The 135,411-nt window shown below is 39.7% G+C and overlaps 2 protein-coding genes across 2 annotated transcripts; both read left to right on the forward strand.

Annotated features, from left to right (window-relative positions):
• The first annotated feature begins 14,528 nt into the window (after positions 1-14,528).
• TSPAN9 (tetraspanin 9) lies at positions 14,529-100,713 on the forward strand. The gene is given in 8 exon segments (XM_030450620.1): positions 14,529-14,633; positions 14,635-15,075; positions 92,343-92,534; positions 94,180-94,254; positions 95,681-95,782; positions 96,417-96,548; positions 96,669-96,752; positions 97,546-100,713. Coding segments are annotated over 8 exon segments (1,140 nt in total). The 5' UTR covers positions 14,529-14,591; the 3' UTR covers positions 97,618-100,713.
• A 6,305-nt stretch (positions 100,714-107,018) lies between these two features.
• Positions 107,019-121,099, forward strand: PARP11 (poly(ADP-ribose) polymerase family member 11). The gene is made up of 8 exons (XM_008503229.2): positions 107,019-107,162; positions 111,113-111,241; positions 111,340-111,460; positions 114,338-114,413; positions 115,950-116,022; positions 116,110-116,240; positions 119,658-119,809; positions 120,252-121,099. The coding sequence occupies exons 1-8, from the start codon at positions 107,127-107,129 to the stop codon at positions 120,563-120,565; spliced, it is 1,032 nt and encodes a 343-aa protein (XP_008501451.1). The 5' UTR covers positions 107,019-107,126; the 3' UTR covers positions 120,566-121,099.
• Positions 121,100-135,411: the final 14,312 nt, after the last annotated feature.

Raw genomic sequence — 135,411 nt, forward strand, 5'->3', positions numbered from 1 at the left:
ACGTGGCAGGAAGGGATGGCATCCAGAGGGACCTTGACAGGCTTGAGAGGTGGCTTGTGCAAACTGCAGGAAGTGCAGGTGCAAGGTTCTGCAATCCCAAACACAAATACAGTCTGGTTGGAGACTGGTTTGAAAAGAGCTCTGAGAAGGACTTGGGGGTGATAGTTGGTGAGAAGCTTAACATGAACTGGCAATGTGAGCTTGCAGCCCAGAAAGCCAATCTATGTCCTGGGCTGCTTCAAAAGAAGTGTGGCCAGCAAGTCAGCAGCCTCCCAGTACCTGGAAGCTGGAGAGTATTTATAGGGCATAGGGCAATAGCTTTAATCTAAAAGAGGGAAGATTTAGGTTAGATGTTAGGAAAAAATTCTTAAGTGTGGTGAGACATTGAAACAGGTTGCCCTGGGAGCTTGTGGGTGCCCTATCATTGGAAGTGTTCACAGCCAGGTTGGGCTTTGAGCAACCCAATCCAGTGGGAGTTGTCCTTGCCCATGCAGAGGTGTTGGAACTAGTCCATTTTTAAGGTATCTTCCAACCCACCCAAATGATTCTACGATAAGACTGTTCATAACTGTTAAAGGCTTTAGCAATAAAGCAGTTGTTTGGGAATGTGGCCAGATGCAGTACCATTTTGCTTGCTAAATTGCCTTGTCTCTTTGAAAAAATAGTCCTTTACTCAGTATTTTGATGAAAAGCTTTAGTAACCAGGCCAGTATACATTACTCATATAGTAAATCTGGTGTCTCTTGTGGCACTTAAAGGAACAACAGCTGTTAAAGTCAGACTTCTGTACAAAAAGTTTATTCACTCATGCATCTGAAGATACTCTGAACTAATATGTTTCAGTGAGAAAAAGGATTTTTCTCCCTTTATCTTCTCCCACCGCTTTCCTTTTCTCTCTCTCCTCCACTGATAATTTTTGTGCAGTTTCATGGACTCTTTCACTGGGGCTATAGAAGATAAAAGCTGTATCTAAAAGAACTTTTTAGCCTATTTATGAAAAATTACATTACCCTATGTTATAATGCCCAGTTAAGGAGATGTGTGCATCTGACCTGGTAGCAGTTTGTCAGATCAAAGTCTTGGAATAGCTTTTTACTGACACGACATAGTGACAACATCAAAAGAAATTTCGACATTGCTGCACTCAAGGATCAAGGTTACTTCTCCCATATAAACAACTTTAATTTGGGATCTTGCAGAAATTTATTCTTGAGGAGATTAAAACAGCCCTTCATCTGTGCAGCTGGTACATCTCTAGGGGCAGATGGATTGCCATTAAATAATTACTAATCCCTGTTTTTGCAAATGAATTACAGTCCTTTCCATGTGGAAAGTCCTGCATTCTGACAAATAAACCCCTTGATGGGCTTCACACTCCAGTAGGGAAAAAAAAAACAGAACATGGTGATGGAAAAGACTGAAATTTGTTGTGTCATTTCTTCTGTAAACATGTTTTTCAAGAAGACAGTAGTTAACAGATTAGAATGGATAACTACCAAATTAATTCACACAGATCAGACAGGCTTTATGAACTGCAGATACTCAGCTGATAGGATGAGGGTGTTCTTAATTTGTCAAATATAACTACTGATAAGGAACAGACTGTTTTTTGTTCTGCTCCTCAGAGTGATAGCAGTTTCAGATTGCCAGTTTTTCAGTGCCTGCAATTGTTCTTACATTGTAAGCAGGTCTCTACTACTCTGTCCTTGGAGAGCTCTGCACTATAGAGTCTCATGTCAGTCTTTCACACTCCAGGGAGACAATATCCTGTGCCAGGGAATCACATAGCCCAGCTTTGGGATCAGTGGCTGACTCAAGTTTGGGATATTAAGACAAAATCTTAATCACATCAACCTTTAGATTGGAAACAGGACCTCAGTTTAGGTTACCCAAGCACTTTTTAAACTGAGTCTTGAGTATTTCCAGTGAGGGAGATTCCACCATCTTTCTAAGCAATCTATCTCAATGTTCTATGCTCTCCCACCCAAGGATTTTTTTCCCCTTGTACCCAGACCAGTTTTTTCCCTGAGCAACTTATTTTTTTTTCTGCCAAGATGCATCCTTGTGAAGGAAGTAGCACTGTCTTCTGTAACTGTCTTTTAGCTACTGAAAGACAATGAATAAATAGCCTTCTGGAAAGTGAGAGTCTTTTATGTGTTGGGCAGAACATCTTTTCTGACCTTAGTGTCTGCTGAAAGCCCTAATATTAACATTGTATAAGCTTACAGTTTTATTTCAAACTAGTGTGTAACCATCTCTTGAGAGCATATGAATTTGGAATCTTGTCCCTAAGCATGCATCTTTTATCTTCTGTCATAGAAGTCAATGCTTTAAGATTTTCCAGTGTTAAGAAAATGCGCGTCGATAATGTATGTCTGGTTTTTAATTTTGAAGGATCCTTGGGTTGCTTTAAAACGGGGTTTTACAGATTGTGCCTAAGAGCTACTGTGATCAGCCTGTGAAATCTGAGAGTGAATGTGGATGACAGCACTTTGCAGCAGTAATGTAGCAGTGTACCATGCAGGCCTTAAGTGGTCTGTTTTTTTTACCGCTTGAGAATGCAGGACACTGTGTAGAAATCTGTTTCAGATTCTTTGGCTTTGAAGTCTTTTTTTCTTTATATTAAAATAAAAAAATTATATCTTAATTATGAAGAATGTTTACAATGTATCAAGGTAGTCCTGTGATAGACATTTTGAAGGTTTTGGTGCCTGGGAACATTCATTAGGGAACAGTTCCCCCTAGCCCCTCCCTGTACTGCTTGGTATTGATGTAGTCTTTTAGACTGTAGTTAGAGGTTATTGATATTTGAGAGAGTCTATATAATGTAGAAGTAGGGACAAAACTGAGGCACTTACATAAATGGAGCTAAAAGTGCTACAGAATAGCAGTTGGCACTCTTTGGGAGGCACTGATTGTAATAAGGTTTCTATGAAATTATCAAGACACTCTCATCCTTTATTGCAGCATAATATATAAACCTGGTCTCAAATTACAGGACAGGTGCAAACCATTGTTATGTTTGGAATAATACTTTGTAGAAAGAGAAACTGCACCTTTCAGTTCGTCAGCTCTGTTCTCTTTGTATGTTCAGAAATCTGTAACTCCTGATTCTATTGATTAAGCTTTCATTATTTTTTATTTGCTTTAAACCTACAGAGTTCTAGAATTTTGTTTTCTCTTTATTTTCAGTCTCAGACCAAGTTATTTGCCAAAGTTACAATTTCTGAACCTTTGTTTTCAGCGTCTAAGGCAGAAAGCATTAAAGTTGACTTAAAAGGAAAAGAAAGCAAAGAAAATCCTTGGAATACAAGAAACATAGGATTTCGGAGTGCAGTTTATGCCGTCTTGTTTTAATTGGAATCAGGTTTAAAAGTGTGGATTTAAGTAGGTTTTCTTGAAAAAGAGACAAACATACAGAATCTTTTAATTACTGAGTCTGTGAAATTATCTCACCTTAGCTTACAGTAGAAGGGAATAACCCCAGTATTGCTAAATATTTCATATAACAGTTCCCTTGCCACTGTAATAGAAACACTAAATACTAACACAAGAGTGCCCTGTAATAAAACCAACAGCACTATTGGAGACAGGGGAGTAGAAAAGTGTGAGATGTGGTCAATTCAGAAAAGCTGGGTTTCAAATACAGGATAGGATCATGAGTTCATAAAACTCTTCTGAAAAGTGTCTGGGTTGCCTGAGAGAATGTTTTGTTTGTCAGGAAAGGGACTAGAGCAACACAAGAAAGGAGCATAGGAGAAAAATAACACAGAGGGAGAGCCGTAGGCTGGATAAAATCCAGGGAGCAAAACGTCTTTCATGTCAGTATCTTTCATGTTTGATATCCAAACCTGAATAGATCTGTTTTATAGGCACTGATATTATATGGTTAAAACAACAACAAAACCAAACAAAACATTACCACATGGATTATATTATTGCAGACTTTCTATTAGCTTTTTCTTTAAAAGCAAAGAAATTGAGAAACCCTTTCAGCAGATCAGGTTAGCTTTGAAGTTAATCTAGAGATGTACATTTAGGAGAGAAGAAGGAAAGATCATGTATGTATCATTGTTATGGGCATCAAATTTAACTCCTATGTAGTATGTTTGGACCAATACTAACACTGTCTGCCTTTATGTGATATTACATGTTGGAAGCCTTTAGTTTATGTTTTGTTAAAACACATAATGTACTAAGCATTTATGGCTATGTATTTGATACATTTGTCTGAAGCACTCTGCAGAGCATAGCATGAAGCTTCATACTGGTTGGTTCTGAAACAAAATAGCAGCATCCCAATTAATTTGTAAATGGAAAATATCTTCCTGTGAAGAATTAATGAAGTGCTGCTTCTAAAGGACGATTGACTGTAACTGCCACATACTTGTTCCATACTTAAATAGATCAAAGCAGACCGAATTACACAAGTAGTTTTCCTCTCAAAAAACTCTACTTCTTTGTCTTTCACATGCCACTATGAGGAATTTTTGCAAGATTCTAGTTCTGTCTGCTGATCAAGGTATCTTTTTTTCTCATTTCTGAGAGACTCTGATGGTACCAGTAAACATTTTCAAAACTCAAGTGAATGTGGGCTTGGCTTTTGGGAAAGAGTCAAACATGCTTACATCCATTCTTTACACCCCATATTAGGCTCTGAATGCCTGGTATTGCAGCTAGCACACCATGTTCTGAGCAAGTGTAAATGAGTCTTTCTTAACATCTAATGGTTGGACTTGATCTTGAAGGTCTTTTCCAACCAAGGTAGTTCTGTGATTTTGTAATTTATGTGGGTAAGGTCATAAAACTTTGTTTTGCTGTTACACTTCTGCCTTTACAAAAGGTCGTTAATATACTGTAGATTTAAGCATCTCGTACTGTAAATCAGGTGATTGAACTTCTGCATCATTTTTGTGCCTTGGCAGACAGGGTCACTTCAATCTGTACTCCAATTTTTTCTCCTTTCTTTTCCTCCGTTGTCATTTTTAATCTCTCACAATCTTGTAACAGGAGCTGACACCGATCACAAAGCTCATGAATAGCAGCACCTTACATAAACCTGCTGGATTATAGTAAGAGGTTTACCTTGGGTTCATTTTACACCCATTCTTGGATCTTGTGCAGAATAGATGAGAACCATTTAGCCTCATTCTTGCAAGATGAGTAAGGTGACTGAAGTCTCTGCCTCCACTTGGGATTGAAATCTGACTTTGTTGTTGGCAAAGCAGAAAGCATTAATTGCATGATTGTAACATTACATGTGCATCCTATTTTTAATGCTGAAGTTGACCATATCACACAGGGTTACTGCACAACATGCAAGAAGCTTTATTGTGAGAGTAGATAAACTTTATTGCAAGGACAGATGCAGGTGCTCAGGTAGGATTGTTTTTATAGATCTTCAAGACAGGAAGGAGTCAGTGGACTTTATTCTGGATATATGTAGATTACTGAAAGCTGTAGAAGACTCCAGCCCAAAGCAGTAGATGAAATGTGGCTGTTAATGCAGTGGTTTGTTCAGAACTTTTGCAGTGCTGTTAATTGTACTTCTGGCGTGTTTGAGTTACAGTGAATTAAGCAAAAAATATTTTGCATGCATTTAGGAATTTCTCTCTTGAAAGACAAAAGGAGCTATGTGAGGGGAATGGTTAGGAAAAGTAGCTTGTCACCACAGTTTGTAGACCTCAGGAAGGGCTGTAGAGGTTAGGTCTGACCCATGTTTCCAGATATTTCTGCCCTGGGTCATGTTGTGGGCCCAGCAGAGGGGAATCTTGTGGCTTGAACCCAGCCTACTCTGCTGACAACTTTCAGCTGTGAGGTTACTGGCTCTGGCAGGTATTCCTTAGACAGTTTGACTCCTTTATGAAAGCTGTGTCTCTTTGACCTTAAGGTGGAGCCTGGGATCAGGTTTTGCTTGGAAATGCTGCTGGTAAACAGCTTTCTGATAACTTAGAGACCTCTGAGGGGATTGCTCTCCAGTAAGGTAATTGGTCTGCCACTTTCAGTGATGTCTGAAATTGGAGGCTGGGGCTGCTGATGAGTTAATGGGAAAGAGAGCCTAAAATAATGCTGTAAGTTTGTTGCCCATTGTAGACATCTGGGTCTCTGCCAGCCCTGACACAGTGGTTTTAAGTGTCCCCATTCATAGAATCACACCTGTTTATACTTAAGTGCCAAAAAGTTAATATTTTAGCAATTAAGGCATCCACTCAATTGTGGGAGGAATGTGCCTAGAAATGTTCCTTCATGGCATAATTGAGGAAGCTTCAGAGATGTGTGCTGCCTTTTAAAAATGAATGCTTACATCATTCTTGTTCTTTGTTCAGGTGGAGCCATATGTATGAGGGCTGGGTTTTTTAATATGTTTGTATTAAATTTTCACAGTTCTCCTAATACACAGACAGCAGCTGTCAATTAATTCAGAACAGCAGGCTGCTAATGAAAGACAGCCTCTTTGGAACAGAAGTAAAAGCATAGCCACCTGATTTTGTTCAGGGATTTGTACACATTAGACAGGGTTAGAAGAGTTCTTGTGTTAATGATGTTCTCCTACTCTGTCCAAGAAGAAGAGATGCCATCTCTTATGATAGGCCAAAGCCTTCTGCTACTTGCTAGCTTCCTTTAATCCGTAGTCAACGGACTATCACTTGAACTGGGCTGGAAAAGAAGCACTTGGATCCTGTACCTTACCTCTGGGGAAAAAAAAAACAACAAACCAACAAAAAAACCCCTTGGTAAATAAGAACCTGTCTCACTTTCTTGTCCCTGCTTTCTTTTTTTGGTCTTTAATTTTTAAAGCATGGTTTTGAAGATCTGATTTCTGATGTGTCACCCCATAGGCATATCAGGAATATGATGTTGCTGCCTTCCTGCTCCTGGTTGACAGCTTTCTACTCTCCTGATCTCATTTTCCCTGTGCAGTAAAAAGCACTTCTCTGTGTACATTTTTGTGTACTGGGAGGGGACAGCAGTTAGCACTGCACATTTTTTTACATCATTGATGACCAAGGCTTGGTTTGTCTTATATTAGTTCCATTACAAGGGGTCCCTGACTTGAAGATGGGCTTCTTGATGGTTTTTCAGGTAACTGGTATTAAACTGGTGCAGCTGTGGTGAGAAAAGCCGCTTTCCTTCTACAGGCATGAGAAAGAATTTAAGCTTTAAAGCTTTAAAAGGGAGTTCGGCTCTGAAGTGCCGAGCTTTTCAGAGACCAAATTTTGAATCTGAAATAGGAAAGCAGAGTAGGAATGATAAAGGAAGGTCTACTGATTCTGAATGACTTCACTGTCATAAAGGTAAGGTCTTGACAAGAAACAGTGTTTATTAAATTAACTTTGAATTTGACTGGTAACTCTTGTCCTTTAAACAGATATTTTCATCAGTAAATTGGAAAGGATTACTGTATAAACATAACTCAGTTAGAAAGAAGCTCCAAGACGATTAACAGAAATTATTATGGAATCAGAGAGCTTTCAATAAAAGAAGACACTGAAAAGATAAATGCTTAGATTAATGAAGGACAGATGACATGGAATATAATAGAGGATTACAAAATAATGAATTATGGGATGATGCCTAAATAGAGGATGGAGCTGAAAGGTTTAATACTGACTGGTTAAAAGGAAGTTGTTGTGTATTTTAACATATGGAACCTATGGAACTCATTGCTGTAAGATTATGAGGCTAAGTTCTCAGCAGAATTTAAAGATTAGCTGTTCATGGAGATGAAGCAACATATTCAGTGCTCTAGAAAATGAGATGAATGCCCTGTAATTAAAGGGATACAGTTTCTTATGCTAAAAGACATAAACAGCCTGATTCAAAGCCTGATTCAAAGCATAGGCCTGTCTACCTGGGCATGTGCCCCTCATAATTTTATTTTTCCTCACCGACTATCAGGAGAATTCATCAGGTAGCTTTGAAACATTAAAAAAAAAAAGTCAATTACAGTTACTATATACAGAACTAGCTATTAAAGTCTTGTTTTCTGCCTAGGTTGTAGTCTGTTAAATGTGTTGACTTGATCTCCATTGCCAAGCCCAAGAAGACTCAATTTCCAGGGCTTATCAGAAACAAAAAATAAACAGACTTTTTTGATTTTAGTTCATAAACGTGCAAGTATCAATGGTGAATTGCATTCTAACATCAGTTTTCCTAGGGCTTTTTCCAGATTTAGCGTAGTCCATTTTGTTGTTTGTGAAAGTGAAAACAAAGCCCCAAAAGATCCATGTACTAGCACAGATGTTTTGATTTAGAAGCTTAAGTGTAGCAGGATTTCTCTTTTTTATAAAGTTATGATTTTCTGGTTTTTCTGGAAACTCAAGTATTGTTGCTCAGTCTGAGGGCCTCTGAGGGACACCTGGCATGATAGTGTGACATAGCCACACTTTCTTAGGTTTGGGACTCCGCATTGCATTTTGACCCTCATATTCCATGTCTTCTGTGTATTAAGATGTTAAATCATCATCTGCATCTGGTCACAGTGGGTTAAGGTCCCTGACATGGTTTATAACTTTCATTTGTATGATTTTGAGACAGAATGAGATTTTGGTGTGAAATCCTAAAAGAGACATCTCAGCCACATGTGCACTTTTGACAGTAAATTATTTTTAATGGAAATGTTGGGGACCAAGTAACAAAGAATGTTTAGTGCAGTGGAAAACCTTATAACGGGATCTTATTTGCTTGATCAGTCCTCTAGTGAGGGCATCATGTCAGATGGACAAACTGTTCTTATTGGTATATGTAAGTATAAACTACATTAGTTTAGGCCATTCAGAGAGATTTTACCTTTTTGCACCCTGGCTGTAAAGAGCATTTCTCAGTTGCTGATGAAGCAACTGTGAGCTGTTATGCTACTGCCCTTATGTCAGAGGAAACAGGTATATTAATTTCCTCTCCAGTAACAATTTCAGGAAAAGGTAATTTCTCTGGATGAAGTCAGAACTGATGAAGGTGGGTGTTGGATTGATGCGGCTAGGCTCTCAATTCCTGTTTCTATAAAGAGAGATCCTTTCCCCATAAATCTCAAACTCAGTGTCTTCTCAGGGGCTCTGCCTCACACAGTTCCTTCATGCTGGAGTGCTGTCCCATTCCTGTCTTTCTGCCAGCTCTCCTTTTCTTCAGCCATGCCAATGCCAGATGAAGCTCCAGCCTCTGAGAACCCATCTGAGTCTCTGTATTTTCCTTCCGACTTACAGTCTACCTACATTTACCTGTCCCAGGTCCTTTTAGCTGGCCTCTGTAAGTGGCTTTTTTTTCTACAAGTGGAACTGAGGGTCAGATGATGCCTGTTGGATACTCTTGGTCCTGCAGCAGGGTGAAGACAGGACATGAGCTTGTCTCTGTCCTCTCTCACAAAATATTAGAAGAGAGTAATTTACTGGTCAGAATGCAGGAACCAGCTGTGAGCAAGTCTGTTTCTTGATGAATCCAGTCTCGCCCTCTGTCATCTGTGTGTCCATCAAATACCCAAGGAAACAGTGGTTTTCTGAAGGTATTAGAAGTGGCTGCTTTTCATCCTAGTAGAGAAACTAACTATGCATTTCTCTCTTCTCTTGGCATTCTTCTCATCTCTTCTCACCTGGCAGTGATTCTTAGCATTTATAACACACTGTTCATATATGCTCTAAATAATGTGGGAAGTTAGGACCAGCGATTGGAATCTCCAAAACTGTTTCTAATGGAAACTTCTCATGTTGGAAAATGCAGTTTTGTGAAAGATAAATGCACCCTTGACAGCCCTGGGAACTCCAGGTATTTTGGTTTGGTTGAACCTCTAAGCAATTTGTTGTTGAAGCAGGAGCATGAAGTCCTGTTGTTTTGGTTTTTTCTTCCTCTCACGTGATACTAATTTCACTTAGGAGAAAAATTTTCTTTTTTTTGAGTTTCTTTTCCCTTTGAGCTTACTCCAAAATAAATTTGATGAGGTGGTTTTTTTGTTTGTTTGTTTTAAATCTGAGCTTTCATGCCTTTACAACTGTATGCAACTGTTGTAAATTATTCCTTCCGACACTTGTTACGTATCTCCTTCTCCTGGCTTTCCAGGATTTGGAATGATGTAGTCACCAAGTTTACCCTCAGCAGCATTGATTCTTTCTCTGCCTTGTTACCCTGAGGAAAGCTTGTATAACTGAGTTCTTGGTCAATATAATTCAAAAGAAAAGAATGATTTTAAGAACCCTATCCTTCAAACACTTGTTAGTGTATGCATTTGTGTGTTTCTCTGGAGGGCTTGGTATTGTTCTGAAGTCATGTGTCAGAGTCACTAAAACTCATGATTTCTAAAAATAATTGAGAATGTTTAGTGTAGTAGTGGAGGCCATGTGTGGTGCACATTCAGTTTGCTTTTCTGCCAGCAATTTCCTATTCATCCGCAGCAAATGTCTCGGTCCTCAAGTTTCCCATATTTAAAATGGTGACAGTAGCACTATCCTACATAATAGAAACTTCAAGGTAAAATATATAATAAGTTCTAAAATGTCTCATAAATCGTGGTGACTGGAGTTATATTTTCGGTTTTTAAAAACTCCTGGAGTTTAATATTTTCAAGTCAAGAGTCATGGGGAACTATAACAAAAGCTTAGGATATTTTTACGTAGCCTTTAGTGTTTGTTCCTGTTCTTGCTTAATATAACACCTCTCCGTCTCATTGGATCAGCAAGATCATTTAAGGGAAATGTCTTGTAAAATGGGTTTGCAAATTTTAGTAGTGGAAAAATAGGCATAATTTTTATATATTGCTGAAAAACATTTTATGTCTGTATAAAGACATGGTTGTAAATAAGTTCATAAACGTGGTCAACTTTTGCTGTTTTGCAGCATGGTTCCACAAGCCAGTTGTGCACAACCAGCTGATAGGGCAGAAGCAAGCATGGGTTCAGCAGTGCTCTAGCTGGGCATAATTGTCACTGAAATTCTGGTTTGACAAAACTAAGGGCTGAGACAAAATGTTAAATAATTTGTGACTTCTCATAAAACCTAAAGTCGTTCAGATCTATATTTTGAGGACAATTGTGGACTGTTCCCTGTAGGGAACCTAGTAAATCAGTTTCAGTAGGACAACCAGCCTGTGTTGTTTGGGCATTATTACTAATCCACTTCCTTTGCATTTTTCTGCTACTCCCATGACATCCATTTTCATATGTGGTTTCTGGAAGTGGCCTAAATTCTTACCCTTAATACTTGGCTGAGCTATTTGGATGTGATAGGCTGATGTTTCTTGCCTTGTCCAAGACGTTTGTGTGTGGAACTGAAATTATTTTTGTTGATGTGGAGTCATCTCACAGCAACAAAATTCTGTGATTTAGTAATCAAAGATTAATGAAGAACTGAGTGAGTTTCTGAGTGTTTTTCGTGCCCTACCTACTTAACATAGGTGAGAACCATAGTGAAACAAAGCGTTTGTTCCTGTGCTGAGGTTACACTGTCAAGTGGTATCACTGTGAGGTGCTGATGAATGGCCCTGTAGCAATGCCTACCACTGAAGTCTCAATCAGAGGCAGAGTTAAGTGCAGTGGCCAGTCAAAACACAGCTGTATGAACTGGTTACAGCTTTTTCACTGCTGCTTTTTCTTTTTTCTTTTTCCTTTTTTTTTTTCCTTTTTTTTCCTTTTTTTTTTTTTTCCTTTTTTTCCCTTTTTTTTCCCATTTTTTTCCTTTTTTTTTTTTTTCCCCCAACAAACGAGCAGTTCTGTGTGATTTATTAACTGAGCTACATAAATATTGAGTTAGAGTTCCAGCAGGAGGAAGTGACATCTAATCTATAAAGCTGCTTCATCCTGCAAATTCAAGTGGTGGAAGGTTACTGAAGCTTGTGAAGTCTCCCTGGTGGCAACAGAATAACTGTAAGAGCATCATATATTTTCTCTGCACACAGCAAGGCTGATCTGAACCTTGTTTGGCCTGGTGCTTGTTTCTCAAGCTTGGATTTTGAAGCTGATTATTGGCTCTACATGTCTTGAGTTGTTCATGCTGGAGTATAAAATGGGATGTAGATCAGTCACAGGAACTCTTTATGGGAGATGCATTGGAGGTAATGGAAAACTAATCTTGTGTGGTATTTGAAGACAAAAATAGAAAGCTTAAAAACTTTTACAAGGTCTGATAATGAAAACCCAGGGAAAGGCAAAAAATGCTTGGAGGCCGAGTTGCTTTTTTTTTAAAATTTGTTTCTGATGTTTAAATACTGGATTTGTAGAGATTTAATATTTTTTCATTTTTTTTAAACCTTGAGGAGGGCAGCATTATTAATTTTATTTTTTTTTAAGCTAGTCTAAGTCTGTGTAAATTTTATAGCAAACTAGTTCATGCAACAGGGAAAAACGCATTAAAATACTTGTTCTTTCTCATAGGTTTAGGCTGAAAGTTCAATATTGTGTGACAAGTAAAAACCACTGAAAATATCCATCTGCAGCCCAGGATTGCAGTGACACAGTAAGTCAATGTGCAAACAGGAGAGTTTTTTCAGGCTTTCAAATGCATACTCTGACATTTGCCTTGGGTTTGAATGAAACTTCTTCTGCATGCTCTTTTGTCTGAGGCAGGTACCTGGCCGTGGCCTCTCATCCATGTATTTTTCTGAGAAATTTGGTTTCTGATGAAGTCTCACATTGAAATACGTATGTGCACCATAGATGTGTATAGAAGTGGCCCGTTCTACTTTGGTCACTACTAATGTATCTTTTTAAACTCGGGTGTTTTGTGTATAGGCTTTTCTGTTGCCATACACACTGCTGAGTAGTCAATCTTGCATTCCTCCTTCTTTTGGACACCTTTGATGCAGGTAGTTCTGAAATGACTTCTGAAAAGCAAAGTGAATAAACGCTGTTGATACAGTCGTGGGCCTACCTGGTTTTAAAATGTTGCTCTGGAGCAGAAGAGGTGAGAGAAAGATATTACATGTACAAACACTGGGTATTTCATGATATGAAGTAGTTTGTGGTGGAGATATCTTTACTCAGGAAAAAGACTGTCAGGAAAGGTACGGCACTGCTCTAGGGTGTTGATATTGGTGTTGTTACATAAAGGGCGCTTTTGGGCATAGCTATCCAGGAGTGAATAAATGATATATTATATTTTCTGAAAGGTGCCTGCTGAATTAATTAGCATTGCATTACAATGTGCATATGAAAGGGTCAGTGAAAAATAGCTTATAATTTTTTGCTTTTCCTGGTAGCTGTATTTCTTTCATAGTGGCCTCCTAATATGATTTCTTTCTCTACAAAAGGAAAAGAATAACCTGAATTTCAAATCTGCTGAATTACTTTGCACCAGTGGTGTGCTGCTTTTATGCTTATGACAAAATGACAAATCTGGAAGCACCAGGCATGACCAGAAGTATTTCTCCTCTTCCCCTCCCAGCACTTGCATGCATGCTCACAGACACACGTGCATAGTTGTGTCCTCTGTTTTAGGGTCCTAGCAGGCACGTTTTGCTACTAGCTGGAAAAGAAATGTGACATTTGGGTCAGTGTTTCTAGTTCACAGACTACCTGCAGTGTAAGATGGCTTATTGCCATATACAAGAGCAATCTCTGACATAGTAGTTCAATAGACTGGAAATAGCTGCAGCAGCTTCGGATATCCTTACGTTTTAAGAGTTTTAAGAATTGACTGATGGCCCCATAAGACAGCAACTCTGCTTTTCTGGTTATGGTTAATTATATCACAGGTGATGCCATCACATAAGTTGCACATATAACTTAGAAGTGTGCCTATTCAGTGTGCTGGGTCCTAGATTTATTCCAGTTCCTTGTCCCAAGGCATTTATTTAAGGAAGGAAGAAAATGTAAATCACTGCTAATTTAGCGAGCAGGGAGAGGTTAGCACCTGCCTGTCTAATCCATACTTCCCCAGTATTTTATAGTATTAAAGGAGTATCACTGTCTCACAGTTCTAGCTTACAAACAGCTAAACAGTACTTGACATTTAAAGAGATTTTCTGTTGTGCACTTGTATAGTCAAGAGTAATTCTAATCCTATTAAAGATATTATGTCATGGAGGCGTGCCCTGGGGAGAAGGCTTCTGCTAACTGGCCTGATGGAAAGCAGAGGGGAGGAGCGAGCAGGAGGGTGGATTTATTACTCGATCGTTAGGTCAGGGATTTCTGTGGGAAATACTCAGTGGTTGCAGTTGCTGATGATTTCACGGCAGCGGCAGTGAAACGCAGAGTGCGCTCTGGTTGCAGGTTACTGAATGAGATACTGCAAATGGGTGGAAAGAAAAAAGACAGCATGTGAGAGGGAGTCAGAGAGACACAGAGAGGGAAACTGAGAGAAAGGAAAGTGCTCCAGCTCAATCAGAGTCTCCTAGGTGTACTGCAGAAGCTTTTTGGAAATGGATGCAAGGACCATCTGCTACCTATAGATTAGAGGGCTGTAGACTAAAAGCAGAGAAAAAGAGCTTACAGCTCTTCTGAATGAAAAACGAAGTTCTGCATAACTGATTCATCAAGATAAATCATGAGTACGCTCTGGCATGGGATATTAATGTATAAATCCATGCCACAGATAGAGTACAGCCTACATTCCTATAAAAAATAAAACCAGCAACAATGCAGTGAATAAATTCTGCAGTGATTATCTGATTTATGTACGAAGAAAAAGAGAAGCCAAACACAGACAGCTCTTATCGCACTGTGGCATTTACAAGGCACTGCATTTAATGCAGAGAGATGTTATACATTGATTCTGACAACTGTAAAAGGAGAGATCATGGAAAAGTCAAGTAGTGAGGATTCTTCAATTCACCGGAGTCCATCTTTGGACAGCAAAGACTCAGATTTTGCTAAACCATCTACCTCAGGGAGGCAATTTGTTCGAGGTTTTACTGCTGGAGCTTTCTATGGTACAACTGGATCACGCACACAGAGCCACACTGGCGTCGGAACCGGCGTTGGGACTGGGACTGGCGTAAAAAGTGACAAATACAGTGCACCCAAAGGCAGCAAATACGTGGTCTTTTACCTGGATCTATCCTTTGTTTTCCTTTTAGAATTTAAGAAGTGCAACATGGCAAGAGGCTGCCTGTGTTGTTTGAAATACATGATGTTCCTTTTCAATTTAATATTTTGGGTGAGTACTGCCTTTTCAGTTGCCTTCATTTGCTAGTGTATCCTGTACTGCTGCATTATGTGTATAGTGCATCTTTGAAGCAGTACAGTAAGTTCTCCCCTCCCCTCTCCTCCCTCTCTCTCATACCTGCTTGGAATATTTTCAATGTTAAACTTGTGCCTGATTAAAAATGTACAAGGTTTCTTTATCTTTGTTATCTCCTGGTTACTGTAGTTTGGCTGTTAATTCCTCAAACTTGCTGTTCTGTGTTTTGAACTGGGTTATCTAAGAAAGGGCAGAATTTTTGCTTTAAGGAAGAGCAGAATTACTGTAGCATTAAAATCCTGCAGTGGCAGGATTTTTGCATTCTGTTGTAATACCTCGTGTTGCATTAAGCTGCAGGTTAATTTAAATTTGAAGTACATTCTCAATATCATCATAAATCTCATTTACCTTCTGTGAACTTCGTTGGACAAACTGCTTTTTCCTTTGAAGGAAGTCCATTTTTCCAGTTAAAAACAATAAATCTCATGTATTCTGACCTCTGGAGGTATCAGCATAACTGTGAAATGTCTGGAATGGTGAATTAACTTGGATTCAGTTTCAGCTGCAGTTAGCCACACTGAAGTTGGAGACTTGCATTTGCTTCTGAGGGATCAAAATTGATTTTCCTCCACTAGCCAAGAGGCATGTAACAATGCCACAGCAAGTTAAAAGTGTAATGGCTACTTTGAGCAAAGTATTGTCACATACAAGGGAGGTAGGAAAAGTTAAGTCATGTAGCAGCTAGGCATCCTTGAGTGAACTGTGTTACTGAGAAAGTCACAGGCTAATAGAAATACTGAGTTGATGTATAAATGTAGCCCAATGCAAAATCTTTTGCTTAGTTTGAAATTGAAGGTCACTGCTTTCCTGATTTTTGCAAAGCTTGGGCACATGAACAAAATAATTCATGGCTGTGATCCAGAAATACAAAGTATGCCTCATAAATAAATGCAATTGCTATCCCTAGATTTACATTGGAAAAAGGGAGATGAACAGTCTAGTTCCAATAGCTACCTCTGGTGTAGAAATGTCCTTGTTCACATTAGGAGTCCTACTAGCAGCTTTTCTCTTTATCGTGACCTACTTACTGAAATAACATTTAAGAGCAAGAGTCAATGGGAGATTTGGTATGGTCTTGAATCACTCCTGTAACTCAGCTTTTATCAGTAGTAAACCAAAATACTACAATCACTGAACTTGTGGGAGTCTTGCTTAAATAGAAGGATAGAACTGGTCCCTGAAAGACATCAAATTTCACTTGTGAATTTTTACTTTTTTTTTTTCCCTTTTATTTTCTTTACACAAACTACCAGAAAGTTGCCTTAACTATTTCTGGAATTAATCACTGTGAACACACCAGGTTTTTAATCAAACTGTCTGTTTGACCCAATGCTGCATTACTTTGACACCTTGGAAATATTTTTTTCATATGCTGTATATTGTGGTTAGTTTTGGAACAGCTTTTTCTCTAATCATTACTCATGTCCTCTGTGATCAGTCATTAGGTCTCTCTTGCCCCTCACCTTCTTAGATGCAGTATCATTCTTTGCTTTTCTCACCTTCCCAAGCGCAATTTTCTTGACCTTCAGAGTCCTTTTTCCCATTCCTTGCACATGCAAATTATTTCAGAACTCATCTGCATGCTACTCTTTGCTCAGCTCCCACTGGACTTCTATACAAAACCAGTATTTTATTATGTTAAAACTAGCCTACCATCTGGAACAGTTCTCCAGTATCCTGTGCTTCATCAGCTCTTACCTCTTAATCCCTTTTACACCCTCCCTACCATGTCTTTTAATGTGAGACTTATATTGCTGCTCTTTCTGTTATTAAGGTTTGTCACCATATCTCTGTCTAATATTCTAAAAATGCTTTATGTATGAACCAGGCTCTACAGAGTGAAAATGATACTCCAGAGTGGTGAATCCTAGAGATTATGGAAAAATACTAAATGCAAGATGTGAGATGCTTTTGAAAGTAGTTTACAATGGAAATTTGATCCACTAGCCTGCTTTACATTGATCAGAAGTCTCCCTTTCTTCACTTTAGCTGGCTTATATTCAATTTTGCAAGCCAATCTTGATGTTCCCATGCATGCTTCCAGAGGACTGCAGTCTTGCTAGATTCTTACATTTTTTAACCAGGCTATTTTATTGAGCCATTCAAATGAATACCATTGCAATCTCTTTATACTTATGGAAACACAAGCTAGATTAAAGCATACTACAGGCAGGTGTTCTGTGGTTTGCTGCCTCTGCCTTTGTATGTGGAATCTATATTAGTTCTACTATGACTATTTCGCAGGTTTTGAATGTTTGGCTCTGTACGTGCTCCTTGCTGACACAGTGCACTGGCAGTATCTCTCTCACTCCTGATGTGAACTCTCCTGCTAGCCCAGCCCTGGACTCCTCACACAGCTCTGCCAGTGCCCTCCACTTCTACCCTGTCCTGAAGCACTCCTGCTGTTTCAGTCCTGTCTTTCTTAACCCTTTTTTTCCCATTCCCACTTGTTCTCATTGCTTCCTTCTGAATTTTTGTTAGGAAACTTACGTTCAAAAACATGAAGTTGTGGCCTGCTCTTGAGCAGTGACTGTTGTTTTCAGTAATGCAAGGTGACTCATTTTTTAAAAAAGAGAGGACTCATTATTCAGATGGAAACTTTCTAAACCTGGGAATTGAAGCAGGATGTCCTGGTCTGGGCCAGGATAAAGGTGATTTTCTGTCTTGTACTTATACTTTTTCTCCTTTCTTTATCAAGGAGGAGAGACATTAATAGAGAGCATCTGTTATTCGGTTTAATTGCCAGGCCAGTGTTAAACTGTGACACATGATGAAATTCCTGGTCTTCAGAGACGAGGCCACTGCCACGCTTACCTTGTGACAAAGACAAGAAGCATCTTGCATCTTGTTTTATTTCTTTTTCACATAGGAGCTGATTCAGGCAACTGGAAACAGAGGTCGGAAAACTGCATTTTAGGGAGTCTTTAAACAGGTGCCAGCTTAGCAGCTGTACAGCTGCAATAAGCAATCTGTCTGACCAGCTTGCTTGTCACAAGGCTACATTGTTCTGAGCCTGTGGTGGCAGAAATCCCATCTCATGGGAGGTGTTGTTCGCTCACAGTGAAACAATGTTTCTGAAATGCTCACTTTGAAAATGAAGACTGGTGGCATCCTTTGGCATCCAGAATGCTGGACATTTTTGTCTTGAATGATTCTCAGTGTTGGCCCAAAGAAGGATGTCGTTCTATAGAGGAAGAGGACTCCTTTTCCATTATTTGCTTTTGACATAGAGAAACAGTATGGAACCTAAGCTGTCCCTCACGTGGCAGTGAGCTGTTACACTCCTTCAGCCTGGCAGCCACCTCATACATATATATATATATATATATATGTATTTTAAGACCAACTATATGTGCATATTATATATTACACACATGATTTTTATATAGGGTGTATTTTAACATATACAGATATATGTGTGTACACCAATGTGTTTGAAGATGATGGAGAAGTGGGGTGGTGAGTGGATTTTCTCTGTCATTATGTAGCAAATGTACTGTCACTGTGATAGGGACCATAAAGAGGGGCTGCATTGTTTCTGCTCAGCAAGAATTCAGTGTTTGTGAGTACATGACAACAAAAGCTTTGAAAATTAGTAGTGTGCATATTAGTTAGCATGGAAGCATCACACATGAGTTCTGGGAAGCAAATTGATCTAAGTGGGCTCAGCAGTAACTTGAAACAGAAGGCATTTCTCCACCATTTCACTAAGAGCTTCAGGTATTTCTTTGTGGCCTTCTGATTCTTAGCAGTTGTTCTTGGCCATCTGGCATTGCTTTCTTTTAGAGATCAGGAAAGTCTGAGCTGAGGGTTAAGGAAGCTTATAGTAATTATCCGTGTGGCTAGGATGACAGTTTACACTGAATTCATCTTAAATGCATAATATGTTTTATAAAGGGACTTGGGGATTACAAATGTTGCCTGATTTAGTTTGCCTTCAGGAATATTTGTGTACAAACACATGGAGATTACAGAGTAGCCAGTGTAGCTCAGCAGAAGAAATAAAATAATGGGCTTTTATTCTAGAGATAGCAGCTTAATTGTCAAGAAAGTTAATCCTCAAATATAAACATTAGGGCATGTGTCTTTTTAGGACTGATTTCACTTCATTGTTTTGTTTAGAGAAAAGGATTACAATAATTATTTTCACAAAATGTATCAGAAAATCTCACAGTCTGTACAATGAAAGTTCTGTGAAACATAAATTTTAAAAATAAATTTCACTTGTGAGATGATAATTTCACAGGGTCCTAAAAGGGAAATTTTGAAGCGAGCAGTGTAAGTTATCAAAACTTCACTAGAGAACTTTGCAGGTAGATGGTATTCGTGGTTAAATTTTGGGTTCTATGTACTTATCTAAGGTTAATGAGTCCACATACAACAAAGCATTGTTAGATTTTAGCATTGCTAAATTTTAATATGAAATGCATGTTATTAAGGGGAACATATGGCAAGATTATTAAATCTCTGATCTCTATTTCAGGAAGAGCTAAGGAAAATTTAAGCATACTCATGAAGATCCTGAGTGTGGTTTATTTGTTCACTTTTTATATTTAAAATACTGCAAAAATTCTGGGAGTAATACTGATTTATTAATGGCATAATTATAAGCAGAAGTTATAATTTACCTAAGTTAAATGGAACTTAATTTTAAAGTTCATATATTTAATATTCAGTTTCAGAGTGAATTTTATAATAGTCAGTGAGCATTGTCCTGTCACTAAAACATAAAATTAGAAGTGAAAGAGATGGAATGGAAATTTGCTGGTCCAGAAGTAGCAGCAAAAAGTCAAATGCAGAAATTTTTTTGTTGGTGCCCTATTATTAAAATAATGGATAAAGACTATTGGACCTGAAGAGTATGTTTCTGCATTAATTACTTCTCCAATATAATCTTACAGTGGGAAAAATGAACATTTTTTTTCCTATAGTTTCAAAGCAATGTTTCACATTTATCAGTGAGCGTATAGACCCTGGCTCAGCAGCCATGTGTGGTCACCCTCACTGTAGTCTCAGATCAGACTAAAAGAAAGAAGAACGTGTCCATTCTCTGTGTGTACCTAATGTCAGAGCTGTTGGCACTGAAAGCAGCTGAAAATTTTAGAGCTGTTTATATAAGGTAGTCCATATTTATTTATACCAAACTGGAACATACACTGTAGTGCAGTGTTTCACTACAAAGGTGTAATGCTGCACTGAACCTGTTGGACAGACACCTAAGTCTTGTGAAGAGACTTTGTCTCCCTGCATAACTGAAAGTTAATCTCTGAGGTTTAAGAAAATATCTGAAATGAGAAGAAAATTGCTAACTATAGATAGCTTAGAACAAAAATTACACTCATATTGTTCTCCCCCTGGCTGCATTATCTGATATTCGCCATTTTCTAACAGGGAATAATGACAAAGAGTGAGTAACCGTAGGATGCTTATCTCTTGACATAAGTGATATTTCTGTTGTATTTTGACTCTAATGACTTAAGCCATCAGTACAATACCATGAAGGTAAGACTATCCAAAACCAAACAAATGCAACAAAGCACCAAACAAAACCCAAACACACACACACACACACACACACACACATCCCAAACCAAAAAACCCCAAACAAACCCCAATCCAAACAAAAAAAAACCACACAATGAAATCTGAAAATACCCTAATGGTTTCAGTCACGTTAGAAGGAAGAATTTGATTTTTAGTTGGGATTCACTAAGCTGTGAAAAAATTTCAACTTTTAGTTGTGGTTTCCCCCCTCGTGTGCCTATGCAAACGTACACCTCAGTGGGGGAGACAATGAGATCAACCTTTTAGCATGTCAGTGGTTTGGCTGGGAGAAAGCTAATATTTACTTCAAACAGGATGGTGTAAATATGATGAAAAGCAAATCCATTTAAAAACCTGTATGATGACGTTACAGAATAAAATTCAAACATGAGACAAGCTTTAATTTAAAATGCTGAGGTTGCCTCAGAACTGAGTTAATTGGGTTAATCCAGGTGCTGAGGAACCCATAACTGTTTTTAGGGCCCAAGTTGTTGCAGCTTGATAGGGAAGACATCTGATATGGCATTTTTAACAGTGTTTTTCTTGCTAACTATTCTTTGTAAACTCCAAATTCTATTCAGGTTGGGGTTTTGGTTGTTGATTTGGTTTGTGGGGCTTTTTTTTGTTTTTTGGCTTTTTAAATTATTTTCATTTTCCTTCAGTGTGTAAGTTTTTTTGCTTTAGCTGTAGCCTGGTGTGAGAGCCATTTGTGTCTTATTTTGGATAAATAATGAATTGTTTCATGATTCAGAAAGCAGATCTGTTGTATACATCTGTTATAATGCAGTCTGCTGGACATAGTTCAATCATTTATATGTGAGGAGGTTTATAGTAATTGAAAAAGAGAAGCAGAATAAGAACTTCAGATTGGAAACCATATTAGTCCTCTCCAGTCTATCTGTGTCCCCCTCCCCAACACCTGTACTCCCAGAGTTAAATATATTTTTAAATATAGGACTGAAGTTCTACATAACCTCTGAGTGTTTGACCTTTAGCCTGTCTCTGTTCTCCTAACTTTTAAAAACAGTGATGATAGAAGCAATTGTTATGATCTTGTGGTACTACATTCCAGGTAAGTAAGTCTGCAAGAAGCTGTTCCAGAGGGGTATAATTTTCCTTATGTGAGCAGGGGATGAGCTTGCAACTTCATTATCTGACTGTCAGAGGAGGCATCTGACTTTGCTTATTTAAATACTGCTGACTTGGATCAAGACCTGGGTAGAAAAGATGGGAGGATGCTGTCCAATTTGTGGAAAATACTAAAGTTCAGTTAATTGGTGTTTCATTGTACATAAATTTAGGCTGTTCCTGCTGGGCAGCCAAGTTGTCACAAATAACATGGTACGCTGTTCTTAGTAGCTCCTCTGTCTTTTTCCCTTATAATTAGTTACCCAACCTTTCAGCAGCTCATAGGAACTGAATCAAAGGCAGAATTCTGCTGCTTATCTTGGGCTTTGCTTTAAATATCTTGCAGGAATAAATAAACCACATATTTCAAACAAAGGAACCTAATATGGCTGCAGATGTGTTATTAAACAGTGAATGTTTGCTGAACTTGCTGGGGTGATCACGTATAACTTGGTGATTTTTATATTACTTTACAGAAATTACTACAGGTACTGAACTCAGAACAATTTCACAACTTTCTGAAGCAAATTAGCTTTAAATCAATTCAGATTTTCATTCAGCTCAGTCCCTTGCTGCTTTGGAGCAATATAAATTGCTGAATTTATTCGGCAGAGGTAATTGAACTCTGAAGTGTTTGGAAATTTGACTGGGATAATCATCCTTTCTTTTTTTTTTGATCTGGACCAATTCACATGGCTGTCCAAAACATTTTTATTCAACTACTCTATCCAGCATAGCAGGATTTGTCAATATTCTTGGATCCTGGTACCTGTTTGAATATTAAAAGTCATCTGCAGCTTATCTTCAATAGAGTCTCAATGCTTGAAAGCCAATAGCTTTATCACTGCTCTGGGAATGCAGGTAGGGCTCATTTTTCCACAGGGTTGCTCAGCATCCAGACAGTACTTGTGGCCATCCTTAAACAAGGCACAGCCAAATCCAACTAATCTTGGTAACCATTTTGAACCCATCTTTAAGTATTTAGTTTACACGCTGTCTGTCTTGTCTTTGCTCTCATTCAGAGGCTTCTCGGAACACAGAGCTATTGGTTACCCCTTGCATCCCTTGGAAAATGATGCAAGCTGAAGCACAGACTGACTAGCTTGCCATTAATCTTATTTCTTTCTTTGCCTTCTTCTGTTTCCTGCTTTTGTTGTTACATGCAGTAAATAAGAATTAACTTTTCAGAGTAAAAAGATTTAATAATGTTTGCAAATTTTACTTATGTTTAAGTGGATTCTTATTGAAGCTACTTGGTCTTCCTTGCAATCTGCATTTGGTGCTGGTGTCTTTTTGCCTGTCTTCTACTTCTCCTGAATGAAAACCCCTTGTGTTTCTAAACAATGCACTAGGGATACATAGGTTTGAAAATACTTTGAAGTAGCATATTGTGTGTCTTTCGTCCCATATAACAATGGCTAGTCATGAGGCATCAGGGATTGAATTTATTTCTTTTTATTTCTTTTGTGGCTTTCCCTGTATTTCTGTTTTATGTGTATTCTGGTACAATTTCTCCTGCTGCAGGTACAAATCATTGGCAGTAAGAAATTATCACTCTACTGTTGATTTTTAAAAATGTATGACACATCTGAGAGTTGCTGTGAGGGATTAAAAGCAGCAGAAATTGGTATACTAATAGTGTGTTACTTAAAGAATTATTAATTTGTAACACTGTAAGGAGTTGTGACTAGTAAGTTGCATTTTCTGGTAAAATAAGTGGATTTTAATGGTTCTTAAGTTTTTTATGGTGAAGAAGGCTGAAGCAAGGCAATCATGAGCTAGGATGAAGGTAAGATTATAAACAGATGACTATAAGCTGTAGGGGTTCATCAGCTTAACGAATTACAAGTCATTAGCAGAGATGCATTAGTTGCTTGTGTGCACGTTTCTGCCATGCTGCACATGTGATGCAAAGCATGTTAACTTAAACCAAGCAGTTTACTCTGCAAATACTCCATGTAATTTGTTAACAGTGGAAGCATTTAACTTGGAGTAATTCTGTCATATATAATAATCTCTATCTACCGCAACATACAACCACTGAGTCTGAAATGATGCAGAAATGAAATAAAAGGAAAAAAATTGGCACTGAATTGAATCACATTTTCTTGCCTTTTTTAGAGAACAGAAAGAGAGGCTAATTCTGAATCAGAGGTTCGTTCTTTTAGGCTTGATTCATGTATTAAGCACCCATATCTTTAAATGGTACTGCTGAATACTCAGGTTTTGTTAGTATCTGTGTCACTGCTGAGTAGTGTGTGTTCTCACAAGACTGGCTTTTCTCTATATTGTCTTGGTGAGTTTCCAACCAGTTATGATCTTAAGCAGGTAATAAAGCTGTCTGTCAATGGATTGTGAATCAGAAATGTAAAAATCTCATTTTCGTCTAATTTCATAGTAGTTTTAAACTAGTTTGGTGGTTAAGAATCTTACTGTCCTGTACTTCAGTGCTGCTTTATCAGGCTAATGCTCTTTTAAACAGTATGTTTTCTTCTGCAGTGTCCTGTGGATGAAAAGTTAAATTAGAAAAAAGCAACATTATGTTCTGAATTTCTCTGTCCTTAGAATTTTTCTTGCCCTGTCATCTCCATTTTCACTGCTTTAAGGAACTGACATTACATCTGTTACCATAATCCCAGAGTGCCTTAGGACCACTTAATGTATTTGTCACCTTGGCACCTTACTGTAAGTATGGGCTGTGCTTTTATCCTCCTGATTCAGATGGGAGCACAGGCCACCAAAATAGGATGATATCTGCAGTGGAGAACAGGGCAGGGGGCTGAGAGCTGTTGAAGACCAGAACTATCAAGACCACATGTAACACAGTTCAGCATGGGTAGGGCACTGTTGAGCTCTCAATGCCCATGAGCTCAGAAATCCTGCTGATCACTGATCTCGAGCTTGGATGCTTATGCAGCAGTCTTAGCTGCACTTCATATCTTCATTAGTTTGGGTAGAAAGAACTTAAATCTGTCTATATCCATGGTGAAGGTGTGCCCTACTAAGAGACTTGTACAAAGTTAAACTGAAGTTGAATCTGTCTCCAAAGTTCTTGGTAAGTGTCTTAAGCAACAGACCACCTATTACGTGTTATGCCTCATGAGAGATTTGATGCAGGCAAGGCACTTTTCTACTCCACATGTGTGTGTAGCATATGGTACAGGTACAAAACTCCCTTTAGATTTAGGATCCCTAGACCACCCTTCTATTTGGCTCTGTACACCAGTGGTCTAGCATATTTCTGACTCCAGAAGTACATAGAAGAGTGCAACTTTTCTTATGGCACATAACATAAATTCTAAACCCCACCACATGCAAAGCATCCTTGGGATTATCATCCAATAGATGACAGTCAAAGCAAAGAATAGTGTCCATTGTATTATTTTGTTATGACTCCAAACCAAAAAATAAAATAATTCCATCAATTATAGATAAATAAATTAACATTGTATTTAACACTTACAGAAGGCAGAGATATGAAAATGAAAAAAAATTTCCTGTTGCCTGTCTGGCAGTAACAGATTTTCCTACTTTCCATAGCCCCTGGAGCCATGTGTTTGTTTATCTTCTACTGGCAGAGAGCTACATTTGCTCTATTGGCTTTCTCAGCATGTGGAATGTGAAAAGTATGGGATCTTTTTTCCACTGACAGCATCTGGGAGGATCATTGGGTTAGTTTCTCATGGGATGTACATTAAAATACAGATAGCTAGTGTTGCCTTTGATCCTATTTGGTTATTTTTGTGTTTGTTTAGGCTTTTTTTTAGGTGTTACCTACTCTGCTCATAGAAGTGGCCTGTGGAGGTGGCTATGATGTATGACCTTGATGTGATAGAGCTATCTGTTACATTGGCAGGTTGGAATCCCATTTTCTTGGGAATTTAAATTTCTGCCCCTAGATAGAAATGCAAGTTGGCACTATTGTTGGATTTCCTCCTTTTTAAAGGTTTTTTAGCCTGTTTTTAGCCTGATTTATTAGATATTACTGGTAAGGTAAGCATTAAATAAACCATAGTGGAATTACAAGTTAAGAAATTAAGACTTCTATGTTTGGGTTCCCATGGCTTGTCTTCCATTCCATTCATGAGAATCAAATGTGCAACTGGACATATGGGATCACAGCAAAAGTTTGCATATCCTGTATTTGAAATCAGATGGTAAAGAATACTTAATAGACTCTAAAGGAATTGAGCAAACCAATCGACCCTCCTTTGAGGCATTTATCCTATGGCCTTCCTAACTTCTCTGACAGTAAATTCATTTGTTTAGTTATGGGTACTGTGAAAGAACACTTCCATTTAAGCCTACTACTTCATAATTTCAATAGATGCTGACAGATATTCTGAAAAACAGTTAATTGTCATCCTGCTTGACACCAGTTTTTTTTTGTTTATTTCATTTCTGGGACGGGAATTAAAATCAGAGAAATTCTAATTTAAAATGAGGTTACTGCAAAAGTAGTATTTAGCTCTGCTGAGCACAGCATATGTTTAGATCACAGAATCATTAAAAAAAAATCTAGGTTGGTAGAAACCTCTAGAGAACCATCTGGTCCAACATTCTGTTGAAAGCAAAGCCATAGATTATGTTACCCAAGGCCCTATCAAGCTCATTGAGTACTTACAGCAAGAGAGACTCCACCATTTCTCTTGGTCATCTATTTCAGTGTTCTCAATTAATTCAGTTTGCTTTCAGATTTTTCTTATAGTCACACCAAAATTTTCCCCGAAACAACTTCTGCCCATCCTTTGTCTTGGTGGCACTCTGCTGGATGATCTCAAATTTCTCAAATTTCAAATTTGATGACCAAACCTGGACACAATATTCCAAGGGTGTTCCAACAGAGCTATGTTGGGTGCAATAATCACATCTCTTGATCTGCCGGATACACTCTTGCCAGTGCAGCACGGGGGGGGCTTAAATTCTTTCTAGTTGTACATACCCTGTCCTGGTGTGTAGTGAAATGAGGCAACCAGGTGCCACTAATTACCAGGTAGTGGGCATGAGCTTGTGTTAAGCCCACCTGTGCCTGATTAGGGTGGGCCCCCACTGCGCATGAGCAGGATTAGGGGGGCAATAAAAGGTGAGGCTCAAACTCACAGGCTCAGCTCATTCCTGAGCAAGCCAGCAGAGAGGTTAGTTGAATCTGGAGCAGCAGCACCGAGCCAAGCTAACCAATCCTGAGGCAACAGACTCAGGGTACTTTTTGTGCACTTCTGCTGGAACACCTCTTGGACCTTGGAGCGCCACGTCCTAAGAGAGGTTCGTCTTGCAACACTGGTGCACCCTGGTCTAGCTTCTAATGTCAGCTTCGGAGTAGCAGCATGCACAGCTCCATACAGAGTTCAGCAACATTAAGACACTTTATTGTGAAATCATAAATGTTTTCTTCCTCAGTCTTGAACATTTAGACTTGTAAGACATAGTTGTAATTAAACCCTTCAGTCCTCTTCTTGGTTTTCCCTCCAAGAGTGAATCTGCCTGCCTTGCCTTGTAGCCTCTCCTGAAGTACACTTCATATAAAACACTTCTGCTTCTTTAGGCCATTCAGCAGTTTTTGTAGCCCATCCTGCAGCTTTGTCACTGTAATTCATACTTAGTTTTGAACTCCATCCAGTTTGAAAGCAGAGTTGGTGCAAGTGCATTAGAGGGATTAGATTAGATTAGAGGGAGGAGCCAGAACAATGGGAAGGAGAAGGAATTCCTTGTTTGGATCTGGATGACTTCTACTTCCTTATTATTCAAGAACTCTTACAACCCTAGTTAAGAGAACTTGATTCTGGATCTAGAGACAGTATCCACATATTCAAGAAGGATGTCCATTAATATGAAAGGAAGAAGGCAACACTTATTTTAGTTCTATATGATCTCTTATCTGTGGGAACATATACGTAAAAGGCTTTTTGTCTTTAAATCTTTGCTGTGTGCATTATAAAGAAATAGGAAAGAAAATGAGGAGGATAAAAGCATCCTTTATTTCTTTCCCTCTCCCCTCTAGTTTCTTCCTCTTCCTTTCTTTTGTCAGAATCCACAGCATACAATTTGTTGGTGCTGCAGGTTTAGCTGTACACCTGCCCATCTGTCTTCAACACCCAGCCTTGCTGGGACTGATGTCATACCTGCCCTTTTGTGATTCAAAATTTGAGTAACTGAGTGGAGAAAGCAAGGATCTTGATGAGGTTATGATCAGGTTTCTGGGGAATAACAGCAACTCATTTACTTACTTTCCTTCCCAGGAAATGCTGAGAGGGTTCATTTGCAGTTGTGTGAGGCACTGCTTTTATAAATTTGGTAACACTGTGCCTGCATGCACAGAGTTCTTTGAGGTGATTTAAGAATTTTTGATTTGATAATAAGTATATTTTTTTTCTGATTTCTGTTGAAAGAAGCTCAGTACCTTCTAAAGAGCTTTCTTTCTCTCTCCAACTTCCTGGTAAAAGATTCTGGAAGGTGTAATTACAGTACTGCTTTAATAACAATCCATGGCATAACTTTTTGCTCCACTGCAGCGTGGGGGGGAAAAGGAGATGCTTCTTTCCTCATTGTTTCTGCCCTGTAGAGTCTCCTGCTTCATTCTGTCAGTTATTTTAAGACTGCAACCTGATGTGACATTCATTTCAGCAGTGGCTCTTTTTGCTGCAGTATTGGTACAGATTTATGCCTGGTCATTGATGCAGTGTATTTTCTGAGTAGTCAGCTCAAGGTTACCTGTGTTACAGGATGTGTTGTGGGCATTTTTAGCAAAAAACCACTCAAACTCAATAGCATAAAGAGGAAAAACAGGCCTACTGAATTATTGCTGATTATTGTAATATGGATTTCAGATCTGTTTCAGGCTGGAATGAGCACAGCAGTACTGAGACAAAAGACAGTGTACAGTATCAGGAACATAAGCTTGAAAGTAAAAACCTTGAGAGCACAGAGACATGACAGTGTCATCACTACACTGGATGGACCCTGAATTATTTTTCCTATTTTTCCTATTTGTGGTGCTTTTTTCGCTTAAGCTACGTGTCCCATTATTTTAATCTAAAAATGGTTAAGACACACAAATAAAGAGCATGATCAAGTTTCAGATTTTTCTAATGCTAAGACACAGCATGGGTCTCTGAATCTAAGCAGAGGTGACCTTTTGCCTAGGACTCCAGAAAGAAGGACCAAGAAGAGGATGCAAATATTTTTCGTTCTCCAGAGTGAAACGATGGGCATTGGAGAAAGAGTACTCTTGGTCATGAATTTACCTAACTTCAATTGGTTTTGAGAACTTGACAATAACAGCCTGTTAAAATGTGCCTTAATAGACTATTGTTTCCTGTAAAGTTTTCAGTAATTTCAAAATTGTTTTCAATTAAGTTGTTATAACACTTGTGCAAGTACTTTGAAAATCAGGTCATCTACTCAAGTCCTAATTGGAATCAGTTTTTAAAAATGATATCTGAACCATCAATTGGAAAAAAAACCTCAAGTGAAACAAGAACAAGAAAACCCAGACAAACCCAAACCAACAACTTCAAGGGAAGTCCAGAACTCAAACATCCATAATCAAATGCAGGAGTTTTCACCACTGACTGGGGCTTTGCTGCCACTAAAGTCAGCCCCATGAAAGATGAACAGGTTGATGGCCAGGTTTCAGGCTCCTGAATGCCTGGTATCTTATTCAGTGACTGGTCAGATGCTAATGCCTGAGGATTTATAAAACCTGGCATCAACAGCTTGTGACAGAGTTCTTTGTCTCTTGAAAACTTGCCTGCCCATCTCAATGGACAAGAATCATCTTGCATTAATTATCTGTGCTACAAGATGTCTGCTATGGAGATCTATGCTATTGATGGTATATCTGAGAGATTTCCCCAAAAGCTCCCCTGGTAGTTGACAGAGAGGCTATGGTTTAACTTGTTAGCTCGAATATTCAGTTTAGCATCTCTGTGTGTGAGTGATTAATGACAGGGATGTCGCATTTGCAGACTTCCGGGGCACATGGAATTTTTCTGTCTTTTTCAAGACGGTTTCTTGTTTGCTAGGGTTTTTTATTGCTATTACTCTTTTTTCTTTTCTAGGAATAGAGTTGTTCATCATTTGGTGGGGGAAAGTTTTAAATGTCTTTGGCACAAAGGAAAAATCTTCACCTTGATTAAGTTGCTCTTGAGACACATGACTCCAGTTTATCTCTGTTTAAGGTATTAATTAGGAACAGACTAAAAAGTTTTCTAAAGCCTAGTCATTCAAATATAGTAATAGGAATAGAAAATACATTTCAACTGGCAAATGACATGAGCTTTTATTTAGCAGCTCTTATTTAAAAGTACTGAATTGGGAAGACATACTTTAATGAATCCATTCTTCTGTCTTCAGAATAGTGTGGTATTGTAAAAGAGGTTCATGCTCATTCTGGACTGATAAACCCATGTGATCCCATGGCAAAAGCATAAAGGACTCCATTTGTTCATGACTTCATGGGGACTTTCCAGAGTGAATGCAAGCCAGCAGCAGAGGAACACTGCCATAGCTACCACTGAGTTCTAGCCTTGAAGCACTTTCTTTACAGAGGTTTCCTTTAATAGTTATGTTCATAAAAGGGTGCCTGGTGACAATGCCTCCCCAATAGGTTTCAGATCCACTGGCAGAGGAATGTGTGAGAGTGTCTTTTTTTGTGGTTGTCTATGCTGTAGATGAAGGACCTTGTAGTTTTTTCATTTCCTAAGCAAAAACTGGGTGTCAAGTGTGAGAAGAGCCTAAGGACCTGGAAAGTGCTGGGCTTGCTTCTCAAAGCAAAGTGATATATGTAGTTGTGTCTATTGGAGAGCATTTCACTTCTCATCCTTTTAGCATTTATCCAGGTCATGATGTTTCACAGAAATAGTGGGTTTATTGTCAATGAGACCTTGCAGGTTAGAATTGCAGCAATTTCCTTAAGAACAGAACTTGCCTGCATTGCTATTAGTGCAAGTGTGACAGAAGAAAATAGCTCAGCTTGTGTCTAAAGCCTAAGGCTGGTATTTTAGGGTTCAATATAAGTTGGAAAAAACAAAAAACAACCCACAAACCAAAACAACAATAGCAAAGAAACAACCACAAAACTGTAACTGTATCTGATAACTGCAAACTAAACATGATGCAAAAAATTGAGATGTAATGTAACACTGGACCTCCCTACTGCCTTTTGACATTACCTTTTGGAAGAGAGCCATACTCAGCCCAGAACACTGGGGAATATGAGTGGTTTAAATATTTGATGCTCATGACAGAAAATCTATTTGACTGAAACGGAAAACAGAGCTACCAGTGAGAGTGAGGCATCACTGCCACATAAAATAATCTTGTCTTGATAATTATGATTTTCAATCTAGGAGTGAGACCTGACAGTAGATATAATTGCTTTTACAGACTTGCTTATAGGTCACAAATACTCAGTTTCAGAATTATCTGAAGCAGGCTGTTGCAGTTAGGTTTTTGATAGGCTAATGGGAAGTTTGAAGTAAGTGAAAAATTGATAGGTAAGCTGCAAAGAGAAATTTAAAACTAACTTAAGTCCTGATACATACCATGTACCTGGCCACCAAGAAGTTTTGCCTAGGAGTAAGGTTTTAATTTTCATTAATTGTCTATGTGGGTCTATTGAGAGCCTGAAGGTAACCCAGAGTGGAGCACCATAGGGCTCTGCCTATGGTGCCATCTCAGGATACCACTCAGCAACTGAGGTTCTGTTTGATGAGTTTCTGAATGAGATGGCAGAAGGTGCTCTCAGTAACTGAGAGTTTGTGATCTGGGAAACGGGAAATACTTCTCCATGTATATTTAGGGATGATGGGCTGGAATATATTTAGAGAGTAATCTATGAAAGAGCTGAGAATTAAAACCATGCGCCCAAAGATTTTATTAAAGGTTTTGACTGTAATACTGTTCTTCTTCCCCTTCCTCCTCCTCTAGATGGTAATGGTCTTCCTAGGGTTTTGGAGACTGTTGAAGTCAGTAGTTCTGCAGACACTTCTGGCAGTCTACAGTGTCTCCATTCAAAGTGACTCTGAATCCAGAATGGTCTGTAGACTCTGCAGAAGGTAAATGACTCTTGAAAAAGGTGATTCATCTCTGTGTTGTGCCTTTGGCTTTTCCAGCTGTAAATCTCTGCCTTCCTAAATCCAGAGTCCTGCTAATGTCTGTCTAGTTTATGATTGTTGTGTTCCAAGAGCAATTGTAGGGCAGCTGACTGTAAATGTGGTGAGAGCTTGTGAATGAGAAAAGTAATTGAAAGGTGAAGGGAATGTGAGTCACACTCTGTATATCTTTCCAGAAGACAGATGAACTTACATGCTGATTACTTGGGTCTGTCTTGACCCCAAGTGAGGGTTCCAAACCTTTGCAAATGGTACCTCTGACTGCACCCTTAGGGATCTGCAATCCAGCCCCTCTACACAAGCTGGGTGCAGAAGTCAACCTTTTTTTTTTTTTTTCCTGGCTGTTGTTTACCATGAAATGAAACACATACTTATCAGAAAAAGTGAGACAGAGCTGTCATATTCTTGGAGGATGGCTAATAAGAATTGAGTCTTTAACTATAGTGGGTCTTTACCACATGTAAACTGTTCATGTTTTAGAAGAAAGTACTTGCAAAGGAGAAAGTGCACAATAGGTACCTTTTGGTAAGGATGCTGGTCACTGATTTAACAGTGCCAGGTGTTACAGCCAGGAGGATTTTGGCTGTTTCAGCTCTTTATAGCTGAGTTGTCCTCCTGAAAGGAATTTTGCATTTTTTTTGCTTTCCAGTAATGGGACTTGTCCAAGCTGACTACAGTCTTCACAGTGAAGCCTGGCATTTTGTTTAGCACATGCAGTCTTGACACTTCAAAAAACATTTTGATTGAGGTTCTTATACCAGGGTGGAGGACTTTGCTGCTTCTACACTCCATGGGGGTGTATGCTGTTCATGTAACCGGAAAGCAGTCTTGTGAAGTTATAAATAGTATTTGTTCAAAATTGTTCACTGAGGTTTGTGCAATGAAATTCACAAGGCTGTCACGCACACATGGGGCCTTCTAAAGGGATGGAGATTGCAAAACTGAACAGTGAATGCTAAGGAAACATTCTGTCTAGAAAACAATCAAAAAAGGCAGCCTTAATTTTAATAAAGTATTTGTTAGCATTATACTTGGTGGGTTTTGTGAAATAATCTAACTATTTAATGATGGCTGCAGATAGCTACATGGTTTTGTTTGTGTGAAGATTCTGTGTATGGTGGTGTAATGGTTATTAGATGCTGCTTTAAGAGCTTAGCCCTTTCTTAGTTGCATTCCTACTAATGCAGGAATGTTGGTAGGTAAAGCTTACCTTCATCTGTTGCACTTCCTTACTGAAGTAATGGCATTCCTCTGAGAATGCTGGGACTTTATGCCCAGTGTCATGATGCACTCTTCTCCAATTCACTAACTGTGATTAATGAGCATATACACTTAGCCTGTTCCCTGAAAAGTGTATGACCATTCCCTGTCTTACCCTCATCCACCCTTTCAAGCAATGCATATGTTAAGTTGTGCTAAGGTAATCTTTTCCCTCATTGATTTGTCGTTTTTATTTTTGCTTTTCAATGCAGTGTGCTGTTAAAATTGCTTCCTAGTGGCTAAGCTTATTTTTTTATTTGTTTCTATAGACCCTTTTGGATAAAATTAATAATATGCGAGTAATCGATCATATTCTGATTATCATATTCTGAATTGTCTTTGGCTGTACTCACTGGCTAACTGTAATTGGGAGTATTTTATCAACACCTTTCTTCACCATATTTAGGTCCAACCTGTTGTTGCTGAAGAAAATTTAAAGAAAACTATGCATCTAAGCAATTACACAGTGTTGTACAATGAGGTGAAAGCATCTTCCCCTCATGACCCTTGCTCTCAGTACTTACTGAAGCAAGAGATTTGATTGCCCGTATCTTAGGATGCAGAGTCACACTTTAATATATTCTGTACTCATTTTCTGTGTTCATGCAATTCATCCTGATTGATCTCAAGGAAAAGCAAGGCTTTTTAATTACTGGATTGCATATTTTGTTCAGTCTTCTTATTGCCAAAAGTAATATTAAATACTCTAGAGAGAAGGTCATTTAGCAGAAAGATGGGTTTTGGGACTGGTGAAGAATTAGGTTATCTTTATATTATGAAACCACAGTGTCAAAATTAGGTCGCTGTTTCCTTTAATGCCTCTGTGTATCTGGCTGACAAATGTAAGAAAAAATTGAGGCAGCAAAAAATATCTTTTTCATGAATGAGTGAAGAGCATTTCGTTTTCTGAGTCCATACTGGTCCAGTGCACGCTGCTAAGGAAAGCATTAATGCTGAAAGTCACTCAGGTTGATCAGTAAAGACACTTTTCTCAAATCTATTTTAAAAGTATGCCTGACATCTATTTGGGGGCCATCTCAGATGATGGATTTATTTCCTTTGGATGAGAGGTAGAACAGCCTTTCTGGCCACTTTTCACAAGTGTTAGAGTACTAATCCTGGCATCCTAGCTAAGACTGGTGCACATAATTATGCATTGCCTTATTAAATTCCATACAGTGTCTGAGTGGGTGGACTGTTCTTCAGTTCACATCCCAAATGCATTATCACAATTAGGTATTTTCCCTGCTGTACCTTGTGCTGATTATGTGGATCTTATACAGTGCTATTGGCTGCTGTTGGTTTTACTATCATTGTTATTCTCTTACTGTTATGTTCATATTTGTAGGAAAAGATGATATCTTTATTTTACCAAATAGCGTAGCTCAAGAAAAAAGCATTAATATAAATGTCAGAACAATGTCTAGAAACTAATAGGCAGCTGGGCCTATATATAACAATTTGCTTATGTAAATTGTTATATACATGCAGGGTTATAAGTTGAGCCTTTTTTGAGAGCTCAGACATTTGGAAGATGAGGCAGGTAAAGAGATGAAAGTGTGTAAGCAGAGTGAGTTGTGAGGTGACAGGTAGAACTTTTGCTGGTGAAACAGAAGTAGAATTCATTCTGGGAGTGGCGAGTTAATTTACAAGATACAAGAACAGAGAAGAAATGTAGAAGAGATGGGGACTTCATGAGCCTCTAGGCAAAAAAAAAAAAATAAATAGGGAAAGTGGGTAGACCAGAGCTGAGACTGACTTTTTTCCAATCACGTTTCAATTGACTTGTGATAATCTCCAGGAGGATTTGCTCCATGACTTTCCCAGAGCCTGAAGTGAGGCTGTGTTTTATTATTGCCTGGGTCCTCCTTTGAACCCTTCCTAAAGATGGGGGTGACATTTGGCCTTCCTCCAGTCTTCAGGGACTTCTCCCAGTCTCCATGACTTCTCAAATATGATGGAGAGTGGCTTTGCAATGACATAGCCCAGCTCTCTGAACACCCTGGGGTGGATGGCAGTGGGACCCATCAGTTTGTATGGGTCAAGCTCCTGTAATACTTGATACACCAACTCTTCCTTCACCAATGGTGGGTTGGTGTCTGCATCAACTTGAACTTTGTTCCTGTACCTGGGACCTAAGAGCACTGGTAGACAGAGGTGAAGAAGGTATTGAGGACCTCTGCCTTTTCAACATCGGCAGTGTCTACTTCACCTGAATAAAAGCTCTACTTGAAACAGTAAGATGGATGGGTTGACTTCACCAGCAACGTAGCAGTTAGAATGTAAAATATTTCAATATTCCCAAATATTGTGACTTCAAATCTCCAGTCATTCAAGAGTTATCTTAAAGACTTGATCCCAAATAATATTTCAAAATAAACCAAACAAAAAAACTAGACAAAAGCATTAGCATTGATTTTTTTGGAGAAAAGTTTGAAAACATGAGCCAAAAGATACAGGAGAAAAATAAAGACAGAAAAAAACCTTCAGAATTTTTTATTTTATTTAAATAATGCTGTGTTGCTTTTAGTTGGTTTGTTGTTTGTTATGTTGTTTTGGGGGGGGTTGTTTTTTTTTTAAAAAAAAAACAAGCATAAATTGCAGAGGGACCCAACTGTTAACTTTTACAGTAAAAGAAAGTGAGCAAAGAGTAAAAGGGGAAGTGTGCATTTGGAAAGCAAGTGGTGGGCCATTATATTAACAGGCATTGACATGAACCTGGAAGTGAAAGAGGCTTCTCTTATTCCAACTTACAGCTAGAAGACTTACAAGGGTAAGTTCTTCCCTTGACTTATTATGCTCAGAATGTTATATTTTCAGAGGGAGTGTTGACACAGCACTTTGCTGTCTTATGTGCAAATCGATCCATTTATCAAGAGAGCTGAAGGGGGTGTTCAGAGTCAGGGAGGTAAAAAAAAAATTAAGAACTCTAGGGGACATTAAAATTGTTGTAGAGTGTAGAGGAGACAGCAAAGCAGTATACTCCAAAGCAGATTTTATCAAGTAACTGTAGCACTTTCTTGAAATATTTCCTAATTCATATTAGTTGTTCTGTGATCTGAAGTTGCAGTGATCGTTTCAGACGGAGGTTTTGGGAGCAACAGTTCTGCCTCCTTGTTTGTTAGAGCAGTGCTTTGCTTGTCATGGGCACTACTGCATACAAACAAGCAGTAATCATAGAATCATAGAATATGCTGAGTTGGAAGGGACCCATCAGAATCATCAGGCCCAGTTCCTGTCCCTATGTAGGGCACCACAAGAATCACACCAAGTTTTCCGAGCTTCAGGCAAGTGTTTGAAACTACACCTTGATACAGGTCTCTAAAGGCAATTACAGAGTTACAGAATTACAGAATCATGGTATTATCAGAATTGGAAGGGACCTCTAGAGATCATCTAGTCCAGTTCTCCACTAAAGCTGGAGTCATCCTGTGAGCAATGTCAAACAGTTTTCTCTTCCTTCCCTCCCCTAAAATAGTTTCTTACAGAAATGTAGCATAGACTGTTTTTAAACAAGACACTATCTGTGCTGGGTTACTTTTGAAATCTATTTCACAAAAAGAGCAAGCACTTAGAAAAGTACCTTCCATGCTGACTAAGAAAATACCAGAGGTAGAGATCACCAGATGTAGTACTTGCCTGGCATACACATTAGCAGCATCTTGAAATGAAATCCTCTAAACAGAGATGAAATTTAAAATCTATTTCTGAATATTTTCATGACATTTTATATTGAGTTGTATGAAAAGCTGCTTTAACTGCAATCTGTGATTGTATGCACCCTTGAATATACCTGAATTAACAAGGGAGATAAAATTTGTTGCAAGCCACCTTTGCTCACTGCATACTTTACTTTAAAAAGTGTGTTAGTTACTGCTCTCTCTGGGAGACTTTGTTTTTCTATTATTAGGAGAGAACTCTGTTGCAAGGTATTTGAATTGGAATTCTTCAGTATAGCTAATTTGTAGCTCAAAAATGCTTTAAGTTGGGACACTGCCTGGGATTTAATCATGTGCCCAGAAGCAGACCCCTGGGTAATCCACTCCCCAGCTACAGAAGTGAGCAAATTAGCAAATGTGGGGAGCTGCTGAATCTGACATCTGGAAATTCTGGGGTACACCTACATGTTGTAGAATAACAAGCTGTTCTGCAGCAAGGGCTGTTTCAAAAGTGGTAGTGAAGCAGAAAAGGAATTAATTTTCCACAAGTGCTTCAGGAATGCATTCTTACAGAGCTTACTCTCACTCATACTCACTTATGACCCCAGGGAAGAGTTTTCTAATCAGATACATTTGGAAGAAACATTGTGTAACCTCTTCTGTATCTGATGGAGGAGTCAAAGCGATGTGTGTCCTGGAATTCAGTTGTGTGATGGTCCTTCAGACAACATGTCAGGTAACTCATGTTTCTTCGTATTATAACAACTTTAGAGAAGGACTTCAGAGAATTTCAGAAGGGGTTGAAATAAGAACTGACTTGAATTAGTCTCATCTTTCTCAAATGCTGTGTCGTAGAGTTTGGAAAAGAAATATTTGAGTGACATGGTGTTGCCACACGAAGGGGCTGAGCTACACCTGTACATCCCACCCTGACAGTTTTTCAGAGAGAACCAGTTGAAGTCATCTCGGTGCTCATCCCCTGAAGTTAGAAAATCTGCCAGTTGCTGTGGGTTCCAGCAAGCAGTTTAGAAGCAAACTAATCCAATTTGTCCTACCCAGAACTAGTAATATAGATTTTTTAAAAAATGACAAATTACAAAAAGACAACAATTCTTGGCAGTGCTTGCTAACTCTCTGTATGTGTGTGCACACATGTAGCACGTTTTTACAGAACAAAGAAGACAGAATAATTGCTCTGATGCTCTTTAGATTTCTCAATGAACATCAGCTATGCCTTTCTTGTAACTCTCTCTGCCAGGTTCATTACTATAGTAAGGATTTAGAATCCAGTAAGTCTCCCATTGTATTGGCCACTATGAATAAAGGCAAAGGAGAAGACCCTTGCCCCTTAAAGTCTGTAATTAAGAAATTTGAGTGAGTGCAATGGTTGATGCATAGCCAAAAAGTGAAATTATGGGAAAGGTGAACTGAAAGAGAATAGATTTAGGTTAGATATTGGGGAAAAAAATCTTCACCACGAGGTTAGTAAGATACTGGAATAGATTGCCTTGGGGAATTATTGATGCCTCTTCCCTGGAAGTTTTTAAGGCCAGGTTGGATGAGGTCTAGTGCAACCTTGTCTAGTGGAAGGTGTGCCAGCCCATGCATGGGGGTTAGATCTTGATGATCTCTGGGGTCCCTTCCAACCCAAACCATTCTATGATTCTATGAACCATAAGTGTTCGAAACATGATAAAGGAGATTTTACATCCACAGTAGAGAGGTGGTAAATTTTGCAGAGATGCGTTGCCAATAACAGCGTGGAATGATGTGAAGGTACTTTATGTAATAAAGACACCACTGCATTGCTGCTGAGCTGCAGTGGCATTGCTTCTTACAGAAGCAATTCTTTACAACAAAGTAGAATCCATCATCCCTTGCTGAGTGGTAGAAGCAATTCTCTTGCTTCTATGTTGAGAGCTGTTTCATTTCCCTCTGTTGACACATCAGTTACTTCTACGTTTGGATTTAGGATCTAATTAATTGGAAGACTAAGTGCCTCGCAGTCAGTGCCTGGTTACAGTGCAGAAAAAGCATGTTTTCATTCTGGTACTAAAATCACAGTCAGAGGAAATGCACTTTTTGGTGTGTTTTGTTTGGTGTAGTTTTTTGGGTGGGTTTGTTGGTTTGGGGGGTTTTCTGGGGGTGTGTGTGTGGAGGATTTGACTCCCGCATTTCTTCAGGACAGCTTTCTGTGTTCATCTGCTAGGTCCACTGAAGAAGATATTTCCTCCCACTCTGGTATATCTTGTACACTTCAAGACTCCCTTTTTGGGAATCAGAAAGCAGCTCTATTTATTCTTCCCTTGAAACAAGGGAAGTGGATGCATCTGCCTCCAGCCTTGCTGGGCAGACCATCTCTGCAACCTTTCAGTGCCTGTGGAGCATCGAGGAAGATCCAGTATGGTGGAGTTATGTTCATCTGTGCATCTCACAGACAAAAGAATTGTTGGTATCTCTGTTGGAGATAAGGCACATCTCTTAGAACCATGGTGACATTTTGGAACCTGTCAGGATTAAAAATAAGCCTTTCATTTGCATGCTGGACACATGACAAGGTGTCAGACCCTAATTTTAATGGGATTCTTTTTACAGATGTATGCTATTTTAAGCATCACAGCTTTTTAACCATAAAGTATCTCCATTTTTCTGAGTCAGAAACTTCTAAATATAATGTATTTCTGTATTTTCAGTGGACTGACAGTGCACTGGAGGCTTGGTCTGCTGTTTTAAAGTACTTTGTTGCATTATATAGAAAGATTAATCAAATCTTATATCAAATAATTATCCCTTGTTTGTTCAACATCTTGCTCTTCTGTGATACCTTCATGGCACAGTGGTTGGAGGGTTTAATGCCGTTTCTCTTATAAGGACATATGTGAAAGGTTTTCAGTGTCAAGAATGGCTTTCTCTAGTCTGCATTTCTTAATCTTGCAGATGGAAGAGACTGCAAACCATTTTCTGTTCTGTGTATATTGACTAGTAGTGAGGGTCATGGCAATAAAGCTACCATCATTCAGCAGTTCTTTCCTGTGCCATGTGAATGACACAGAATGACACAGTGCAGTGTAATGGGTGCTAAGTCCGTGACTTTATTATCTAGAAATATAAAATCAGATCTCTAGACTTGATCTCTACTAATTTTCTCTAGCTTTCTTTATGTTTGGCTCAAATAGTGACTTTAACAGTTTGACTTACTGTGCTGTTGTTTCACTTGCAAATTGAAGACTTCTTTGTGCTACATCTGCATTTTAAATCAATTCAGAGTCATTGCAGTGTGCTCATAGTTTAAATATATTAACAAGAGAAATGTGCTGTAGGAGCAATACTTGGCACAAACACAAGCAATTACACTAAATTCCATGTCCATTTACAAGCCTATTTGAACAAATTGCTGCAGTGTAGGTTCTTAGACTTTAGAAGTTGATTACTATAGAGAAAGGGATGAGAAACATCAGGCTGAGCTGTGCTGATTAACCATCTTGCAACAGCATTCTGTTTATAGTAGGTAAGCTCCTCATCTATCCTCCAGATGCAGCTTTTCAGGTGACTGTCTTGAAGTATCTGCTGCCTCATTTGGTCATGTTGAGTGTTCTTAGGATGTTGTATTTTGTATTCTGAGGTGACTTTACAGTTTGGTCCTCTCTTCTTCCTATCTGCCAGTGGACAAATATGATCAGTTACATTTGGTTTACCTACATTGACATATTCCCAAGCTCTTCTGACAACTGGCACATCAGCTACTAACAAAGCTCAGTCTAATGGAGAGTGTCTGCTCTTCCTGTAATAAAAAAATTATAAAATAAAGGTAGTTGTTCAATTTCGGTGACTGTCAGCAGTGATTTGGTAAATTAATTGGATATTGATTTAATTATAATTAATTATTAATTATCAATTATAATAATTAATTTGTACTTGAAATGCTTTCCACTAAAGGTTTGTTATTTTTTTCAGTTGTCTAGTTTGCATATTGGAGAAAGTTTGGGGTACAAGTAAGGAGAACATGCTGTTATGTCTCACCTTCTCTGAAAGTGCTCACGGATCTTCTGTGGGTAAAGAGTAATCAACAATGGGAACTGCAAATCCACAGATGTAGTAAAAGCCTCTGGAGGAGATGCTGAGTGATTAGAGATTCCTTTTGAATTTTACTGTTGTATTTTACCTGGCAAGGCTTAAAGTTGATGGAGTCCCTGTGAATATTTATATTTCTGATAGGAAAGAACCAAAGAAGTGGTACAAGTGGAATTTCACATGTAATATCCCGGCAGGTATCAGTTAAAGGTATAAGACATGTGCACAAGAGTTGTCATGAAAGCACTGAGCTAGACAGTAACCTAGACAAAAGGATGTGTGTTCTTCAGCTGATGTCATAGTATGGCCTGACATTCTTTGATGCATGTCAGACAAACAATGACAGTTGTCACAAAGCATTTAATTTTAAGTATGGACTGTTTTCAAAGTCAGTTTGCTCAGCTCTGTATCTACACACCTCCTGAAGTTGCTTCCTCACTGAGCTGATTTTTCAGTTTGGCTGTACTGAAGGATGTTTTGGTTTCGCCTGCAGCTGTCCTAATTTCAAGCTAAAGTTTAGTTGTCATCTCTGTAAGATTAAGCTGTTTTTTGACCTGTGTAGTTTTCATTCAGGATGGTTCTGTATGTTCTTGGCCTTTAAGCCTTCTCTAGCACATGAAAGACACAGAGCATAGTAGATTATACCAGGTTCTAATCTCAGGGCTACCATTTGTTACATATGCTGTCTCAACAATACCTCTTTGAATAGTGGTGCTGATTTATATTAGGAAGGGTTGGCTGGGTGACTTGATATCTGGTTGACATTACTGTAAAGTGTGTGGAAAGATCACATGTTAATTGTACCACAATGTAGCTCCTGTATAAGCTGATTTGTGTTTTATGTGAAGTGGGTATCCTGATAGTTTTCTGCCATTATGAATGAATATTTTTTGCAAGATGGTCTTTGTGATAGGGAAAGGGGAAGACTTTGAGCTACTGGTTGAATCCGTGTCTTCCTTGGGATAATCTTAGCGATGTCATGGCTGGCCCATGCTGTTTCAAACTCAGTAAGTGTTTGAATTGTTAATCAGTGTCTGATCATTAATAAGCAACTTTGGGAAATGCGGTGCACCTACCTGCAGATAGCTTTTTGTGTACAATGCTGAAACCTCACAGATTTTTAAATCACATGTTGATTTCTTCATCCTCCAATTATGTTAGACGTCTCCTTGGTGCTGAAGACAGATTTGGTATGGACAGTGTGAGCCCACTTCAGGCACTTTCTCAGGAGCACTGATCGGATAAGAACTCAGGATAGAAAAAGTCCAAGTTTGTTCAGGCAAGCAACATGTGATATGTGCATGGTGTGCAAATACTTGTTGAACACCCATTCAGAGACCTGTCTTCCACATGTGTAAGTCTTAAACCACTCTGATAGATTGAAACAAACTAAATGTCTTTTGTACAAAAGATGAAAAAGATAAAAAACACTATCACAAGCTGCAGGAAAGTACTAGAATTTGAGGTCTGTACAGTAGTATGGACATGTTTGGCAGAAATGAACATGACATCCTGATGAGTGGACAATATTACAGGACATTGTCCTGGTGAGTGGACAATATTACAGAGTGAGCAAACTACACCCAAGGATCCTAGAATTCCAGGGAAATTTCAGGAGAATTCATTTTTGTGCCTAAATCTGTGCTTCTGTTTACTTTGCCTTCAAAGTCAGATTGCACTGGTAAGCTTCCTGGTAGTTTCTCATTGATAGGAACACTAAAAAAAAACATGCGGAGTCTGTTCTGTGTTCCCAAAGAAACAGAATACCCATCAAAACCAAGCTATAATACTCCTGCATATCAGTGTCATTCCTAGTGTTATCAGGCTGTTGGTAGTGGGGAGTTTTTAATATGAACATTGAGGTTTTTCATAGTGGCCTAGGATGAAAATTGAGGAAGATTTGGTCAGACACTATAGGCAAGCAATACTTAGTAGGGAAAAATCATGTATTATACCAATTGATACCCCTTCTTCTCTTCCTCCCCCCCCCCCCCCCCAAAAAAAAAAAAAAAAAAAAGAAAGGAAAAAAGTATTATTTCAGGCATACAGCTTTTTTGTTAGATTTGAACCCTGTCTTAGTTCTCTGTTCCATAGGTTTTAATAGGAAGCAGCCAGATTTGACATTCACCTATCTTAGATTTAAAGTTAATGAAAATTGATCATTCGGGACAAGGACTCTAAAAAGATCCTGAAGAGTAGACTGATGTAATCTTTGCTCCTAAATGCCATAAACCCAACAAAAGTGGCTGCAAAATTATTTCTGCACTAGGAAAATAACCACTGTTACTCAGCTCTGACACAGCTACCATTAGCAGCAATAGTGGTTGGTGAGACCATTATGATATAAGCATTTTGCTAAGAATATTAGGGATAAATGCATAATAGCATATCTGTAGAGTCATGAGACAGAAATTCTTAGTACTCTTAACATTGTTTCAGCCAGAGGTAATAATCTTGTCTCAAGCTTGAGAAGCAAAAGGTCATGTTACCACCTTTTTAGGTTTTCTGTTCAGCCAAGACAGCATGGGAGTAGTTGCAACTAACCTGGGGCTTTGGGGAAATTTCTTTTCTGATTATAGTTTTTCATAGGCTTTCAATGTCACCTTCAGTGGTGCACTCTGTTCCTTTGTATAGCTTTTCTTCACCTCTCAGCTGAAGATAAACATGCTTGTTTTGCAAGGATATTTCCTGGAGAAATCATTACTGCCTGTAAAATGCCTTAGTAATACGGTGAGGGAGCCATAGAGCATCTAGATAGATAAATAAAATGCAAATTGTGCTACCTACAGATGTGATTACCTGGGTGCTCACAGTAGATGTCTCATTGACATATCTTTTTAAAGTGCCAGCATGCACAGGTGTTGGTGAGCTATAAGATATAGACCGTGTTACATAGACCATGTTGTGTGTATTTGTAATAGTAGTCTATGGGTGGAGTATTTTGCAGAATCATAGAATTGGCATGGTTGGAAAAACACTCTAAATGACAGTGTCCAACCATCAACACCACCTCCAGGTCTCTCTCCCTTCCCCCCTGCCAAAAAATACATAAATGGCCACTAGAGCGTGATCCATTTCACCTATCAGTTTCACCCCTAGCATTGCCACATCACCCCTAGGCTCATCTGCACTGGGCCTGGTTTTATCTCCTTTCCCCTTTGCTTTGTGTGATATTAGGGATTTATGCCAGAGGATGTAAAATAAAAAGTTTGGTCAACAATCACTATTTTCATATAGGGTTTAGTATTGTAGACTCAAAGTGCTCCTCCTGGGGGCAGGGGTAGAAAGCAAAAGGTGGAGATTAGACTGTCTTACTGACTCTTGAGAGCTGCATAATGGAGAGTTCAATTCATTTGATTTCTGGCAGCTTTGAATATATAATAGTGTCAGAATGGCTCACCCATGTCTGAAGTTAATTGACCATCGCTAACATTATTTTTAAAAGAGCAAAATAGAGCCTATCTGATTTTTTTTTTCTGAAAGCCTCTGGTACTAAGTGAAGTTTTTGCATAACTTTAATGCTACATAAAGTAGAACTGGTGAACTGAAATCTGGTCTGGTAACTGTAGAAGTCTGTTATAAGACCTAGGGCTTATTTTCAGGGTATTTTTTTTGCTTATTGCCAACTTTTTAGAAATAACAAAGAAACAAATATTTCTGAAAGGAAATTAAAAATAGTGTTGGATAATAGTAAAAGTGTGGCATACGTCAGATTCTGTGACTGCTCTTTCTAAGAAAATAGATGTCATTGATGAATTACTTGACCACCAAGTAAGTTGCCTATTTCTGCTGCAGAGGTGCTGAGATCCCACTGATTGGAAAAGATGGACTGAGTGATTAATACCTAACTTATTGTCATTACCTGTGCTGAGCAAGAAAGACATTGAACTGTTCTAAAGTTACTGTTCTAAATTAATTTAGTCTGCTTAGCTTCCATGGTTCAAAACATTGTTCTAGTTGTATTTTATAGTACTACCAAGGTACTAGAACTGCTGCACACAACTAGAATTCCTTTGATAGAGAAAGCCTTCTGAATTGTAAGCAAAAGATACAGTAATAAGTAGTCCTGTGGACTGTTTCAAAATGTCACACCTCATGTATTTGTTATTTCAAATTTTATTCGTGTGACATCTTGCTTACTGCCTTGGAAAGCAAAGTCTGGTGTCACAGTAAGATGTGTTTGGTTTCCTGTGGAAGCTATAGTGCTACAACTCTTCGCAAAACCTATTTTTTACTGTCAGTTTTCCAGGTGTTCCTTCTTTTAATATATTTTTGTGCTGTGCATGAAGTGACATGGACTTCTTGATGAGCCTCAGGAAAAAGAGTCTCTGGTTGTTTCACAATCCGGTGGGTAATAATAATATACAGATTTTTCCTTATTTAACACACATGAAATTTTTTCTGTTCATGGTTTAATGGTGGGCCTGCAATTAACTGAATGACAGATACTCTCTATTAATCCCCCTCCCCTCCCTGATAAAGAAAGAAGAGAGGATAAGGGGAAGAGACCTATGGGTTGGGAACTAAACTACACAGTTTTAATGAAATAGTAATGATAAAAAGGAAAAAAAAAATTACAAATATACAGGAAAACTGATACCACTTTCCTCAAATTACTCTTCCCTTTCCCCCAATAACTCTCACATCACCACCAAGGCTGCAGGGCAGCCTTGGGAAAGTCCAGGCTGGACTCCTGGAGTCGGCAGCAGTCGGGAACTGGAGGCAGGAACACAGATTCGGGATGGTAGGGATCAGGAGCACAGGCAGAGGAAAGGGTGAAATCCTCACAGGATGCTGAAACAAACTGGAACAGGAGAAAACGGGCGAAAATGAAGGGTGAAGGAAGAGAAAGGCTGAAGGAAAGAAAGGGGTTTGACCCTCTTGATCCCTCAAATTTATACTGAGTAAGATGCATATCAGATGGAATAGTCTGGTCAATTTTGGTCATTTAACTTGTCCACTCCTCCTTAAAGGAGGGTTGTAGGTGTGACCCTCTTTACACCTTTGCTCTTTCCAGAGCTTAAGATGTTCCTCAGAGCTGAGCAGTGGTCTTGGTTCTGCATAGCATTCTCTAGCTGTAACTATAAACATCGAGTGTTATCAGTCCTAGAAGCAGACACTGACTGAGAAACTTGCTGTTAATTTCAGCAAACACAGCTACTTGAAAGAGGCTTAGGTGAGAGCAAAATTACAAGACAGAAAATTAGCTCTGCCCTGGCCCAAGCCAGGACAATAAAGAAAAAGTCTGCAGTTCAGTATTAAAAGTTCAAAGGAATTGTGCTAGGTTTTAAAATTAGAACCCTTGTTAACATTGGAGATTATTATAAATACAACATCAAAACATTTGAGGCATATTTTAGAAGAAAAAATGCTGCTGTGATGAAAGTTTTTGTTTCGTACATAATAAAAGCTCAGTGCAAAGAGCCATAAGTTACATAGCTGAGGCTTCTTAATGAAACCTTAATTATGCAAACTCTTATCAGTTATATATAGAAGATAGTCCATGGATAGAATAACCTAGTATGTCTTATGACAGCTATGCCTGTATTAAATTGCATATATTGTTGGCACTCTGCCAGCCAAATGAGATTGTTAAATTGAAAGAACAGGATTATTTAAAAGTGCAAAATCTGTCCTAAAGCCATTGATATTTTATCTTCGTAGATATGGGTCTCAGTAAGTTGGTATTGGTGGTTATAGAAAGCAGTCTGCATCTCAGATGACCATTGCCCTTATGCTATAAATTATGGCACTCTCTTGATACGTTGTGCGTAATTGTTAATGACGTTGTAGTGACAGCCATCTCAGTGCCTTTAAACACCTGAGGATACCTCTTTGCTAGGAACATTTTGGAAAGCATCCTGTTTAGACAAAATGCTTTTCATTAGCTATACATTCTCAGTATCTATGCAGTTTGTCCCCCTCAGATTTTGTAAATCATATCCATGAAACTTTCATTGCTTTGCTATTCTATCTGCTTTTGCTTCTAGTCCTTTCCCTGGGATGTCATGATGTCTGGAAGCAGTGAAGTTTAGAAAGCCTTGAAGAGCATCCTACTTGGGGTTGTTCAGCCTAGAGGAAAGGAGGGTTCGAGGAGGGTCTAGTACCTGAAGGGGCCAACTAGAAAGCTGGGGAAGGATGGGCATGGAGTGAGAGGACAAGGGGTAATGGCTCAAAAGTGGAAGAGGGGAGATGTAGTTTATATATTAGGAAGAAATTATTTAATATGAGGGTGGTGAGACACTGGAACAGGTTGCCCAGAGGAGTGTGTACCATGCAGCTCATGGGTTGAAACTTGCCCAGAGAACCATTTTGCCTGGCCTTCCAGCTTCCCATCTCTAATATTATACAGGAAACACAGAGCAGAAACCAAAGTATGCCAGTCAATAATGATTGTTTTGCCTTTCAAAGATGTACTCCCCATTTTGTGCTCCTGTGTTAGTTCAAAGGAGAGAAAGTAAGGAGGGAGACTGCATTGATAATTCTGATAGAATTAACAAAAAGAAATAAGTCACTGGCACTTTTGATAGGTTGATTGGAAATGGAAAATTGGTAATCTTTTTTAGAATAATGTACATCTTTCTGTGTAAATAATTGTGTACTGTTGGCCCAAGTATTTTTACCTTTTGAATTATCAACTGAAATATTCCCTCAGCAAATCGGCTGAACTGAGAATAGAAAGTGACAAATAGTGACCATGTTTAAAAGTGGCAAGTTGCATTGGGACATTAAAACTTTCTGCTGTATTCAGGCAGTTGTGGAGGAATGATTGACAGATGCGTGAATTAGCACAAGAATCCCTCCTTTTAAATTATGTTTTTTATTATTAAAACAAAGCAGAAAGTTGAAGTCTAAATAGGAAACTCGTTAGGACTCTTTTCTTTTTACTCTGTTTGAAAGATGCCATCAGGCTTCTTTGATGTTCTTGGGTCCTTCCAGCTGTCACCAGCAAGAGGGGACGTCCTTGAAAGACCCTTCTGTTGCTTAGATGTGTCTTCTGCCAGTGCTGACACCATCTCTGTGCTTTGAAGTCTGTAATTTACTTTTCATTTCTTCCATCTTCCTGCCCTCATATTCTTGTTCAACTAGCCTGGGACCAGAGGATGAGAAAGGAATTACTGAGTAAATTTCACATCTAATTTAATGAGGAATGGAGGATCAGCTGACTTGAGTGCCCCATGCTGATTAGGTTAGTTAATGTTAGGTAGTTAATCAGGGATATTTTATTGTGTGGAATTGCATGTAGTGAAACTGAACGAATAGGCTTAGGTTGTACATCTCCTTGGGACAGCAGATTACCCAGAATCTGCAGTTATGTGTCTTCCCTCTTCCTAGTTAGTTACTTAAAGATGAGTTTTATGTCTCTGTTCTATTTTTTTTTTTTAATGTGTTTTTTTGTTTTGTTTTTTTACAGTAATTACTTACGAAGTTACATGTTGGAATAGTTCATTGTGACCTGCCACTTTAGTGACTGAGTTATAATAAAGTTTACTGTCTCAGGTCCTACCAGATGAGCAGGATTGTCCAGTGGGTCTCAGCAGCCTGATTCCCTGCAGCCCCATTGCTGTTCCTGTGCTGGATATGTGCACATGCTGATGGGTACAGTATAAAACTACTTGAAATGGCCTGCTGGAGGTTTCTCACCTGCAATGGGCATCCCAGCATTACTGTATTTGATGACATTAATCTATGGTTAGTTTATATATCCCAATGCTAAGCAGCTTAATTTCACTTCCTTGCAAAATTTCTCTAAACATGAAATGCTATTTAGCCTAAGCTTTTGTCAAGTGTTATTTTGACTGAGTTATTTTAAGGTGCTTTGATCATTTTTTATGAATGGAAAGGGCTCAGCCCCTTGGTACTGTGTGTTTTTTACTCTGAGGAAACAAGCTCAGTGTCAGAGAAGGTGCTTGGTGAATTTTGATTCAGCTCTCTTCTTATCTTGTGATTGCTGGACTTAACTTACACAGGATGTGGTCATATGAGATGTATAACAAATTGATTTTTAAGAACCCGATAAGCATGCTTCTGTTCCATGAGGTAATGAGTCATTACCTTTCATGACTAAAGAAATATTAGTGCCAAAGTAGGACTGATGTTACAACTGATTTTATTTTAAAATATAATTTCTTAGGAGCCAAACACATTAAAATAATATAATAAATTACAGCAAATTACATTATTAAAATAATGTGAAATCTTCTAGAGGTCTGTAACTCTTGCTGTGTGTGAGAGCCTGAGATATTTAGACAGATCTACCTCTCAGATACATAACGGAATGCACTATTGCTGTATCCCCAGCATAAGTGTGTTTCTGTCTTTATAAATACTATTCTGTGGTTTATTTTTAAGGTGATTGATTTAAGCTCTTCAGAAGGTAGATTCTGAATTTGTTCAGTTCAGTTTTGTTCTGATTTATGTTTTCCACCACATATGCTTCTCTTTGATTCTAATGTATGAAAGCAGTAGATGTAGTATGGTTGTCTATAGTTTTTATTGCTTGTCTTGAAAGTGGATTCCATTCAGCTGGTTCTGGTTCACACAGCCAGATGTTACAGCTGTGTTGAAAGGTATAACCATTACTGTCTGTGACAGGTATGAATTTTGCAAAAAACTTTTTAATCACATTTATGAACTGTAAATGTGTTCTTTGAAGGCTGGAATTCAAAACCTGAAAAAAGGATTAGCTATAGAAGTTATAGGTTACATACAAACCTCTTAAGCCTTTTTAATGGCTGTCACTAGGTTATCATCCTGGGCTTTTTTTTCCCGCTTCTTTTTCTTGCCTCTTTTGTTAATGGAATGATAATAGAAAAGACTGAGGAGAGAGAAGCATATCAGATTTATTTATAGATCATCATAAAATAAATATTTTTCTTTTTCAGATTTGTGGCAGACATTTTTTACGTCTCATGACAGCACGCAATAGCTTTCTAGGTGTTTTGCCCCTGACATCATCTGTGTATTAAAGAATGTTCACAGAGATAAGCTTTCAGACTATGTCTTTATGGGTGGGGATTTTTTTTTCTAGTTAAGGTATCATTTCCAGTGAAATTTTGATATGAGAAAGCAAACTGAAAACTTCTGCCTCTACAAAAATGGCTTCTATACAGAGTAATTAATTAGATTTTTGCAAGAGAACCCAACATTAAATAAAACTGAAAATAAAGGACTTTTCATTGCACAGTTTGTGTGATTACAGTTGCACAATAAGATTGTCATAGCACAAGGTGTTTATGTAGGAATTCACTAGGGTAGCTCTAATTGGGGAATCTGAAGTAGTTAAAAGGGTACTCCAAATGGGCACAGATGCATTAGGTTGTTAATCCTTTTTAGGAGCATTGTCAAGTACCTATTGCAGAAGTGGGTAACATAAAAATGAGCATTATATGATCTAAGGGAAGCTTACTTTCTGTATTAATAGTTAGCTTTTAATCCCAAAATGAAATTAAAGTGATAGAAAGAAGTCCAACCTGTGTATCTAAAAAAACCACACAAAAAATAAAATCTTTTACTTTAGTCACTCCCTTCATGATATCTTAAAAATGATAATTATTTATTAATTTGTGGAGTGGAATTAATAATTTTTAATTCTTCCTCTAGTAATTAGAGGAATTATCACACTGCTTTACTTCATTGTGGCAGTATGTTTCAACTTCAGTGTCTCAGAATGTTTCCACAAAAGATAATATGAAAAATTATCTAATTCCTTCCAGAATAAGAATTCTGATTAGAGGAAAGACAGTGGTGTAGTAGGGAAGCAAAAAGGCTGCAAGGAACAGTATATCTCAGGTCTAATTTGGCTTCTCTTCAAATCTTGCATTTTTTGGAAAAGCTATTACTATTTTGCCCCTCAGAGAACATAAAACATAAGAGAAAATATCCCTCTGCAGTATGTCACACTTCAGAATTAAACAGTTTCCGTGATTCTGTATGTGTGTAGAAGTCCAGCTCTGGTAGTGCAAGATGGTTTAATTTGAGCCTTGCTAAACTGTGACAGTATTTATGTTCTGGTTATTTTACCAGTGCAGCTGCTGCCATACATTTTCCTAACACCACCGCATAAATGCAGCTGAAAAGCACCCAGTGTAACTATAGCTAGAGCACAGGCAGGGGAGTTTTGTGGCTCCCAGAAGGAACTCCAGGTCTGGTGGCACCACAGCCTGCCTTGCTGCCCAGGGTAGAGTTGTTAACTCCTTAATGGCTATTCACGTCCCTCTCCTGGATGTGGTGGCACTTGGGATGTCCTCTGCCCTGCCTGGGAATTGTTGCATGTTTCTGTGTCCTGGCTGATTACCAGTAGGTGAATAGAAGGCAGGTTCCTTCACTCCTGTGCAAGGCAGTCATGTAATGTGTGTTGGGGTATAGGACTGAGACAACATGCTTCTAGTATGTAGTATTTTATAAGGGAAATTGAAAAAATTGACTGCCAGACCAGTAAAAAACAGAATAATGGGGTAGTAGAAAGACTGCAGGCACAAAACAGAAGATCTTGTTAATTTCAAAGAGAGGAGGAGGGAAACTATGAGGGAGAAGGGCATTGGGAAGAGGCTGAGAACATGTAAGGAGAAGGAAAGGTGTCAACATCTTCTTTTCCCCATTATTTTCTTGAGGTTCCTTCTCCAGGAGATATTTTGGATATCAGACCTTCAGCTTGCATTTACCTGGTGTGCCGTTAGGTTACACTTTCTAACTGGAAATGTCAAGCACATATGATTTTTTTCCTCCTCATAAAGCTTAATGATAAAACAGACTCCACCATGCACTGTAGCTGCATTCAGCATCCTCACTGCCTCATTGGCTTGATGGTTTAAATATACTGACTGCTATCATTGCAGCCTCCAGTTGTCTTTTGACTTGGAAAGCTGGGAAGGGAGGAGTGATTTCTGGGTTAGCTTCACAATTCTGGTGGCTTGCAGCTCTGCTCCAAGTCCCCAGACTCTGTCACCATTTTGTCATCTGGTTCTCTATTTCAAGTGCTGAGCTCCAGCATTTCTAAAAGCCATGTGTTTTTCGGTGATCTGTTTCCCTGTGTGCTGTCAGCTGCAGTTAACTGGCTTGTTCACAGCTCAGTATGTTTGCTGACATGAAGCTGCCAGACTTGATTGTTCTTTTCTTGCATCAAGCCCATTGCAGCCTGAGACAAGAGCTTTATCTATGCCCAGTTTTTTCTTTAGCTGCTCTCTTCTTCCTTCCTTCTTCAGTTTTGAACTCTCTGCACATACCGTTTCCTTTTACAGTCCTATCAGCCACTGGCAGGATTTGATACAAACTATGTGGTATTTTGATATAGTTACTGAACACTATTATTTTCTTCTTGCTGTGCCAATGCTGTTGATGTAAATGTAGAGGAAGACAGCATTTCTGCCTTAGTCCAAGTCAGATACACAGATAGGCTTGTATACCTAACATTTACTTCTCTTTCAAAGTGGCACATAAATTTATTTATCCCATCGTTAGTACCATGTTCTTATTCAAAATGAGAGGAAAAAGGGCAAGGTTGAAAATCAAATGGTGAACCCCCTATTTTTTTTTTAAAGAAAGCAACGTTGCTTGCCTAAAAGAAAGGGTGTTGTACACAGCAAGTGTGTTCATATGTCTAATATGATTTTAAGTGCAGAATTATATACAGGTATGTGTATAAATTCAAGTCTATGCACAAACTGTATTCTGTACTCCAGGCAAAATCTGAACATGTGAACAACTTAGGAGGGGAAAGCTGTAGTTGTGTCACTCTGCATTTTATTTTTGGCTACACTTTGCTGTAATTTCATTGCCCTGCTGCAGGAGTGATTCCCCATTTCTTGCTGATAAACACACATGTGCAATGTAATGGTTGGGCATGTACCTAAACATCTGAGAGAAGCATTAATAATTCAAAGGAATTTAACTGAGAAAACTCATTTTATTAAACAATGCCCCTTTTACTCACTTCATGGAAGAAAAAGAATCTCCAAGGGATTTGCGTACTTTCATAGGGTAATTGCTACTCATTGTGAATAATTAGTGTGTAATTTAAACCCTATAGTTAAGCACTTCTAAAACATCTATGCTGAAAGACAGCTGTATAGTGGTGTGAAAAGAAAGAAATTGAACTCAATTTTTACTGATTGTAAGGTTGTGGCCTCTACAGCTGTTCAAAAGGGTTAGCTGCAGTCTATGGTGTATATACCTACACTGCTTGGGGATGAACAAACAATCAGAGCCCCAACAAAACGTGGAGTGTGGTCTCTGGTTATTGGGCAGTGTTATAACTCTGGAAAGATAGGAAACTTCCAGTGAAGGAGTGCTCCAGCAGTGTTTTCCACAGTGCCTGCTAAATGGGGCAGCTGTGCAGGTGGCCTTGTTCTGACAGCAGAGACAGAAGAGAAGCTGAAATGTTGGAGTCAGCTGGTAGCTTTGCGTGTGTGACAGCACAGCCACAAATCCAGCAAAGCATCGGCACCAACCTCAAGAGAATCAGAAATGGACTTTGAGACGTGAAAGGCAATCATGTGACCAAGTTGAAAGAAATGGCTCGTACACAGTTTGCAGAAAAGTTGAAAGCTGCTTTTTTCACTTTCCTCCCTCCCCTCCTTTTTTTTTTTTTTTTTGAACTAGCAGTGCCTACCATACTGAAATAAGGGTGAGACACCTTTCGGGTAAAGAGATAAGAAGCAGTCTGGTAAAGAGTCCTCTGCCACTGTGTCTTTCTCTCTCTTTCTCCTCACTGGTGACCAGACCAGGTGGTGGGGTTAGTTTAGCTGCTTGCTTGGAAATCTTATTGAGCGAGCACTTGAATTTTGACTAAAAAGTAACCATGCTGTGAAGCACAGGATATATGAGGAAGGTAAAGTATGACTAAAAGACCACACACTTCAAATCCTTCTGCTAATACTTTGAGATTTTTAGCATCCTGGATTCTTAGTTTAGGGTTTGGTTGGTTGGGAGATTTTGGTGTGTCATCCATGAAAATATACCACTATAATTCTAGAGAAAAGCAGTTGTCTCAAAATATTCTCAGCATTCAAGCTCAATTATTAACTGATGATCCTCTCCCCATTTTGGAGAATGACAGAATTCCTACATGCTCAGGTCACCAAGGTCATCACGGCTACAGAGTTTTCCAGCATGCATTGTCTACCACTTCTTTGATAGAAACCACTGTTATTTCCATTTTCTTCATCTTTATAGGACAAAATATATCTTAAATTTAATCTCTGCAGCAACCTGATCAAACTGGAGAGCAATATATAGAGACTTGTGCAATACATAAGTGTAAGTTTGGTTGCACTGTTGGATTTATTATTGTGTCTAGGAATTTTTCAAGTAAAATATTGGCTGAGTTTTTCAGATATGAATGCCTAATGAGGATTTAAGAAGCCAAGCTGTCAACCTGCAGCCCTAGCTTATGTTAAGTAGTGAACAGTATAAGCCCTCTGTCTTTTGGTGGCTAAAGGGGAATGAAAAACAATTTACCATGCATTTGCCTTAAGCTTTAAAAAAACAGTCCAGCCTGACACATGAATTTATGTTTAAATAAATAAATAAACTGGTTGTGCATTTGTCACCAACTGACATTGCCACTTTGCCATTTTCCATTTTGGGAAAATTGTCATCTCAGCTTTCAAATTCAGCATTCTCTCCAGGTGGAACAGCTATCAGGCAGTTAACCTCTGTCTGGTTTTGTGCATTAGAAAGGAATTGCTTCCCATTTGTCTTTACTTTATCTCCCCCAGCCTGGCTTGTGCCGGTTTAGAACTGAGAATGAAATTTGTTTTAGTCTTTTTAAAAGTTTGTAGCTCAGACAGATAGAATTCTTAATCAGTAGTATAAAGTGTATAGCGTATACAGTAGTACCACAGAGTGGTATTTTTTTGGTATGACATTTTGAAATATGTATTGCTAGAGGATTACTTCTCATTTTGGTTGGCTTAACTGCTCCTCAGTTCCCATGAACTTAATATATACATGTCTAATTTTAATTATAAATGAAGCTGAGCCTGGCCTTTCCATGTTGGAGTAAAGGACCTAGAAGAGACAGGGAGAATGCTTGTTCAGCATACGTTTCACTGGCACGGGACAGGTTTTGTTTTACTGGCATTTCATTTCTGACTGCAGTGCAGGGGGAGAGAGAGAGAGAGAGAGCGACTCAGCTTCCAGGGTTCATTGCTGTGGTTTATGTCACCTGCTGAATATAGAAGAGAATTCTACCAAGAGACACAGTAATTCCTATGTGAAAATAGATGCTGTGCCCTACTCTCAGGCTAGCAGCTGCCTGCTTTGATGGATGGGCTTCAGCAGGGTGGCAGTCACATGACCTTGATCTAAACCTGTCTGGTTCCATATAGAAGTTATCTGTATTTTCAGTGAATGTCAGCAAAGGAGGCTAAGCAGTTTTATTTCTATAAAAGAGGAGGAAACAGTCTGTCATACCATTTTGGTATGGATTAACCTAATAAGTGGCTTTCTGCTTTGTTTTTAAGCTGCTAAACTTTGAAAAGTGATAGTGATCACTTGTCTCAAAACTAGCATGCTGTCTTTGGCTCTTTTGGAGTGGTGAGTTGCAGAGGTTATTGGCAGTTGTAATGGCCCCGTGGTTGACTGAGAATGTATCATAGTGAGATGATTTAGTGATCTGTGATGTGCCTTCTACTGCTCAAGCTTTATATGGGTTGGGAACAGGATGAATAAAAGACATTCACTTCCTGCTTCTTTTCAAAGTTTTGGCATTGAAGGAGAAAGCTTACTCTGTTCATTGCTATAAAGGGATGCAACAAGTATGAAGAACCTGAGAAGGCTGCTGCGCTCTTAGAAATGAGTTGAATAATGAAATGGGATGAGTTGAATAAATAACACTGTAACAGAATGCAAAATTATAAAACTTGATTGAAAGTCTGCAGTATCTCTTCATCTTGTTCCACGGCATGTGGCAAACTAAAATGCCAAACACTTGAAACCCCAATAGTTCCCAAAAGATGTTCTTGTGGTGCATGCTTCAGATGTGGAATGTGCTGCTACAAGATGATATCTACACCAAAGGATTAAAAGAGGATTCAGGGTCCTTATGAGAAGACTACCCACTGGTCAAATATCAGAGGAAAAGGAAATCTCATTTGCTTTGCCACTAAATCTGATCTTTGTCTCTAGCGGGTCAGTTGGCGTTCTTAAATTAACTTTCATGGTTTGTCTTTTGCTTACTGGGCTTCCTTTGGATGTGTCTGGTTTTTGCACATTGTCAAAGGCAAGCTATTAGTGTGGTGGGGACTTAACACTTGATCTAGCATGGCAGTTCTTCTGTAGGAGAATCCTAGAAATTACAGTACTGAACGTGAAATCAGAAAAATTATTGACAATTTACCCTTCACATTGTCATATGACATCACTTTACGTTCTGGTAGCTTCTGATCATCCCTGGAGTTTTCCAGCCTCTGTGGGATATTTTCAAATTACTTCAGTATTGATCACGCTTAAGTCCTGTACTGTTGGTATTAATAGGGAGAAGGCTCTTGTTTTCTTAGGCACCAGGAATTTCTGCTAGGAACAATCTAGACTAAGCCTACTTAAATTAACCTTCTTAAAAGTAGTGGTAGTGCAACTTCAATGGCACAGAATTATCTAAAATAGGAAGAATGCTATGGGCGACTAAGGTACTGTCATGCTACAACATCACTGTTCTTTAGCCAGGGAGAGACAAAGGTGACATTTGGAGCAAAATTCTCATACCAGCTATGAAGCAATGCTTTCACAGTATAATGCACATTCCTCATGATGTCCTCTTCCATTAATAAAATGGACCTGAGTGTATATTTTAAAATAACTCAAATTAAGAACATGAGGGAATAAATATAATTTTAATAACTTTGTGAAAAAGTGAGGCCCAGAGATTTTGTTACTGAAATGCAGTGAAAAAGAATACTGCATTAAGTGCAGCCATTTTGAGGATCTCACTCGTTCTCCCTAATGAAATGGAGAGGGTACAAGCTTGATGATCATTTTTGTTCTTGTTCTTTGTTACTTTTTGCATTTTTATGTGTTACCTTTTCTTTATTAAATTTGGGGGTGAAAGTATTTATGTTTATTCATCATCATCTCTAGCTTCATTTAGTTTTTATGTAGTCACTTTGCTCTGACCTGAATGCTTCCAGCCACACGGGACTCTAAGAAAAGTTGCAGTAGTTACAGTTCTCAAAAATGTCTTTCTAGGTAGTTTCAAGAGTGCTTAGTTAACAGAACTTACACTCCCAAGTCTCACTATAAACAATTTGGGGCCTTTTGTCTGTCTTATGGGGCTCCTGTACTTATGCATGTCAGGGAGCAATAAGAATGGGCTTCTTAACAGGGGAGGTGAGCTAGGAACAGCAGCAATGTTAGTGGCAAATTAAACACTTTAGAAATAGAACTAACACATTATGTAACTTCTAAATAGCAAATAGTAAAAGCAGCTTTAGGTTTTCCTTTTTAGAAAAAGAATTTAGGGAGGTGGACAAAGTTGTGTGTTTTTTGGTTTTTTGTTTTTGCTCATCTGTTCTTTATTGTATAGGCTGAAAATGAAAAATCAGGGTTATTTTTTCTTCTTTTAAAAAAAATGCCTTGATAGTAGCTTTTGGCAAACTAAGCCTCTGATGACTCTGATGTTGCTTCTATTATTGACTGTCTTCAGTGATGCTGGAATTTTTCATACTTGTTGGCTGAGGAGAAAATGTGAAGGTCTTAGAAAAGGGAACTTATTCTCAGCCCATTTGCAATTAATTAGTTAAGCAGATGTTAACAAAGGGAAATAATGTTAGATATTGAAATGTTCTTAGCTCTATGGCTAAAAATTTAATTGACCTTTATAATGCCAATGTCCTGTCATCTGTGTGAATGTAATGAAATAGAAAATGTAATCTCACTTTTTAATTATATGCACACACAGTGCTTGTGTATGCACAGAACAGACACAGAGAGAGATTAATTTTTGTTGATGCTTTTGACAAAGCATATGGCTTATTCATTAGGTATGCATACAGAGGAGACAGAAAAAGAAAACCAGATGGTTGGTTTTTCTTGACCTCTGGATTATCCATTTGCAATTGTGTTTGTGCTCTAACCCAGATACATTTCTGCAGTTTCCTAAATTTTATGGAGGAGATTGCAGATGTATACTTCAATCACCTGTAATTGCAAGAAAGCCCAGGAATAGCTGGTGAATTAAATGAGGAGGTGTAAATGTAAAGCTGGATATCACCTTCATTGAGATGCAGTACTTGGCCAGGTTTAAAACTGAGGATAGTAAACTACATTATTGAATCTGGTCCACGTGCTATTTAGTTTGAGTCTACACTAAACAGTCTCCCTTGTTCTGGCTGTGTACACCATTTTCCAGAAGGTATTAGTAACACTAAGCTTCATTGGAAACTGAGTAGATTTGATCATTAATTTTTATTTTCTATTTCCGAAAATTCTTCAGAACCTTTTTCTTGCATTTTCTAGGAGATAAACCAAGTTGTTCTGATGGGATCTGTGTTCTGGTATGTGAGGGTAGTGACTTACTGACTTGTTGTTTTTATCTCTAATTTCCTAAGGGGTAAGGATTCCTTTGTATATAGAGTACAGAAAGTATGATGGATTAAGGGAGTGCTGTGTTATTGTGTTCTAAGGGTTTTTCATGGAGTAATGGAAAATGCATGCCAGTACAAGGCCAAGAGGGCAGTTTATTAGTCCTCTAATAGTATTTAAATTCTTAAAAGTACTTACATACTTCTTAGTTGTAGGTTTTTTTTTCCTTTAATATGATCTGATTATGCACATATAAATTTTCCGTAATCACTATGCATCTTGAGTCTGTCTCCAGAGCACTATTATAGAGACAGCATCTGAGTGAGGATATGAGAGTAAGGGGCAAGGTGGGTCTATGTAATGATTTAAGATTCAAGAAAAAAATTACTATGATGAAGGAATACTACCATAATATTTTCGTTTACATTTGAGACAAAGGAGCAAGGGAGCTGCTTACCTGGCTGAGTCAAAAAAACATTATACAGCAGGTCACAGTTTCAAGTTCAGCTCCGGTTGTTAGCAACAGATCTGTTGCCATCACATTTTTAGCTGGCTTATATATGAAGAGTTAACCCAAGTCTCATTGAAAACAGGATACTGACAACTTTGCTTTCATCACATGGAGCAACTAAGCAGCTTTGGACATGAGGGCTGTGTGGATGATGGAAGACCTAGAAGAACTTTGCTACTATAGGAAGGGGATGGATTGAATCTGTAAAGAGAGTGTTTCATTTCAGTGCTGTAACATAACAATGGGACCAGTAGCTTGAGATGGTTGGTTTGCTTTTTTGATGATTTCCTGGTGTGAGAGAACCTCCTATAGCCATACTGGCCTGAGACCTTCTCAGCCTCCCCCCAGCAGTTTGTTGATGTAGCAATTGCAAGGAGGGGGAGGGAGCAGCTGTTCCTATGGGGAGGAGGGGGTGGGTCAGGTCACCTAAATGGACCAAGCACAGTATTCCTTCCCATGGTGCTCACTATAAAATGGGTCCTAAGAAAGTCCTTCTTGGGTCTCTCTGGTGTGATGGCTGGGTTGGGCTCTGTTTGCTTTGGCATTTCTTTCTCTGCTCCTGCATTCTGTTTTCATGCCAGAGAACATCATTCATCAAGGTGGGTCACCTACTCCTGCCTCTGCTCAGCTGCTCCAAGGCTTTTGTGGGCAGTCACTGGGACCCTGGACTCAGGCACTCCCATCTGCTGCCAAATTAATTTTGGGAATTACTTTCTGGTTGGGAAGTAATTACCAACTCAGGAGTACATGTTCCATATTTGCATATTTGTATACATTTGTCCATCATTATTATTATTATTATTATTATTATTTGTTATTTCATTAAACTTATTCTGTGTTTTCCTTTTTTTCTAACCTTGAAGTCTCTCTCCCTCATTCCACTTTTTATCTTCCCCTGTCCTGATTAAATCTCTTCCTGATGAGTTCTGTTATCATACTTAGTTTTTTTTAATTGGTGTAGAGCCGTTATTATTATACAAATACAAAATCATGAAATAAGCAGGACTGGTGTTTTTTTTATTGTTTTCATCAGCAGATCAAAAAGCACTTTTCAAAAAGAACTAATAACATTAGGCCAATTTTATTAATAGAGAAACCAATTCACAGCAATGAAATCACTCATTACAGGCCTTCTAGCAGGCCAGCATCATGTTAAGGATAGAATCTAGGTTTAACAGTCACACTCTTCTCTTGTTCATGCATCCACTAATGCATCAGGCCTAATTTACAAAGGAGCTAATTACCTTCAGTTTCTTCTGGTTTCAACCACAGTTTAGGAATGGCCAGTATTTAAAAAAAATTAAGCTCAGCTTAACAAAAATGCATGCAGCAGCCTATATTTTGATATTGAAGGTTGTGTTCTGTTTATGAAGCTATTGTGTTTTTTCTGAAAATGATTGCATATTGAAAGTCTTCACTGGAATTTATGTGCACGTGCTTCACCTCCTTTTGTAAAAAGTAGAATGGCATTGAGAAAAGTGTTGGAGACTCTGGATCTCTTGTCCAGAAATGGGATGATCTAGTCCTCATCAAATCCATACTATAAAATTGAATATTGTAATAGACATGATATTAGCATTCCACAGGAATTGTGAAATATCCAATAGTATATTCCCTCCATTTTATTGTTGTATAAGAACTCATTTATTGAGTGAGAAAAAAGTTAATATAATTTGTCTGAAAGCAATCTGTAATGCTGACTAAGTGAATAAGAGACTGTTATTTCTGTTTTCCCTTTATTGATTGATTCTTCCTGTAAATGTTGGGTTGTAATTAAAAATTCATTTGGAACTAAAAACAATTTGGGAAGTTTGGGTAGAACATCTTCATTCTCCTAGATAGCTGGCAGAGAAAAGAAAATTTGCTTTTGTCTTTCTGGGGCTGCCCAACTTTGCTTATATGTACGAACCATAGGTTTGAGTCCCTTGGGAATTCAGCCCACCTAGGGCATGGCCAAAGAGAGTTTACCTTTCTCTTGGCCACTCAGATAGTTCACAGCATAGATCTAAAATTAGGAATCTGCAAATAAGGTCCTCTCAAATCTTGTAACAATCTTAGCACCTCTAGGCAGGAGCTAGAATTTAGAGCCAGAAAATCCAAAGTATTGATGTGAGTATCTATTTTAATTTGATTCCCTAAATATTCAAAACAGCCACAGTGGCAATGGAAGGATATCAACTGCCCTGAGAGGGAGAAGTTACACAAGTAAAAATGCATCTTCTTGGTGGGGGAGGGAGTGGATAGAAAGGCTGAGTAAAGAAATAAACTAAGATGTATGCATAGCAGTTAGAGAATGGGTTGAAACTCTGTCCTTTTTGCTCTTTATTCTTGGATTAGTGTTAAACAGTTGTGTACCACAGGCCAGTTAATTATTCTGGCTGAATTCTGCTGTTGGAAACACTCTTGACCCTAGTGGAATATATCAAAGGTAAGTCAGAGTACTTGAGGGTAGAATGTTGTGTTATCAATCTTTGGAAAAAAAAAAAAAAGGTAGATGACTAAAAGCTATTGATTCTTGGGGATGTCTTAGTTCCTGCAATAGGAAAACAATCTCTTTCTCTTCTGCTTAATAGGCTCATTGGCAGTTGTTCATTCATTCATACCTAGAAATCAGCAAATGGCTGGCCATTGTGGGTGAGACCCATCTAACTCAAGCTAAAGTCAAGCTGCTCCTTCATAAAGTGGTATATGAAAATTTCAGTTTACTGAAATTCATTTTAATCACCTGGATTTGAATATTTATTTATGGGGTGTTGCTATACTGAAATGACAAAGTTGTCCTATGCATGGTTCCCTAGCTTGCTACTATGCGCAAGAACGAGTCTCCTCCCAGGAAAGTAAATCTGTGATCTGCCTGAATTTGATTCTTTTGTTGTTCTTTTTCTTAATCTGCACGTCAGTAAATTCCACATTCTTAGATGTTCTCACATATTTCTGAGCAGTAACGTTTGTGTAGCAGCCTTGATATATTTTCTTTCTTAGCAAGAAAGCAAGCGTGCGGGGTTGAGTCTTCACTGGGTACAGTTAAGTCCACTAGAACCTTACAGGTGAACACCTAGGTAAAGCCTTCCTGAGTTATTTTCTTTGCCAGCTCTAAGACTGGCAAAGCAACCACATGAAAGGAAGCATGCTGCACCTGCAAAACCAGCTCACATACATACCCAACAAAAAAATAATATTAAAGCTGTAAATGGGAAGCCCAGGGTCATTGTTAAGAATTGGGCTCTCTTTAATTTTCTTTATGTATAGCAGAACAGGCTTCTTCATTGCTTACAATAGCTTTTAATTCTACTGCAAAGCCTAAAAGTAGCAAACATAGATCAGAGATGTGGTTTTATGCTTTCAGTTACATTTTCTAAGTGGAACAGTTGGTGCCATCCTCTGTCCATTGTGTAGCATAAATTTTGTTCTTTCTAGAATCTTTTTACAAACCTACACGCTATAGGAATCCATAGTCTTTTTTTTTTTTTTTTTTTTTTTTTTTGGATGTGTGTGTTAAACCAGGGTACAGCCACCTGACAACATATTTAACACCTCTGAGCTGATATTTTGCAATGCCTTATACTTTGAAAGTGCTTGAAATTCTTTGAACGCCACTAAGTGCCATGTTACAGCAAAGCCATGTTATGTAGATCAATAATTCTGTACCCTTCTGGCTGTGTCTCTCTATTTGAAATGGCTAATTTTAGCTGCTTTTGCTTTTGTTCATATGTTAATTGTTGCACTAGAAAGGTAGTGTTTAACTTTTTTATTTTGGTAGGTGTCAGAAATGTGCCAAGTAGTGCTTAGACCAAGATCTTGGATCTCTTTATTCCATTTCCAGCTCGGTCTTTCTTGCCAAAGAATACTCCAATGGGCAAGTTCCTTCAGCTCACTAGTCTCCAAAATGTGAAGGAAAAAAGATAACGACATTTTTGAAATTGGGTGTATGAAAGTGGTTTTCTTTGTCTCTTTTTATGGCTTCTCAAAAATATTTTCCCAAAAGTGGTGAGCAATGTCTTTACTAAAATATCTTTACTAATCAATGTCTTTACTAAAAGCAGTTCAGCTAATGTGGTGAGAACTGGAATTCACACCTAGTATTGTGTTCAGAAATGGGGCAGAGCAATGGCCTGGATCCTGCTGCCAGTGGTAAGCTATGGTCCTTGCCCCTCTTATGTCTCTTTTCTTATGTCTGATTTCTGTGAGTTTTGTGTTATGCATCTTTGCATTATAAAAAATTTAGTATGAAGAGGATCAGGAAGGCTGGCCTCCTTTCCTCCTTTCTGTGATCCTGATATGATATATCCAACAGAAGCTGTTACTAATCACACTTCAGCCAGCATTTTATCCTATCTATTTAAGAAAACTGTATATGTTAAGATTCTTTTACTACTTAATATTCCCATTGTAATCACAGCCTAATGTTCTGCCTATAATTTGTTGCTACTCAGGAAACAATGAGTCAGTTTCTTTATGAGGAAATAAAGATAGATATGAACGGAATATTTTGGAGTCTTTGTGTGAGTATCTTATTTTCCAGGCCTAGATATTTCAGATACATATGACAGATTTTCACACACATTCACGTATGGCAAGGACGGTGAGATCAGAAAGACTGGTTAAGAAGTAAGTTTAGAATAATGGGGTTGAATGTAGTACCTTTCTAGAATTAACTACTGCTAGCTCCCCTCTGAACAAAACAAAACTTGGTCTCTGGATTAGGTGAGCGCAGCCTTCATTTATTCTGAAAGTTTAACCTGGAAACTGGAAAGTAAACCACTGGAAAGTGGTTTACAATCTGTATTTATTAAGGACACTAGTCTTTTCCTAACAAAAGTATTCATTGAAGCTCTTTGTCATTGTAAAGAATCAGTGAAATGACTACATTAATGTTAAGTCGGATCCACGAACACCCTAATCAGAACAATATTTTAGCTTTTTCAAGCATTCCTGATTTAAGGGTAGAGTTGGACTAGATGATGTCTAGGTGTCCCTTCCAACTCTGATAATTCTGTGATTCATTTCACCTTCTTTCAAGGACTGTTAGAAAATGAACTAAGAAGCCACCATGCTCTAGAAACATCTCTGGACTTTAGGAGGAAATAGCCTTTGAAAAATTTTGCTGCAGCATAGGAATTGCCACGTACTGCTTGTCATGAAGGAAGGATTCATTTATCTAGAAATTAGTCCTGAGCTGCTTCCTTACAAATGTACTTGGACAGATCTAATTCTTGTCAGGCACAAAGCAAGTGATGCATAAACAAAGAATCCCACAGCATTTCATTTATGCTTGCTAGGCCTGCTTCATTTCTGACCTCCTTGTTCCTTCAAAGTTTTATGTAGTGTCAGCTGTTCAGTTTGAATGCTTAGTGGTTATTTTTAGTTTCTACCTTTTTTGCAGAGGTTACAGAAAAAATGGGAGAGCTGTCTCTGATGATTCAGATTAAACTTGGCGGTACATTTCCTGGCAAGTGGTTTAGTATGTGCAGACACACAAAAAAATTACGTAGGCTAGGAATGAATGGAGAAATCTTTAAAAAGGTTTTGGAAAACAGCACAGAAAATGTTTGGTTCAGAGTCACAAGGCAGAAAAGCATTATTACTGCACAAAAATGTGGCTCTGTGTTTAGCAAGTTATCCTTCAGGATTTTCCAACAGTAGGCTGCCTATTCTGCTCAGTAAAGCAGAACCAAAAGACCTCTGAGTTGGTGTTGGTCTGAGTCACAAAGTCCACTTATAACCCAGCACAGCCCTCCTGGCTCCTGTGCAGTCAGTCTGTCTTTTCAGCTGACTCTTCTGAATCTAGGACATAGATGCCACGTGTGCCTAGTTCCCGAGTTAGCTTGCCTAGACTGATCATTGTACAACCAGTGTCCTGACAAGTAATATAAACTTGCTTCTTATATGGGGCAAGGAGAGGGTAATGAGGAATAAACCAAAAGTGACTGTATGGGACTGAACAATCTGCCACAACTTTGAAGCAGTAATTTAAATATCTGAGGAAGTTAACATGCTTATAGTGTGATAACAAAGATGCTTTGCTATTTCAAAGATCTTCTAGTTTTACAGGTCAAAGAAGGCAATACATCTAGATCAGATTGTGAACTGCTTAGTCTGAGGTCATATGAGATGTCAGGAGACAAATTACAAGTTGAGTCTAAGAATGGCCTGTGCCTTACATAATTGCTATATAGCCTCTACCATGACATTTCTTTGGAGCAGTTACGTTGCTCTTTTTGTGTTGCTTAAATGTGGTCAGAGCAAGAATGACAACATGACTAAGGCAGACCTCAGATTTGGGTTGATGGCAAGTTCAATATGAGTCAACAGTGTGCAATGGTAGCCAAAAGGGCCAACTGTGTCCTGGGGCACACCAAGCACAGCGTAGCTATCCAGTCAAAGGACATAATTTTCCCACTCAACACTGCACTGGTGTGGCCCTACCTTGAATATTGTGTTCAGTTTTGAGTGCCTCAATATAAGAAGGACATCAGATTTTTAGAGTGTGTCCAGAGGAGGGTGACCAGGTTGGTGAAGGGCATCAAGAGCATTATTTACAAGGTTCATCTGAGGTCACTTTGTTCTGCTTGCAGAAGAGAAGAATGAGGAGTGAACCCCCCTTCCTCAAGGAGGGAAGTGGAGGGGGAGGTGCAGATCTCCATCTGGTGACCAGTGATAGGACAGGAGGAAATGGAATGAAGATGCACCAGGGCAAGTTCAGATTGGATGTTAGGTATAGTTTCTTCACTGAGAGGGGGGTCATTCACTGGAAGAGGCTCCCCACAGTCACAGCACCAAGCCTACCAGGGGTCAAGAAGCATCTGGATTATTCTCTTAGTTATATGGTTTGGGTATAGGTAGCCCTGTGAAGAGGAGGGAGTTGAACTCGATGGTCCTGTTGAATGCCTCCCAACTCTAGATACTCTTACGATTTAAGAGGATGCAAAGAGGGCTAAAAACTCTGCTCAAGACAGCATGAGACTTTCTACAGTAGGACACATTCCAGTGCACTGCCACGAGAAGCTACCTTGATATACTGGAGTCTTCACAACAGACAGAGCCACTGAATATTGGTACACCGCAGGCCTTGGAAAACAGTATTTTGGGTGCAACATGTTTTTTCATGTCAGAGTTGCAGTTGTGCAAGCCAGAAACTGGCTTGGCATTGATCTGCTAGTGGGAGGTGGTAAGTGGCTGCCTTTGCATCTCTTTCCCCCAGCCCCTTCCCTCTTTCCTTAACTTACTGAATTATGTTTGTTTCAACCTTTGAGTTTTCTTGCTTTTGCTCTTCACATCATATTAAAGTGAAGGCAGTGTATGACTGTAATGCTTAGCTGCAGGAGGGGGCCACTCTGCCACAAAGCAAGAACAGAAAACCTCCAGAGTCTCTCTGCTGTACACAGTCAAACTCCCACATGGCTACAGTATGTTCCTATAGTCAAATGGGAATCTGGTCTTCTTATCTGTTCCACAATCTGGTCTATTCCACTCATTGCATCACCCCACTGTTTACTCCAGGATGACACTGGTGCTATGAGCTGTCAAGGGTTGTATCATAACCAGGTGAATCTGAACCACAACAGAACCAGTGCTGAGAGGAAGTGTGATGCTGCTTGGAGACTTTTTCTGTAAGGTACAGAGTCACCCATTTACTGACCTTCCTGGCTACCTCATGGGTTCTGTTGCTTGCCAGCAGAGGGAGGACTGAGGCTGAACACGGAGGGCAGAGCAGTTACGCAGGCAACAGAGTCCACTGACTTTCCCCTTCAAGGCAAGATAATGAATCAGGCCATGGTAAAGAGAAACCAGGCAGGAGAAGAAGGAAATATGGTCAGTGTTGTCAGTGCCCAGAGTGCATTCCTCTTCTAGGAGTTTTCTTGACTAAGTTAGAGTCCAGCTCCATAGTAGTGAAGAGGGGTCATTCCTGATGATTTAAAGAGGCCCCACACACACACCTCCCCTGTCCATCTTCCCCAAAAGGCAAGAAACCCCCCCCCGAAAATTGCAGGCTCATCAGCCTCAAGCTCCACCTCTGGGAAGATCACAGAGCAAATCCTCACAAAAGTATTTCCAGTTGTGTGGAGCGCAGGAAACTGATTGTGAGCAGACAGTATAGATTTACCAAGGGCAAATTATGCTCAGCCAGCCCGATAGCTTTCTATAGTGAGGTAACTCCTCCTTTGAATGAGCAGAGGGCTGTCAGTGTTGTTTAACTGGACTTAAGCTTTTTGTTTGTTCCTTCATTTCACTGAGGTGGCTATGGAGCATCTTCATTCTTTCTGCTGTTCTGTTAATGAGTACCTAAAGATGTTTAGAGTCTCCATCCTGAGGTCAGGCTGACAAGCCTGTAGTTCCCCCAGGTCCTCCTTCCAGCCCTTCTTGTAGATACGTGTCACAGTCATCAGGGACCTCCCCTGTTAATCAGGACTGTGGATAAATGATGGAGAGCAGCTTGGTGAGCTGCTCTGCCAGCTCCCTCGATACTTCTGGGTGGATCCCATCAAGTCCATAGACTTGTGAGTGTCCAGGTGCCATAGGAGGTCATTAACTGCTTCCTCCTGGATTATGGGGGGATGGTTCTGTGTTCGTTCTTACTTTCCAGCTTGGAGGGCTGAATACCCTGGGGGTAGCTTCTCTGACTAATTAATTCAGAAGCAAAAAAGGCATTAAGTATCTTAGCCTGGTTTTTTCCTCATCCTTGACTGCAATGTTGTCCCCCCCAGTGTATCCAAATGACATCAACATTTATTTCTAAAGTGCAACTTTGGGTCCAGAGTAGCATGAGTACTATGACTACTGCAGTAGTTTCCTATGTTGAGTGCAGCCTTGTCTGGAGGATGAGTAGTTTAAAAATTTAGGTTCCTTGCTTATAGGTTGTATGATTTTATTAGTCAGGAATATTAAAGAAGAAAAAGAAGAAAAAAATTATTTCAGAAAGAAAATATTTTTTTTATTTGTAGTTTTTATGGAAGCCAGCAGGCTATGCTAACTTTTTTTTTTTTTTTTTTTTTGAGAAATATGCTGTCTTCTACTTTTTACTTTTTGTATGAAGAAAGAACTGCAGCACAGATCATGCAGGTTTTATTTGTGTCTCTTAAAATTTCATTTGGATAATGAAAAGAGGTTGGTGAAGTGGTCATTAACACCGGGTCATCATATATATATATATTCAAGGCCTTATTTAGTAACTGTCTCCTTCTTGATATTTGAAAGCAGAGATTTCTGTATTAGAATGATCAAATCATCATGGTTGGAAAGGACCTTCAAGATCATCAAGTCCAACCATCAGCCCTATACCACTGTAAACACTAAATCATCACCCAAAGCACCACATCTACCCCGTTTTTGAACACCCCCAGGGGCGGCAATTCCACCACCTCCCTGGGCAACCTGTTCCAATGCTTCACCACTCTTTTGCTGAAGAAATTTTTCCCAATATCTAATCTGATTCTCCCCTGGCACAACTTGAACCCATTTCCTCTTATCCTAGTCACTAGGGAGAAGAGGCCAACATCCACATCAAATTGTACTCTGATTATTAAAATCAAGTTTATGTTAATGATTCCTTCCCCTGCCCCTCCTCCCATCTTGTAAGGATTGTATAGGTATACAGCCTTCCTATTTTAGGACCATTTTGTGTTGCATAAAAATGATACAGCACTGGCAGGATAGAATATTGTCTACCTCTTTTTAAACTCTATCCAGCTGTAATCAGATTGCTTTAAAGTTTCATTTCTAAAATACTCCCAGGGAAAAATAAAAAACAACAAAAAAACAGGGAACTGCTTTAGCTAATACTGAATGGCTTCTTTGCAACTGGGGAAGAGGTTTAACTTCAACATAATGTTTTCGTTCATTCATTTGTTTGTTCATCCATTCATTCACTTCAGCCATTCTGGGATTACCCTGTTCCACCTTTCCAAACTGAAATGGTGAGTTAGTAATTCCAAAAGTGAATGCATGTATTTGACAAAGATCCAAGCATTAAGAATGCTGTTTAGAACTATTCCACTACTTTTCTGCAGCATTTTTCAAAGCCATTTACAACAGTTAAATGTAGTTTCCAAATAGCAGATCAAAAACATAACAATAGCGTAGTAAAATCATCATCAGAACCTAGTCTCCTTTTCAGCCTCACACAAAGAGACATCTTAATGATAAAATTTGTCATCATTATAATAAAAGACACAATTTCTGTGGCTAGGGCAATGAAACTTTCCTAGACAAATACTTCGAGCATGAGGAGTCAATACCATGCTCAAATCTACAGTGGAGTTAAGGGATGTAATTAGCTATCAGTGTAGTGTTTTAATTCAGCATAAATTCTATCAGTTCAGCCTCTTTAGGGTGGTGCCTCTTTCATAGAAGTTTATTCTCAGAAATTAACAGTTCAGCAGCTTCCATATGATCCATTATTCGTGCCTTTAATATATCTGTAGGGAAATTCCATTTTCAGAAGTGGGCATCTGTTGGACATGTTCTTTAAAGCATTCTTTTGGCACTCCTGCCCACTCCCATGTGCTGGATGGTCACTTTGGGGTATTGCAGAATTTCCTGTTTTCCACATTTGACATAAGAAAAAGGAAAAAAAAAAAAATTAAAAAGCGGAAGCAAGTAAAAAGACACTGAAGTGACTGTGTGTTCTTTTCACCCTGTCTGGGGTGCCTTCTGCCAGGTGGATGGTCTCTTTGTTCAGAGACGTTTTCTGTGTGGGGTGGCTCTTGATCACAACATATGATGCCATTTCTTGCTTCAGTGCCCATGTTTTGGCTAAGAACTGGCATTCCATGAGTCCTGCCATTGTATCTGTACTTTCTACTGTTCTGTCCTCTCTGGAAATAGAAGGTAGCCTCTTCTTTGTGATATGTAAGTAGTTTGTAAAGACAGAAGACCAATAATAACTGGCAGAAATCTGTGCATGCAGTGGCCTCCTGTTGTGCAAGATACTGCCTTAATTTTCTGTTTAATATGGGTTCCTAATACAGGTTTAATTTTTAACATTGTAATGGTAGCTCTAAAGCTACCATATAGTACTGGGAATGACCCATGAAATATGTGGAATAGAGAGCTTGTGAGCTCACATACCCTGTCATATGCTTGAATATAATTATAAAGAAATAAATCCGTTTATAAAGCATAATAAATTGCAGAGTGAGAGGAAGATGAGTGACCCCATGGCAGCAGTTACCACTTTGCAGGATATTCAAAACAGGTTCTATCCGTAACTTTTGAAGATGAGAACAGTACTGTGTATTTTCCATATTGAAGTGTAGAAATGTTGGTGGTAACAACACTTTGTAGCATTCTTTAGATCTGTACATTAACATTCATCTAAATATGCTTTTTTATGGGCTACTCAAAAGCAAATTGAACTGAAGCACTGCCTTTTTGATCATTTCAGGGGCCTGTGTCAATACAACAGCATTATTTTGCCTAGTTAACTAAGATGCTGTCAGAATTATTCAAGTTTATGGAGTTGTGGAACTGCTTACAGACTTTGACATCTACTGGATCTTGTCATGCTAGGAAGTCTGTTGGAGGATGGCAAAAATCCCACACTGCTCATGTTACTTGAAGGATCTTAAAGCAAATGACTGGCTAGGATCTTCTATTTCCTGAGGAAAAATCAAATCTGTGGTGCCTCTCACTCTTTTTTTGACTACCTAGGAGGGAATTAGCATGGAAATGAAGAGATACAATCAGATTCAAGCCAAAGCATGAAGCCCACAGGTTTGCTGTGTAAAGCAAACAGTGTCAAACATCAGGAGCTAGGTTCCAGAAGTCAGCAGAATTTCTGAGAGCTTGGATGAATGAAACAAAGAAGTCAAACTAATGTATGTAAATACTGATGTATTAAATTGTATAAGTCAAACTGCTATATATGAATGAAAGATAGTATTTGAGTATGTTGTTGGAATTGAGTATTGCAGACACTTATACATCTCTCTAATGTGCCACATGTTGGCTGGAAGTAAGAAGGACCAATGTGTTTGCACAGTGATAAGGCTCAAGGCAGTAAGGAGTAGGGTCAAAATGGCTTCTGTCAGCTTTTCTATTTCCTTAAACAAGTGCTGGCTTTTTGGTGAGTTGATGGTGCACATTACAAATCTGAGCTCAGTTAATATATGCCTGCAGGCATAAATAGACATTTAAGATGCTTCTGCTGATTTAATTTTTTTTTTTTTTAATAAAATCCTTCAATGGAAGATGTCCAAAATGAAGACATTTCAGCCTGCAGATGAGTTTTATGCAAATTAGCCAGTAAGCATGAATGACTGCCCTGCACTCTTGGTGGTCTTGGCAAGCCAGGAATAATCTTGAGAAGGGCTGTTGTCCCATGTCTGATGAGATGGGTTGAACAAACAACTTATCTGTTACTGCATTGTCTTTGGCCCATTTATAGTAGCTCTTGCAGTCAGCTGGTAGTTTGGCTGGATTAAACTGATGTCTTTAGTAGGCATAGGTCAGGGCAGCTACTTTACTTACTGTATGATCAGTTTAGCAGGCATGCATGAACTGCTTAATGAAAGAATATTGCAAAGGCTCAGTTACGGTGCTTGTTTGGCAATGAAGATATAATTAATAATGTCATTGCATAAGTCAGCTGTTCAGCAGTCATGCTAGCTGCCAAATGTTACATGATGCAGATTCAGAAATATTTCATCCATCTGTGAATGCTTTCAAATCATTCTGGCAAGGTTTGTATTTCTATTTTAGACTGTGTAAAGGGAAATTGCTCTCATACTCTCAGTGCTAAGGATGGTGCAAGCCTTAACCTACCTGCTTTTAGAGAAACAGACAAGGGGAAGAAAAGTATTAGAGGTCATCACAGAGGTTTTAATTTAGTGTCTAAAATGTATTGGACATATGCCAGATGATTCTGATGGTCTTTTGGGGGGGAAAGGAGTAGCGCATCTCAGGATGTGTGCCTCCAGGAAACATTCCACAAAAATCTGCGAGATAAAATTATCACTTGACATTGATGAACCATAGGAGTTGTCCTTTTACAGCTCCCGTTACTAATCTGAAAAAAAAATTAATTTTCAATAATGTACTGCTACTTTGCTGATCTAGGTATCGCAAATTTATTTACCCAATTTTTTTTTTAATTTGAAAAAACGTCACAAGATCTTTTGTCTGTGTGTACTGTTTTTAGATCTCACATCTGTTGAGCCAGTGCAATCTATAGTGTTCTTTTGGTTAATAATGGCATAATGGAACCATCAGCTGCAGTTCAGTTTCCTGAACATACCTGAATCACAGCTTTTATACAGCTTCCTATCACCAGAACCAATTATTTAATATCAGAAGTATAAATTAAGCAAGTGAGAAACCTTAACTAATAAAAAGATCTGTATAATAATGATATAAGTTCAAGAATTCTACAAAAGCAAAAAAATGTTTAATTATTTTTGTTCTCACTATGAAGTGCAAGCTTTGTAGTCTCTTATGAAATCTCACCCAAGTAGTCCCTGCTACTAGTTTTTTCAGGTTCCGAGAATAATCAAATTGAGTCATGGTTTTGAGTGTAAAACTTAGTGTTTGATTCTCTTGTTTATTTTCATATGGGAAGCAACTCTCTTTGATTAATGCAGGTCTTGAACTGATATATTAAAAACAAGATTAAAAAAAGGAAATATTAAGAATGATCCTGGTATGGGAAAGATGGAAGGACTTGAACTTTATTGGTGAATGAAGTATATATTAACTTGTGGAAATGCTAGGGTTTCCCAAGAGCATTTGTTTTGGCTACATTTTTAAAGGGACTTTTGGCAGGACTGCAAAATCATCACAGTTATGTCTGGGACAAACACACATGAGCAAACTTAAATGGTGCTTGTTTTAACAGTGAGAGATGAGCCTAATAGAGCAGGGTGTCTAGAGAACCAGCATAGATTGATGTCTTCACTCATATTCCCAGGCTGCTTCTTTTTATGGAAATATTTTTCCTTTCTTGTTGCAGCTGAGTGAATTTGCATGTGATACTCATTTCATGATGCTATTTTGACCATGGTATGAAAAGATACTGTTCCATCCCTACTGCAGTGTGAATCATTATAGCATCTGATCTGCTATCTTTGTGCCCTTTCAGCACAACTACTGTTTGAAATTGGCTTTTTTAAAAGAAAGAAAAAAGTGAATATCATTTTTACTCTTGAAAGAGTAAGGAAAACATAAGGAATTACTAGAATTCCTTCAGGCTTTGGCAAGAGAGTCCTCTCAAGTTTTTGCTAGTTGTTAACAGCCTGTTTTCTAAGCTGGAGGAGAAAAAAGAAGAGACCATTTAATTCAACTCCATTTAACTCCTTTTGAAAAACTAAACCTTTTTGAAATCTTGACAATCCATTTTACGACTGTGATATCTGAAAATGCAAGTTAAAGACAAATATTCAAGGGGTGGATACTGACTGACAATTTCTGCAAAGCAAGAAAAAAAAACTCACAGAAGTCTAAGCAACTAGAATCAAAGCTGTCTGAAAGCTTAAACCAGTTTTTGACAGCAGTAGCTTTCATTTCAGATGGTTCATTTAGTTCTTCTCAACATCTAGTTCATTCAGTATTGAAAAATCGGTAGCTGAAAAAGCATGCAAACTTGCTTTCTATTTTCAAACAAATAAAGAGAATGAGGTATTAGCATATAAGAGCATCTTTAAAGAGTTTGGTTAACAGAAATGTTCAGTTCATTCACTACAGGTAGTATGTCCACTGATAAATAAATGCATTGAAAATGAAAACTATGATCCTGCAGTTCTTCTGGTTCCTTATCCATACAGCACACAAGACATCATACTGTGTAGCTAGTAGCATGTATTTTATAAAGGCTGTACTGTGGCTTTTTCATTGAATTCCAGTTTCTACAAAAATACAGTTGCCTTAGTAATAAAAAATCATATAGAAAATAACATATAATTCTTTGCTTTCTAAAATAGTAACAACAGCAACAAAAGATGACTAAGTGTATAAACATATTCTTTTCTGGCCTGACAAATTGATGATTTTTAAAACCTATAATACATCTTGTAGTTTAGGATTTGGTATATATTCCAATCAGATATTTTGTCTGAGGCAATTGAGTAGTGAGATGTCATGAAAGAAAATGTCCCTAGAATTACTGTATCATGACAGGCAGTATAATCCAGGCAGATTTCCCTGCACACAGATCTGAAGTCAGCAACTGAAGCTATATTACAAATGCTACAGAATTCAGTGAAGGAAACTCAAGATTTATATAAAGTAACAGGGTACCTGATAGTAAAAAAAGGTAACTAATCCCAGTATACAGGTTGAATACCACATCCCTCTGATAAAGGTAGTACTGCTTTTCTCCCTTTCAACACTGACATTCTTACAGATTTGTAGGTTTTGTTTGTGTTGCTTAAGTTTTCAGATGTGGGTCCTGGCATGTCTTTTTTCTGTCTTTCACCTTCTTGTGCTTGCCAGACTATGAGCTTTCCATGGGCTGCATAAGCAGTAATTAGAGTGGCTGTGTGTGAGTGACAGGCCTGTCTCTGTCTGCCCTTGCAGAAAGAACCGAGTTGCTTGGGGCCTCTTTGGTGGCCCTTACTGTTTATCTTGAAATGCACCAGCTTGTGCTACCAGCTACAGGGAGCCCAGTTTTAGCTTTAGGTGAGTTCCTTCTGCTTCATTCAAAATCTAATCATGACATGAAGATGATTTTCATGGGCAAAGTGTTGCATATGAGAAAGAGCAACCACATGCACCAGTGCACATGAGCTGAGGGCCCCTGTCTGGAAAGCAGAAAAGGACATGGGCATCCTGGTGTCTCCATGCTGAACAGGAGACAGCAATATGCCCTTAATGCAAAGACAGCTGACAGTATCCTGGGCTGAATCAGAAGAATTGTTGCCAGCAGCATGAGGGATGGTGATTCTTCCCCTTTATTCAGCACTGGTGAGGCCACACCTGGAGTTTTGGGCTTCCCAGTACAAGAGAGATGTGGACATAGTGGAGAGAGTCAGAATAAGGGCCTCTAAGATTATGACGCATCTCTCATATGAGAAAAGGCTGAGAAAGCCAGGACTGTTTAGCTTGGGAAAGAGAATGGTCAAGGATATAATAAATGTATATAAATACATTGTATAAATAGGATGGATATAAATGCACTTCTGAGGGGAGAGTGCAAAGGTAGACTCAAGCACTTTTCAGTGGTTCCCTTTGGAAGCGGAGGAATCAAAAGGCACAAAGAGAGATACTTCTTTACTTGTTCCAGGCCAAGCACTAGAACAAGTTGCCCACAGAGGTTGTGGAGTCTCCATCCTTGAATATGTTAAAAAGCTTCCTGGATATGGTCCTGGGCAGCTGACTCTAAGTGGCCTTGCTTGGGCAGTGGGGTTGGAGCAGGTCACCTCCAGATGTCCCTTCCAACCTCAACTGGTCTGTGATTCTGTGATGCATGTCCATGCCTTGTTCAGTATGTTGCCTTTGCATAATCATAGATAATTCTCAGGTCTATATATAGTAAATGAGCTGTCTGAGCACAACGCAAGTTCCCTCCAGATGAGCTGTAACGCATAAAGGCTGATGACTTGGCAAACGCGTGTGGGAAAGGACATTCCAGGTATACCAGGCTTGGAAGGAAAACTAGAAAGGAAGCTCAGAGATAAACTTAGGAGATGCTGAAGATATAAACCTCTGACTCTGGAAGTTACTGTTTCTGGACAGCTGAATTTGTGCTAAGCAAGTCAATCACTAAAAGCATAAAGGATATATACCTTAAAACATTGAGGGCTCAAAAACTGATGCTGATGGCTCCATCATCTGTTGTCCTGTAGAGCTTTATAAATACGTTTTCACAGAGTGTTACGAGTTCTCACCTTCCAGAGAATTCACTAGTTCTGTTACATGCACACTATGGTATCGTGTGGGAGCCAATAAAGACAAGTAAGCATACTCCTTTCACAGCACTAAGCTTTACTATTTTTAAAAAAGACTCGCTGCTCTTGGGGTCTGTGCAGCAGCACATTCCCACTGTCTTCATGAGAGTGAAGCATCATTCTGACCAAAAATATTCATCTGAGGGAAAATGTTGGTGGGTCCAGGATGAGTTTAGAATGAGTTTAGCCTGAAATGGTTTAGGATTTTCACAAGAAAAATTAAAAGCTTCATTTTGATGAGTGTTCTTCTTCTTTGTGGCTTGTGGAAAAAATGGGATATATCAACTTATCTGCTGCTTCTGATTTGACCTTCTTTGTCCTCCTGTTCTAGTAGCTTTCTCTCACCTTTTTTAGGGATACCCATTTTGACCTTGTGACCTTATTGAATCATAAACTATACTTCTTGTTTTATTAGCAGTGCCTGTCTTAATACTAATGTATATGCATCATGAATACTCACTTGCTAGTTACAGTAGTTGCAAGAGTTCTTAATACTTGCAGAGATTTAGAGCTGATTGCTGGATATTATTTTGTCCCAGTCTCTTTCTTTTTTTCTAACATTTCAGATACGAAGATAACATCACAGCCTTCACCTGGCAACAGTGATTTCTTGCTTAGCTTTTCAGATCTGAAGTTTGTTTCATCATGTGATATGAAAAAGATGGTATAATGGTAATAAAGCAGACATATGTCTCTTGCATCCTTTTTGCAATACTCTGTAGCCATACAATAAGTAGTTATCAAGTCTCCTTTCAGACAAGTCAATGAAAGCTTTTATGTGTTTTTCTTCGAAGTACCAAAGGACTCAAAGACAGTTTGCAGCATGCATCTGTATTTTTCACGTGGTGTAATGCCACTGTCCTGTGTTTTCTTTGGGATAGCAAAGGTGTTTGTCTGCCTGTAACTGTCTGAATTTTGTTAGTGAATTTTCATATTTCTTCCTGAGCAAGTGTGATTGCCTCTTTTTCACTTCCCTAACACAGGTCTCTGGACAGAACGGAAAAGTGTGATTCAGCTGACTGACGAGTCATCTGCATACTCTTTGATGCTTGTAGCTCTCCTCACTGTAGCACATGGCTGCTCTGATACCTCTTTTTATTTATCTGCTCCCTTTAATATCAGTCCTTGGTAGCAGTCTGTCTAAAGAGAGTCATGTTCAGTCTTGTAGTATTTCCAACAAGCCACTAGTAGAAGGTTTCATTTGCCTTAGCCTTATTTAAGTCTTTAAAAGTAGTGAGATATGGATGATCCAGGCAATGGATGGAGAACATATAACATCCATAATTGAAGAGCTCTTGCCCTAGAGTATTTAAGAATATGTAGATGTTTCCAGTCCACTGGGAGATGTTATTTGCCAGGTAGTAGTTTCACAATAAAAAATACTAATTGAAAGAGGTAGTATAGCTTTGAATACTGCCCAAGAAAAATTAAGTCTGCATGAAATTAGTCAGTTGTAATACAACTTTTTTACTCTGGTAGATCTAATATACTTACTAATGAGCATTCATGCTTTTATTATCATTGCTGTTTTTAATCACAACATTGTACATCAAGACCAAGAAGGGCAGATAGTCCTGAGAGCAAACAACTTGTTTTCCTGCCTTTTTTCTTGTTGTCTGATATATTTTACTATTGACATGTGAGTTCTACTAGAAGCTTGAACAATACAAGGTCATGGGGAACTGGAAGCCACACTACTATCAAATGTAAAGTGAGTAAGAGTAGAAGCCAGTTTTACTCCTTAGTGATGCCAAATGATGTCAGGAATTAGAGGGGGGGGCAATTCCCTGGGATTTTGTGCTGTTTTATCAAATTAACCAAGGGAAAAATACTTATGGTAGTGCAATTTATTCAGCACAAGGCTTACTTCACACGTATACAGTGACTGCAGTAGGTAGTTTCTTCACGCTGATACCTCACATTTTTTCTCAGAAGTGCCTCCAACAGCTGAAAGAGAGGGATACAAGTGGGTTTGCAGAGTGAAGTTTAAACCCCTGTTAGCATCTTATGAGCTGATGTAGAGCACTGTGTTCTTGGTTGTACCCTTTATCACGTTTTCAAAGGAGTATCTTAAGTCATGGTAACTTCTTTGTAGCTGGAAAGATCCTCCGTCAGTTTAGACAAATATGGATGAACGTTGTTGACTGTTGCCTTGCCCCAAGTCCATGAAACATATGATTATTTTTTTGTTTATTACTATTGCTTTTATTTGGTATTAAAAGATAGAGCAGAATTAAGCAGCTGCTGTGATTAAAATAAACAAAGAGGATAAAGAGGCTTCAGGAGAATTGGCTCAGGAAAAAAGAGACAGATTAATATCACGTGACTGACAGAGGTACCTAGATTTCATCAACTTCGTGCCAGTGAATGCTAAAAATTGTAAATGTATTTTTAACTGCACTCTTTGTGGGGCAGAAAGTGTCTGTGAATAAATAGGTGGGGATATACATCTCAGAAGAAAGTACTGCAGATACATGCCCCTACATTTGTGCAAATTGTCAGTTTAATGCAGGGCTGGCACTTAAATGAATGACAGATGCTCTTCCCCTATAGAGAAGATTGAGAGAGCATAAGGGAGAGTGACTTGCATGTTGGAAAACAAACTACACAGCTTTAATGGAACAGTAGTGATGAAAAGGAAAATTATTAAAGATATAAAAATATATACAAAAGTAGTATCTCATTCCATCCCCCCAGTAATGCTCAGATCACCACCGAGGCTGCAGGGCTGGGCTCTTGAGTCAGTGGAAGACAGGAACTGGTTGCAGGAACACATGGATTCAGGAAGGCACAGGTCAGGACCAAAGACAAACGGATGGAATCCTCCCAGGATGCTGACCATGGACAAAGAAAAAACTCAGCCCTCCTGATCCTTCAAATTTATACTGAGTATGACATGGATGGGAGGACGAATTCTGTTTGGTCAGTTTTGGACCTGTGTGCTTCACTCCTCCCTAAATGAGGATTGCAGGTCTGACCCCTTTAGTCCTTTTCTGTTTTTGGAGCATAAGATGCTTTTCCAAACCGAGCAGTGGCCTTGGTTCTGCACACCATTCTCTTGCCATAGCTATTTAGTGTTATCAGTCCTAGAAGCAGACACTGACTGAGAAACTTGCTGTTAATTTCAGCTTAGAAGAGACATAAGTGAAAGTAAAATTACAAGAAAGAAAATTGTTTCTATCCTGGCTCAAACCAGAACAGCACATACATAAAGTTAATTTAGAATATAGTTTTAAATAGCTGTACAGTTCTGTTTTCAAAAGGCCTTAGTGCAGCTGCTCTAAAATTAGAGCACTTGAGTAACTCAACAGATCATGACACTATTGTTTTTCTCTCTTCTATCAATGGAATAAAATAGGATTTCCTGTGTTGTATGATCTATTTCTCTTGGCTCTTTCAAATACTGGAATTTGGACTGTGATTTAGATATGCTGTTTGGTCTTGCAGATACAGTTATTTTGCTTTGATCCACAGACTCGAGAGGTTTGAAAGAGTATTTAATAATGAGGCAAATCAATATATTATTAGCCAAATCATGGTTGCTAACATATATGAAACTTGTACTTTGCTTATGCTTGCATAGGGATTAGGGATTGCAGTAAAATATTCTTCTAATTATTCCAAGAATTAAAAGAACAAAGTAACCTTTGTTTTCTGAAGGTCTAATGGGATTAAGCACAACACATATTTGCTTTTACTATTAAACTTAGATCTGAATGTTTCTATGGTGCAGGTAAATTTAGGAGATCTTTCTGTCTGGATGGTTTTTAGATTGTATTCTCATTTCAAGTGAAATTATCTTTATGGAAATAATTAATAAAATAAATAAAAGCATTTTAAAATCATTTCCATTTTCAAATTAATGATGTTACATAAAGAAGAGCTCTAAACTTACATCTTCTGACAAGTAGCTTCAAAAAGCGGCGCATTAAAAGCCAGCATTGCAATTTGCTGCCTGCTTTCCATTTGAAGTCTGTGTAGCAAGGCTCGTATGCAAGAATTAAAGAAAGACTGAATTTAATCCCCAAATTTTGCATTTCAGAAAGGTATCTTTACAGGATTTAGGAAATAGGGCTTAATGGTCAGAACTGCTTTTAAGACTGATGGATTTTCATTTGTTATGAGGAATTGCTCAGATAATAATTCTGCTTCTATCCCCTTGCTTACTAATGAGAAAACGGTTTAATATGAAGATTATGTATAATGCTTAGTTACTATATTTTAAATGAACTATTGTTGTCAACCCTGTTATCAAGAACAGCTTAACTGCATATTTTAATAAATGCATAAAGTTAGTGTTTCTTTAGGACCCACAAGTTCTTTATGGGTTTTATGAATTACATAGCTTTTACATAAAATTACATAGCCTCTGGGAATTATATTTCAAATACTCATCTGATCAAGTCTCGCTTGTGAAGTGACTACATACCTCCTTCTTCTGTATTAGTTATTTTCTGGATTTTATATGTGTTATCTGTTATACGTTGAACTTTATGTGGGTTTTGTTGTTTTTCCACCCAGCTGATGAATTACTAGGTCCTGCCAGTCCTGCTGACTTCAGGAGTGCCTCTCTAGTTGATCTATGATTTTTAATCTTTTTTTTTTTTTTTCCTTAGAAATCTAATATTGTTTCCAGGTTCTGCCCCCATTATCCCCTGTGCCCTCTAAGTTTAACTATCACTTAACTATGTTGTACACATTTTAATCTTTCTTCATGCATAATCTCTGAATCCCTTTCAAATGTTGTCTTTTTTCGTACCAACTGCATTTTGGGTGTTGTGCTTTATATAGTGCTAGCATTGTCACAACTAGATTTGACCTTTCACAGCTGCAGATATGGACATCTTTTTGTGTTTCTTTTTGTTGCCTTTGTGCATGCCACTCAAAATAGCTCTAGAGTTTCAGAAGACGAATTAGCACAGTCCAAAGTAATGTCTCATTTGCTTTGATACTTTGTGCTTTTATATTGATTTTCCCCAAATCATCCTGCAGAAAGTCTGTATTTGGGAACAGCATCCTGCAGTTGTATGTTCTGTTTATCTTTTGTTTCCAGTCACTCGAAGTCCCTCACTATTACTACACACTTATAATTACTGATGTTTTATTATGTAGGAATTTCATGAACAATGTTTACCTCCTAATAGTTAATGAGAGTCATGAGCAAATCAGGCCTATGCTTGTGGTGGACATAAGCTGTGAATAATAGTGCATTCTTAATCTATTCAGGCAGACCCTGGATACTGGAGGAAAAAGAAGAGAGTGTGTTTGCACAAAGTAGAGTATGCGACTGGAACATTGTTATTGGTTGATATCTGAGAGTGAATCTCCTTAATAAAATCATGGAATAAGTGTGGTAGGAAGGGTGACATAATCTAGTTAGACCCTCCCTGAGCACACAGTGTCACCTGAGCCAGTTATCCTAGACAGTGTTTATTCAGATTTTGAATAGTTCTGTAAATGGAGACTCCACAGCCTTTCTACGAACACCAGCGTTTGACCACCCTCACAAGCCTGAAAAAGGCTCCAAGGACACCTTCCAGTACCTGAAGCTGGGGAGGGACTTTTTACAAGGGCATGTAGCAATAGGATGAGGGGTAGTGGCTTTAAACTGGAAGAGGGTACATTTAAGTCAGGCATTAGGAATAAATTCTTTAGTGTGAGGGTGGTGAGACACTGGCACAGATTGCCCAGAGAAGTTGGGGGTGGCCCCTCCCTGGGTACATTTAAGGCCAGGTTGGATGGGGCTTTGAACAGCCTGGCTTAGTGGGAGGTGTCCCTGCCCATGCAGGGGGGTTGGAACTAAATGATCTTTAAGTTCCTTCCCAGCCCAAACCATTCTATGGTTCTATTAATATTATGGGAAAGAGTGTCAAAAGGCTCACTGAAGCTGCCCTGCCCCCACCCATCAAGCTAGTCATCTCATTATAGGTTATTTAGTTTCTTAGGAATTATTTTCCCTTTGTAAATCCATGGAGACTGTTTACAGAATATAATTATGAAAACCATTGCAAGAGATGCAGATCTGTATTATCTGAAAAATATTTGATATAGCTCTGCTTGTGGGAAAGCTTCATACTCATGAAAATAATACAGTGGTACCTGAAGGCTGCAGCTGCTTCCTTGGAAAAGCAGTATCTTTGTAGTAGTGTTGTTTTTTAAAAATCTGTTTGGAGGACATCGGTACAAGTCAAAACACTCCCCATGGTTCTAGTCTGCCAGGAGACAGTACTCTTCAGACTGGTTATTTGGGTGCATATTTATAAGCATGTTTGCTGGTCTAGAGAAACATGGACCCTAGGAGTCAGGTATGAGGTGCCTACAAATGCTTCTTTGGTATAGGGATCTGCAGAAATAAAAAAAACCCAAGAGAGCTGTTTCGTGTCCATCTTTGCATGTAGTTGAAAAGCACATGTTTCTGCTGGTTTATTTCTGTCATGTCAAATATAATGTACATGATGATATTAATGGTGGTGATCAAGCCCCTGCAAAGTGTGCTTATGCTGTCAGGTTTCCTGTTTTAATGAGGGAGTAGTGATTAGCACAGTTTTGGTCTGGAGACACATCAGAAGCCAACAGTGGATAGCCATGGGCAAGCTCCTTCCTTTAGAAGATACTTGTAGTGGTCTAAATCCTTCATGAGGACCAGGGCCTGTGAATGGGAGGTTTCTTCCAGCTGTATGAAGAGGGCCTCATGTACTTCCTCCTCATCAGGAGCTCTATAGCACATGCCTCCTACAGCATCACCTGTACTGGTCTGCTTGCTAAAGTGACTCAGAACCTTGACTTGCCCCTCACCCATTTCAAGGTATTTCTGCTATTTCCACTGCTGTCTCATATAAGGTGCTCATTCTCACCCAAGGGTGCTCATTCCCCAGACTAGGCAGGTCTTCTCCTGTGAGGCTTCCAGAAATAATGCTTTTCTCAGAATGCTTTCACAGAATCATCCGGGTTGGAAAGGACCTCTGAGATCATCAAGTCCAACCCTTGATCCTTACCACTTCAGTTACCAGACCATGGCACTGAGTGCCACATCAGTCTCTTCTTAAAAACCTCCAGGGATGGAGAATCCACCACGTCCCTGGCTATCCCATTCCAGTGACTGATTGCCCTCTCTGTAAAGAATTTTTTCCTAATATTCAACCTAAACCTCCCCTGGCAGAGCTTAAGTTTATGCCCTCTTGTCCTACTGACAGCAGCCTGGGAGAAGAGACCGATCCCCCCCTTGGCTACCCCCTCCTTTCAGGGAGTTGTAGAGAGTGATGAGGTCTCCCCTGAGCCTCCTCTTCTCCAGACTGAACACCCCCAGCTCCCTCAGCCCTTCCTCACAGGACTTGTGCTGGATCCCTTCACAGCCTCCTTGCTCTTCTCTGGACCAGCTCCAGCACCTCAATCTCCTTCCTGAACTGAGGGGCCCAGAACTGGACACAGGACTCAAGCTGTGGCCTCACCAGGGCTGAGTACAGGGGCAGAATCCCTTCCCTGGACCTGCTGGCCACACTGTTCCCCATACAGGCCAGGATGCCATTGGCCTTCTTGGCCACAATGGGCTTCTTGTGTTCATTAGAAATTATGTGATTATTGAATTTTTTACAAATTAGGAAGAACATGGTCGCTGAGGAAATTATAAAATCATAGAAATGTTGCTTTGCAGGAATCTCTGTAAGTCATACTAAAGCAATACTGTCAGTAGTGCTAGGTCAGGTCAGCCACAATTGTCCCTAACAAAGCATTGGAAACCTCCTAAAATTGTAGGTTTTTAAACAGTCATGATAACTTGTTCCAGTGCTGTACTAATTTCCCAGTGACTGTTTTTTCCCAATCTGTAACATGAACTACCCAAGATGCCCTTCAACTAAGTAAAGATGAGATTAAGCTGACCATGACAAATAAAAGCAAACCCAGCTCTTACAACTTCCTTTTGTAAAACACATCCTATATTGAAGACTCCAAGGTGACCAGGTAAGAGCATTGAAGCCAAAGACTAAGGCTTCTGGCAGCAAATTGACACATTTCCAAACCACAGGCTGTTAGAAGTGTCAGATTTTAATGTTCCTTAGGGTAGCTCTCCTGCTAGCTCCACAAAAGATCACAGTCTCTGATACCTCATTTAAGTTTCTCAGGTTTATCCCAGCAGCAGTCTTGGAAGAGGATAGCTGCTTTATCTGGTATATGCATTAAGGAGGTTCAGTATTTGCACAGATTCCAGTTGTGTACTTTCTTTTACACATTGCCATTACAGCTGTTACAGCACTATATTCAAAAGAGACATCAAAATAATTGCTTTGTCTTGCATCAGTGTCCAGTTCATAGGAATGTTGTAGCGGAGTTTAAGTCTTGCAATATTGTTATGGCAGTAACACTAAGTAGGCATTATTAACTATATTCACAAAATTCATTCTTATTTTCTGTGGGTTCAAGAACTTCGCAGTTTTTGGTGTCCCTGCTATATTTTGGATCATATTTAGAAGATGATCTTGCTTTGCAAGATGCTTTCTCTGAGATTTTCAGCTGCTAAGACCCAGTTTTGATTAATCCCTTGGATTATCAAGCCAAAGCAGGATAATTTATCTGAGCTTACCTGAAAATCTCCTTTAAGCACCAGCCCGTTCCAGAGATGGATGAACCACCCAAATCCAGACATGACAAGTGGCATTCAAACCCTTAATTTTCAGAAAGTATATCTCTGTTTTGATAAAACCATGTTCCATACATGGAACTGTGGAGACTATGTCTCATCCCTGCAGCTTTCCAGAACAATCATTCTGATCTGTATCTCAAGGAAGAATACTGCAAAAGCAAAAGATGAGCTCCAATGTCTGATGCTAACTGGAACAACTCCACTGCTTAGCTTTGAGTCCCCTTTTCCCTTTAAGATGCCTTCTGCTTTGATTTATATTGTGGTTTCAACAGAATAATGTATAATAATGCATTGTGATAGTTTGAAAAGTCCTGTTATTTGTGGTGACAGTCTTTCTGGACAACAAGGTTAATATTTTCCAAAACTCATGTTAATGTGTATTGGAGCAAGAACAGGGGCTTTTGAAACAGGAAGACTGTGGTGGTTTTTTGAACAGTATCTCTTACTGTTTTGAATCTCCACACCAGACTGTTTCCAAATGAAGAACTGTATCCAAAATGCATAAGATGTGAACTCTTCCTGCTGATATAGAGAGTCTTTGAATCAGGTGGAAACCTGCTAAAGAACATGATGTCTATCTTTGTGTCTAGAAGGAGTTCTCTTTAAAAATTCCTGCATGGTGGGGAAGAACATCTTTTCAAACTTTTTCAAGATGTGCTGCTTCTTGATTCTATAGAAACCTGTGAGCTTATTAAGATAACATAAATCAAAGAGAAGTGAAGATGAAAAAAACCAAACCAAAACCCAACAACAAAAAACACAACACCAAGCCCAAAACCAAAGACAGAGTGAGAAGACTCTGCCACTTCTTAGGCACTTCTCTTCCTCATCTCCTCTGTAAACTGCCAGATTTGATAGTCAGTTGCAGAAATGTTGGAAAATCTCTCTGTCTTGAAAAAGACAACTAAGATACGTAATCTTTATCTTGTAGGATATACCAAACAGGGAGAAAATACTACTGTGAGCTTTTCCAAAGTGTTGCTGACCCCAACAGAAGGCATGATTTTAAAAGCTACTTGGGCACTGTAAAACCTTTCTGTGCTAGGCTTTGGTGGTGTATTCTGCTTGTCCATATGGCTTCTTCATGCTCGTGCTTTTGGGGCAGGTCATCTCCCTGTTGACTTACAGTTTAAAAAGAGGCTTATCAAAGCCTAATTCAGAGTATCCTTTGTCACTGCAGTTTTCCTGAAATCATTGACACTTATTTTCACAGTGAAGCTGTTAACATTTCCTCATAACAAACCTCCCGTGCTCTTGGCTATTTTTATGGGATCCATATTTAAACTGTTCCATGTATTTTTCATTATATCATGTTTGCTTCAAGCAAGACTGCCTGTTTTAACACAGCATAATGTAAGGTGGGGAGCTTTTTGTCCTCTAGAATTGAGCCACAGGCGGTCCAAGTCCTGTTATTAAAAGTGGAGGTACAAACTGAGACATTTTCTTCATTTTGATCCTAATGATTGTCTGTCCCTGTTCTATTCCAAGTCTCTTGAAAGCTTGCCTGGCAATTAACCAGCAGTAGAAATTCTGATGTCTCAGAATATATCTTCCTTCCACTCTTATGCAGTTTTTCCATCATATATTGTGTGCAGGGGATGCATTAATAGAAAAAGTCAAGAGGAGTATGACCTAATCCCTTTTCCTCTCACCAGTGCCTTCCTTATCAATGATGTTCAATGACTTACTTCCAGGGTGAGTCCATCAATGTTATTCTATTAACAAACCTTACCAGAACTGCATATCCTCTCCCTTCTTTACCCCAACTTTTTTGCTTCTGGGTAGTTTTTCTTGATTTTTAATACATCGTCTTACTCTGAGAAGTATGTCATCTTACTCCACAAAGCATGAAATGCCATTTGTGTATATTCTGACAAACTACAAATGCTGTTACCAATAAATAAAATTATTCAACCCTTACTGACAGTTGTGGCCACAATACTTGATTCTTGTAGTTACATATGGCATAATTTATCAATTCACTTCTCTAATTATGTGAAACAAAACATACAACATAATGCTTAATTCCCCCTGTTCCTATTATTGAAAAAGATTAAAGAGACAGGCTGTTTGGTTTTCATACTGACCTCTGGAGTTGTGACTATTTCGTTCACATCCTATCTTATAATTCCTTCCAGGCTAGATAATCCTGTGCACAATCTCCTTCTGTACAATATGTCGGTCTTGGCATACCTCTGACCATCTGTGTGTCCTTTCCTGGGTCTCGTAAACTCTCACTGTATCTTCTGTAGGTTAAGGCAACTAAATCTGGATATGATGTTTTATTGTCAGAGTTTGTATTGTTGTTCACACAATGCACAAAAACCAGAATAAAATAAAATTGCCCCTTTCTCACTGTGATGATAGCACTCGTCAGGGTAAGTGTTGCTTTTAGTTTTCTCTGTCTTTGTTTTACCTAGATTTCTAATTTTTCTTGAAGCATTTGACACCCTCTTTAATGTTTCCTAGAATGCTGTTATACTTTTGGCCACAATAACAATGACAGGTAGATGTTGAGGTACTGAAGAGAATTAGGGCTTTGATAGTGAAGTAGCCAGATGAGGGAAAGTTGGTATTCCTTTAGTTTGTTTTCAAAACCACAATATGTGTGTCACAGATTGCCCAAATTCCCCTATAAGTAACAGTGTGTGTGTGTGATTGACTTTCCGATAGTTCTGCAATTATCTTCATGACATCAACACCAAAGGAAGAGATTTGATGGCTGTCTGGAGAATGGTAACTTCTGATCATGAGAGGGAAATGAACCAACATTTTCTGAGAATTTATTATGCTGTTGAAATGTTTCCCTGGGGGAGGAATGTCAGTGCTTTCACTCCCACACAATTAAATACTAAGCAGTATGTATTATTTAATCATATGGTGAAAAAAGAATTAATAAAATTACTTGATCTATATTTTTGCTTTCACCCTCCAGGATTCAGTTGTACCAGACAGAAAGAGGTGGATACTGTGAGAATAAATAGATGTGACTGCATTTTTACAGTGTTTACATTGTATAAAAAGTGAGAGTTGGTAAACAATAAAGGGTCAGGAAAATCTATTTTATTTCTAGAATTCTAGCTGGCTGTGGTTAGCATGGTTGTATACAATTAAGTCCCAAATCAGTGGAATTATTTGGGATTTTTTTTTTAAAGAAGCATAAGTAAAAAAAGCATTTAGCCTGGGACCTGAAGTTCAAAGCACAAATTTTAACATCAACAGCACTGGTACTGAGTAGGTGTAGAGAGATAAAAGCAGAAAAGAAATCACAAAAATTGAGGGGCTCTGGAGAGGAGGAAAATAAAATTTGACTTGAACTGGTAATTCTGTTTGGTATGGGATGCCACCTTATGGAAGTTTTTAGGATGACATGTTCTTTACTAAATCTTACAAGTCTTTCTGAGTGTTTACTCTCTTCAGTCACCATAGGTATCTATGTTTGCATGGATCAGCCCTAGTCGTTAAAGCCTCTCCATCACCTGACTTATTACATAATCCGAGCTTTCAGTGTAATTTAGGAATGAAGAAAAGTTACTTTGGGAAGTAAAAAGTCTGTGAAAAGGACTTCTGTTAGCTTGCTCAGTGAGCCTGGGAATCAGCCCTGGTGGGAGCATGATCAGTGCAGATACTGTGCTATAGCTGCAGTACTGCACTAAAGCAAGTTGTCAGAAAGCTCTGAAGGGATTAAGTGTAATCACAGTTTGTCATGGTAAGCAAATCACTACAGCACTTGGAAAGGAGTTATCCCATGGTTGTCTTCAGTGGGACATCAGAAATGCAGGAAGTAAGAGCAAATACGGGCATGTCTGCTGCCTCAGCTGATGTACCACTTCATTTCTCATTGTAAAGAACTCTTCTCTCCACATGTTCAAATGTGTGGCATTCAAGTTGTATTTCCATAATGGCCTGCCTAGAGAAAGCACTGCTCTGTTGCTAATCTGCAAGACCTTTGTTGCAAATGAATTTCACATCAAATGTTGAATGCTTGTTCCCTGCTAGAGGCATTGAGAAAAGGTGAAGGTGCAACAGGTGACTGCCAGAAGACAAAGTGTTTGGCTCCTGGCTTTACTAAAATGCTAGGGTGGCTGCCACAAGCAAGTGAACAAGTCTCTCCTCTTTGGAGGTGTGCCTTCTGAAGAGAGGGTCTCCTAAAATGAGACCTGACAGAGTTCTCACCAGTTTTGATTCTACTTCTGCTCTTGGTACTTTTCTGTCTTCATGTTCATCCCATGATGGACCAATGGGTCTCTCACTTTCCTGATACACTTGTAAGGCAGCGCTTCCTTCCCTCACCTAAGCAGTTAGGTGCTTCTAACTTCAACTAAATAGGCATAAACATTAGCTTTCTGGATTAACTTCCAAGTCACCTTTCTCTTCTAGACCCAGTCTCTGTCAAGAATTGTGATTCTTTTTTTCTTATGGTCTTAAGTCAATTGTATGAGGTTTAACAAGACCAAGTGCCAGGTCCAGCACTTGGCTCATAAAAACCCCAGGCAATGCTACAGGCTTGGGGAAGAGTGGCTGGAAAGCTGCCCCATGGAAAGGAACCTGGTGGTGCTGGTTGACAGATGGCTGAACATGAGCCAATGGTGTGGCCAGGTGGCCAAGAAGGCCAAAGGGATCCTGGCCTGTATTAGAAATAGTGTGGCCAGCAGGACCAGGGAGGTGATTGTTCCCCTTTACTCAGGATTGGTGAGGCTGCACCTGAAGTCCTGTGTTCAGTTCTGGGTCCCTCACCACAAGAAAGACATTGAGGTGCTAAAGCATGTCCGGAGAAGAACAATGAAGTTGGCAAAGGGGTCTGGAGCATGAGTCTTACAAGGTGTGGCTGAGGGAGTTGGGGTTTTTTAGGCTGAAGAAGGGGCTGAGGGGAGGCCTTATTGCTCTCTACAACTACCTGAAAGGAGTTTGTAAGGAGGTGGGGATTGGTCTCTTCTCCCTTATAACTGGTTGTGGGGTGAGAGGAGATGGCCTGAAGTTGCACTGGGGGAGGTTCAGGTTGGATATTAGGAAAAATTTCATTACTGAATGAGAGGTGAAGCATTGGAACAGGCTGCCCGGGGAAATGGTGGAGTCAGCATCCCTGGAGGTGTTAAAAAAATGTGTGGACATAGCACTTCAGGACATGTTTTAGTTGGCATGGTGGTGTTGGGTTGATGGCTTGACTTGATGATCTTAGAGGTCTTTTCTGACCTTAATGATTCTGTGATTCTATGAAAAAGTGAAGAAATGCTGATAAGGGCTTCATCTTCTATCTCTTTTGCTACTGTCCTCATAGCTGGAGCTGTTGATCGCATGTACTCCTTTTTGTCCTTAATCTGCCCTTCCTCTTTTAAGCCTTTTGCAATGATCTTGCTCTTACCACCATCTTGCTTATCTGCAATGATCTATTGCTTTTGGCCTGATGATTCCTGATACCCTCTTTAAAACACTTGAGATAGGCCTGTGATGTCTGAGCCTAATAGAGCATGGAAGTCCAGGACACACATTTATGTTAAGGTCTGAATTCAGGTTCTGAAGATAAGTTACACTGAACAGTTTCAGTCTTCGATAGAAACTTTTTCAGAAACATTTACAGTTCCATCCATGGAGTGTCATGAAGCCATTGATTGAAGTGCCATCAGCCATTGCCCGTGTACAGCCCTTACAACTGAGAAATGCCACTTAGAACCTTAATTGAATGTTGTGTGGTGAGAGCTGCTTCTAGCATCCTGAACCATCACACTCTGCAGAGCTACTGCCTACAGTTTTCCAGCTGAGCCACAGAGTGGATTACTGAGGGGGCTTGAGACACAAAAACTGCAGAAGACAGAGTGGATGGAATTTAAGGCAGGACCAATGACTGATTCCAGGAACTGCAGACGCTTTAAACCTGTGGTGATGGCTACTGAGTCCTGCAGCAGGATGTGGGGAGGAGACTTCTCTTCTGCATCCCCCCACAGTTCTTCATTAGTCCAAGTTTACACTCACCTTGCTGATACACCATGAAAGGCAATGAGAAATCACTTCCAGACTATGAATTGGAGAGAACAGATGGAGGGGGAAGAGATAAAAGTTCTGTGGCCCTTTCCTTCTCCCAGCGTGTGTATATGTTTTGTCCCAGTCTTTTCATAGGGATACTAGATGTTTGATTTTTTCCTACTACACACACTCATATTGCAGCTGCATTTAGCTCCTTTATAGGAAACAGGTGTGACATTTATATGGTGTCAAGATCCCTAACTCATTCTGCAGAATTATTGTGTGTTGAGTTTTTGCAAGCAGAGGTGCTTCCTAGCCTTGCAAGAGTGCTGACAATTTCTTCTATTACCCAGTACACGTGCTTGTGAGCTTTAGATAGTTGTGGGGTTTTTTTCCAGATTGCTAAGGTAATGCTTAGGTGTAAGGAGGCCTGGACATAATCACCAATACATTATAGTTTATCTCCATTGCTTATTCTCTTTGTCTACATAATCCTGTATTTTTATGTTTTGCCTGATGTGGATTTGGTATATTGGGATATGCTTTACTTTGCTTTCCATGGGAATACCTGTGAGCAACTTGCATAAGGCCTTCTGGTCACAATTTCTCACCAAACTTGTAAATCTCCCTAGATGCAAAGCGGTATCAAAAGCTTCAAGCAAATTAGGAAAGGGGCTCAGAGGGCATAGAAGTGTCACAGTGGAACTAAAAGAAAATAACTATGAATCTGATTATGAAAATCATAAGCCTGATTCAAAGACAAGGTGATATGAATGCAAGAAGATACTATTTTCTTTGTTCCATGAAGCAGCAAACCCAAAAGGAGCCTGCTGTACCCTGAACTATCTGCCTTGTGGGCTACCTTGGCCTGGAGTGGGGAATATTTGCCCAAAGTGTTAAGTCTGTGGCTCTTCATCATGCCAGATTGGTGCTCATGAGAAGGCAGAATTGAACCCCCTTTTAATGGAAGTATTGGTCTCTGACCTTGACAAAGGACAGATTTGACAGGAAACTGTGGTAGAACTGTTTAGTAGCTCACAGAAAGCGCAACCAACTCCTACTTCTGATTTCACTGCAAAGTGATTTCAGATCAGTTGGGAAGCACTAAAAGAGGACCCCTATAGTGCAACACTTGGCCACTGTTCTGAAGACCTGTCCCATGACTTAAGCTGGGAAACTTTATTTTTTTAACCAGACATGGTTTTGTTAAGATTAAGAAGCAAAGTGAAGTTAATTTTATGTTTTATTAGCAGCTTTGCATTTCCTTCAGGTTCTCTTACCTACAGAGAGTAGCAGAAGTTGAGCTTCTTGTAGATAATAAACCTAGAAATCTCTTTTTTTTTTTTTTTTTTGAGACTGAACAGTAGAAAACAACAGTAAAGCTATAAGAATTCATAGCAAAACCCAACCTGACTGTGTATTTTATGACAAATATTTATTGAAGTGATAGTATTTATTGTAATTATTTCCATTACTTCTTTGCCTATCTACGTGTGAGGAAATGGGGATGGATATTCTGAGACATTGTAGATGACTGCAGAAATAAGAACAGTGGAGCATTCTTTCAAGTAATGTTTTTTACCTTCCTGAAGAAAAATTTACTTGGGTTGTGCTGTTGGGAGATCAACTGGTAGCCCTGGTTTCATGTACTAAGTCTTTAAAAAGAGAATTCTGCCACCAAGTGGCTTTTGAATAGATTTTAAAATATAGGTGACATGACCAAATCTGGCCAAGAACACTTTGTTTCAGCATCAAACAAGTGAGAGCATTACTGCAGGACAGTTATCTGTGAATTTGCTTGACAAATATTTCCCTTTCAGAAGTCCCTTTCAAAGTTGGAGAGAAGGAACCGGTGCCATTTCTTCTAATGGTGAAATCTTTCTTTTGTTTCTCTCTTTGCAGTTATGTGGCTGTGGGCTGCTGGGTGTGGGCATCTGGCTGTCAGTGTCACAAGGAAACTTTGCCACGTTTTCTCCTAGCTTTCCATCGCTTTCAGCTGCCAACCTTGTCATTGCCATTGGCACAGTCATCATGGTGACCGGCTTCCTGGGCTGCCTAGGTGCTATCAAGGAAAACAAGTGCCTCCTGTTGAGTGTAAGACATCAATGCTTCTTTTTACTAAGACCAGTGACTGACTGTTGCTTCATTATTATTTTATTTAAATAAAGTGCAAAATAGTCCTGTGAATCAATGTAACATTGCCCTTGGCTTTCAGTCATCTGTAAGCTTGCAGGATGACATCCCATAGTTTTGGTTACAGTGCTATCATTGGTGTAATAGCAAATGCATCCTGGTTGCTGTGTGTCCTAATATAGTAGATAGCAAAACAAATTACTATCAGTTATCTCTGAATGGTTAAACATGAACTGTAGGGACAGCCTGTATAGCCCTTTGGGAAATGTCTGTCAGAAGGATTGGCTGAAAACATTAAGCACAGCTGCTTTTGGATGCCACTCAAAGTGTCCCATGGCTATTTTCTTTTTCCCCTTATCTAAGGCCTTTTTCAGAGGTTGGTGGAAAACATCTGACCCAAAGTTAAGAAGTCAAGTCTCTGCCAGGCCTTGTCAGTAAAAAATAAAATAATAATCTGATACTTGGTAATCTTTGTTCAGCACTGAAACACAGAGGTTAGGAACACCTATCAGAAAACACAGCATGTGTCACTCTTTCTGCATAAACCCAGGAGGCTTCATCATACTTCTCCTGAGCCCAAGGAGAGAGAGATATTGTGGTAGAAAGTTGAGAGGAGGCCTTTCAAAGCAGACAACGTCCAATTCAGGTGCTCTGGCATTAAGGAGCACATGAGTTTTTCTCATACTAAAGTCTCCCTTACATGGTGCTGGGGAAAACTTGGGCAAGATTCCTTAGTCCACCTCAGAGAATTAAACTGGAGGATAAACGTACTCCTGTTTCTTGCTATCTGCTGCTTAGTTTAGTATGATGTACAGCTAGGAAAGCAAGCGGAGAATAGTAATGAGTTCTATGTCATTCATCCACACAAAATGCAACACCAGCTAATTTTTTTTTCTCTTTTTTTAAAGAGTTCATATTTTTACAAGGTTTGGCAAAAGTCTTTTTATACTCTTATGGCTGTCATAAGTTTCTGACAGGAGAGCTTACTGTACCTTCAGTGTCTGTGTGGGGGATGCCATGCCTGTGTGTCAACCCATTAGTGCACAAAACCAATTAGTGGGCATGAAAAGTAGTAAGAAACTACTGGAGTTCACACGGCAGAAACAGATTTCAGCTCCATAAAGCTGGAATAGAAGTGCTGAGTAATATAATGGGTATTCCAGCAGCCACTCAGAGATGGTTAAGGCCCACCTGCTAGGGAATTACTCTTGAGGCATGTCACATTGATCTTTGAGGTAATGGATTTGGCATCTGTTCCGTAGTCCATACAAAGGAACGGGATTACCAGAGCTGCATGCTGTGACAGCAGCCAAAAAAAGCAAGACAAAATCATCGCTGGAACCTGCAAACCAGTAGCAGAGCAAAACTTGACATTCAAAGTATACTAGGCAGGAATTTCCTCAGGGATGGTCAGAACTAGTGAACAAGCTTTAGTGGCAACAAAGTATCGATATTCCTGAATAGTTTGAAATCTATCTTGCTTGGTTTTGGCAGTAGAGGTAAAGTTTAAAGGACAAGGCCTATAGTATTCAGAGTTTCTAGCAGCCCCAGGTCTGCTTTCTGGTTGGCAAGCATGAATACATTGTTTGCTTTTCCTTTGTTCTAGTTTTTCATCGTTTTGCTGATAATTCTTCTGGCGGAGCTGATACTACTCATATTGTTCTTTGTTTATATGGACAAGGTAAGCTGATATGCAATGTAGATAACTATCTGTACTAGAATGTAAAAACAGGTTCAGTTTGCTTTTGTTTCATGGAGCTGTGTTTGCCTTGCTCTTCATTTTGATGAAGGTTTAACCTTGAGATCTTGGCTGCTTCTGCAGGGGGAGGAAGAAGTGATGAGGAGGGCAAAGATAGCCTTCAACACAGCTATTTAATGTCTCTACAAGAAACTGATCATCTTGTGGACCTGGATTGTGGAAGGTCCTACTTCAGACTTGATTAGCTTGAACAGGACTTGAGGAGAGAGGCCTGGGATATTCTCAGGTTATTCCGGGCTTCATCATTGTCTCTTACAACTGGGCAGAACCAGAGAGTTTGACAAAGGTGTGGACTGGATCAAGAGGCAGCTTCTCATAAACCCATATGTAGGAATCAGCTATTTAGTAGAGCCTAAATAAAGCTAGGCACAATTGGCTGGCTTCTCAGATAAGTAAGACTGGAAAAATCTTTGGGGACCTGGAGACCTCTGCTAAATAAAGGAGCAGAGCATGAGCTTGTCCAGACTAATTTTAAAACTGAGCTTCTACCAGAAATGTGTCTGTTCCCATGTTGTTGTTATGACTGTCACTTTCAGCAAGCTCTGGTGACTTTCTGATTTTGAATGGGATGTCAAAGAGGGGTGAAACAGATCTTATAATATAGTTTACATTTATGCTAGGAGTCATAGATTAATTATTTCTCTGCTGTCAGCTCACTGATGTCAGAGCCAAGGTACATTCCTACCTGCATCTGGGACTCCCAGCTCAGATTGAAATATATGTGAGATGTGGGACATCTCAGATCTCCCATTAAGCATTCCAACTTTTTCTTCTGAAGAAAGAAGAGCACATTTGGAAATCATGAATCCTGCAAGTGTGTCCCCATAAGGAGAACAATAATAATGCCCCTATTCAATTTTTTGGTGGCCATTTATTACTATTTTATTATCATTACTTTTTTATTGGCCTGCCTGAACCTGTCCAAGGGATAGCTATGGTAAGTTTGAGAGGCTAGGAGTCTGGTTTTATGGTATTAGCAAATTAAAGTAGGCAGGAGAGGCCACTGTGGGATATTGCCAAGGGCTGTCTCCAGCAAGGTAAGCTCAGCAGATTTCTGCTTGTCACTCTTCGGTTAGTTTGGGTCAGATGATGGCTGCATGATGGACTCCTAGTAGAGTGGAAGCTGTTTGGCCTCCTGTCTCATGAGAATTCATCCAGTATTTTGCAGTCTGAGGGAGAGACTTGGCTTTGGCAGGGACTGAAAGGTCCCACTGACTTGTGAGAGTTTGTGGTAAGAGAAGGTGTGAGATACTTTCTTATGCAAGATTGTACAATTTGGTCCTCTAAGCAGTAATACATAGATTTTCTTTTTCTTTCTTTCTTTCTATTTTTTTTTTTCATGATGCAGGTTAGTGAGAGTGCAAAGAAGGATTTGAAGGAAGGAATGAAGCTATACAATTCAGAAAATAATGTTGGACTGAAAAATGCATGGAATATCATTCAAGCAGAGGTAATTATTTTCTCAATAGAATGAAAAATAACAATTTGGTCATAAAAGCTGCTGCAGTCTATTAGTCGTGGCATTCATTTGAAGCCTAAAAAATGGTTAATGCAGGCTTTGGTTTCTGATTCTGCACTCCTGAACATCCAGGGGGTATTTTGAAACCCAGGGTCAAAGTGTACTCTGTAAGGTGAAAGATGCTTACCTGTCTCTGAGATTCTCTGTGTCTGTCACAGGCACAGAGATGATCTGGAACAGAAGCAGCAAAACATGCACAGGTAAAACTGCAGCTTGGGCAGCTAGGCTTTCAGTGATCAGCAGTTGTAGGTTGTGGGCAGATTACCTTATGCTTTGGTGTTTGTGTTCATGTTTCTGTGAGAAGAAGACTGGCATAACCTCAGACATGGGACTGTTATTTTCTTTATGAGGTTTTTTGCTTGGTTGGTTTGGTTTAGTTTTCTTAATGTTTTTAAGTATTTGCTTTTAGTGATCCCTGAGCACAAAGCACTTTAAAAATAAGAAGTGTTGTGGCAGCCCTTTTGAAGTCACACGGTAGTTAAGCAAAAGTAAAGGTTTGTGGTGGTGCATGATCCAGAAATTATGCTTGTCAAGGTAATTTATGAATCCTTTACTTTTGTCACAGATGAAATGCTGTGGTGTGAATGATTTTACTGATTGGTACCCAGTACTAGGAGAAAACACTGTCCCAGACCGATGTTGTACAGAAAACTCCCAAGACTGTGGTCGGAACTCTACTGAGTTAGTGTGGAGAACGGTAAGGCTCGTGTTGCCCAGCTCAAGGACTAGGGTGGGGTGGGAAGGAAGAAAATAGAGGCAATGCACATGAAAGAAAACATGATCTTAGGATGTCAATTCTCATCTTTCATCATTTCAGGGATGTTATGAGAGAGTTATGACCTGGTTCGATGAAAATAAACATGTCCTTGGTATGATTGGGATGTGCATTCTCATAATGCAGGTAATACTGGTATGGTGTTTGTCAACTGGGCTTTGATTTGCTGTCAGCATTCTTGGTTCTGCTGTGTGAAAAGTGGTGCTCAACCTCTTTGAGTTTGAACATTACTTTTAAATTGTCAGATCTGTATTATAAGTTCATTTGAGGTCATCTACTCAGAAAAGTAAGCAGGTCAGTAGTCATTCCTGCAAAGAAGACATGCTGCAGTGGCACTTTGCTTGCTTGCATTTTGCCTTCAGAGCACCACTTTGGAGTTCCTATGTTTAGCCATTTGTTACCCTGCCCCCTAGGGAACTGTTTGGGTTTTCTTAATTTTGGAATCAAATTCTAGAAATTGCCAGAATTAGTCAAATTGTGGCCACTGAACTGAGTAGATTAATATGTTTTTGAAAAGAAATAGAGAAGTAGCATCATAATCTGTTAAGCTTTTCAGGTTTCATGTTTCACTGCTCTACATTTTGGGAAGAATACCTGAATCTGTTGGTTTCAGACACAGTTAGCTATCTGAATAAGCACAAGTTGTTGGGTAAAAGGGAAGAGTGACTCAGATGTATTGATGACATGACAAAGCTCCTGGAAGCTTTTTGCCTCCATCTGTGCTCTGACAGATACATCTCCAGACGTCACTGTGTGCCTGAGCAACATGCAGCTTAGTTTAATGATCAGTGTTGGGGCTTGAGAACTATGACTAGTGTAGAGTTACTTTTAAAACTACAGCTGAACCATGAACACAGGTCAGGAGTGCAATTCTGGTAGCCTCTCTGTACTGAAGCCCTTATTGTTTGTCTTCCTTCAGATTCTTGGCATGGCCTTCTCCATGACGCTCTTCCAGCAGATTCACAGGACTGGCAAAAAATATGATGCCTAAAGCCTCTGAAACATTATCACATCAACTCTTCTGTCTCATCATAAAAATGAACAAAAGGAATGACCACAGAGAGCATCAAGCCTGGCCCTACTGAGGGAATCCATCCCATTGACCAATCTACTTCGTTGTTACTTGTCCAGATATTATCACAACTGCTTATTTGACTCATTTTTTTAATCTGTTTCATATTTGCCATTTATTTGCCAAAGAGGGGGAAACCCCCCCCAAACAAATGGATTTTCTACATGAAGTCATAGATCTGTTCTAAGAATGTTTCTTATGAAAATGTATTGCTCTACTAATCCATGCTATATGTGCAAAATTTATACGTGTTCAACTTCAAGAGAGAATTCTTCAAAGTCTTCCATTAACTCATCAACCTTCACGTCCAATTTACTGGGAGACTTGGAAAAGCCACTAACTGAGAGACCTAGGAATTGGAGCTGTTTGCCTTTGCAGCTTCTTGTACCTTACGGTGTATACTTTTTATTATGATAATTATTATTATTAAGATGATGGATATAGCTTAGAATTTAGTTGCCTGACTTATAACTTCTTACTGGTTTTGGTTTTACACATTTATCATACATTAATTTGGGAACCACTGTGCGATCTCCAGAGGACATCATCTTCAAATTAGACAGCTGGTGCTGACAAATAAAGACATAACTTTTCTCAAGTCAGTGGGAAGGCATTGTCTAACTTTATCAGGACTTTGATGCCCTTACTGTAACAAAGGTGGTTCCTTTCAAATCAGGGGCTTTTTCCTCAAATGGAATGCAATCCCTTCCCATTGGAACAAACGGAGAATTTCCTACTCCTGTAAGGCAGAGTTCCAATGCCTTTACTCACCCAAAGCAGAGTCTGGCTGCCTTCATGCCATGCTAATTGAATGCTAAAAGTGCTGTCCGAGCAACTTACTGCTCCCTGGCACAAAGTAGAAAAATTGCAGCCTGACTGCTGACTAGTGGCAACACACTTCATAGACTGTGTTTTCTGCTGCACAAAGTTTGTCCCAGACATGGCATGCTGCTGGATATGAAGGAAGGGGATGGCAATTTGATGGCAACATTGTCATGCTAGACCCTTCATTGAAGGAATTTCCTCAGGCAGATGACAGCTCTGTCCCTGAGCTGAAAAAGGTGGTTTGATTAAAGGTGACCAAATGATGCAGCAAAGAGGCACTTTCCATAGCGACTCAGAGACAATATGTGTTGCCACACCTTCAGGAAGAGTTGATTAGCACTAACAAATTGCCAAGTCCATCCAATAGTATAGTTCAGAGTTTGGTGCAATGCATATTTTTTACCAACATTCCTATTAGAAAACTTGAACATATATTTCTCTAGTTTATATACTGCTTCATTGCAAGCAGCCTGCATTTACCTTTTTCTCAAGGTTCTTGCTGTTTTGTGAAGGAAGAGGGAAAGGCTCAGACATTGGAGAAGGTTCAGATTTAACTCCAGTCAGGGCTCGACTCTGAAATAAGTCGAAAGATCTCTGAATGAAACACTGTGGTTTTTATTAGCAGCAGTCAGAAGTGACTTTCAGAGGTTACCAATGTCACTTTCAAAGGAGTAGTGTAATCTAGGTGAGATGGGGTTTACTGTGACATTATTGGACTGAGTTTCAGAAGCTATTGAGGATGGATATTTTGTGCCTTTCAGAGCCATGCCACATCAAAGTACTCCTCTGGTAAACAAGTGTCTCTTAATATCCAGTCTGAATATTTGTTAAACAGTTAGAAGATACAATTTTCATTATATCATTCAGCCTATCTTTTCTTTGTGGGCTGAAATAGCTGTTGAGCCACTTCATATCTGGGAGGTTTTAGTCTCCTTTTTATCTTCCTAATAGGTCCTGCATGCATCTGTACATCTGGCAGCAACAGTGTTTTGTGTGGCCTATGTGTCACTTTTTTGAGTTCCTATGAAATCAATATGACAGGAAGGAGCGTGAATGTGAGAGAGATAGAGATGAATCTGAGTGTTGCAGTGAAGAAGGAGGTTACTATTCTTAGAGCGTGGCCCTTGCCCTTATCAGCACAAGACCCAGTTTCAGAGGGCTCGTTTCCCACTGAAGCAGATAATGCCATATAGGTTATTTCACTTGGACTGAAAGCGTAATAACAGGTTTTACCTCCATTTCCAACAAAACTGGGACCAGGAGCATCTGAGTCCCACTGGAGATGGATGTTACATGTTGAAGAAGGAGCTCTGATGCCGGGTGTTATTGCTGCTATGTGTAAAACTATCTAAAGTTGCTAAGATGTGTTCCCATTTTTGCAAGAAAAGACAAGATGATTTTCATAGGATGACTCCACTGCATTCCCCTTTGGGCAGAGGTGCTTAGCTTTCTCTAGATTTCTCCAGCATTCAAAAAGAGCAGGGCGCAGGGCTGAGCAGGAGCATGATCTCTGTCCTTTTGGATCACACAGTGGTACCTGTCACATCTTAAATTTTAATTTTCAGCCAATTTTTGTACAAAAAAAAAAAAAAAAAAAGGTAAGACATATTAGTGAAAGTAATAAGGAAATAAAAATGTGTATGAGTAACTCAGAGATGAAATGTGTAGTTGCAAACTGAGCTACTTTGCCTTCCATCTAAACTTATTTTTCTAGAATGCTTCTTTCCATTTCATGATCTAGTAGCATGGATCCTGAAATCTTTTTTAATGACTACTTTTGGCATTTTAAGCACAGCATTAAGTGAGATAGTTGCATGAGCTTCATGTATTCATCTCTATGAAGCCACCTACAGGAAAAGAGTCAAAAGCAGGGCTGTTTTTTGTCTCTAGCTGACTCTCAGATGTGGGAGGTGATTACAGACATCCTGAAAGGATCAGAAAAGTAATGCCATTTTCCAGGCAAAAAAAACCCCAGCCCTGGAAAGTGTGAGGCTGCATCAGTCAGTTTGTCAGAGAAGGCACTAACTGTCCTGTAAACTGGTCAAGGGGAGCTTTGTCTCATGTATGTATGCACTTTTTTTGCTTTTGCTGGTGGGTGGCTGTCTGTGTGTTTTCCCCAAATGTCACTCTGATTATTTAAGTTTTTAGCATGTTTTAAAATAAAACCTGATACTGAGTAAAAGTATCTAACATACAGAAATATTGATTTGTATAAATGCATACCTCTCTGTATCTCCAGTTCATGAAAGCACAATTCTAGTGTGTGAAAGTGCTGTTTCCCTGAGCGTTTCTTCAGACTCTGTAGCACCCCTGCTGTCTCACTGCACTTCAGGCTTGGAAGCTGCAGCAGAACTTGAGCAGAGACACAGTAGGAGAACTTCTTGAAGACCTTCTACTTGAAAGTTGTTAAAGTGATAGCAGTGAATTCTGTTCCCTTCTGGTGGTACCAAGGCTTCTAGTTAGAGGAAGCCCAGGTGGAAGGTGCTCAAAAGAAAGCACCCATAGTGAAGCAGCATGTGAGATGATAAAAACAATGGCATAAATGTCTCCAAGATGACAGAAAATGCCTTGTGTATGTCATGCATTGAGTTCCTGGACTATGGTCATGTTAGGCCAACTCTCCTACCCTGGGTCCACCCCGCATTTGTGTGCATGAAATACAAACTTTGACACAGGAAGGGTGTAACCAGAGAGGCAGCCAAACTAATCCTCATGGTCTTTCATGGGCAGTGTATTCTTCAGGCATAGAAAAGACAAGGAGGAAAAGGTGTTTATGTGTTCTCCCAGCAGATGGTTTTGGGAAGCAGCATGGAATAGGGCACATGTAATTCTCATGTAACATCTTTCCATAGGGCTGAGCAGCTTCATACTATAGGTGTCTTGTGGAAACCTGGAGATGTTTGCCTATGGGTTAGCCATCTGTTCTGCAGTAGACAGTAGACACTAAGAAAAAACATGCCATTCCCACCAGGTGATGTTCACACCAGTGTTTCTTCTATGCAATACCTACTTTCGCCTTTATATAAAAGATTTTTACTAGGATGATAAAACAATAAAGGATTTTCAAAAAGGTGTCTTGTTGAGCTTATTTCTCTCCTAACCCAAACTACCACCAAAACCAAAAGGGGAACAAAAATATTCCAAAAGGTGACTCACAAAGGTCTATTCCAACTCCACTGCCATTGATGTTCAGAGCTCTTGAAGCTGTTCCGTCTCTGAAAATATCTTCCCCTAGCATTGCCCCTGTCCTCTCTTATCCTCCTTCAAAACAATATGCTAATAAAACAGAAATAGATGTGAAAGATCCCCAAAGAATAGGAAATTGTTTTTGAGAGCCTGCTAATATAGGAAAGAGTTTGCAAGTGTCCTAGAGAATATAGAATAGTCAAAAAGAGAGGACAAAGTTGTAGAGAGCTTGAAAGACATCCAGAGGACACTGAGAAGTCTCAGAGAAACCATGGAAATTCATTAAAAACTGACATCAGAAAGATCACAGAATAGCCCTCCAAATGCCAGGATAGTACAAGATGGTCTGAGCTTCCTAGATGAAACAGTGGAGCCAAGCAGAAGAAAAAGCAACAAAGAGTCTGAAAGAGACATGAAGTAGCATCAAGGAAGGGAAGAAAGCCTGTAAGTGCCCAAGGAAACAAAATGCAGCAATGTCAGAGACCAAGAGAGATATAGACAAGCAAAAGATCCCCTGATACTACTGAAAAGGCTCAGTGATAAAAGGAAAGTGTCAGAAATATTAAAAAGAGGCAAAGAAACTAGCAGAAAACCTGTAAAATACCATGGTGAACATACTAGAGATTTGGACAATAACTAGAAAATAGCAGAGATTCTGTAAAAAGCACTAAGAGAGTACATCTGCAGCTGCTAAGAAAGAAAAGGGGCTAAAAAGGTTACAGAGGAGAAGGGAAGAAGGCAGGGAGGCTGAAAAAGTCCCAGGAGAAAAAACAGCTCCTGAAATGCCACAGACCTTGAAGAGAGACTGAAAAAGCCCCAGAAAACCCTATTTAACTTCAGAAAAGTGGAAAAGGGGAACAGCAGAAAGAATGAAAGTGCTCCAAAGTCACTCCAGTGAAATGAAGGAATAGATGCAAAGCCTGAAAGGCAGCCATAACAGCTTTGGGGAGGCTGGGGAAGAAGTGGAGAGGTTGAAAGGGTCCCAGAGAAAAAAGAAGTGTTGCAGAGCCTGAGAGACTAAAAGAGAACCTGAAAGAACTTCAGAAAAGATAAGAGTAGTCTCAGAGAAAGTAAGAAAAGAGCATAACACCAATAAATATGAAGGATAACAAAGACTAGCCCTAGAAAGGTGGAAAGAAGTAAGCAAGAAAGAGATACAGAGAGTATATAGTAACCTTGTAGGGAAAAAAACTAAAAAAAAACCCCAAAAACAAAACAAAAAAGCCCACAAAAAGCTGAAGGAATGCTGAGAAAGCAGACAGTATCATCAGAGACAAGAAAGAAGCAGAGACGTTAAAAGAGTCCAAGGAATATCACTGGAGGGCCACAAAAGTAGGTGATGGACGAGAAGAATGCCACTGCGCGCAAAGTACCCTTAAGGCATTAAACAGTATTATCCCAGAATCAGTTCCCAAGAAATACAAATAGAAAACTTGGTTGTCAGTTTCAATTGCTGATCACAACCCTTTAAGCCCAGTAGTTCAGCCAGTTGTTCACCCACCTTATCTTCCATTTAATCCAAACCATACCTCAACCATTTGGCTACAAGATATTCTTGTAATGGGAAACAGGCAAAGAGTCCAGTTGAACAACACTCACTGCCCTCTGCTCATTCAAATGAGGAGTTATCTCACTGTAGAAAGCTATCGGGCTGGCTGAGCATAATTTGCCCGTGGTAAATGTATACTGTCTGGTCACAATCAGTTTCCTGCCCTCCATACAACTGGAAATACTTTTGTGAGGATCTGCTCTGTGATCTTCCCAGAGGTGGAGCTTGAAGCTGACGAGCCTGCAATTTTCTGTGGGGGGTTTTCTTGCCTTTTGAGGAAGATGGTCAGGGAGTGTGGGATGTTCTGTGTGCCTCTTTAAATTATAAGGAACCACCCCTGCTCACTATGAGCTCTCAAAGATGAGAGCAGCTTTGCAGTGACTTGGCTTAGCACCTTCAGTCGTATCACCTGGCCTCAGACTTGTGTATGTCCAGCTTGCCTTTTTGCCTCCAACGTAGTCTTGGCTTGTTGTGGTAATCCATATCATTGCCAGATTTTGCCAGTAAGCTTAGGGACCAAAGGCAGACCTTACACAAGATCAAGGCAAGGAAAGCATCATGTGTCCTTTGTCACCAGGTCCCATATGGCAGAGCGCCCACTTCTTAGGCTCCCTTTTATCCCATGTGCATTCATAAAAGTTCTTCAGGATGCTTTCCATGTTTCTCAATGGTTTCAACTCCAGCTGAGCTTTAGGCTTCCCAGATTTCACCCCACCCTCTTTGGGCATTGCCTCTGTTCCTCCAGAGTAGCCCAGTCCCACTTATGCCTTTCACACGCTTTCTTTGCATTGTGCACATTGGTCAGGATTTCTCTGTTCATCCGTGCTGACATTCTGCCAGGCCTGGTAGACTTCTTACACATCCTTGTGCTTTGAGGAGGTTGTACTTAATGTCTTACCAGCTTTCATGGACTCCTTTGCCCTCCGGTATGACTCCCATGGGATACTGCCAACCAGATTTCCTTAACAAGCCAAAACCTGCTTTCCTCAACTCCATTGCTGTAATCTTGCTACACGTCTCATTCATGGCTGGGAGGACCTTGGACCTATATCACAGCCTTGGTCGTAGTCCTGCCTCTGTGTCAGAGAGCAGTGAGGGCTTTCTGCTCCACCATGGAAGACTAATCAGGAGCAGAACATAATGACGAGGCAAGGCACAAGATGTGGCCTCACCAAAAAGAAGCTGGGGTGTAGAAAGGCAAGTCCAGGTCAGCATGAAGGCCAAAGACAGTGAGTCTCACGTAGCCCAGTGATCCCTCAGCAAGTCCCTAGTGACAAGGCAGATCCAATGTCACCCAGGAAGCTGAACCAGTGGGTCTGGATCACGTTCACAGCCAGAGCTGCTACATGGCTGTGATGTAGCACAGGTAGGAGCCTCCAGTAAGGCCTCCACATAAAAACACTTGTCAAGGGAAAGAGGGGACAGGCCCTTGATTCTAACTTTCTTCTAAACAGCTCATATCAGCAAAGGAGATGGACTTGGACTCAGCCACCTGAACTCTTACTTAGCCAACAAAACTAGAAGAGGAATGCACTCTGGGCACTGCCAGGCTGACCATATTTCCTTCTTCTCCTGCCAGGTCTCTCCCCCTACCACTAGATCAGGTTGCTCAACACCTCATCCAACTTGGGAAGGGGGACATCCACAACTTCCCTGGGCAAGCTGTTCCAGTGCCTTACCATCCTGTGATAGTAATGAATCTCCTCTTAACATTTAATCTAAATGTCCCTGGTTCAAGTTTAAACCATTTCCCCTTGCCCTCTTGCTACACACCCATGCAAATATCTGTACCCCAGCTTTCTTATAGGTCCCCTTCAGGTGCTGGAAAGCCATTATAAGTTCACCTCGGGGCCTCCTCTAACAACCCCAACTTCCTCAGCCTGGCTTCACAGGGGAGGTGCCCCAGCCCTCTGATCATTTTAGTGTCTCTCCTCTGGACATGTTCCAGGAGCTCCATGACTTTCTTATGCTGGGGACTCCAGAACTGGACACAGCACTCCAGGTGGGGTCTCACAAGAGCAGAGCAGAGGGGGAGAATCACCTCCCTCAATGGGCTGTCTGTGCTTCTTTTGGTGCAGCCCAGGACCCAGCTGGCTTTCTGGGATGCAAGTGCACATTGATGGCTCATGTTGAACTTCTCGTCCACCATCACCTGCAAGTTCTTCTCAGGGCTGCCCTCAACCTTTCTCCTCCCAACCTGTATTCATGCATGGGATTGCCTCGACCCAAATGCAGAACCTTGCACTTGGCCCTGTTGAACTTCATGCAGTTTGCATGAGCCCGCTTCTCAAGCATGTCAAGGTCACTCTGGATGCCATCCCTCCCCTTCAGCGTGGTGACTTCACCACACAGTTTGGTGTCAACCGCAAACTTGCTGAGCATTCATTCAATTCCACTGCCCATGTCACTGCAAAAGATGTTAAATAGCACCAGTCTGAGTACTGACCCTTGAGGAACACCACTCCTCACACATCTCTGTTTGGACACAGCCATTGATCACAACTCTTTGGGTGTGATCATCCACTCAGTTCCTTATCCAATGAGTTGTCCACCCATCAAATCCATACTGATCCAATTTAGGGACCAGAATGTCATGTGGGACTGTGCTGAATGCTTTGCACTGATCCAGGTAGATGATATCTGTTCCTCTGCCTTTGATGGGCTGGGGCGCCATCATAAAAGGCCACCAAATTAGGCAGAACTTGCCCTTAGAGAAGCCATGTTGGCTGTCACCAGCCAACACTTTCTTATCTGCAAGCCTTAGCAGAGCCTTCAGGAGGATCTGCTCCATGATCTTGCCAGGCACAGTGCTGACACTGACTGCCCTGTAGTTCCCTGGGTGTTCTTTTTTTCCATTTCTGAAAATGGGGGTTATGTTTCCTCTTTTCAAGTCAGCAGGATCTTCATCAGAGTGCCATGAATGTTCAAATATGATGGACAACTTCATCTGACAGTTCTTTCAGAAGCCATGAGTGAATCCCATCCGGTCCCATGGATTTGTTGTTCCACCATATTTTCTGAGGTGGGCTGAGTTGGAAAAACATATAGTCTTGCTGCTGTGCAGTCACTGCTCAGCAATAGCCAAAACACAGGTGTGCTTTCAAGGTTGTTTTAGTCACAAATCTAAAGCACAGCACTATACAGGCTGCCAAAAAAAAAAAAAAAAAAAAAAAAAAAAAAAAAAAAGTCACTTGAAATCTGGTGGAAATACATTCCACATCTCATAAGTCCCTCTCCCTTATTCCCTCTCCTTTCTTTATCAGGGAGGGGAGGGGGATTAATAGAGAGCATCTGTCATTCGGTTTAATTGCCGGGCCAGTTTTAAACCCTGACACACAGAAATATTATGAGCCATAAAAATCCCTTAGCAAAGCAGAGGCTCGTTGCTAAGCAGGAGGACGGCCGACAGTCAAAAGAACTAACAGGCAAAGTTGTGGGCTACAGAGCAGTGAGGGGTGCTGGACCGGACCACATGGCTGCCCAAATGCTACCCACGCTGCAGGGCGCAGACTGCCAGAGCCCGAACACAAATGTCACAGCAACGCCGCCTCCGAGCATCCCGCCAGAAGCCCACAGAAGTCGGCATAGGCTGCACCCGCTACCGGTACCGGTACCGATACCGTCACTCCGGCTGTCACGACAAGAACTCCACCCCTCCCCCAGCCCCGCCCACCCCGCCTCTCATTTGCATGCGAGGCCCCGCCCCTCCGCGCCTCCAGCCTATCGAGCGCCACGTCAGGCGGGTGCGGCTCCGCCCCTTTCCCCAGCCGCCGGTAACGGAAGCTGTCGGGGACCGGGAGCTGGGTGCGCGGCCTGCCTGCCACCCGCCACCCGTCCCGCACACACTCCTCCCCGCGCCCCGGGCAGCATGTGGGGAGCGAGCCCGGGGTGGGCGGCCGATGCGGTGAGTGCGGGCGGCAGGGGGGACGGGGGAAACGTCCGCTTTTGGGTCTTTTTCCTTCTCGGCCCGTCCCCGTCTTAGGCGCGCCCCGCAGGCCGCTGCCCCTCCCTTCTCTTCCCGTCCCCTGCCGCTGGCCGTCGCGCTGCCAGGCTGGGGAAAGGGATGAGGGCGTAAGGCACCAGCTCCGGGGGGGGCCTGCGACTCAGGTGGAGCTGGTGCGGTGCTTAGATCGACCACCCCGCCGTGTCCTTGAACTCCAATGGGACCAGCTCCGGAGGGGCTCGGTAACGGAGGGTGACTGACTGAGTAACTGCCGTCCCGTGCGGCACAAAGGGGGTAAGCGGTGACACAGCTGCGGAGGGTGTTGTCGTTTCATGTTGTGCCCCGCACGAGTGCTAATGCTCTTTGTCCTTCCCGCTTCCCCTCCATGGCACTACGCTCCTGTCTCAGCCAGGTCTCCTCCTGCTCAGGCGTCTTGCTGTCCAAGGAGGAACCAGACTCCTTTAGCACTGATGGTGTTCCCAGCAGGGAACTCTATAAAGTTCTGTTTGTAGGTGGAAGAGCCTTTGGTGGTAAAGCACGATCTGCCCAGGAGAAGCAGAGAGTACAAGAAAGCATCCCCACTGGGATGCTTCTGTGTTTTTTATTAAGAGGGTGGTGAGACTCTGGAACAAGTATCCCAGAAAAGTTCTGTATGCCTCATCATTGGAAGGGTTAAGAGCCAGGTTGGTGGGCTTTGAGCAATCTCGTCTAGTGACAGATATCCCTGCCAGTGGCAGGGGAGATTGTGCTAGATTGTCATTACAGGTACCTTCTGACCTAAACCATTCTGTCACTCAGCACACTGTAAATTGTGTTTATCATTGAAATGTAGATGTACCTCTGGAAAGATGAGTAGTAAAGCTATTCAGTCACAGCAACAAGCATTCATTCTGTTAGGAGGATGTTTTTGCTATCAGAGAAATTATGTTTAATTCGAGTTGTTCTGGTATTTCCTGGGCCAGTAGAAACAGTGCTACCAATGGGAGTTGAAAGGTCTTTTGTTGGCAGCATCATTGTTATTAAAATTCTTGTTGCTGTATCTTTCATAATTTACATTTTGTCAGCTAGAAAAACCCACTGACGTTTTTTTCTGCTCACTGTGCATGCATCCAGAGGTTTTTTGGACAAAAAGCTGCCTGCTTTCTATAAATGATGTGGGTTTGACTTTATCAGTAAGTTGATTTTCTTCAAGTATTCTGCATTTGTGAACAACTTTCTTTTTTATGACTTCACGTGTTCATGTCTTTGGATCATTCTTTCATATGTTGAAGTATCCTGAGTCTACCTGCTTAGCCTAGATTTTGTGAATAGGGTCAAGTTGGGTTGAATTTAACATTTTTGATAGCTATGGAATAACTGTCTCCTTACTAAACAGCTTATTCTGGAGACTGTGTTGCCCCAGAGAAGGATAAAAGTGTTGACAGGGCACAGATTAACATATCTTCTTTGTCTGTATCTTGTTCAAAAGGCATTGCTCAGATTCAAGGTCCTGAACTAGTGCTGGGGTGGAGCTGAGGTCTGGCAGTTTTAGCAGGAAGACAAGGAAACGAAACATTACCAAAAAAATCCTGAACTGCATTTCTCTTAGCTTTAAACCACAGACTGCCTTTGCCCTCTCTCTGTAGAAAAGAACATTGCCAATATTTGTCTGAGAGGAAGAATCAAGTTGAATGTGAAAGATTATAATCAAAGGATGTTGACTGCTTGTACTTTAACACCAAGCAAGTGTGGGCTCTTTGACTTTGTTTTGATGTGAGGAATAGATGGTGGCAGATGCCCTTTGAAGTAGAGAACAGCTTTGTCATTTCTTTCAAAATATTTTTCCATGCAGCTGATGTATTTCTAGTGTAATTCTGCTTGAACTTGAGGCAGCTACTCATGTACATAGCCTTGTGCAGGCTTCCGTCTGTGCTAGAGTTGGTTTGTCCTGTGGTGCTGCAATTTAGAGATGTTACAGAGGTCCATTTCTGATTCTCTTGTTTTCTAAAGATCTAGATTTTTGTAGCCCTTTGGAGCAGATTATTATTATTAAATACTTAGCTATTATAACAGAGAAGTTTCTGGGATCATTTTCCAAACAACCACAGAGGTCTAACTTGTGAAAAACAGGGGCAAAGGGTGGTTCTAGAAGAGGTGCCTTCTGCTCTCAATTCCTGTCCCAGCAACACTGGCCAGCTGGTGCCTACTTCTAGTCTCCAGCGTTTGCCTTCTTCAGGTCTCTATTTTTTTGTAGGTTGAAGTGTCCAGGAAATAACTGAAGCATCCCGGATATCAATTGGACATTGTTTGACTTACTTATGCTGGAGGGTGTTTTTCCACTTCTTGGAGGCAAAAGTTTAGTTGAAAAAATTGTTGGGAAGAGTGCCAGTCCTGGTTAAGCGGTTAGAGTGGATGAATTGCTGACCTTTTCTGGGAGTAGGGTAAGCTTCTTTCTCTGAAAGATTCCCTTCAGCCTACTTAGGAGTTTTGCTTGGGGTTAGGTGTAGAAGGCAGAGTTTACATATTAGGAGATCCGTGCAAGTAGAGTCAAGTACTTTCTTTGCTTTCAGGATTTTATTGATGAATGAAGAAAGATCTGAAATCTGGCAGGGACTCTCTACACTACTCTCTCTACAACTCCCTGAAAGGAGGGTGTAGCCAGGGGGGGGTTGGTCTCTTTTCCCAGGCAACTCTCAGCAAGACAAGAGGGCATGGTCTTAAGTTTTGCCAGGAGAGGTTTAGGTTGGACATTAGAAAGAATTTCTTTACCGAGAGGGTGATCAGACATTGGAATGGGCTGCCCTGGGAAGTAGTGGATTCTCCATCCCTGGAGATATTTAAAAAGAGACTGGATGTGGCACTCAGTGCCATGGTCTGGTAGCTGCAGTGGTAGTGGATCAAGGGTTGGACTTGATGATCTCTGAGGTCCCTTCCAACCCAGCCGATTCTATGAGTCTATAATTGTTCTTCTCAAGGTATTCCAGCATGGCTCTTGATAGGCTTGAACTTCTCCAGCTACTTTTTGAACTTCCATAAACTTGCGGTATCCACAGAATGCCATGAAAAGGAATTCCACAGATTGTCTTCTGTTCTATGAAGAAGTTTTTCTTTCACTTGTTTTAAATTTGACATGTGCAACCTTTGATAGGTGTCTCCCTCTTATACTGGAATAAAATTGGATTAGTTGTTTCCTATTCAGTTCTGTCATGATTTTGTAATCCTCTGCTGTATTCATTCCTCAGTCCTTTTTTTTCCACCCTGCAAAACCCCAATTATGGTCATCATTGCTCATGCGGAGGCCACTCTGGCCTTTGGCATGATCATTCTCTTTAATTAAGAATACAGAGAGCTAGTACTTTTAAGGTGGGTGCAATCCACCAGTAATTTTAAGTGGGTGCATTACAGGGGAGATAAACCTTCATGCAGTGTTGAAGAATAATGCAGTGTGATCTTGCACAGTTAAATTTTATATTCTTACTTTTAATTTTTTTTTCTAACAAGTTCTGGCATCCACTCTAATTTGTTCACTGTTGGTGAGTACCTATTAGATGTCTTCATCAAGCTCTTAGATGTAACCCCAGTACCTCATTGCTGAAACTCAGAGCCTGTTATGTATATGATGGCATGACCATCAGTATGAAATTAAGGCCCTCTCTTTGATCTGATAAAGCCTATAGCTCTTGCTTTTACTCGCACACTTACAGACATTTGAGACAGTTTTGAGAATGTTTAACTAACTTCAAGGATAATACTGGATAAATGGTAAATTGAGATTTTGTTGCTGAGAAAGAGAAAACAAATCTGCCCTTCATCTGCCAGGCAGGCAATTTTTTAAGTATTGCAAATTCACTTCATTTTGCTTTTGTATCAATTTCTCAATGCATTTTTGCAAGCAGAATCAAAACTTTTTATGTATGTGTGTGAATTTTCAGGAATTGCTTCAAAGAACATCAGAAGATTGTTTTCCAAAGATGGAAACTTCAGTTGAAGAGATGGATACCTCTGATACCCAGTGGGGCTGGTTTTATTTGGCTGAGTGTGGCAAATGGCATATGTTTCAGGTAAATACCAATGAAGTTATATTAGCTGTGATGGATTACAAATATCAAAACACCTAGTGCTGAATTTGTCTAAATGTGCTTTTTTATTTATTTTGAAGACTGATTCAAACAGTCATTGCTCTGTTAGCAGCGAAGATATTGAAAGGAGCTTTCAAACAAATCCACATGGTTCTGTTTCTTTTACTACTGCAAAATTTAACTACACGCTGGACTTTTCAGGTATGTATCTTTTCATAGACTTAATAGCAGGCGACAGCTACACCATTTCATTTGTTCATCCAGAAAATAGTGTCCTCATATCTAATGTCAAACCTTGTGATTGGAAATGTCCTATTTACTGGAAAGTACATAGGAGTTTCTAGAACTGGCCTCCCTGTTATATTTTCTAGTGTAGTTTATTAATAAAGTAGCTTGTCTTCTTTAGTAGCAGTCCATCATGTTACTGTTCCTTACCTCAGCTGCAGGGGTGGTATGTAGCATACATCTATGGGACCTGAAAGTGTAAAGCTTTTTTCTTTAATCTGCAACTGCTAGTAAGCTTGAAAAACCTCTTCCATTCCATTCCGAGTCTATGTAAGAAATGCTGATATGAAGGAAGTTTTATGCAAAATACTGACATCAAAGTGATTTATTAATTAAGCAGGTAGTTCAAGCCAATTCTATTGTCAGCATAACAAGGTGATAGGCAAAACGATTTTCTAGTAGATTGTAAAGTTCTAAAGGTTCTGAAGTTCTAAGGTTCTAAATAGTATTTACAGAGTCACATAATGGTAGGGATTGAAAGGGACCTCTGGAGATCCTGTAGTACAAACCCCCTGCTATAGCAGGGTCCTCTGGAGCAGATTACACAGGGACATGTCCAGGTAGGTTTAAATGTCTCCAGGGATGGAGACTCCACAATCTCCCTGGACAATTTGTTCCAGTGCTCTGTTAACCTTGGAGTAAAGAAGTATTTTCTTGTATTCAGGTTAAATCTCCTGTGCGCCAGTTTGTGTCCGTGACCTCTTTTTCTGTCACTGGACACCACAGGGAAGAGCCCAGCCCCATCCTCTTGACACCTGCCCTTTAGATATTTATAAACAGTGATGAGATTCCCTTCAGCCTCTTTCTCTCTAAGCTGAACAGCCCAAACTCTTAACCATTCCTCATAGGGCAGATGCTCCAGTCCCTTAATCATCTTAATGGCCCTGTGCTGGACTCTCTCCAGTAGTTCCTCTTCCTTCTTGGTCTGCAGGGGCTAGAACTGGCCTCATGAGGGCAGAGCGGAGGGTGAGGATAACCTCCCTCGACCTGATGGCCATGCTCATTTTAATGCACCCCAGGATGGCAAGGGCACACTGTTGGCTCGAGGTGAGCCTGTTGTCCACCATGACTCTCAGGTCTTTTTCCCCGGAGCTGCTTTCTAGCAGGTCAACCTCTAACCTGTACTGGTGCGTGGAGCTCTTCTTCCCCAGACAGAGCACTCTGCACTTGTCCATACTGGACTTCATTAGGTTTCTCCTCACCCAGCTCTCCAGCCTGTCCAGGTCACCGTAGATGGCTCAGCCTTCTGACATGTCAGATACCCCTCCCAGTTTTGTATTATCAGCAAACTTGATAATGATACACTCTATCCCTTCATCCAGGTCAGTATGTTGAACAGGACTGGACCCAGTACTGACTCCTGAGGGGCACCACTAGTCACAGGCCTCCAGCTGGACTCAGCCCCCTGACTACAATTCTCTGGGCTTTGTCCTTCAACCAGTTCCCAACCCATCTCGCTACCTAATCATCCAGTGCACACTTCTCAAGTTTGGTTGTGAGGATGCCATGGGAGAGAGTGTCGGAAGCCTTGCTGAGGTCAAGGTAGACCATGTCAACTGCCCTCCCCTCATCTTTGTGTCTAGTTATGCCATCATAAAAGGCTATCAGATCGGTCAAGCATGACTTCCCCTTGGTGAATATATGCTAACTTGTTCTGGTAACCCTCCTCTCCTCAATGTGTTTTGAGGTAGCACTAAGAATAAGCTGTTGAAGGTGAGGCTGTCTGGCCTATAGTTACCCAGGTCCTCCTTCTTTCCTTTTGTGAAGATTGGGGTGACATTGGCTTCAGTCCAGTCCTCAGTCACCTTTTCTGTTCTCCAGGACTTTTCAAAGATGATGGAGAGAGAGGCCTAGCAATGACTCCTGCCATTTTCCTCAGTACCTGCAGGTGCATTCTGTCAGGGCCCATGGATTTCTGAGTGTTTGGTTTACTTAATTGGTCCCTAACCCAATCCTCTTCAACCGAACCAAAGTCTTGTTTTTGCTGGACTTCCTCTGTGACTTTGGTGGTATGGCACTCCTGAGGGTCAGCCTTAGCAATGAAGAGTGAAGTAAAGAAGCCACTCTGTAACTCTGCCTTCTCTGTACCCTCCATCACTAGGATACTTCTGTCACTTTGTTCAGCAGAGGGCCCATGTTCCCCTTGGACTTCCTTTTTCCTTCAGTGTGCTTGAAGAAACCTTTCTTGTTGTCCTTGACCTCTCTTGCCAAGATCAATTCTAAGGAGGCCTTAGGTTTCCTTTTTGCAACCCTACATATTCTGTTGACATTCTTTTTATTCTTTATTTCAAATACAACAAGTCATGACTGCATAAAACAGCAATGTACTGTGAGTAAATATATAGAAATACGAGGAATTTTATTTTTACTTGTGTCGAAAAGTTTCTTTAAAAAAAACTATCTAGAATAAAAGCACTAAATGCAAATACTAAATAATTGTAACCATTTGTAGATCATGATGTCTTGCACTAAGGATAGCAGTATTATAGTTTGTCATTCTAGTTGTATTAAAATCAGTGGAAATTTTGCAAGTGATTTAGTGGGGCTGTATGTTAGCTGGATATTTTAATAATAAACATTTTGTTTGTGTAATATTTGTACATTTTGCAAACTGGTATAAAGGACAATGATTGAGGCCAGTATTTAGAAACATTTTTTGAAAATACTGACTCATTAATTCTTAAAAGCAACTTTGTGTTTAGTGGTGGTTATTTTTTTAAGTGACACTTAAATGTTTCATATGCTATAGATTGATTTCAGAAACTTTCAACCTAACTCTTCTTTTATGCTCAGTGATGAAACAAATCAACCTAACTACCCTTAAGCAGCGTCCCATAAAGCGAGCTCCTTTTTCTATCAGTGCTTTCAGGTAAGGAAATAAAAGGAAGACTCATTATTATTATTTTATTTCTGATTCTTCTAAATAAAATGAAACAAAATTATGTTTCCTGTCTACTGTCTATATTTATTTGGGTTTTGCATCAAGCAATTTGAGAGGTGAACCAAGGTGTGATAGCCAGTGAAGTGAAGAAGGAGGATACTTCAAACAAGAAATGGCAAAAGAATTTTTAGGGTTTTTTTAAATTTTTTTTTTCTGTGAAAATAAGAAACTTGTAGTGGGAGAGGTGTACTGAATACTAATATGCTTTGGCAAGTTTCTTAAAGCTGTGCCCTGACCTTAGTCATTGCAGTTCCTTGCTGTAAATATCTGTCAAATCAGAGTTGCTGTGGAGAAGCAGCAGCAAAAAATGCTGTAGTTTGTTCCATTGTAATAATGACTTCATAAATTATTTAGAAGTATTACTGTAACAGCAAAAAAGATTGTTATATTTTCTTTTTTAATAATTTTCTCTAAAGTTATTTTAAATTACTAGAAATTGCATCATAACAACCAGATTGTTTTATGAGTTTAATTGCTTTAGATTGTAAGGTTCTTACTATTTGATCAGTCATCAGATGTGAAGCTGTGCTGATGGAAATCTGATACTCACTAAACAATGAACTGGTCTGTGTAGTGGTACTATCACAAGTAAAACTGACTGTATGGAATCTATGGGTTTTTCCTCAATATTTTTTTAGAATTCTGAATTGTAGTCTGATTATACATTCAAGAAGAAGTTTTGCATTTTTCATAAGAAATGTAGTAGCTATCTTTTTACTCTGGCATTCAATAAGGTCTGGTTGGGATTTTTTTGTTGTTGTTTTTTTTGTTTGGTTGTTTTTTTGACTTATCAGCTGTTTTTTTCAATGCATATTTGCCAAAGAGAGCATGTAATAATGTGGCAATTCACTTTTCTTTTTTTGTTTCTTGAATAATTGCATTCAGTACTCCCTTTCCTTCTACTGAAACCATTCTTTACTTTCAGGAGATGTATTCTTTTAATCCTCATTTTAAAGCTTTAAAGCTGCTATTTATATGGTATGCTTAAAACATACTGGGGCTTGAGGGATTTGTTTAAAATCAAATTCAAGTATAATGTGTGTGTACTTCTAACATGATCCCTTTCAAATTTAAACACTTCAAATGAGGACTCAGTTTCCAGAGGCATAGATTAGTTGTAATTTGTGATAGCTTGGAATGTTCAGGCTATATCCACACCCTCACATTTCTTAATTAGTGTTGCTCTCCTGATGTTGCAGACCTTTCTGACCATCTCTTCTGATTTCTCTTTCTACCTCTGATGGGTGGATGGTATAGTAAAACTGTTCACTATTCTCATTTCTTTGTAATAATCTAAGACCTCTTGTGTTTGAGCTTACTTGTTAACAACAGCTTTTTTTAGAATTAAAACCCTAAGTAGTTTTGAATAAGTTGGGATGTTTTTTCGTCATAGTGTATTGTTCAGAACAGGAGTTCAACCTCATGTCTTTGATATGATGTGTTTTTACCTTTCTCTATTTGAAGTTTCATCTGTGAAAATGAGGCAATCCCTATGCCTTCACACTGGGAGAATGTAAACACAGAGGAGCCATACCAGGTAAGAGTTGGTATGCAAGTTTGTCAAAAGCATGTAATAATGAAATAATGGATTGAATTGAAATCGTACTAACCTCTTTTTTTCCAGCTTATTCCATTGCAAAAGAAAACAAATGAATATAATGAAGTTTCTAGTCTCTTTGGAAAAACAATGGATAGCCACCGAATTAAAAGAATTAAGAGAATACAAAATCTAGACTTGTGGGAGTTTTTTTGCAGGTGAGATTATTTCTAAAACCAACAGTTTTAGGATTGTTAACAGAACAGATCTTAAAGACAGGCAGCAGAAATATGTTTAGTTGCTTTCTTATTAATGAACACGTTACTTTTAATTTTTTTTAAATTTTCTTGTCATTCTACTGTATTCAAATTTACATTTTCAAGACTGTGGCTTCTACAGGTGTAGAAATGTTATACTTATAGATAATGTAGAAATACATTAAATGTAGCAGAGATTAGACTGATGCATTAGAGATGTTCAGTTTGTCGATATGGCAGATGCCCATGATCCTTGCAATGAAGTAAGGAGAACAAAACCAGGCTTTTTGTAAAAGCCTGGCAGGCTTGTATTATTTTAATTCTAGCAAACAAAGCAAATAAATATTTGTGGTTTAATTTCTCAACTTTATGAAACCTAGGAGAGAAATCATTGTCCAGTTAGCAAATAATGATGTAATTTCCTTTAAGCTTAGTGTACTACAAAAGCTTTTTCTAAGTACTCTGCTTTTCTGTCTTCATATTGTGCTGGCCTGGAAGAAGTAGGATGGTGCTGAGTTCTATTTCCACTTATTTGGTAGTATCATTCTTGGGCAGATACATCTATTCAGCCAGAGTTATTTGTGTAGCCTCTAAGAAGGAGTACATATGGAATCTTTTTAAAATTTGTATAACACTATTAAAACCAACTGAACTAATTGAAATAGTGAGGAAATAACTAAGCAGATGTATATTAGAATTTTTAGAAGTTACAGTTTTTTGAAAGAGATGTAATTTATTGTTAAATATATATCATGAACATGCATAAGGAAATGCATTTAAATTCTTGGTTAAGAAAGTTAGCCTTCTCTCAATTGCAGATTTATTTGGTTATATTTACCTGGTTAAGTATTAAGGCTTATTTACTTTGTCTTTCATTTCAACATCTGTCTTTCTACAAGTTTCTGTAGACGTATATTTCTACCCTCTTAATGCCAATATTAATTTTTTTATAATAAAAATAGCAAGCAAGTTTCATAGTAAATGCCCTTTGAGTCTCCAGTGTAAATGGGTGAGGAGGGAAGTGGAAGACCTTTTTTGCTTAGCTTAGGAACTGATGTAATTTGGCGAGTGTACTGGTTTTCCTGACTTGTCAGTGAGTAGAATTTGTGGTGCAAGAACTCTCTATCTATGGATGCTTCACTAGAATACTCCCAAGGTACAGAACTGAGAATGGGAATTATAATTTCATGCTTCAAGTGTATTACATTATTGCCACATAACTAACTACAAAACAAGGTACTTCTTAGTACCTGCATGGTATAATAGGTATATGCAGTTGAGGCTTAGTTGCTTTTCTTTTGAGAGTAAAATACTGCTGTGAAGTAGATGGGTTTACATGCGCTGGTAAAGAAATTATTGCCTGGTAGGATATTACAAGAAGTTGGTATTCAAGCGATCAGATTCACAAAAAGTTCTAATGCTGTCCCATGTGGTAAGTGAAAGTAACAGAAGATGAGTCTTAGTCTGGCATATTTTGGTCTGTGCTTCCCAGCTTGGAGTAGTAGTACAGCAAGTGTAGGAGTAGATTAGGAATAAGGCAAGTAGAAAATGGCATTTGATCAGAGAGATTGCTGACCATCTTTAGAAAGAGTTTGTGTACTTGCTTGTGTACAGAAGGCATGTTTGTGTATTTAGTTTTGCTTTAGGTTTCTCTGTTGAAGTTGTATAGCAGAGCTTCCTGAGTCATGGAGGAACTTAAAATTTGTTCCACTGGATGGGCTTGTCACTGTTGGCAGAAAGTTCTAAGACTATGTTTTTCACAATAGTTGTACTCCTTGATTTCCGTCCCAAATCAATTAAGAAGTCCTGCCGCGGCATTTTTGCATTCTGCAGAACCACCTTCTCAGTTCACTCAGTATATTCCACTACTTGTGAGGAACAATTGCAACTTAAACTTTTGTGTTTTTGCAAAAGTGTTTGATTTCGTTGGTAAGGTCAGTTACTAAATTTAAGCATTGCTTGAATGATTATTTGCACGACTCTAGTGGTCAAAGGACATTTGCCTGTTAAAATAGTTCCCATATTCATGACTATTTTAAATTGGCTTATGAAATAAACTGCTTGGAGATAGTAAAGGGCTGCTAAAGAATCTATTTGGACAATGGATTATTCCCCTTTTCTAGAAATTTGTTGTGTTCCCCTATTTCAAGAGGAGTTACTCTAGGCTGCCTCTCTAGATTGTAATGGATCAGCAGCCAACTACAGTGGGCTGCTGACTGAAAAACGTTCAGCATTACGAGCCCTTTGCCCAGAGGTGTTGCCTCTTGCATGTAGTTTTCTCAGGGTGCAGGAAAACTTGGCTCCTGGGTTTTGTTGAATTGCTAATAGACTGGAATTTGAGTGCCTGGAATCTCCCTGCCTCTATCATGAAACATCACAAACGAGATTATTAGGGAAACCTCTCAGATGCTTTGAGATTGTACTGACATTCTTCTGATTTGGAAAGCAGTTATATGGGAAAAAAAACATGTTAAATACAGAGCTGGCAAGACATAGTGCATAGACATGCACTAAATGGAGGAGAAAAATAAATCTGAACAATAAAACAGAATAAACATATATCTCAACTATTGCAGGATTTTAATTTCTGTGAAATTTACCTCATAATAAATCATGCATAACTGCAATGTAATATCTTTAATAAGATAAATAGTCTTTGTTGCCTGTCTTTTTCCATGGACCTGGTGGATAGGACTTCAGTCTACATCTAAACTGTAGGTCAGTTAAGTGTGCATTCCAGTTAAAAGCAAATTGCTTGCTTTGATAAACTGAAGTATGTGCCAGATAAACCTAGGTATGTAACACAGTGCCCCATGCACTTTATGGGTGTCAGTACACTTTTATATACGTCAGTGCGTGACTTACTCTTTTAGAAAGTATGTGAACCATAAATTCAGCAAACTGCTATGCAATTATCATTTTGAAGTAATTTTACCCCCAAATGTTAGGTAATTTTATTTTTAATACTTTTGCATTTTTACCTGAGTAATTATACTTTGTTATCCCTCCCACCATGCTATTTATGTAGGCGGAGGGAACAAAATGGGAGAAAAATGCCTTTCTTTTAAAAATGTATCTGCAAGAAATGACAACATGGAAACTAATGCCAAATTAGTAATGTTTATTATATTGGTATAAAAGACCTTTTTTCCTCATCTTGGATTACTTCTGAAGGTAGTCCACAACATCCAGGAGTATGTGATTTCTAAACATGTAACTTAAGAATTCTGATTCATTGGAAAACTAGAATCATGTAGATACTTGTGAAAGTGCATTGTATGGAGTGATTTAGGTCTATCTTATCTGCATTTTTTTCAGAATAGTAACTTAATTTGATTGTACAGATGTTTGTAATGCTGTATTGTATGTTCTCCATAGGAAAAAAGCTCAGCTAAAGAAGAAAAGAGGTGTCCCAGCTATTAATGAGCAGATGTTATTTCATGGCACCAGTAATGAATTTGTAGAAGCAATATGCATTCATAACTTTGACTGGAGGATAAATGGGATGCATGCTGCTGTATATGGAAAAGGTAAATATTCTTCTCACATACAACAGTTTGGTAATCTTAACAGTTCAACATTGTTAAGCGTTTCCCTATAGTATGTTATTTGTGATGTGCTGCCTGTGTTTAACCAAGAGCTGTTTAATATAGTTCTTCTTTTACATCAAATGTAATTAAGAAAGTTAGGATGCAGTAAAGAATGTAATTGTCACAACTGGCTGGTAGGACCAGGAGATGTGGGGAAGGGACGCTCAACGAAGCAGTGTTGATCATAAGACAATCTCCCTACTAAAACATTCACACTGAAAATATTTGGTCATGTTGCTGTAATCTTAATGATTTTTTTAAAAATTGTATTGCTAATGAACACAAGAGAACAGCAACCTTTCATCATGCTGATACCTATACCTATGCTCTAGTAGTTAAACTGTCACGATGAGAATGTCATCAGCTTGCTTTTATTTAAAAGGGACCTATTTTGCAAGAGATGCATCATACTCCAGTCGTTTCTGCAAAGAGGATATGAAGCATGGAGATACTTTTCAAATTCACGGTGTCAATCCACAACCTCATCTGCACAGACCAGATAAAGTCATGTTTCTTGCTCGTGTATTAACTGGTGACTATATCAATGGTGATTCAAAATACATGAGGCCTCCTTCAAAAGATGGAAGTTTTGTGAACTTGTATGACAGCTGTGTGGATAATACCTGGAACCCAAAGATCTTTGTTATCTTTGATGCCAACCAAATCTACCCTGAATACTTAATAGAATTTTCTTAAGTTTGAAAGGAGTCGAACTGGATATTGTTTGTGTCTTTTTTTTATATACCTTTGTTCCTTTTGTAAAGATAACAATACGAAAACATGAAGCATAAATGGAGAGAGGTGGAAAGAAAGCTGGCATTATGGAGGAGGGATGCTGTCAAACATTTAAGAGACATCGTCTAACTTTTTAAAAATCTGTGGACTTTCACTAATGCATTTTTCAAATGTATAAACTGTTACAAATTTGAAATTGCTTAGTAAGCCTTAAATACTTTGGGCATTGGCAAGTTTTCAAAGGCAAGGTTTATGTTCTAGTTTTTTAAAATATATTACAAGTATTTATTAATGTGGTAGAAAGATACCTCTAATAAAGTATGCATATCATTAAATTAATATTTTATAAAGATTGTCTGTAGAACATAAAAATAACAAAGCCAACAAGAACCCAGGGGACTTGGCTGCACATGTCTGTTCTGCATTATACATTGCTTTGTGTCTCTTAGTCTGGATTATAAACTTGCAAAAAAAAAAACCATCTGGAGAAAAATGATGAAGGACCTATAAAGTTCACCAATGCTCTTATATTTAACTTGATCATAACTGATACAGTTGTAATATTAAAGACTATTTTTTACATGGTGAAAGAGCAAAGGAGACAATATTTGGGTTAAGAACAAACTTAAGTACCTAAATGCATGAAGAGCCTGAAGAAAGGGAAGTAGAATGATCTGTATTGGTCTGTCATGGAATTGTTAATGGATTTTTTGGATCAAAGGCTGTGTTTAAAATCTATTGTATTTAAAAGTTGCTGTGGCTGGCATGACCAAGTCTGCTCAAGACCCAGGCAACTACAGACCAGTCATCCTTACCTTTATCCCTGGAAAGGTGATGGAGCAGCTCATTCCAGCTCTAACCACTTGAAAGAAAAGGTTATCAGGAGTAGCCAACATGGATTTACTAAGGGGAAATTGTGCTTGACTAACCTGATATCCTTCTACAAAGGCATGACCAAATGGGTAGATGAAGGGAGAGCAGTGGATGTCATACACCTTGACTTCAGTGAAGCTTTCAACATGGTCTCCCATAACATACAGGTAAGAAAACTCAAGAAATGTGGGATAGAGAATTGAACTGTGAGGTGGACTTATAACTGACTCAACATCAGAGTTCAGAGTGTTGTGATCAGTGGCACAGAGTCAAGTTGGAGACCTGTGGCCAGTGATGTTCCCCAGGGATTAGTACTGAGTCCAGTTTTGTTCTTCATCGGTGACCTGGGTGAGGAGACGTAGTGTGCCCTCAGCAAGTCTGCTGATGATACAAAGCAGGGAGGGGTGGCTGATACACCAGAAGGCTCTGTTGCTATCCAATGAGAACTGGACAGGCTGGAGAGCTGGGCAAAAGTCAGCCTCATGAAGTTCAGTGAGGGCAAGTGTAGATCCCTGCACCTGAGGAGGAATAATAGCAACCACCTGTACAGATGAGGGGATGTCATGCTGGAAAGCAGCTCAATGGAGAAAGAGCTTGGGGTCCTAGTGAGCAGGAAGTTCTCCACAGGTCAGCAATGTGCCCCTGTGGCCAAGAGGGCCAATGGTATATCCTAGGGTGCATCCTAGGAAAAGTATGTCCAGCAGATCTAGGGAGGTTCTCCTCCCCCTCTACTCTGCCCTGGTGAGACCACATCTGGAATAGTTTATCCAGTTTTGGGCTCCCCATTTCAAGAGAGACATGGATTTGCTGGAGAGCTATCAATGGAGAGCTATGAGTATTATTAAAGATCTTGAACACCTCTCACAAGAAGAAGAACTGAGAGAACGGGGGCTGTTTAGCCTTGAGAAAAGAAGACTAACAGGGGATCTTATTCATGTCCATAATTATCTGAGGGGTGTGTGTTACGAAGATGAGGCCAATCTCTTTTTAGTGGTGCTGAGTAATAAGACAAGGAATAATGGGTTTAAACTAGAACATAGGAAGTTCCAGCTCAACATGAGGAGGAACTTCTTCACTGTGAGGGTGATGGAGCAGTGGAACAGGCTGCCTAGAGAGGTTGTGGAGTCTCCTTCTCTGGAGACTTTCAAGACCTGCCTGGATGTGTTCCTGTGTGGCCTGACCTAGGTGAACCTGCTCTGGCAGGGGGGTTGGACTGGATGATCTCTGGAGATCCCTTCCAACTTCTGACATTCTATGATTCTATGCTCAAATTCATATTAAACCTGTAGAAATGAAAGCAGAATGTAACTATGGATCATAACTGAGGACATACCAAACATTTCTTTCTTCTTAGTGCTGTTATCTTTGCCTGTCAATGGATCTTGTGTAAGTTTGGTGTCTGTTTCTATTTATAATTTCATGGTGGCTTTTCCTTTTATTCCTAAACCATTTAGGTCTAAGATGCATTTTCCTTTGTTTTAGTGTAACAGGAAGTATGATTTCTGATCCCATTTGGAACTCTAGATTCTACTGTTGTGGGCATGATTTCTGTTTGATTCACTACCATGCTAGTTCAACAAATGCGACATTGTTCTCCACATGATGTAACATATTTAATAGCAAATTGTGCATGTATATTACTGATTCCTTTTTATTCTTGTAAAGTATTCTACGGAACATAAATTTAATGCAGCTAACAGATGTATGTAATGTTCTCCCTTTGATTTGGTATTTATTTCTTTGGAGGTCTGAACTGACCTTTTGAGTTAGAAAACAGAAGTTTCTTTTTTTAGTATCTCTTGGAATCAAAATACTGTAATCCATACTATTCTATGTGACTTTTCCAATTGTTTGTGTGGTGGTGTCTTGTTTATTACTTGACTCACTTAAATTGAATGACAGATTCTAATTCTTGCCAAACCACCACACAGCTGTAGTTTCAGCTCTTCTTTTAATGTACTTTTCTGCTTTCTGGTGTCCATTCCTGTGCTGATCAGTCTTTAATACTGAAATTATCTGTAAAGTAGCCATCCTTTTGGTGGCAAGGGGAGAGAGGTAAATGTTGCAAGCCAAGTCCAGAACTCTACAAGTAGCCAGTACAAGAAATAACTCTCTAACTAACCAATACAAGAAATAGGTGGACTTAATAAAAGGAACAGTGAGAGAGGAAGGGAGGAAAATAATTTATTTGATTATGGAGCACTGAAGAAATGAAAAGGGATTTGGTCTGATTCTGGAGAACAAAACCTGGTATATTCTGTTACCATTTCATGTAGTGAAACTTCATAGGCCATTTTCTTTTTATATTTGTGCAAATATTTTATACAGAGCACGCTGTTCTCTTGTGTGTCTTGATCTGAGGTAAAGCTTTCTTACTAAATTATTCTTGATGCAGAATGTTTTCACATGGACACAGCACTTCAGTGTGAGCTGATTTTATGTCATACTGTCCTGCTCAGCCAACTTTGGTTTTCAGAATGGGTGTGTACTCAATTATTGCTAAACAGATCTCATTTCATTTAAAAGCAGTTTGGGTGTCTGTCTTCATTCCAGGTTGTTCACAGGGAAAGTTTGTATAAACTTTTAAAATCTGCAGAAGCAGAAGGATACAGCTTTAGTTTTTAATAGGTACCCCAGTATCCTCACATCCAAGCTAGAGGTGAGATACGTAATGTACCAGTGTGACTTAAATTCCAGGAGTACACTGGATGACAGTCCATCTGGTGCTTTCAGAACAGCGCTCATCCTTTTAAAACCATTACCAACACACAATATCATAGAAGAAAGGCTAAAGGGAGTTTGTGCAGTTGATGCTGATGGATGACTTTCAGTAAGAAAACACAGTAGTAATTGGTGTGCTTCTCAGTGGCCTACACAGACTGTACATGTGATGAGCACGTCAGGCTTTAAAGTCCTGTGACCTTTTGCTGTTGACTGTACACACACCCCAGGCACACCAGAACTGGGGAAAATGTACTGGGCACATGAGCAGTGACCCATGGTCCCACTCCAGCAGCACTGAGCTCCTTTCTTGCCTGGCTCATGCTGACTCCCTGACAGCTTGTTTTGGGAACAGACACTGCTCCCACCCCAGAAGCTGGAAGTTAAAGATCCGCACTGATTCCAGTAGCTGATACAGAGATCCTGCTTTCTTGTCACTGTCACCACAGGCCCGGGTTGCCCATCTCTGATCTGACCCCAGGAGCTGGCACCCCATTTCTCTCATGCACATTCAGATCTTGCCAATAGCTGGCACCCATTCCTTGTAGAACACATTTACAAAAGACAGAGAGGGAGGATATGCAGTGATGCTTAAGAAGATAGAAGAAGCTAAGACAGCAGTGAGCAGGCACAGAGCTAAGCATACTGACCAGCCTCATTTTACAGTGACTGACCACTTTTTTTTGACCACCACCATTTTACAGTGACACCACTTTCAGTCTACCCACCTTTGTTCCCCCTTTTTCTCCCTTCACCTGTGCATGCTCCGTACCATCTGTCTTTACAGACTCTGTTGATTCCCACACCCCTCCAAGTCTGCTTCCCCCTGGTATGCGATATTATCAGTTGTAAAGTCCAGGCTGATGTTCCTGAAAGTGGCATCTGTGGTTTATTGATAGCCCACCAGTCACACTGAGTGATGAGGTTTGTTCCTTGCCACTGTTTTCATGTCTGTTCTGTCAGGTCTGTGTCTCGGTGTCATTTCTGTCTGGTTTTCTCCAGCAGTTTCCCAGCTGATAGGTCCCCAGTCAAATAACCTTACTGGGATGAACTTTCTCACACTCTTGCATGCTGTTACCAATTAATATTACTGGCCAGCTTTGGTTCTCATTACTGCCTCCCATATCATGTCAGTCAGGTTTGTGCCCCTATGTGTTCTTGTTCATGGCTTTTATTCTTATGGTCCCTGTTGCACTGGAAAAGGTAATCGACTGGATACCATTACAGAAGCAGACACTCTCTTTTAACATACCCATACAGATAATTGTGCCGTATAATATTCCCTGCAATTCTGGTCCTATATTTGTCCTAACTTGGGTATTTAGTTGGAGAGCTTGCATTTCATCCCTATGGTAATGAATGCATGTAGTAGAATCATTTGCACTGAGTTTTCATCCTGATGCCTGGAGAAGAGACAGTCAAGTTAATATAAAGACTGGAAGCTTGCAAGTTTATTTGAGTAGATCTTTTAGTTTTAAAGGACCCACCTTAGTGTAGAGAAGTAGGAGAGTATTTAGTGTATAGTGGAATAAGCAAGAAAGAAATTACAGTATAATCAAGAGAGAGTGTGCAGTATGAGAAAAGGATGAAGAAACTGCCCATTCAGACATTAATCAGTTCCATGGAATTACCATAAGATGATTTTCTCTTCCTTGTGTGCTCTAGGCTGTTATGAGTTTGATAACCTTGTTAAAGATAGCAAACCAGCTGATCTTGGCCAATTGCAAACTTATTTGCAGACATTTAAAGATTAATTCACAGGTTTTGCTTTTAGAGTCTTATTAAAAGAGATTGTGACTCCACTGCTAGAAACAACAGTCTTAAGCTACGCTCTTCTCAGCTATTGACTTTGTTAACCAGAATCATAACATGCCAGGGGTTGGAAGGGACCTCTGAAGATCATTGAGTCCAACCCGACTCCCAGAGCAGGACCAAAATTAGGGAAAGTCACTCAGGAATGCATCCAGATGGGTTTTGAAAGTCTCCAAAGAAGACTCCTCAGCCTCTCTGGGGAACCTGTTCCAGGGCTCTGTAACCATTACAGTAAAGAAATTCTTCTTCATGTTGAGCTGAAATTTTCTGTGCTCTATCTTGAATCCATTTCCCCTCATCCTAGCAGAGGGTACATGTCATTGATTTCTGTATTTATATTCTGCCTGCCTATTGCCTTAGAATGCCTTTGGTTTGGTTTTTTTTTTCAATATTTTCCTTTTTGGAAACCATATTTTGCAATTAGAGATGAAAGAAGAAGAAGGATAATGTATCAGCAAGGCAGATAGTGGAAGTTACATTTTGTTTCCTATCTGAAACCAAGAGAAGTTAGATCAATTTCCTGTTTCAGTCTGCTACACAATAAATGCCAATTTTTATTAAGAGGGAATGAAATAATGTTGATACCTTTAAGGAACAACCTTAAATATTTCTTTTCTTTACTCAAGTTCTCTGGTATGATTTTCTTCCCTTTGACTAGTAAAGCAATGTAATGGTATGTAAACCAACAACATGTGGTGAGTATCTGACTCATATAAAGCAGCAATGTAAAGTCATAATGTCATAACAATATGGCCTTATAATAAGGCCATATAAAGCTATAAGGCCTTATATTTCTATATAAGGCAATAAGACAACATAAGGCCTTAGCCTGCTCACCTCCCTCTTTCTGTTCCCATGCTCTGTTTGCACTCCTGTTGCCATAAAATGAACCAGGTAGAAGACTGGACTTTTGTTACAAACTAATTTAGAGTGGTAAAGATGATTTGGCTTAATTACAGTGCCCTTTAGTTCTCTGGTCTGTAACACTATTGCATAAACACTATATAATTCCAGTATAACTATCTCCTGCTGGCAAGACACAAAGGAAAATGGAGAATAATGTGAGGAAAATATGTAACAGCAATGGCAGCCCTGTGGCTTAGGAAGTAGCTCCAATGGGGTGCACTGGGTGTAAAGTAGTGTCAGCTGTAATGAAAATCTGCCACCTGAAAGTGTTCAGAAGGCTAAAGCAGGCAGAGAAGACTTGAAGGGCAACAGCTGTACTTGTCTGTGAGTACATGGCTACTGTTGTAGTCACAGTAGGGTTTTTTACTTTAAAGGAGTCTTTAAGAGAAGAATCAACTATTTACAGTAGTTATTTAATGAGCTTGCCCTTCAGCCTAATTATTTACCTTTCTATACCTCACTTCCAATTTCATCTTTTATGTTTACAATGCATATGGAGTGCAGCTTGTAATATACTAATACGGCTTATTTTATCAAGTGATGTGTTGAGGTTACAGACCTGGTGGTGACCAAGTTGCTAGTAGATGTAGTTTTTCAGTCAATACCTTTGAGACAGTGAAGGTTGTCCAAGAAAGTAAACCCAACTGAGAGCAGTTGGTGCATATTAGGTTTTCAAACAATGACTGAATACTGGACACAATGTGCTATTATCTATGTATTAACCAGTGGGATTACTTTTAAAAGACTTCTTTCTATAAGAGGGCTGGCTGACACAAATGCTTTCATCAGAGATTTTGTGTTAACTGTTGAGAATACTGTATCCCTGGCAAAGCACTGACAATTAAGAACTGGATGCATATGACAGTGACTTAAATAGCAGCTCCAGACTGACTTAATTGCTTTGATTATTTTTGTTTTAGTATAAAAGATATGACCCAAAGCCACGTGGTAAGATGAGGATGAGAGATAGAAAACGTGGTAAAAAAAGATAAATAGGAGAAAAGTGTTTATGTACGTGAAATAGTGCACATGTGTGTATGTATACTGGGGCTGGAAACTGGAACAAGAAGGGGAGAGAGAACATAAAATTATTACTGCTTCAGTTCTTAGTTTTCATGCTTATTATGTTCCTGAATGTTCAGCAACCTTATGTATTCTCAGTGGGACATAGTATTAGATGAAGAGTCAGGGGATGAGTGGTCAATTTTTCACAAATTTTGCTGCTTTGTGAAAAGGGCAGACTTACGGAAGTGGTACAGAAATTATACAGAAGTGTCAGAAATGAGAGATGCAGCTACAACACCTCTTCTAAATGTTGTTGTAAGGAGCATGGGGATAGCAAAGTATTGCTGTTTGCTGTAAGCATGACTGCCTTCTCATGGGGCCAGCATGCTTCCTGTAATAGCCCCAACCAGAGAGATTGCATCTCTTTGCATTGTCTTTGCATCTCTTCCACAAGTGTGTGATATCATTTTCACTGCATTGATCACTCTAGTGTGACAAAAGGAACAAAACCATTCTGGTTTATGTTAATGTATTGGAGGAAGCTCCTCTAAAAATTGCTCTAAATCTTCCTGTTCTATAAAGCAATTGATTTCTGTATGGGAATTGTCCTCTGTTGTATGTATGCACTAGTCATTGCAATAGATCTACATTTTTCTTGGCATTTAGCTGCTATGGTGGTAAAAATGACTGATTTCCAATTCCTAATATGAACTTTCTCTTTGTAAAAAACTGGTTTCCATCACAGATGCTCATAATGTGGTGAGTTTCTGAAAGTTTTCCTTCCATGCACCTTCACTGAATGGTATTCAATGCTCTATTTATGACAATTGCATTAGGGAAGACAATATACTTCTATTTATAATAACTATTAATTTTAACTGAAAAGTTCTGAGAGGAAGAGATGTGACTAACAGATCTTTTAGCTATCACTCCACTTCAGCTTTTTCTCAGCTGGAATATATACTGCTTCATCACAGATTGCCAGGTTGTGGACAAGATCCATAGTTTAAGCCCTCAGCAGAACTGCAGGGGTAATTGGCAATTTAATCCAGGATACCTTTTCCTTAGGAAAGCAGGTCAAGGTTACTGTGGCATCTTTTTAAGACTGGTTCATGGTTCAACAAACTGTAGAATATTGAGCAAAAACTGGAACTGCATCATGGCACAGACTGAAATAAGAGGGGTCTATCTACTGTACAGTTGGTCCACTCTGAATGTGAAACCTTTAAAATGGTGGTGTTCTTTTAAAATAATAATAAAAAAGCTAATGCTTTTCAGCTCAAGAAATATGAAGAATGTAGCTGCAAAAAATGTGATAGGAAAAAAATGTCAACATGAAGAACTAATTTGAATCTTCCCCTGGGAATGTTGTGGGGTTTAGTATTTCAGAAATGGGTTTGCTTAGCCCTGAGGGAAAGGGATTGGAGAACCATGATAGGCATAAGCATGCACAAAAACTACTTTCAGTATTAAGAGGGAAGAAATAGATCACTGTATATTAGATTTTTAATTTGGTTTTCTTTAAAGCCTTTAAAGGTAGAAAGTGCTGAGCTGCAATCAGGAAGAAAGGATACTGTCTCCTGAGGGACAGGGCAAAGCAGCAGTGTAGATTTTAAGTCTTACTGCTTTGTAAACTCTTGACTTACACAAATACACCTGTTAATTATTTTTTTTTTACTTAGCTTATGTTGCCTTGCTGGAAAAAATGCCTATTTATGTAACAGCTCTACAGCTCATGTGCCAATACTGAGCTATCCAAGTCATAAGAAAAAAAACATTTCTAAATCAGTTTATATGGGACCAAATAATATTATGTGAGTTCTTTTTATTTATTATACATTATGCCCAAGAATGGTCCATCCCAGCATCCAGAAAGTCAAGTGAAAGTGGCAAGGTGCCTGCATGGATGAACAAGGAGCTCCTGACTTAACTCAGGCATCAAGCACCCAAGAGGTGGCAGCATGGTGACCTGGAAGAAACACAGCAGTGCTGTCTTGAGAATGCACACACACAGTTAGAAAAGCTGAAACTAACTTGGAGTTGAATGGGGTAAGGGATTTGATGTGCAACAGAAGAGCTTCTATGGGTATATCAGTAAAACAAAAAAATCCAAAATCAAGCCCAAAATAATTAAGGAACTGATGAGCCTGTTGCTTAATGGAGCAAAGAGCCTAGTGACAAATGACAGGGAAAAGGCTAAGATATTCAGTGCCTCCGTGAGGTGGCACAGGCAGGATGCAGGAACAACCACAGAATCATGGATGAAATGCAAAGAGTAAATTTATTTTTGTTACCTTACCAACCAGGGTGAACCCAAGCAGCACCTGGGCAGAGGCACACAAGCAAGGATGCAGGCACTGTGGGCTCAGCCCTTGCCATTGGACTGCTGAACTCGCTGTTCTCACCTGTACTTCAAGGATTCCCACAGACAGACTTTACCACTGTGACTCTGACCTTTCCCACAGCAAGGCAAGAATCTCAAGCAGGGTGCCTTCCAGTCTGTAAAAGCCTATGTTATCTAAACACAGATGTTCTACTTGTCCAAAACACAAGTCTAAATAACGATTAGTTTTATACACACCAGCTGCACATGACTTGTCCACAGTCCTTCTCAGCAATCCTCTGTTATTTTCCCACAATGCCTCCATGGTAAGATCTGCTGTCAGGATTCCCAGGGCCCTGAGACAAGAGATAAAGTCTGACACAGTGATTACTTTCCTTCACTAGAGTCAGATCAGTGGCTGGTGTAAGGTCCTCTGGGTGGGGTGGCATGATGGATGGTTATTGGCTCTGCAGGAAAGAGAGACAGGGCAGGCAAGGCAGGGAGATGACAGTGCTGTATGTAAGGAAGGGATTGGATTGGATGCCACTTTGAGTTGGCAGTGTCGTGGTTGAGACCTCTGGGTAAGGCCAAAGAGGAAAGCCACTTTATAAAGCAGATACTGTTGTGGGAATCTATTATCAACCGCCCACTTGAGAATAACATGGATTAATAATTCTACAGGGAGTTGAGGGATATCTCTAAATCAACCAACCTTGTCATTATGGGTGATTTTAACTTCCCAAATGTCAACTAGGAATGTCATACAATGGACACAAATAGGTCCAGGAAATTGCTGAAACATGTTGAAGGTAACTTCTTGGTGCAGGTAACCAGGATAACTAGGAAAGGCAGCATCCTAGATTTGCAGTGTGTAAACAGAGAGGGTCTCGTGGGTGAAGTGGTCATTGATCCTTGAGCCTTGGTCACTGTGACTGTGAAGTAGTTGAGTTTCAAATTGTTGGTGATAGGAGGAAAAACACCAGCAAAACTTCAGCCCTAGATATGAGAGGGAAGACTTTGGGCTGCTCTAGGAGCTAGCTAGGTCCCCTGGGAATCTGCTTTTGAAGGTATTGAGGTCCATGACTGCTGGTTACTTTTTAAGACCCATGTCTTAGAAGTGCAGAAGAAGGCAATTCCAAAGTGTGCGAAGACAAGCCAAGTGGGGCAGAAGGGTGTCTGGGCCAAGAAAGGAGCTTCTACAGCGTAGGCAAAAGAGGAAAGTATAGAGATATTGGAAAAAAGGACTATAGAGATGCGGTGTTCTTTTTTGTAAAGATGGAGATTTTGCAGTGGGTGTAGAGTAGAAGGTCCAGTGTATGGCATGAATCACAGAATTATCTTGGCTGGAAAAGACCTTCAGGATTATCAACTCCAACCATTAACCTAACAGTGAGAAGTCCACCATTAGCCATGTCTCTAAGCACCGCATCTGCGAGTCTTTTAAATCTTCCAAGGATGGTGACTCAACCACTGCCCTGGGCAGCCTCTTCCAGTGTCTGATAACTCTTTCAGTGAAGAAATTCTTCCTGATATCCAATCTAAATCTCCCCTGGTGCAACTTGAGGCGGGTCACCTTGCCATAAAAGGAGATCAGGTTTGTCAGATGGGACCTGCCTTTCATAAACCCATGCTGACTGGTCCTGACCACCTGGTGATCCTGCATGTTTGGTGTAGTAGTACCCAGGATGATCTGCTCCATCAGCTTCCCTAGCACTGAAGTCAAACTGACAGGCCTGTAATTTCCTGGATCATCCTTCTGTCCTGTCTGATATATGGGTGTCACATTGGCTGGCTTCCAATCTCTTGGTACCTTCCCAGTCAGCCAAGACTGCTGATAAATTTTGGAAAGTGGCTGGGTGAGCACCCTCACCAGTTCTTTCAGCACCCTTGGGTGTATTCCATCCATCCCCATAGACATGTGCATATCTATGTGGTGCAGCACATCACTGACATCATCCTCCAGAATTGAGGTGGGGGATTTATCACAGAATCATAGAATTGGCTGGGTTGGAAGGGACCTCAGAGATCATCAAGTCCAACCCTTATTCTGCTCCCTGTCTCCTAGCTTGAGGACCCCAACTCTGTCAGTACAATGGATTGTATTACTGAAGACTGACACAAAGAAGGTATTAAACACCTCATCCTATTCCTTATCCCTTGTTACCATGTTTTCTCCTGTGTCTAATAGGGGATGGGGGCTCCATGAAACATTCCTTCCTTTTTTCCACACCATGGCTTGCCATAGTCATTCACCAGCTTATAAATTACCCTTATACAAGTTTGTTGAGTCCAGACTATGGATCTTTATCCATTATGGCAGTCTCTCAGGACAGGAGAGGTGGTATAGGGTTCATCAGGGCTCATGCCTTCATGCTGCAAGTTCATCCTTGCGTTCCTGGACACCATTACATTATCCTAGAAAAAACATTTAAAATAATTTACCACTATTATGAAGTAATTAAAGCTATACAGACTGAAATTAGGTGGTTTTAGCTGAAGTTAATCTTCCCTGTGGTACACAATGGACTTCACAGTCTTCCTGCATTTCCCACCCAAGTATGTCCAGGACTTTGAGCAGAGACAATCCCACAGATGGGTTCTTCTTTGCCCAAAGCAGGGGAGACCTAAGCAGTTTTTCCCAACAGGTTCCTTTTACATACAACAGGGACTTCATCCCCTTCCACTGTATGTAAAAGGTCTGATTGTGAAGCACTGGCTTGATTGATAGATCCCCTAGTGTTAAGTAGCCAGCTGGCTTCTGCCAAATGCTCTTACCCCACCTTGAAAAAGTCCCACCATCCCATTGCTTTCAGAGTGGTTTTCAGAAAGGCATTGTAGGGCTTAATTTTTCCGGATATGGGATATCCATGCTACGACACTCTTTGGCCCAATTACCTATTATGTTGCTTTTGAAATTTGTACCATTGTCTGGTTTGATCAGACATTTGATCAGTGAGATAACTCTAGAACAGGTTGAGCTGCAAGACCTCCAGTTTCCTAGTTGTCAGTTAATATGTTTTCCATTTCATAGGAAATCTGTAAATAGCACTATGTGTATGACTCCAGTTTCTGTAACTTTTCCTCTGATACCGGAGCATAAAAAGGGAAAATGTGGTTTTGAATGTTACTTTTGAGTTCCCTCATGGTGATGCAATTTCATGGGCAATTAAAAGCCATATTACTGTGGAATGCAAAATAGGCCTGTTACTAACAGCCCTATTAGAAGAAAATGACCCCTTGCATCCCAACAGTATGATGGTTCTGCAGACTGAAATTAGCACATATCACCATAAATAAACTGTGAAATAGATCCTGTTTTATTTAAAGGGTGGGGTTTTATTTTTATATTGCGCTTAGCATATCCTGACTTAAGAGCTGCAAGCTGTCTTCTTCCTACCACCTGTTTCTGTTTGTAGTTCTGGCATTTGTGTAACACTGTCATTCAGTTTCTAACTCATTTTATATTAAACATGACAATCAGAAGGATCTTAGCTCTGGCCAACATGTTTTGCACCCTGGTGGTTTTCAAAATCACTTGGTTTTAGTCCTTGAAGAAAATCAAGTGAGCTTGTACTAAACCTCTGTTGTTTCTCACCACACCTTCCCTCAGTTGTTTTACTATGGAATGCTATGGGAGCCCTTTGGAATAGTTTTCAATGTGGTAAGAAGTTAACTTCCTCTATGCTGTCTTCAGCTTCCCCACAAGCTTCTGAATTATGTCTAGTATCTTGTGGCTGACAGTAGCCTTCATTTCTCTGGGAGAATCTTGTAAGAAACATGTCCACACCTTTAAAATAAATGGAATACCATCTTCTACCCACTATTTTGGTATGCTGACAACTTCATGGTAACTCCCTGTGTGCCTATTTTAGCCTGCAATGCATGTACGAGAGCTGCAATAGTAACAAATTTCAAATATTTACTTTATTGCTGAGCACTGGTGTAAGCAGCAACCACGTAGTAGCACTGTAATGCACTAGAAATCCAGTCAAGCTTTCCTTGTGAAAACTTGTACAAGCCCATAGTCAAATAATTGTAATAATTAGTGAAGTAAAATTTCCCTTTGCAGAAGCCATCCTAGTTAAGCTCAGTTACGTAATCATCAACTCAGCATTTAATAACTGTTTTAAATTATTACTTGTGCTTTCTAAATAGACACACCAAGCATACATGCCTGTATTCTGCAGACTACCTGCAGGTCTTCCTCACATTCCCCTTTATGAATGCAAGATTTCACGAATGCTCTGGTATTACAGCTTACTTTAAGGAGATAAAGCTGAAGGATTACAGGCTGTTCAGGAAAGATGGAGTGGGAATGCAACTAGGAGACCTTGCACGTTCTGAAAAGAAGTTGGGTGCATGGAGCTTTACCATGGGACAGTTGTTGAAGCCATGGAGTGTGGGTAAGGACCAGAGGACAGATGAGTGCAGTTGATGTCATAGTAGGTGTCTCCTACCTTATCACCTGATCAAGAGACAGATCAAGCCTTCTTCAGGTGTGATTCCCTAAGAGCACTTCTGCAGTTGGGAGATCTTACAATGATGAGAACTGTGTTGAGGTTTTTTTCTCTGCCTGGGGGACTCCTTAGAGAACCTGGTCCCAGATGCAAATATTTACACATTTTTCAAAATACACTTTGGGCTAAGTGAAATCTCTGAATCAAATTACTGTGAAATCAGTTACGACTCCCGTTGCCATCTTCTGTGCAGGCACACTTGGTGCAGCTTGAGATCATAAGGTGTGGTAGGTCCTAGTTGGGTCCGTTTTAATGGGTCGCCATCTTACGACCTTGCTGTGGATGAATGTTCCTGCACCCTTTCAGATCTCTCTGCCTTGTTAAATTTAGGTTACAGAAACTGCAGCTCCACTCCCTCACCCTAGAAAGCTCTGGGCCACCTAGTCCTGGCTGCAAGAGAGACCAAGAGAGGCAGTGCCTCCCTGACTCCCCGTAGCTCTCCGACCTGACTTGCCGCCGGGGCCCAGTTGGTTCCGCCAAACGCGCGGTGCCACCGGGCTCACCGCCGCAGTGGTCCGTGGGGTGTGAGGGCGGCCGAGCTCCGGCTGCACGGCCCCGACGGGACGGGACGGATGGAAGGGAGGGAGAGAGGGACGGAGGGAGGGCGGGAGGAGGCTTGGCTGGAACGGGGTGTCAGTCCCGCCCCCGGG

Source organism: Calypte anna, chromosome 1 (assembly GCF_003957555.1).
Source record: "Calypte anna isolate BGI_N300 chromosome 1, bCalAnn1_v1.p, whole genome shotgun sequence".
Lineage (NCBI taxonomy): Eukaryota > Metazoa > Chordata > Aves > Apodiformes > Trochilidae > Calypte > Calypte anna.

Excerpts from the sequence above, each read along its gene's own strand:
- PARP11 (XM_008503229.2), top strand. The coding sequence starts at position 107,127 with ATGTGGGGAGCGAGCCCGGGGTGGGCGGCCGATGCG. Across the intron at positions 114,414-115,949 it reads TTTTCTATCAGTGCTTTCAG|TTTCATCTGTGAAAATGAGG; the intron begins GTAAGGAAATAA and ends CTCTATTTGAAG. Across the intron at positions 116,023-116,109 it reads ACACAGAGGAGCCATACCAG|CTTATTCCATTGCAAAAGAA; the intron begins GTAAGAGTTGGT and ends CTTTTTTTCCAG.